Raw genomic sequence first — 114,199 nt, 5'->3', positions numbered from 1 at the left:
AAAGGGAACTCGCAGTCTGGCCAGGGGGACCCAATGTTCAGCCAGGAACCGAATGGAAAATGGGCTGATGGTCCAAGTGATTCTCTACGTGTGGGGCTGAAGGGAGAGGAGCTGGAGTGTTCCAAGTAGGGGTAGGAGACCTGGCAGTGGGGGTTGGGAGAAGACAGAGATGGCTTCCTGGGGGAGAAGCCTTTGGAAATTGGCAGGGCAGCCCAGGGGCGCTTCCCAGAGATGGGAGGAGGCAGGAAGGAGGAAATTGGGTCCAGGTGACCACAGAGCAGCAACTTGGCCAGGGAGTAGGAGAGGCGGGAGCTTGGGCAGCCGCCCCACAGCTGAGCCTTGAAGGGGAAGGGGGGGCTGCTGCCTCTGCCTTGGCCTTGGGAAAGCGCCATCTTCTCAGGCCACAGGCTAGGAAGGAGGGCATTGTTGTGAGCTCAGGCGAGAGGGGCCTCTCTTGGAGCAGCCCCCCAGGGCCCTGCCCAGCTATGCTGGGGCTGCAGGACTGAGGGTGAGGAGCAGAGTCAAGCCCCAGCCCCCAGCTCCTTCCACAGGGCCCTCCCTTCAGCTTGGATCACATTTCTGACTCTTCCCGGCTTTACAACCAGGGGGCACTCAGAGCATCTTTACTGAATCCCATTCTTCAGACCGATGACTGAGGCAGAGTGGTCAGTGGCCAAGTTGGAGCTGAGTTACAACTATGCAGATGGTAATAGACAGCAGAGCCTAGAGTTAAGAGCTTGACTGCCGGGGTTCAACTCCCAGCTCTTCCATTGACGAGCTGTATGACCTTAGGCAAATCCCTTAACCTTTCCGTGCCTCAGCTTCCTCATCTGTAAAGTAGGATGATAATATTACTTATATCATAGGGTTGTTGTGAGGAATAAATGAGGCAATAGATGTAAAGCATTAAGATATAAAGCACTGCCACCTCAGAGGCAGCAAAATGGACAGGCTTTGGAGTCACTCCTCTAGTCCAAGCCTTAGTTTCTTAATCTCTAAAATGGTGCTAATAGTTCCTGCCTCTCGAGGCATCTGTGAAGATTAGTAAGGACAAGCTGGCCCCTAATAGGAGTCCACTGGAGGCCTCTCTCTCACATCCCTTCCCTACCTCATCGTTAGCATGTTCAAGCTCTGTTCATCTGTCCCCAGCAAACAGCTGCCCCTTGGCCACCTTGTAGGCCTAGGAATCTACCCTGGCAGTGGGGTTTGGATTAGACAAGGGTCATTCAGTCTCTGGGACCTAGCTCAAGGGATTCTAGGATCTGGGTACCCAGAGGTGGTCTAGAGGGGGTGGAAGAGGGCTCCAGGTGGGCATGGCCTCTTGGCCTCTCTCTGACTCCTCATTCCATTGGGAAGGGCCCGGTAGAGGAAGCCTAGAGTGGGCCCTCTGAAAGGGGGGGTTCCTACCTCCCTGGTGGCCTGGGCCTAAGGGCCAAACTAATTAAGAATAAATGATAGGGAATTCCCTGGCAGTCCAGTGGTCAGGATTGCACGCTTCCACTGCAGTGGGCACAGGTTTGATCCCTGGTTGGGGAAATAAGATCCCACAAAAAACAACAGCAACAACAAAAACTCTAAAAAAAAAAAAAAGAATAAATGACAAAGCGCATAGTAGACCCTTGGGAAATAGTAAGAATGGCTGCCATCCATTATCTTCACAACATTCCTGAAAAGCAGGCACTATTGAGCCCATTTTGAAGATGAAGAAGCTGAGGCTCAGAGAGGTAAAGTCACTTGCTTGGGGGTCACACAGCTATATCTAAGGGCACATGGGTTTCCCTGGTGACGCAGTGGTTGAGAGTCCGCCTGCCGATGCAGGGGACACGGGTTCGTGCCCCGGTCCGGGAAGATCCCACATGCCGCGGAGTGGCTGGGCCCGTGAGCCATGGCCGCTGAGGCTGCGCGTCCGGAGCCTGTGCTCTGCAACGGGAGAGGCCACAACAGTGAGAGGCCCACGTACCGCAAAAAATAAAAAATAAATAAATAAAAAATATGTATATCTAAGGGCACAGCTGAGATTCAAAGCTGGATCTGTCTGATCCCAAAGGGGCTGCCAGCCAAAGGCTAGGAATCCCAAGGTCACCAGCGGACTCTTGTTAGGGCTGGACCAGAAGCCATGGGCTGGACTGGGCATGGTGTGGTCCCAGGATGATGAGCAGATCTACTCAGGACAGAGGGGTTTAATGTACCCTCAGAAACCTGCCTGTGAACCCGGCTCCCAACCCTCTAGTATCGTTCTTACTGAAGTTATTTATTCATTCTATGCACATTTGCACACCCCTTCCCTAAGTGTAGCCATGTGCTGGGCCCTGGGGACCCTGGATAAGTCAGACTTGGCCATTGCCCTCTGAGTGCTGCTAGTCTGCTAGGGGAGACAGAGGCATGGCTAGAAACTGTACTATAGGGTGAGGTGGACTGGAGAGTAAGCACATGAGCTGTGGCAACCAACTCGCTGGGCCCCAGCTCTATCACTTATTACCCTTAGAAATGGGGCCAGTTACTAAACCTTTCTGAGCCTCAGTTTCATGTGTGTAAAATGGGGATGATGATAAGATATTTTCTTTCTTTTTTTTTTTGGCTGTACCACACGGCATGCAGCATCTTAGTTCCGGGACCAGGGATCTAACCTGTGCCCCCCTGCAGTAGAAGCACGGAGCCCTAACCACTGGACCTCCAGGGCATTCCAAGATATTTTCTTTTAAGATAGCCATGAGGATTAAATAATATCATGAACATGATATGCTTATATAAAGTCTGGCACATAGAAAGAAGCATCCAGGGGACTTCCCTGGTGGTCCAGTGGGTCCTCTCCCAATGCAAGGGGCCCGGGTTTGATCCCTGGTTGGGGAACTAGATCCCGCACACATGCCGCAACTAAGAGTCCACATGCCGCAACTAAGAGTCCACATGCCGCAACTAAAAGATCCTGCATGCCGCAACTAAGACCCGGCGCAGCCAAAATAGATAAATAAATAAATATTTAAAAAAGAAAGAAAGAAAGAAAGAAAGAAGTATCCAATGAGTATTAGCTGTCTGTAATTAAGTGTAATGGGGGCATAGAGGAGAAACCTATTTTTTGTTGGGGAACAGGAGTCAGGAGAGGCTTCTTGGAGGAAGGGACATCTGGATTGGGCCCTGAAGGATGAAGACTTCACCTGGAGAAGTGGGGGAGGGCACTCCAGGGGGATGTACCACAAGGACAAGGGCCCAGAGACCGGGAGGATATACCTGTTTGGGTGTGGCTGAGCAGAGTCAGCTGGGAGGAGTGACTGGAAATGAGGCTGGAGAGCCGGTTTCAAGGACCTCGAGTGTCTCACTGCCGACGAGTCTGGACTTTAAAGGGCTGGGGACGGAGCAGGCCTTTAAGAGCTGGGAAGGGACATGACTGTGCCTATTTTAGGAAGATGACTCTCACTGTAGTGTGGAGAGTGAACCGGAAGGGGAGAGACTGGATGTCAGGGAGCGGATCTGAGTGTGTGCCCCCCGTGGGTTAAAGTCCCCCAGGGGCTTCCCAGCAGCCTGCAGATCAGGCTCTGACCTCTTACTTCCCACCTGCCCACAGGCTCTCTCCTTTGCATGCAACATCGACATCGTCCCCCTCGGTTCGCCCACTAATTCCTGGTCCTCCCTCTGGTCTCCGTCTAGCCATGCTTCCTCCGGGAAGCTGTTCTGGGCACCCCAGGTCTAGATGAGGTCTTCCTCCTCCTCCTCGGGACCTGTAAACTTGCCCAGACTGGACTCTGGCCGAGGGCAGGGACTGTGTGGTCCTGCTCAGGCTTGAGTCCACAAGGCCCAGCAGAGCGTGCCCAGCACGTAGGGGGCGCTTATCCCACGATTGGAGGAATGATTGAACCGCTGAGTGAAGGGACAAGCCCGTTAGCAGGCAGGTGTGATAGTCAAGTGAAAATGATGAGGCCTGCGGTGCCGTGAGGAGAGAGATCCAGCAGGTGAATTGACAGGACACACGATTGATGAGAAGTGAGCACAGGGGGAAAAGAAAGAGTTGGCGATAACTCAGAGGTCTCTCCCTCTGATAGCCCGATGCCTTTAACCAAGATAGGAAACATGGGTGGGGGCGGAGGTGGGGAGGAGGAGAAGGCCTAGGCGGGAGATGGGGCCCCGGTGCACGCTGTTCCCCGGAATGCCCTTCCTCCCTATCTCCCCACCGGTGGGTCCCCATCAATGTCTGTGACTGTCAAAATGTTGCTTCCTCAGAGAGGCCACTCTGACCACCCTAGGTAGGCTGGCCCCCTGTGGATCACTCTCTACCAACGTGCCCTCTCCATTTCCTTCCCAGCCGTCTTCATGATTGTCATCGGGTATCTATTGATTTGTATTTTGTTTGTGGTGTGTGTTTCTCAATAGATGGGAAGTTCCACGAAGGCAGGGATCTTGCTTATTTCACTGACCACGTATACCTGGCAGGTTTCGTGAAACACAGTAGGTGCTCAAAACAAGATTTATTGGTATGAATGAGTGAAGGAAGGAAAGAAGGAAGGCCGTGATTGCCACGATAGATAAGGAATTTGACTCTCAGCCTCAGAGGAACGGGGAGCCATGGAAAGTTCTTAAGGGAGGCAGTGTCAGGGTTCAGCTTGTGTTTTAGAAAGCTCACCCTGGGGGCTGTGTGGAAGATGAATTGGGGAGGGAGGCAGGGGGAATTGAGACAAAGACAGTACCTGGGGCCAGGCTTGGAAACCCCCTGCCTGTGGGGGACTGGAGGCCCCTCCCTGTCCTTCCCCACCCCCGGCCAGGCCTGTTGTCTCAGACCCCAGCGGCGAGCAGGCGGTGGGAAGAGCAGGGCTGGCAAAGCTGACACTCACTAATCACGGCCCTCACCCCGGAGCCGCACTGACTGTCTGGTCTCCATGGAGACACGGCAACCTCCGGCCACTTGTTAATGGCAGCTCAACAAGGCTGCAGCAACGGGGACGGGCCTGACCAGCATGCCCCAGCCCGGCACCACCTGTCCCAGCCTGGGCCTCTGCAGCAAACCCCAGGGGCGCCTGAGCTGGGGGACAGGACTGGAGGTCTGGTGGCTGGGAGGCTCCCCCCACCCCTCCGGAGCCCCACCTCTCTTGGCACTGCCAAGCAGTGAGAGGGCAGACAGAGGCAGCCTCTGCCCTGGCTGACTCCTCCGCAGGGCTGCTGGGAAGCTGAGCTCATGCAGGTCACCGAGGCAGGGCCAAAGGGCTGGAGGGGGATGGTGAGGAGAGTGTGTGGGGGGGACCTGCCTGCATCCCACACACAAGAGGAATGGAGGAGAGGGCGCTTCGCCTGCCACGACAAACCTCTGCTCTGCTAGCCCGCGGCAGGGACCCGACTGGGAACCATCTGTCCAGAACCTCTTCCCTAGTTTGCTGTCACTACATCTGAAATCTGAAATGCCACCATTAGCAATTCACTCCTTCGGGAGGCAGCGTGGTGGCATAGCACAAAAACACTGGCTTTGCAGTCAGGCAGGCCTGGATGTAAGGCCTGGCTCTGTCTCACCACCTCTGAGCATTGATCTCCCCATCTGTAAAACGGGATAGTAATTGCACCCACACAGACACACATTCGAACATGCACACTTCTCTGGGCCTACTCTGAGTTATCCTAGGAGGCTGAGCTCAATACCTGTGACTCCTCCTCCCACAGGCCTTTCTTCACACCCACAGCTGAGCTCCATGGTCCCCAGGACAGCATTCACCCTCCTCCTGTAACTGTCTGTCCCACCTTTATCCTCCCCACAGACTGCCCTGTAGGGCAGGGCAAAGTGAGCAGCAGGAGAGGTTTGTCTAGTAAACAAAGGAGGCGGGTAGGGGGAGCCTCCTTCTGCCTTTTGTCCTCCTTCCTCCGCAGGGGGTGCTCAACCCCTAGAGCACTGCTTGAGGGCCTCCTTTCCTGCTCTCCTTCATACCTTTGTTTGTCCATCTGTCTGTCCACCCAGCCATCCTGCAAAGACGTGTGAGAGGGCCCAGACGTGACCCCCGCAAGCAGGTGAGGCAGAGACCAGATTCCTCCGGTCAGGCACCTGAGGCCCACCCACGGCCGCCCCCAGCCGTGTTTCTCCTCAGTCACTCCCTAGGCGACATTCCAAGCCGAGAGGGCCCTTGGAAATCAGCTAGTCTAATCCACTGCAGCCAGATGAAGAAACCAAGGCCCAGAGAGGACTGGGGCTTGCCCAAGATCCCACAGCAGCTCTGTTTTTGGGTTGACAATGTACCAATTATGTGGGCCTGCTCGGGAGGTGGCTTTTGGCTCTCTTGGCCCTGCCGACAGCCATGTTCCCAGTGGCAGCTGGAATGCTGGTGGGAGTCCTGTCTGGCCTTTGCACCCTGACTCCCCAGGGCCGAACCAGGTGGCTCTGAGGGAGCTCAGGGCCTGGGGGGGTGGGGGGGGGAGTGGGAGGATCTCAGAGGGGCAGCCCGGATACCAGCAGGGGCATGGGATGTCTGAAAGATAAAGGAGGCAACATTGATCTTAAAGACTAAATCAGAAGCCCTGAGCGTCTGTCCCAGCTCTGCCACACTCACTTGCTGGGCAACCTTGGGTGCATGATTTGACCTCTCTGAACCTTAGTCTTCTTATCTGTAAAATGGTGCTACCTTTGTAGAATGAAAACCGTGTTGTCAATGGCGACAGCAGTTCAGAGGTGAGGAGTTTTTAACTGCTGGACTGAAAAGCTGTCTCTGAAAGGGGAAGGGACTAGCTCGAGGCCACAGAGCGAACCCACGTCTCCCTCCCATGAGGTCTTTGCACTGAACTGGATACCAGGTTTAGGAGCTGGAGGAAGCATCCAGACCAGGCTGTTCGCTTGCTGAAGGAGAAGGAAACAGGATCAGAGAAGGGGAGCAAGTTCCCCAAGGTCACCCAGTGAGTCTGGGGCCAATGTGGGCCCAGAGCCCGGGCTGGGCACGAAGTCCCCTTGCCCAGCTGCCTCGCTTGCTCATCCAGCCCCCTTGGTTTTGTCTCCCCCAGTGAGTGGGCGCAGAACGGGCCCAGCTTCCTTCCTGCCGCCCTGCCCGCCGTCTGCCACGTTGGCAGAGCCGCCCGCAGCCTCCTCGCCCCTGCTGCTGCCGCTGCTGCCGCGCATCAGCCGAGACCAGCCCGCCGGGAGTTTGCCCAGAACAGCCAGGGCTGCCGGAGCCGGGGCTGGGCCGGCTGACGCTGCCAGACAGGAAGGAGCGAGCCAGCCGGCGTAGGGAGGGAACAAGGGTTGAGCCAGCCCCCGACCTTCCCAGTCCTTCCCCACCCTCACCAGCCAAGAAAGGGAGGCAGGAGGCTTGGGTTGGGGTCCTGGGGCTGGGGTGTGTGTGTGTGAGGTTCAGATAGCCGGGTCTGTCTGTGGGAGTGTGCACGCTTAGGTGTGCAGGGAGGAGCATGCTGGGGGTGATTCGGGAGGCTGTGTTTGCCTCAATGCACACAGATGACTCTGTGGGTGAGTTTGTGCTGCTTTGTGATACACAGGGGCCACTGCGTGTTTGTGTAAGCACAAGGGAGGATGACAAGACGACGACTGTTAGTGATAAGGAATCTGTGTGCGTAAAAGGCTCAGCATGTGTGTCTGAGTCTGTGTACTCACCTCATGTCTGGGTGTGTTGGGGCCCCTGTGAATTTGTTATTGTGTGCAAGAGGATAATGACGTAACTGTGAGTTTGAGCTCCTCTGTGTGTGCCCAAGGGACGGCGATTGTACGTGCACAGCAGAGTCATGCGTGCAGCTGGGATTTTAGGCTGGTCTCCGTGCCCAGGAAGACACCGTGTAACAGAGCGCGCTGGTCCAAATGTCCAGGGCGTGGGCACGGGGTGTCTCTGTGCCCGGCGGGCTTTGTAAGCGTGGTTATCTCTGGTGATGCAGGGGATGACCGTGTGTGATGGTCGATGCTCGGCTGTGTGTGCAGAGAACAGGCGGCACGGTTGTTGTGTTCCTGGGGTTGCATCCGCACGGGGCCAAAGCAGCCGTGGCGGAGGTGGCAGTTGCACTCTGCAGGGAGAGACAGTATGCTACGGGTTTGCACTTGTTTCTCTGCTCGGCAGGGCCCTGTGTGTGATTGTGTTTGTGCGTGTCTGTGAGCACCGCGTGCTGGAAACTGCGTGCTTCTGAGTCTGTGGTGAGCTGAGTGTAGGAAGGGGGAGTACATGGCCGTGTTGGTACTTGTCTGTGAGCCCCGGGTCGGATGCGCTCCATGTGCTGCCTCCTGTGTGCACAGGTGGCCGCTGTGTCCAACCGTGTCTTTGTGTGTTTCGGGTCGTCTGAATGTGCACAGGAGGGGGACATGGAGGGGGGATTTGAGTGCGTGCCTGTGCAGGCCCCTTTAACGTGGCAAGTCGAAGAAATGTCGGCCTTCCTGGCAGCAGATCTGGGCTTGGTTCCACTGGGGGTGTCTGCAGAGAGGGGCTCTTAGAAGGGACGTGCTTGAGCGAGAGAGACAGGAAGGGAAGGGGGGGCCAGCCCCAGCTCGGGGTTTCCAGGAGGGAAAGCCAGACATTGGAACTTGTCAACGCTACCTCCTTCCCCGCCCCCACCTCCCCGACTGCTGCCTCCCCTCCTGGCGCCTGAAGGCTGCTGGCAGCCGGACAGACAGACAGACAGTGCACACATCGACTGGCTCACCGGCACAGAGCCCGAACGTGAGCCCCTAAATACACGAGCCTGGACGCCTAAGGTCCAGAGAGGGCAAAAGACATGGGCACATGTGTTTATACGTACTGGGGGGCAGGGGTGCTGTTGGCCTCTGGTGCTTCAACCCAGACTAGAGCCCTGGCCTAGAGGGGGGAGGAGACTGTCGGGGAGCCTCTGAGGAGGGGGCTCTTGTTACTCTGATCAGACTCCCAAGGCTCCCAGGCCCCCGCCCTGTTTATACAACTGCTGCAGTGACTTTGAGAATCTCATTGCCTCAGAAATCACCAACTGCAGCTCTCTCTTTGTTAGAAGCAGAAAAGAGATCCAGAGAGGGGCAGCGGCTGATCCAGGGTAACACAGCAGAGTCAGAACTGGAAGCCAGGGCTGCTCCTTCCCCTGGCTGTGTCTGCTGTGGCCACTGGCCCGTGGCCGTCTGTCCTCTCCTAGCCTTCCCGTGGCCCATTGAGCTGTTTCTCCCTCCCAGTTCTTCATGATACGACAATGACCTCTGGCTTTTGCTTTTCTTTTCTTTTTTTTTGTCTCAAGTGATGTGTTTGTGTGCTTCATAGCCCATCTGTTTATCACAAGGGCTCCAACAGCCTCTGGGGCAGCAGAACCTGGAAGAGAAAAGGAGAGTTTTGTTCTGGGCCAAGGGCTACTGGGGAGGTGGCGATGGGATGGGGAGATAGAGAAAGAGAAGGAAAGGAACTCAAGAAGAGAGGGAGGAGAGGAGGAGAGCAAAGCGAGGAGGGGCCTGGTGGCGCCTCTGAGAAGCATAGCCTGCTTCCTGGCTCCACCTCCAGTCTGGGCACCAGGGGCAAACTCTGAGCTCAGAGGGAGTCCTGCCCCTTGCTGGGTTTCTCTAGGGCCTGGCCTCAACCCCCAGTCCCTGGGGTCAGCAGGGTTGGAATCTTGGGGGCAGAATTTTGAGTGCACGTCTGGTGTGCAGTGACCACACTCACCTTGAGAAAAGAGGGAAGGGGCTGGGGGTGGGAGGATGGGCACGAACCTGGGTGTGTGGCCTCTTTGGAGCTTGGGAGTTAGGTGTGTATGTGAAGTTGTGTGATAGGGCTCTGTGTGTACATCTGTGAACATAGGCAAACAGGCTTGGATTTCACTGGGTGGGGGGACGATTGTGGGAATGTGTGCATGTGTGTGTCTGCTATAGGCAGGAGAGGAATTTTACCCTGAGGGGATAGTTGTGAGCATGTGTGTGTGTGCACACGGGCATGTAGAGGGGCGTGTGTGAACCTGCACTTACATGCTTCTATAGAGGCTATATTCTGTGTACGAAGGTAAGTAAATTATATAGCTATGCACAGCGTGTGTGTGGTTGGATCTGTGTGTGTGTATCGTGTGTTTGATTGCATGAGTGTTTACATGGGAAGTGTATAACTGCATATGTGCACAGCTGTGTACACGTCTGTGATTGTTTTGAGGGACAAGGTGGAGTTGTCTGTATGAGTCCTGACGATGGGTGGTGTGTGCAGTTTTGTATATTTGTGGGACAGTGACTGTCAGGGAGCTGTTCACACGTGTGGTTGTGTATTTGGGGGGACTGGGTTAAATGGGTGGTTCTTGAAGCAATACTTTATTTTTTTTTATGGTCAAACATCCCCCCCCCGCCCCGCCCGGGATGTAAACTCTATGAGGGCTGGAATTTTGGTCTGTATGTTCACGATACCCTTTGTGTCCAGATTAGTGCCCAACACACAGTAGGCACTGAATCATACTTCTCAACTGAGTGATGAGCGAGTGTGTGCATGCTTGGCTAGGTGTGGGAAGTGTGTTATATGTCTGAATTGTGTGTGCATGTATCTGGGTGTGTGAACAGGTACATTTCGTGTTGTCCGGGTGTGTGAGGTTTTAGGCATAAGTGGCACGTGGACCAAGTGTGTGCACAGGTGCATGTGTGTGTGTCTAGATCCGCACATAACTGTGTACCTGAAGCTGTGCCCCTTAGGTGAGCATTGCGAGTGTTGGGGGACGTGGCTGTGTGCGTGCACAGTTGTGTGTGCATGTGCAACGGGGGCGGGAAGGCGCTGGCGGCTTCTCCCAGCCTTCAGCACTCACTCAGCTTCACCCCAGGTCGCCTGCTGCGAAATGTCAGTGGCAGAGAAGCTAAAAATACCCGCTCTCCTCCTCCTGCTCACTGCTTGGGCTGACAGGGCTGTGGGGCCCCAGCAGGCCCCTTGGGCCCTGGCGGGAGGAGGAGCTGCTGGGGGAGGGGCGGGTGTGGGGTAAGATAAGGAGGCCCTCCTCAGCACACTCCCTCCCCCTTTCCTCCCTGGCTCCAAAACCAGGCCCCAGGCTCACCTCTGTCAGGAAGCCCTCCAGAACCCCCCAGGAGCTGCCACATGCTGGTGTGTGTGTCTATGTGTCCGTCTGTAGTGTCCAGAGCTGCCTGGGAGGGAGGTGCGGCCTCCGTCAGACCGGACCTCATCTGGGCAGGATAGTGCCTCTTCTGTCAGTACAGGCAGGGACTGGGGAGGACAGAGCTTCAGACAGGGCCTCCTGGGGATGGGCTGTATCTTTCCCCTCAGTCTGAGGGCTCCCAGGGAAAGAGCTGGTGCTGTTTCCTCCCTAGTGCTGAGGGTACAGCCCAGGCTGTATGGGTTCATCTGGAGCTGGTACTGAAGCCACTAGGGCCCTCTGACCTCAAGGCACATCTGCTGCTCCTCAGGGCTTGTGGGCAGGGAGGAGTCTCCGCTCCGCTCACACCCTAGGCCGGCATGTGTTTGTGCTACGGGTATTTGTGTGGGTGCGGGTGGGACATGTCAGGGCCCATGGTCCTTCAGGGACTTGTGTCTCTTCACATGTTGGGCTCCTGGGTGTGTCTTTGCTTACATCTGTGCTGTCAGCAACTGCCTGCCTTAAGCATTGTGGGCAATCAATAAAAGTTTGGGGAGTTGTGTGTTTCTCAGTGTGCGTGTGGGTGACTCCGTATGTGAGGCTGGGTTTCTTTCATAATGCAGACCTGCAAACTCTAGCTGGAATGAACTGCGTTAGTATGATAGCTGCTGGTGTTACCACATGGGGATTTTGGTGTGTCAGTGTTTTGGAGTGTCTGTCTCTTATCAGATGGTCAGTGCCTGTTTGTCCTCTGTATCAAGAGGTCTGTGCGTATGTCTGTGTGTTGGGGTTTCAATCCCTTGATTACTGCACTTCTGTGTGTCTACCTGGATGTCATTATGTGAATGGGCATCTCTGTGCCTGTGTGTGTGCCTATGTTAGTTTGATTTCGTGGGTCTCTGTGTCCATGTGTCCCTGCAAATGCTGGAGTTGTCTGTGTGGGTTGAAATCTGTGCACAAACTGGGCACCCTCATCCCCCAGCCCTTTCTCAGGGAATTTTTTTTTTCGGCCATGCCACACGGCTTGCAGGATCTCATTTACCCCACCAGGGATTGAACCTGGGCCACGGCAGTGAAAGCCCAGAACCCTAACCACTAGGCCACCAGGGAACTCCCCCAACCCTTTCTTAGTCTCCCACCATTTCTATGTTGAAGGCCTTGGGTTTTTGTGTGTGTGTGTGTGTGTGTGTGTGTGTGTGTATCAACTGTCCCCAGCCCCAAAGCCTCCAGCTCTGTGCTCTGCCCTCCCACTCTCTCTCCAGTTGGACTTGAGGTAGGAGCTGAAGCAAAGAGGGCAAGCAGGCACCAGGCACGAAGCCCACCACAGCCAGGGGCTGGGGCCAGGCTGCCACCAGGGCACTGCCTCAGCTTTCTTCCAAGCAAGCGGGTAAGCCAGAGCCTCGGTTACATGTAAACACCAGCTGTGTCAAGACAGCGCAGCTTCTTCTAGGTCAACAGACAGCTGTGGGGTTGCTAGGCAACCGCCTGGCTCCCCCCCATTAACCCCCCCCACCCACTGCCTCTACCTGCAAACCCTCTGCTGGCTCCCCCAACCCTAGAATACCGCCACGCCCCTCCATGCCAATTAAAACAGCGGGCCTGAGTGGGTAGGGGGTCAAGGCTGTGTGAAAGGGGGGGCTCAGGGACTGGGATTAAGGTATGGGGAGTTGTAACCCTTCTGGTGCCAATGCCCCCCTGCCCTCAGTCCTCAGCACACTCCTCCACAGCCCCACCTCACCAGTCAGATGAGCAGAACTGGAGTGATGGTAACTGATTCCCACCCCCACCCACCCCCACTCCCACCCCCGCCCCACCGCCACACACACACACCATAGGCCAAGCCAGAACTGGAGAGATGCTGGAAGCAGATGGAAAGTGAGGGGTGTAGACTGTATTAGTGCTTGGTCAAGTCCCCTCAGGCTCCCCAGCCAAGCCTGGCGGAAGACTGGCTGGAGGGACCTCTGGCAACAAAAGGGTTAAATTCCCCCTTTATTTTCCCCCCTCCCAGGATTGCCACCCCGGTTTCCAAGACAGCACCTGCGCTCCCAGCTGCCGTGCCCGTTTGGTGCCGGTGCCCAGGCCGGGCAGCGCCCCAGGCCCTCGCCCCGCGCAGCCTTTCACCTGGCCTCCTCCGGGGGTCCCGCAGCCCCGGGCTTCCCGACCGCCCCAGGCCCCAGGCCAGCATGGGGGAGCGGGGGGAGGCTCTCGCCCTCTGAGTCGGGTGCGCGGGCCAAGCCGCGGGACGGGGCGACTCGGGCTGAGCTGGAGGAGGGAGTGGGAGGAGGGAGCGGAACGGACAGGGGGCAGCGCCAGTGGCCGCCCCATTAGTATGCGGCCGCGCTCTGCGCACCATGGCAACCGCTCCCCCAGCGCCGAGCCGGCCAGGCAGCCCCGGGCGCAGCGCGCACCTCTCCTCCCACAGGTGGCGACGCGCGCGGGGCGGGCACGCTCGCACGGGTACGCACGCGCGGGCACGCACACTCGGGGCGCCTGGGGCCGCCTGGGGGCGAGCCGAGGGCGCCAGGTGCGCTGGGCCGCCCGGGCCCCGCTCCCGCCGCCTGTGGGCGTGTCCCCAGGTGCTCCAGAGTGAGCCCCGAGGGGGGGTGTACCTGAGGATGTTCTTCCTGTGCCTGGGTGTGTCCCTCAGTGTGCCTGTTGTGCCTCTGTCTCTGGTTGTCCTTGAGGCTATTTGCCTGTCTGTGCTCATTTGCCTCCTTACTCCTGGCTGTATGTGGTTCTGAGTGTGACTGCCGTGGTGGATCTGAGTGTGCCTGTGCCCCTGTATATTTGTGTTTCAGTGTGTGATTGTGTCTCCTATCTTTGTGTCTGTGTGTCTGTATGTTTCTTAGGGTGTGTGTACGGTTGTGTCCGTGTGCGTGCCCATGGCCCTGGGTTTTCCTCTGGAAGAATGCCCCGGGTGCCTGTGACTGTGTATCCCGGTGTGCCTAGATGAGTATTTGTCAGTGTGTGTGTGTGATCTTTGCATGTGACCCTCGGTGTTTGGCATCCGTGTGTTGTGGGGTGTAGCTGTGTGTTGAATTGTGTACCTGTATGTCCCCGAGGACCCATCTCTCCATGTATGACACTGTGCGTTCCTGTGAGCTCCCTGAGTATGTGTCCTGGAGTGTGGCTGTGTGTCCAGGGGCTCCTGGCTCTGTGCCCTTCTCAACTTCACTCCCTGCTGCCTGAGTGAGCTGACACCTGCTCCCTGAGCACTGGGCCCCCTCCTCCCACCTGGCAAGGACAAGGAAGGACACGGAGACAGAGGCGGACATAGAGGCAGAGACAGACAGACTTGGAAGGGGACACAGAGAGCCAAGTAGGCTGGAGAGGTGGTGACCCAGAGTCATGTGATCAGCCTCAGAGCCCAAGACCCAGAAGAGAGAAACAGATCCAAGATCCAGACATTAGAGAGAGGGAGACCCAGAGTCACAGAGAGACCCAGAGCACTAAGTCCGGAACTGCTGAAACAGACCAGAGATCAAGGATGTGGCTCCCCAGCCTCCCTCCCTGTCCCTCCCTCCCTTCCTCCCACTCTAGAGTTTCCAGCCCCAGCTGTGCCTCCTCCACACACCCAAAGCAGAATTCTCTTGGCCCTGGGAGTTTGTGCCCTGAGACTGGAACTCAGCCTCCTCTTTGCAGCAGCTGGCTGTGTGTGTGCGCTTGAGTGTGCACATGCCACCATCTGTGTGCTGTTCTAGGCTGGTGCCTACTTTGCACACAGCCCTCCCCCATCACCCCCTCCTACACACACACACACACTGTTGTCCACACTTTCACTGGCCCAGATCATGCACACCTTTATACACATACCACATAGTCAGCCACACTCATTCAAACCCGGAAACATGCCCTGGGTCTCCCTCTCTCAAACACATCTGCACACAGGGCCAGAAGATCCACCCTGCACACAGCCAACCAGCAAGTCTCACCTTCCTAAGCCCTCCCAGCCAGCCATTCACCCCTTAGCAACCCCTGAGGGGTTCCCAAGCCCTGACACCCACAGGGAAAGACATAAGACCAAATTTGTCAATACTATCAGACCATACACACAAAGGCAGGGACCCCATTTGTCTTGTTCACTGGTGTATCCCCAGGTGCCTGGGACAGTGCTTGGAATCTTATAGATGCTTAAGAAATATCAGTTGAATTAATGTGTTCACACAGTGTCTCTAACAGTCACTGAGAAGAACCCATGGTAATTTACAACCAGCCGCTCAGTGATAACCACTGATGGATACCACAGTGTTCACACAAGAAAGCATCTTATGCACACCTAGGACAACTCATTAAATATAGGTGTGTGCACACAGGTGGCTGCTTGTACGCACTCAGCACAATAGCTAGGTTAGAGGTTCTCAACTTCGGCCGCACTTTAGAACCACCTGGGGAGCTTTTAAAAATCCCCATGCCCAGGCCCCACCCAGACCAATAAAATCTCTGGATTGAGAACCACTGATCTAGATGAATGGACTCAAAAATGTTGACACAAGGATTGTTACCAGGAATGGGGGTAGAATGGGTTTTCACCTTGAACAGTATAGTGAAGCAGACTCCTGAAGGAGATTGCTTGGGTTTCAACCCTGGTGTCATTATTTACTCACTGAGTGGTCTTTGTAAATTACCTCTCTGCACTTGAGTTTCCTGTCTGTAAAATGGGAATGATAATCATTACAGTAAAGCCTCATGGGATTGTTGTGGGGATGGAATGAGTTTATATATATGGCTTAGAATAGTAACTGGTACATAGTGTTATATAATTATTTCTTACTCTTATTTCTATCATTTAAAAATTTTATTATAGATGAATTGAGGGATGAATTTTATAAGCAAGATTTTTTTGCCTTTAAATTGTTATGAAAAAGTAAGGGCTCAGAGCCAGACTCTGGGCCAACCTACTTCTGCCGCCTCCTGTGGGATCTTGGACAGGTCACTTACTCCGTGTCTCTGAACCTGTCTTCCCATCTGTAAATGGGGTGAATATTTTTCTCTACCTCAAGGATTGTCTTGAGGAATAAAAACCTCAGGGAAGCGTTTAATAAATGGCGGCAAAACCCAAATATCTAGGAGCCACATTGCCTTGATGTATTCCGGGATCAGGTGTGGGATTGTGGCTGCGAAGCCCCTTCCCCCAGAAGCCCCAGGGCCCAAGGGCCAAGAGAAGCTTCCATCCCAAAGGCTGGGCCCTTGGGCCGTGGCAGATGTCCCTGAGCCTGCTCTCCAAATACACCTCGGCCCCCCTTAGCCCTCTTCAGCCCAGACTAAGCCACAGACCCTAGACTGAGACCCCTCCCCTTGCTGAGCTCCATTCTCTCCAGGAGCCCTTCCTTAACCTTTCAAGGAGCCCCAGTTCTCACCAAGCCTCCCTCCCATCCTGGAAACCACAAGGCCTTCTCTGGGTTCCATCCCTCTCCAGGTGCCCCTCTCTTTTCAGTGAATCCCCACCCCTCCTACAAAGCCCTCTTCAAGTTACAGAGTCCCCTAGCCCGTGCTGGGCTATAATTTCCTCCCTAAACTCCCATTTCCTTCCTGGGTCACCCATCTCCACCCCCACCCCAATTCCTGGGCACACAAGCCTTCACCGTCCCTCCTCCCCATCTTGCAGAGCTGCAACAATCCCTTCCACGGAATAATCCCCCCACTACCCCTTCCCCACTGCACCTCCATCTCCCAGCCCTCAACCCCCTCACCGGGCCCCACCCTCTACCCAGCCGGCCCCACCTGGACAGCCTTCCCTGATCTCTTCCGCTTCCTCAGCAGCCGCTGAACACTCATTTTCTCCCTGCGGGCGATTCTTGGGGCTGAAAACAAACTTCTCCTGGCCTCTCCCACTGGTGCCTTTGAAGCCACCCACCCCTTCCAACCAACCTCCCCCCTGCCCAGGGGTGACCTTTCCAAAGCCCTCTCCCCTCCCCAAACACACACACAGTGTCTACTCCAAACAGACCTAGCCACGTGTGGCTTCCACCCCCTGCCCTGCTCTTTCCTCCTCTGGGAACTCCCTCATTCTTCTGCCTCGCACCCTGGTCTTGGCCTCCAGGAAACCCTCGCCGGGTCTTACTGCCCCTGCCCCGACTCCCAGCCCCACCCCGGCTGCAGCTTGAGTGAAGTGGATGCCTCCGCCCTCACTGCGCAGGAGGGTAGGAACAACGGCGTCTTCAGCTGAGTCTTGGGGCTGCACAGAGGGGGCTTGGTGGGAGGCTGAACCTTCACATCCAGCACAGAGAATACAGTTTTAGGGACTGTTACCTGCCCCTGTCTGAACCCTCCAGCGTCCTCTTTCAGACAGGGGTGCCCAGAAGGTGGGGGTCTGTCTCCTGCCTCAGGTGGAGGGTTCCTCTGACCCTCCCAAGGCCTGGGCCTTACCGGTAGGGTCAGGGAGGGGGGCAGGTGGTGCGGAGCTGTCCCTTGGGGTCTCCTTGAGCTTCAGCAGGGAGGGACATAGAGCAGAGCTTCAACGTAAACTGGGTCTATGGGAAAAGCGGCTTGCTAGGGACCAGGCAGCCCAAAGTGGGCTTATTTGGTCAAGGGCAGCCAAGAGCTCCCCAAGGTCAGGGGGTGTGATACAGTTCGGCCCTGCCAGGTCCACCAGAAATAGGCACAGGATTAGGAGTTTTCTTCTTCCAAAGTTTACAAAAGCTGGGAGGAAATACAGACCTGGCATTTGGGGTTCAGAGTGGAAAGAAAGGAGAAGGCCAATGGGTTTGGCCTAGTCAAACCCTGGAGTTTGCATAGGCAGAGGCAGGTGTGTTGGGATAAAAAAGAGGGGGGCCTGGAGACAAAGGAGACCCAGGCCCTGGGGTAGATGGGAGACACACAAACAGGGGATACTCCAGTCTCTGTGGGAAAGGGGGGTGTCCCACAAGGGTTCTTGCGCTCAGGATTGATGGAGTGTCTGAAAGACAGGTATCCTGAACCAGAGTACAACGGTGGGGTCCAAAGGCTGAGGGGACACAGGACAAATGAAGGGGCTGGAGTCAGAGACCTGGGACTGAGGATGGAGTAAGGGGATCTAGAAGCAGGGGAGACCCAAGACCGGATTTATAATGGGAGTTCCTCAGGGAGAGGAAACCAAGGACTTGGGGGAGAACAGGGGTCTCAGAATCATGGGAGACCTAGGACTTAGGGCAAAAGGAAGGTCTAAAAGGCAGACTCCTTGGACCCAGGACAGAATGCATGGACCAGGGGCCAGGAAACCCCAGGGGGCAGTCTGGGGAGCCCAGAGGCAGGGGAGACCCAGGGCCTAGGGTGGAAAGGGAGGGGCCCAGATGCAAAGGTGACTCAGATCTCAGGCAGAAGGGAGAGCTCTGAGGGAGGGAACACATGAAGGTATTTCAACTCCTCTGGGGACCCAGTGGCTGGTGACGACCCCCAGCTGTCACACCCCTTCCACTCTGTCCACCCTCACTCACCCCCTTTCACAAGACACGAGGTTGTTTTTTTGTTTTTGTTTTTTTTTTTTTTTGCTTTTTTTCATTTCTTTTTAATACAAACTTGGATCTTTGGGTGTGTCCTGCCAACAGAAAACAACAACAACAACAGAAGAGAAAACCCAAAAGAGTGAAAAATAAGAAAAAAAAAACAAAAAAACAAAAAAAAAAGCTCCCGCAAGAGGTTCCTCTCCCTCCCCCCCACCATGCGAATTTGCACACCACGGGACCACAGCAGGTTTACAGAATGCAATATACAATCCACGATTTATAATAAAACAGTATATACAATAAATAGGATATTGTTCATTTTTGTCAAACGACCTGTAGATAAATTTCTCAGTGCATACTTGCAGGGGCTCTGGACACCTTGAGGCCCCGCTCGCAACCTCTTGCACACGCTCGCGTTCTCTCTCTCTCTCTTTTTTTTGTCTTTTTCTAAAACTGTGTTTTGTTTTTAAGTTTTGTACATTTTTAAAAAGTATTTACAATTGCTGGTTTTGTGCAGAAAGGGCTCACCTTCGGCTTCTGCGTGGAGGAGATGGGCAGGGAGGGGTGGGGGGGCGATGGGGCTGCAGGGGGTGCAGGGGAGGTGGGGCGGGAGGCAGAGGGGCAGGCGCCTGCCGGAGGACCATGTGGACGCTGGGAGGGGTCTTGGCGTTGGTTTTCTGAAAGCTGCAGAGAAACACAAGAGAAGAGGCAGAAGTCAGCGGCAGGGACAGACCCTGAGCTCTGGGAAGAGGGAGGTTAAAAGCAGGACCTCCACCCGGTTCCTACCAGGATTCTGAGAGAAGGGAACTGCATTGTTCCTTCTCCCAGAAAATTCCAAGTGGCCCCATCCATGAGCCTCCGGACTGCTTTCTGGCCTGCTCTGAGCTCACTTTCCCCATCTGTAAAATAGGTGTGTGTCCAAGGCCCACACCACTGAGAGGTAAAGGATGTACTGGATGAGGAGCTGGGATTCCAGGCAGTGCAATCTGTTCAGAACTTGAGCTCCTGAGTCAGACACAGCTGAGTTCAAACGCTAGCACCACCATTTAATAGCTCTATGACCTTGGGCAAGTCAGTGAATCTTTGTCAGCCTCAGTTTACTCATCTGTAAAAAGGGGATAACAGAACTATCCCGTAAATTCGTTGGGAAGGTTCAGTGGTTTGAGGCAGATTAAGCCTGGTCCATAAATGTGTCATAAATGATCCTAATTAGTACTAGTCATTATCTTCACGGGGCCTGGGCCAGCTAGGCTCCCCAAGCCTCGGCTTCCTCATGTACCAGTTCGTTTAGTAATTCCTCCTACCTAGGCTGTTCTGAGGAATGACATAATGCGAAGGCAGGGCCTTAGCACAGCACAGGTGTGAACCACTGCTTTAATTTCTTCCAAATCCAACCTTCTCCCCATTCCCTATCAATGTCATTCTGTTCCTTAGAGGGGTGAGGTGATGAGGAAGTCTGTCTGAATAAAGAAATTGCCCAACACAATACCATCTGTTTGGCTGCACCCCGCCTTCCTGAAGCTCAGAAAATCTCGAGTCCCCAGTCCCTACAATCACTAGACAATAGAGATCTCAAGTACCCCCTTTCCCTAGACAGTCGGTCCTAATTATGTTTGCAGGGCTCTGGGGACCTGACTCCCTATCCAGAGCCCTAGCTTTGCTGGGGTGAGTGGGAAGATGCCCAGTGGGAAAGGGGTGTGGGCTCAGTTATTCTCAAGACCTCCAGTCGTTAGCCTGGCTCTTTCAGAGCTCTGTCCTCTTCTCAGAGCCCTGAAATTCATGTCTCCTACATTGGGTGAGTGACCAACCCACCAAAATTAAGGGGCAGGTGTGGGGGTCCTAAAACCACCTTCTGAGACTCCTCAGCAAGCCATCCACCCTCCCCCACCCCTGCAGGAACCAGGCGGCCACAGAAAGCCTTCCCTCTCTTGTCCTCTTTCTTGGCTTCCCTTTCCAACGGGGCCACATTTAAATTCTGCTCAGCCTTGGCTGCTGTCTGCTGGGCAGTCAGCCCCCGGGAAGACTTTTGTCCCGAGGCTGGACTTGCCAGGACTCCCCTCAGGGAGCCAGGTGGGCTCCTGGGAGGTGGGACAGCACCCCATCCTGGTGCCTCAGCCCAGGCGGCATGCAGAGGCGTGAGGGGGAGGGTAGGAGTTGCATCTCTGTTAAGCTCTCAGGTCTCCTGCTGGTGAGGGGAGGATGGAATATTAGCCATAGGGTTAAGAGGTGTGCTTGTTAGGGCGACAGCTGTATTACAACTGGGGTGATGGGGAGAAAAGCTGTATCGCAACTGGGGTGATCGGGGCAGGGGATACAGCTGGGGTGGGTGTCAGTTCTCCAGTTAGGGTGATAAGCAGGGTGGGGGGACAGGTTCAGCTGGAGGGCTGGGGGCATCTATCTGTAGGACAGCTTTACTGCAGTTGAAGAACAGCTGTCAAGCTAAGGAACCCCTGTTGGGGTGACAGATATGGTGTATTGGGGTGACGAGGGGGAGATTTAGGACGGGCAGCTCCAAACTACTTAGCAAGCGAACTGTGCTGAACCCCAGCCTTCCCTGCTCCCCTTAAGGGCCCCGGGGCAGGCTGGGAGCCTCTGCACAAATCCCTGTCACCCCCGCCCCCTCCAGCCCTTAGCCACTGCCAGTGACCCTCTCCAAGCCAGGTCTCCATGGTGATCTCAGCCCAGCAGGCAGCTCCTGCCAGAACCATTCCCGTGGTGCCCGCGGCCAGGCAGCAGGGAGGCTTTCTCACCCTCTGCTAAGCCACCGCTGTCTCACCTTCCTCCTCACACCGCCCTCCCCAGCTTTCATGACTTGGCCAGAATCTGGGGGGATGGTGGGGGGTGGGGGATGGGGAAAGAATCAAAACCAGAGGTTCCTGAGCCAGGGAGAAAGCAGAATGCTATGGCCATGCAGAACCCTGACTTCACCAGGTTCAACTCGCCACGGAACAGAAGCAGTGCTGCTGAGCCAGGTGGCCCGGTGCTGGGCACTGGAGACAAAGCAGACGGCAAGACGGATCTGGTCTCTGCCCTTGAGGGGCTCACAGAGCACAGAGGGAAGCAAAGCGGACCCCAAACCAGGCGATCACACGCAGGGAGATGGGGGTGTGTCAAGGGGAGCCCTGGGGGACTCAGGGAGCACAGCGGGGGCACCTCACCCAGCTTTGGTGAGAGGGCCTGTGGCTCTTCAACACACCGCTGAGCACGGCGCCCAGCACATGCTGGGGTCAACAAGGTGCGCCGACTGAACGAAAGAGCCGTGACCGGTCTGAGTCTGATCGGCGAGTCAAGGTCCAGGTCAGGTGTTGCACATCTCCGGACGCCTCCTCAGACCGCCCTGTTACCATAGCTACTGGGGCACTTATCATTCCCTTCCGTGCTCCTCCTGGGCAGAGACCTGCGTGGGGTACCTCCGTATCCCCGATGCCAGCAGTGGCTGGCGCCCCAGGACACCAGCCATTGTTCACGAGACTTAACCTTTTAGTGCCTCCATAACGAAGGACTGCACGTCCCAGAGTCTCATGCTCCAGTAGTTTTACCATCTGTGAGGCCAGGGCTTTAGGTGGTCTCTGCCTGTCAGTGGGCGCTGGCACTGGGGGTGCCAAGGGAGAGCTGAGCAGGGATTTAAAGTGCTACAGATCACATATAAGTCAGGTTGTCCAAAGAGAGCTGCTCTCCCTGGCAAAAGGAGCATTCATTCAAGCAACCAGCAGACTTGTATTCACAGCTGCTAACTGCCAGGCCATGCGCTAAGGTCTAACCCTACCTTCTAGTCTCTACCCTCCAGAAAGGGGTCTCAACATCAAACAAGGCAGTGGAGCAGAAGGCAAAGAGTGCATGAGGATTTGAGAGACGGATATGCTGTGTGACCTAGGGCAAGTCCTTTCCCTCTCTGGGCTTCAGTTGCTATGTAAAATAAGGGGGTTGAACAGGGAATGGCAGAGATCTTCAGGCACTGAGATAGAGCACCAAAGACAAGGGGTCAGAGACAAATCACAGCTGTCCAGGGAGGCTGATCCAGCCTTTCTGATGTCTTCAGGCAAAGTCAGGCTTTTGAGTCCCTTAAATGTGGAGAGGATACTGCTTCCCTGAGGCCCAGACCACACCTGACAGATGGAGACCAGAGTTCTCTGAAGGATGTTCTCTGGACCCAGAGTTCTCTGAAGGATGAAGCTTCCAATTGGGGATGGGTAGGCTGTGGCATGTGGGTGGGTGTGTGGCTCTCCTCCTCACTCCAGGGAAGTTTTTCAAAATCTGTCCACCAGTGACTAGAGGCATTCCTTAAACTCTAGCTCTGCCAGTCATTCCCTCCTTAGAGATCTTCTCCTACCTCCCCCACTGCGGGGCATAGAGAGGGATGCTAGTGGGACCAAATGGGGTTTACTTCCATGGTTGCCCACCAAGCTTGTGTGACCTTGTGCGTATCTCTCACCTCTCAGAGCCTCACGCTCCTTACCTGTCCTGGGAGGAGGCTATACACGCCCCCACCCCGAACACCCACACTCTCCACCCTCCTGATCGGAGATGCCTATATAAGGACAGGCATCTGTCCCACATCTGGGTATGTGTTGGGCATGCAACTGAGTGGAGGCTGAGGAAGTAGCAAGAACATGGAACTGGGTGATCCCCGAGCGACCTTCCTGACTCTACCTTTCTGGGCTTCCCTGCCTGGGTGGCTCTGTGTCTTTGGGCGAGTCCCTCTTCCTCTCTGTAAACTGGAAGGCGCTGAATTTACAGAACTCCAAAAGCCCAGTTAGCCTGAGAGTTGGAACTGGTTTATTTATACACCCCTCCCCTGCCTCATCCTTAGGAGCGCATCTGATAACAGTACGGTTGAGAGAAACCAGCTCATGCCCCGTTACCCAATGCCTAACCTTTTCTCTCACAATTCTCCCTAGTCTATGTGCCCTTCTTTGATTCCTGGAAAAAAAAAAAAAAATCCTGACCCTTGAAGTGTCCCCGGCCTGATGAAACACTGGGGAGACAGGGACAGTGCACAGAGATGAGTAACCAGCCTAAAGGAGCTGATGGCATGGTGAGGAAAACATTCCCGGGAAGGGCTGTCATGGATGCATAAAGGGCTGGAGATTAATTGCGCCTGGGAAGGATCCTGGAACGCTTCTTGGAGGAGGCAGTGTCTGAGTGAAAGATAGGAAATGACAGGTGGGAGATGGATGATGACTAGGAAAGGGCGGCCCAGGCCAGGGAACAGCTAAAGCAAAGACACAGGGCACACTGGGGAAAGGGCCTGGAAAGCTCCCTCCCGATCCCACAGTATAGAGCTGGAAAGGGAGGCTGTGTGAGCAGGAGGTCAGGGCTGAAGAAGCAGCCTTGAATACCCGGAATACCAGGTTAGGAAGTCGGGCCTTTATTTTGGAGGCAAGGAGGCTGGCGAGGGGAGGACGCAATCAAAAGGTGTTAAGCAATGAAGTCACCAGAGCAGACATGTTTTAGTCAATTCATCCAGTAAATGTTCTGGGGGGGGGGAGGGGGAGGTTGCTCCAGACACCATGCATCCCAAAATGCTGAGGGACATGCAGCAGCCACAGTGGGGGCTATGGGCTCAGGAAGCGGGGGCAGGTGTTGGGGCAGAGACCTGGCACGCACTGGCTGTGCTGACCCAGGTGGCTGAGCTAGGGCGATAGCTGCCGAGGCCTCAAATTTGTTCAAGACCCATTTTCTGCCCCCCCGCACCCCCCCCCCAGGAAGCTCTTGCTGTCTGCCCTGCCCTACCACGGTTCAAGAGGGTGGTCCCTGGTATTTCCGGTGGGAGCACTTCAGTCCCTCCCCTGGAGAGTGATGCCCACATGGAGGCTTGTAATGAACACCTGTTTCAAGGCTGTAAACTCCATGAGGGCAGGACACTGCTCATCTTGTTCAGTGGTACCTTTAGTACCGGATGCAATGCCTGGCCCGGGGCAGGCGCCTGGTTCATGCTGGTTGAACACAGAATTAACCTACTTCCTCCTGCCCTCCAGCACAAACAGACGGCACTATGGCAGCAAAAGTTAGGATGACAAGGAGGGCAAATCTGCCGGGAGAGAAATCATGATGTATTACAAAATCACAAGGCAATCTTCTTTCGGAGTATCTGTACCAAAAGAGAGGACTGCTGTGGATAACTGTGTGTGGACAGAGTTTCTAGCTGACCTGGATCATTTAGGAGTCTGGGTCCTGTTGCCCAACAGGCTTTAGGTCCCTTGGTGTGGGGTCTGTGACTTACCTTGTCTCTGGACCGCCCAGGGAGGACTCAGCCCCACTGTTAAGGCATATAACTAGGTGGTATTTCACAGCCTCCTGCCAAAGGCCCCAAACCCATACTAGAATACAAGCTCCTTCCTAGAAGGGAAGCAGGAAGAGCAGGTGAAGGAGTGCTGGCTACAGAGTCCTGAGCTCGGAGGAAAGGGCCAGAGGTGTGTGACGCGCACAGACGGCGGGGAGGTATTTTATTCACCCATCTACCAACCACTGATTACATGCTTCCTGTGTGCCAGGGACAGGCTAAGTGCTTCACGGGTAATCTCATTTAGTTCTCACAAGAGATGCAGTGAGGTGACGTGACTCACCAGGTCACCCAGCTGGTAAGGGATGGAACCGGGCTCTGCACGGAGGCCTGTTTGTGCCCACAGGCATGCTCCTAGCCACCACCCTCCAGTTTCAGGGCCTTGCTCCCTTGGGTTCTTCTGGGTCCACAGGGATGTGGGGAGATGGGCGAGGAGGAGCGTGAGAGGGCATGCTCATGGAGAGATTATATTTCCAGGAAATGAGGGCTCAGCACAAGAAGGCCTGGCCTGAAAATGGCTGCAGGAAAGGCAAGAGATCGGATTGGAGGGAGGAGAGCCCCAGAGAGTGGGAAGAGGAGCCCAGGAGAGGCAGGGCAGGCCTGGCTGACCCCTGACGTGAGGGCCTCTTGCCTAGGGCCAGAGGCAAGATCAGGTGACCTCTTGAGGTTTCAAGACATGGAGAGACAAAGCCCAGAGCGGCCAGTGCCTGGCCCAGGTCCGGGCATGCCTGCTGACCCTGGCTGGTTGGTGGCCTTGGAAGCCGCCTTCTGCTCCGGTGAGGCCCCAGCTGGTGTAACCTTGGAGGACCTGTGACATTTCTCTTGGCCTCAGGTCCAGGCCTGAGAGGGAATAGGGAGGAGAGGGGGGACTCGAGATCCCTAAACACCTTGGAGGGCCCTTCCCACCCTCCCACCCTTTCCCCAGGGTCTGGAAGGGCTGATCTTCAGCCGTGAGGGCCCAAGGCGGAGCCAGTCTGTCTGGCTCTGCATTCCATCTAAGGGACTAGAAGATGTTTGCGGGGCCCAAGTCTCCCTCACCCCCCACCCCCACCCCACCCCGGCCCCACGTCCCTCTCTGTCCCATCAACTCAGCTCCCAGACCATTCAGGTGCCCCATTCCCCACTCTGGCTCCTCCAAGCTTTCTTCTTCTAATTCACATTGGGATGTGACCTGCCCTGGCTCACGGTTTCCTCGGCCTGGAATGCCCTCCCCCGCCCCCGTCTCCATCTCCGTGTGTCCAAATCTCGCCTATTCTTCAAGGACGAGCTCAGATGCAGCTTCTTTCACAGAACCTCAAAATCCGTTTAAAATGTCAGACCCAGAAAGGGTTGTAGTGAGCATCCAATCAACCCGTCATTTTGCGGATGGGGAATCAGGGGCGCAGAGTGGAGGGGGAGCAGAGCATCCAGGCTGGGAGGGGGTGCAGTACTGGGTTCAAATCATGACTCTGCCATTTACTACCTATGGATCCCCTGGGCAGGGTTCAGAGCTGTACCTGTTTCCTCAACTCTCTGATGGGGGGTGAGGGTGAGGACCCGCACCTTCCAGGCTGCTGTGAAGGGTCAGTGAGGCAGTGTTGCACAAAGGGCCCGGCACGAATATATGTCCCTTCTCTCACCAAAGGGGCAGAGCGGTGACTTCTGACCCCACGGCCCACCTTCCTGGTGCACGAGCTTTGCTTCTCCCTGCCACTTCCCACCAGGTGTTTGAGGCTCTCTGTGTGCTTGCTTTAGCTTTTTTGGGGTGGATGGGCACTCCTGAGGACAGGGGCCACGTCTGCTTTGTCTTCCCCGTGTCTGGTATCGGGACGGGCATGGAGGGGCTCAAGACGTGAGGCTAAGCTCAGTGACTGCTCCCCCCGTGCCAAGGGTCAAAAGGGCTCAGTGCCTGTCGGTGAATGAGTGTGTCACTGTCCTCCCTGCTTAAGCCCTCTGTTGACAGTGACACTCCCTCTGTTAACTCTTTTTCCTCACTGTTCTCCTTCCCTATATCCCCAAGGCTTCTTCACTCCCACAATGATTGTAATCAGTCCTTGGGCGGGGCGGGGGGGGGGTAGAGTTTGCCCTAGATGAGGGAGTGTTTGGATAAAGAAGGGGGACAGCCCTCCCACCACCATGGTCCAAGCCACCACCACTGCTTGCCTGGGCTACCGCAGCCGGTCTCCCTCCTTCAACACCAGCCCTGCTCCACTGAAGCTGAGAACGCTTCAGTGGTTCCCCATTTGTCTTGGGACAAAGTTCAAACTCCTTCCAATGCCCTGCATGATCTGGCCCTGCCCCCTCACCCCCTCACTCAGTGTTGCCGTCCTCCCATCGGCTCCTCAAAGCTGAGCCGCTTCCTGCCTCAGGGCTTTACCCACTGCTGTTCCCTCTACCCAGAATGCTCTTCCCACTTCCCATTTGGCTGACGCGCCCTCATCTTTCAGGCATCAGCCTCAGCATCTGGTCAGCTGGCCGCAAGCCCTCATGGCCTCCTAGCTTTTCCCCTCTTGCACAGTCCTTCCTACAGCGATAATTACCAACATTCTGTTTACTGTCTTTCCCGCTAAACTGGAAGACCCTTGAGGACCAGGACCTCGTTTGAGGTGTTCACTGCTGTGTCCCCAGTGCCTGGCATGCAGTGGGCGCTGGACAGACGTCTCTGGCTGGAACAACTGAATGCATCGGTTTGAGGACAGTGCTGTGAACTCCCAGCTCTGAGTGGGGAGCGGGGCCAGAATGTGGGGCTGGATGGCATCCCAGTTCCTCCTGCGTTCAGGGCTCACTGGGTGGTTCCATTATGTATCTCACTGAGCCGTGACCTGCCCAAACACCCAGCCCCCTCACCCGTTTATTTTCCCACCCAGAGCCCAGGAGGAAAGGTTTTCGGATTATTTCACATGTCTGGATTATCCATGAGACATCTCCCCTCCAGTGAGAAGGATCAGGAGTTTGACATTTTAAACCCTAAGCAGCTTCTCCCTGGCCTGCTTCAGATCTGCGGCTCTGCTGCTTGCAATGAGGTGCATGGGGAACGGAAGGCCATTTTTAATCTTGTTCTGGTTTCATTAGGAGGAAAACTATGCTGTCCCCCAAGAAATTCTGGTCCACTGTCTATGCCATGCAGAGTTTTAAGAGCCCAAGAGATTATCAAAGTCAACTGCCTTCAACAGATGGGGAAACAGAGGTGGGGGTGGGGTGGGGTGGAGGAGGGGCGAAAGCTTGGTCAAGGGCATGTAGCAAGTTGGCCAGTTGGGGAATGGTCCTTCCCCAGGCCTCTTGACTCCCATGTGCTGCCCTCTGCCATCTTCAGGCACCGAGGGAGCTGAGGTCAGGCAGAGGGGGTAATAAGTTTCCACTGACATGACTTCAAGACCCTGAGTCACCCTGGCTTCGAACAGCCTTCCCAGAGCAGGGACGGGGCTTTCCAGGAGCCCTCCTATTCATTCTCCAGGAAAAGGCACTCCCAGGAGGCTGCAGTATACTGTAGCAGAGGTCAGGGGGAGTGAGGGGCTCAGAAAGGCCCCCAGCCCACTCCATCACCACCCACCACGTCTGGGTCAATTTTTGTAACAGGTCTGTTCCAAAAGCGGGATCTCATGGGCCAGTTACGGCTGCATTTCTGGAGCAGGTTGTTCATCAAGAAAATGATTCCCCCAACTCTGTCCCGTTTTACCACTTTGCGGGCATTTCCCCTCTTTTATTTTTCTTTTCCTAAACACAAAATCTTAAGAAAACTCAACGAGGTGACAGTACCTGATAAAACAATATCTGAATACCTAACAATATTTAACGGAATTCTTTTTTTTTTTTTTTTTTTTGGCCGCGCAGTGCGGCTTGCAGGATCGCAGGATCTTTGTTCCCCAACCAGGGATTGAACCCATGCCCCCTGCAGTGGAAACGAGTCCTCACCACTGCACTGCCAGGGAGTTCCCTAATGGAATTCTTAAGAAAAGCAATTGGCTTCAGGAAAGGGACTGGCTTTTTCTAGGTAGGAAACATCCTGCCTGGGGATAGACCCGCGCTGGCTACAGGTCCCCAGGCACAGGGAGATCCCAACACCCCTGTTGAAAAATAGCCTTTGGGGTACTCTGGGAGACCAGAAAAGGACATACTGGCCACACCCTCAGCCTGGCCCTTGCCAGACTGCATCGTGAACTAAATGAAGCTCCCAGGGAGACAGGGAAGCAGGCAGGGTCAGTATCCTGGATGGGCCTCGGCGGATAATTATCCAACCTGCTTCTTTCTCCATCTGTCACATGCAGGGCGATGCAAACGCCCTCCCTTGCAAGAGGTCAAGTGGTGAGTGCTTCCTGGGACTCAGGTGGTCCCTGCCCACGACCTAGCATGGATGAGGGAAATGAACGCTTGAGGAACCGAACTAGATGGCCCCATCCAGTCTATGGTCCTCCAGCCATTTCAATAACGGGACCCCCTGAATGCCCAAGCCCCACACTGGGTTCCCCACCCAAGACCCCATCTCCTCCCTAAGACTATTCCCAACATCTAACGCCAGACTCCCTGAATCCCAACTCGGGTCCCCAGTCTTGTCCTCAAATCCTTCCTGCTCGTTGCTATACTTCTTCCCCTTGCCCAAGCTCTAATGTCCTCATGCCCCCACCCCACCCCCACCCCACCCCCGGCTTCTTCCCACTGCACCCGCATCCTCAGACTCACCCAGGAACAAAACCTCGAGGTCCAGTCGGCACTTCAGTTGGCACTACAGGGAGGTGACGGTGAATGTGTCCTCAGGGTGAGGTTCCGCCATGGGCCCCAGGAAGCCGCTCTTGGGGCCCCCACCCAGGCCGGGATGCGCCTGCGGCATAAAGCCTGGATACCTGTAGGCGGTATCCTGCAGGGGCAGCAGCGAGTCCCTCGGCACAGGGGACAGGGTTAAGTCACTAAGGAGTGGGCAGCCATAGCCAGCAGCAGCTGCAGCGGGGCCACGGGGTGGGCCGGGCGGCCGGGCCATCTCCAGTGGCTCCTTGTCGGCCTTAGGTGTGGCCGGCGGGCTAGCCAGGTGTGGGGCACTGAGGCACGCGGCCTCCGTCCTGCCCAGGAAGTCAGCCAGCAGCCCTGAACCCACCTTGCCTTCGTAGGGCGGGCTGCGGGCAGCTGAGCCTGGCGGGTACCAATATGCCGTACCCTTGCAGCTGGGGGAGTCGTAGTGGGGCTGGCCCAGCGGCAGGTCCCGGCAGCTCAGGTGGGCCTGGGCTGCAGCTGCATGGCTCAGGCTGGCCCCCTGGAGCCCATGCTTGAGGGGCTCACAGGCAGCCAGCTTTGTGGGTGGCGGCCGCAGCTCTTCCTTGAAGCCCAGGGTCGGGGAGCAGGTTGGGGAGTAGGCCTTCTGCAGGCCAGCATCAAACACCGTAGGCGGGTGGGCCAGCGGCGGGAAATGCTTGCCATCCAGCTCAGGGGCACCGAGGCTGGGCGAGTCGCAGTGGAAGCCTTGGCCGAAGGTGCCGTCCGATGGCGTGGACGGGTTCATGGAGTAGGGTCCCATGAAGTCACAGGGATCTCGCTCGCCCACGCTGAAGGCCCTCGACTGCGAGGGCAGCGGTGACATGCTGCTGTCCCCGCTGTAGTAGTCCAGGCCGAGGTCTGGGCTGTCCTGGAACAGCGGGTTGACCGGCTGGGGCTTGGGGATGAACTTGGCTTTGGCCGCCGCCCCGCCCCGCTCCTTCTTGGCTGAGCAGGCCCCGCCCCCCCGTCCACCCCGAGGCTGCCGGGGCCCGGTGCTCCGTTTGGATGGGTAGCCCGCGGCGCTGGCCGAGGCGGTTGACGGGAAGCCCAGATGTGAGGCCTCGAACAGGTCCACCTTCTTCCGCCGTCCGCGGCCTGGCTTGGAGCTGCTCTGGAAGAGGACGCTCTGGTTCCAGTTGTAACCGGGAGCGGACGATGCCTCGTTCCAGTCCATCATCAGTTTCTCCAGGCTGGACAGGCTCGACTGGCCCTCGCTGCTCGAGGCCTCGCTGTTGGCACGCCGGAAACCGCCACCGCCGGGCTGATTGAACTGGGTGCTGTCGGAGGATGACTCGGAGAAGGTCTCGGACACGGCTGTCTGCTGCTTCACCTTCTGCGGCGTGTAGTTGGAGATGTCCAGGATCACGTTGGGCTCGCTGACGTGGCAGTCGAAACCGGGATTGTAGAGCTGACTGAAGGCCTCCGAGGCCCAGTCCAGGCCTCCATAGCCCTGCCGGAAAGGCCACTGAGAAGCCCCCGCAAACTGCCGACAGTTCTCAGGCGAGGGCTGGAAGGAGGAGGAGGACGAGGACGCGGCAGAGGTGGCAGAGGCTGTGGTGCCCTTGGGTACCATGTAGCCGCCGGGTGAGACCGTGCTGGCCCGGCTGTCACAGCGCAGGGGTGTGGGGGCCGAACCAGAGAAGGGGCCCCCCTCAGAGCTGTTGAAGAAGGATGCCTTGCTTGGTGGCAGGCAGGGGCCACCGGTAGGCGGTGGGGCGTAGCCAGCGCTGTGGGCGCTGCTGGGTGAGGCAGGGAGGCTGTTGCCACTGCCGTAGGCAAAGCTGCAGTCCTTGCTGTTGGCGCAGTCCTGGCCCGTAAAGGGCTTAGTGGGTGCGAATACACTTTGTCCAGCCCCGTAGCCCCCGTACTGCTGGGGGTAGGTGCTGGCGGGCGGGTGTGCGGTAGGTGAGCGAGCCACGGCAGAAGGCAGAGGAGCCAGCTTCGGGAAGGTCTCGGCTGCCCGGCAGTCTGAAGCACCGGGGGTCAGCCCATAGCTCGCTGCCCGGCCCGGCGGGAAGGTCTGGCGAGTGGGCAGAACGGGCTGGAAGGAGGGGTCCGCCCCAGCCCCGCTGCTGCCCACCGCCACCGGGCTGGCCTTGGCTCCCCGGCTGGGGAAGGTGGCCAGGCCCCGCTGGGCGGGCAGGGCGCTGCTGGGGGGCCCTGTGTAGGTGCCTGATGCCTTCCGGGACTCGGGGCGAGAGGCTGAGAGGGCAAAGTCCAAGAGGTCGGAGGAGTCATCCGAGTCGAGCAGTGAGCGGAAATAGCCGGTGAAGAGGTTTTGGCGCTCCTGGCTGAGCTCCGTCTGGCCCGCAGGTGCGGCTGTGCCGTAGTAGCTGCCACGGCCCGAAGCCCCGCTCTCTAGCCCAGTGGAGGCAAAGGCCCGGGCCTCGGTCCCCTGGAACCCGCAGTTTCGGCCCGCTTGCCCGCCCGGGTGCCCATGGTGAGGGGCCCAGCCACCACCCTTGTCCCCGGCCCACTCAGTGCCCGCCTCCCCAAAGCCTGGGCCACTGGGCACCTGTTCCGGGAACAGAGTCCCGTTCTTCCGGGACCGCCTCTTGCGTTTGGGCTTCCCAGTCACAGCGTCTACCTCCCCCCGGCCCCGTTTGCGTGGGTGCCCCAACTCAGCGAGGCCAGGGCCCCCGACCCCGGCGGCTGCCACGGCCACCACCTTCTTTTTCTTGCCGATGCCCTCAAAGAAGTCGCTGAAGGAGCATCGGGCCGCCTTGGCCGCGTGGCCCCCACCCCGGCCACCAAAACCGCCTGCTTTGCCACCTCGCCGCCGGAAGCCCTGCACACGGTGCAGGAAGTGGGAGATGCTCTGTGTGTCGGGCGCCTGGTGCACTGACTCGGGCTCACTGGGTGTCCAGCAGCGGGGCGGTGAGCACCGCCCAGCGCACTGGCTCTGGCGGTTCAGGAAGGCCAGCTTGGCGAGGACGTCTGAGTACTCGGCCTTGCTGTCGTTGGCATCTGCTGCGTAGGACGGCTGGGGAGATGCCAGCTTCTGCTTCCGCCGCCGCCGTTTCTTCACCTCCGGCATGGCCATGGTGGCTGCCGCCACAGTGGCTGCCTCGGCCGCCACCACCGCTGGCTCCTTGGGCTTGCCGGGGCCCAGGAGCAGGTTCTTAGGAGGGCGGCCGCGCTTACGCTTGAGAATGATGGGCATCTCGCCGGGTGGGAAGACCACCACCACGTTCCGCCCATTGTTCTTCATCTTCAGCAGCGGGGTGGGCTCTGTGGACACGCGCAGGCCCAGCTCCTTGCCCTCCACGCTCAGGCTGCTGCTCAAAGACGACACCTTGTACGTGGTCTTGTTCCGCCGGCCCAGTGACACGGGGATCTTGGCCATCTTCACCACCATGCGCCGCACGCCCCGGCACTTGCCTCTGCGGGTAGGGACCACTGGGGTCTGGGAGGATTCGGGCTCCAGCTCTGGGACTGGGCCTGGGCCGGGCAGGGTGTGAGGTGGGGGCGGGGGCGGGGGTGGGGGCTCAGCCAGGGCAGCCGCCAGCCCTGTGGGCACAGGCAGGGGCAGCAGACGGCCCTCGGGGCCGGCGTCTGCCTTGCGTCCCCGTCCGGCTTTCCGTCGGCGACACAGGATCTTTGGCCTATCGGTGCGCCGCAAGGCGTATTTGGGGTGACCCTCAGGCCCAGGAGGGCCATGGGGTGAGCACAAGTCCAGGCGCAAGGGCTCAGCCAGCGGGCAGGGTCCCAGGGGCTGCTGGGGCTCCAGGCGGCGGCTAGGGACGTCAAGCAACTTGGGCAGGGGGTCAAGCGCCTGAGGGTCGAGCAGCTGCGACTCCAGGGAGTCGGGCAGGGTATCTAGGGCCTGCAGAGCCAGGCCCGGCAACCCCAGAGGATCAGCAAGGGGTTGCAGGGGCGGCAGCTCCAAAGCTTCCCCGAGCGGCTCTAGTGCCTGCGGGTCCAGGAAGCGGGGCTGGGGGTCTAGGAGCTGAGGCTCTGGCTCAGGCGACGGTGGCTCGAGGGCCTGGGCCTCCAGCAGCTGGGCCTCGGGGCAAGTCAGGGAGGCCAGCTCACTCAGGATGTCGGCGTCAGCGAGTTCTGAGTAATCAGGGCCGTCTGGCTCGGGCTCTGGTGGCAGACCAGTGGCCGCGGCCGTGGCTCCGGGACTATGGCCTTGGCCGGGCTGGGGACTGTCCCTAGGCTCAGGCTCAGGCTCGTAGAGGGGGTGGCTGGACCGCTCAGACTTGGCATGGGGGGTGGCCCGCTCCTCAGGGCTGCGGATGCTGTTGGCCAGGCTGGGTGAGGAGAAGAAGCTATACTGAAGGTCCCCGGGGGGCGGGGCAGGTGGGCGGCTGAGCCGGAGGCCACCGCAGTCCAGGTGCACGCCGCTGTGCTGCAGGTCCTGGGAGAGCCGGGTCAGGTCCTTCATGATGTCAATCAGCTGGACCACTGGACGCAGGTTCACCCGCCCGTTGTCCCAGCGCCGTCGGGAGCTGCTGCCGTCTCCCGCGGGGGTGGGGCAGCGGGCCTGGGAGACAGGACGGGCTGCCCTCGGGGGCAGCGGGTCGTCCCCCTTGGCAAGGACTGGTGGGCGCCGGGTGCTGGGGTCCCGGCGTGGGGGTGGGCGCGGGTTCTCGGAGAAGGTGTGGGCGAAGGCCTTGTCGGGTGGGCTGGCAGGGGGCCGGGCGGGAAGCAAGGGCCGGGGGGTGGGGGGGCCGCCGGGGTAGTACTTGGGCTCCCGGAGGTAGTCAGGAGAGCTGCACACGGCACTGGAAGTCACCACCAGGCCCTGGGGCTTCACACGCATCCTGACCTTGTCCTCCACGGGCCGCCGGGCGGGGCCGGGGCTGACATGAGGGTGCGAGAAGCCGGGACCAGGACCTGCCAGGCAGCACAGCCAGGAGGTCCCTCACCGAACGCCTAAGTCCTCGTCAGCTTCCCATGTCCTCAGTGATCCCCGGCACCCCTCCCCTGAGTCCCCTCCCGAAGCCCCATCCCCTTGCTGACCCCCAGCTTTTCCTAAACCACCACACGCATCGTGAACCCCCACGGGCCCCAGTTCCACTTATTGACAGCTCACCCACTTTTGTCTAGACTCTGGCTAAGGGCTGGGGGAGAACAGTTCACCCGCTTTGGGGAGGGAAGCCCATCAGCAAGGTGGATCAAACGTCAGGAGAGGGCCAGGCCCCTGTCAGAGGGCCCGGAGGTCCTATCAAGGACACGGCCTCTTCCTTCTTGCCCCATCCCCAGGGCTCTAGGAGAAGCCCGGCCACTCACCCTCGGCTCTGCCGCCTGGGCTGTCACACTGGAGATCTCTGTGGGCAGCGAGACAGGCAAGAGGAGATCTCAGCGGTCTGCTGGCCACAGCCCAACCACTGCCCACCTGCCCACGGGGCCCGGTCTCCCCCACATACCGACCCCAGCTCCCCCAGTACTCCCTCCAGCGCACGCCCAGCTGACCTGAAAGAGAGAGGGCCCCCGTGCCTGGGGGCTCTGCCAGTCGCTGGCTGTCAGCTGGGGGTGCTGCGGGGCAGCTTCGGCCTGAGCCCAGGCCTCGGGGCGTGGACAGCGCCTGGAAAGGACCACCGCAGCTCAGGTTTAGTGAGCACCTACTGCGCGCCAGGCGCTGGGCCGGAAGCTGTCCAGGCATCGTTTCATTTAATTCTTCATACCAATCCTGCGAGGTAGGGGCTATGAATAACCCCATTTTGCAGATGAGGAAATGGAGGCTGAGATGAAGTGACATCATTCACTCATTCATATACTCATTATCTATGGAGTGCCTACTTTGCACAAGAGCTGGGTAGACAAACATTTAACAGATTATGGTAAGTGACTTAATTATTAGCGGGATAAGAGCTGCAAAGAAAAACGGAAGAGTGCCTGAGGTCAGAGGTTTAACAATCATACCAGGGAGTCAACAACGACAAAAGCACACATTCTGGGGACGCCTTCTCTGCTGCCAAACACGGGACTAAGCGCTTTATGTGGACTACCTCATCTGACCCCCCTGCAAACCTGGGATCGATACGATTATCATCCCTGCTTCCACAGTCGAGGAAACCATCCGCTGGAAGGTGGTAAGCACCATGAAGGCAAGGATTTCTGTCCTGCTGACTTCTGTGTGTATCTCCCAACCCCCGGATCAGCACATGGCCCACAAATGTGCTTCAAAAAATATTTACTGAACGAACAAATGAATGAATGAGGCACACAGAACAATCAGCCCTGCCTTTCCCCCTGAGGCTCTCTCTCTTTCCTCTCCAGACCCAAAAGTGGGACCCAAGTAGGATGTGGAAGGAGGGAAGGAGATTAAGAATGTGAAAAGGGACATTCTCCGCCCTCCATGCCACCTCTAGCCTCCATCCGGCCCCTGCTACATATTTTTAGAGCCCTCTTTGTTTCGCCTTCACTGTATTTATCATGACTGCAGTCAATTACTTGTACGACTGGGTGTTCAGTGTGTCTGCTCCCTAAGTATGGGCTCTTCAGGGGCAAGGACTGTGTCTGTCTTGTTTTCCGTTGTGTCCCCTGACCCCAGGGCCCGGGCTACGGATGCTACATAAATATTTACCGAGTGACTCCCTGAGCTGGTCAGGGCAGAGTTGGGATTTAGATCCAGGCATGTCTGACCCCCAAGGGAGCCTGGGGACTCAGGGCCCCGGCTGATCCCCAAGAGCTGGGGTTTGGGGGAGCAGGGAGCTGAATGGTCCTTGACCACTGGGAGGATCGCTACCCAGGGTTGTTAACTCCACAGGAAGACTGCAGAGCTGACTTGGGGACAGGGGAGTGTGGGCAGGGACACTCGTCCACTCGCCTTTGGTGGGCGGCAATTTGCAATCTATGAAGCACCTCCACATACATGACCCACTGAATCTTCACCGAACCTGGGAGACATGGTTTACTGTCTCCACGTTACAGAGGAAACAGGCTCAGAGCAGTTGTATAACTTGCCTGAAGTCACATAGCTGCTAAGTGGCAAGATTCCTAATTCTGCCAAGTCCAAAGCCTCCTTCCACTCCCAGCTCCTGCAACTCTCCTTCAGCCACTCCTGAAAGTGCTCCTTCTAGAGCTGTGGCCTCACTTAAGGCTGGAAGGAACCTTAAAATCATCTAACCCATTGGCTTCCAAACCCTGGGCCTGGGGAAGCTATGTAACCTTGCAGATACCCAGACCCTAGTCCAGGGGAGTCTGACTCATAAATCTGAAGGGACATCCGGGATTCTGCATTTTTAATCGGCTCCCCTAGTGGCTATGCTGTTCTAGTGCCACCTCGTGCGCCTCCCATTTTATAGATGAGGAAACTGAGACCGGAAGAGGGAAAGAGACTTTGCCCAAGACCACAAAATGGCATGAGGAGGGCCTCTTTGTTGCTCATCCAGGCAGAACATCCCCTGTCCCTGCAGGTCCCAGGCCTCAGCTGTTCCTCACTGCCCCATTTACTCGATCACTCAGGGTTCTGTTCTCTCTCATGCCTGCCGGCAGACTGTGGCCTGGCCCCTTCTAGGCTAGGCTCTCTCTGCTTCAAGAATCTCACTGTTGCTCTCGCAGGATGGGCTGCGGGTAAGACACTCACAAAGGAGCGAAGGGGCTCAGACTCTGTGGAGTCTCCAGGTCAGATTTCCAACAGTATGCTTGATCCACAGTGCTGCCCTCTTTGAGATGCCTACCAGAAGCCATCATCCCTCCCTTACTGAGGGTGGGGCTCACCAACCCTCCCTGCTCTGGAGACCTCCCACTTGGGGCCTGAGGGTGTGATCTTGGCAGAAGAGAGAAACCTCCTCTCCAGTGGTTGCTTCTGTTCCACCCACCCGTGAAGACCTTTGGGCACGTCGTCCTGCCAGACCTCCTGACTCTGTCCACTGCTCTCTCGCAGCCTCCAGGATCTGAGGGAAGCAGCTGGCACCCCTCCCCACCACACCCAGGCATCCATTTTCTTGGACCCCTCCCAAGGGCACCACCTATCCCACGTCTGTGAACAAAGTCGAAAAGGTTCTTCTGTCCATCTGTCTGCTTCTGGGTCAGTGTGTCTGAGCCTGCCTATGGGGACACCAGCTGGCTGGGAGGGAAGGGGGCTGGGGGCCCCAACCTGCTGTGCACAGTGCCGGGAAGGGCCAGCCCACATCCTTGAGTCCCCAGCCCCACCCTCCCCCGCTGCGGCTGTGACCACCCCACCCCTTCCCCAGGCAGCCTCCCCTCCCCCACCCACAGCCTCCCCAGGGGAGCCAGGCTGCCAGCCCCAGCTCTCACTTCCGGCCTCATGGCCCTCTCTCTAGCCTGCATACTCCTCCCCGCCCCCCCAACACCATTTCCCTCCCAGCCCGGACTGAAGCCTCAGGGATGTCCTCAAATGGAAAACTCTGCATCAAAGGGGCTATCACTGCTGCTGTGAAACTTCCCCCATCACCTCCCTTCAGGGCCTTTATCTCCCAGGATCTGCCCCTTCAGGAACTATGCATCACCCCTCTCAACTTCCTTATCTTCAGCCCTCTCCCAGCCACCCAATTGTACCTGAAGATCTTCTTCCAACCTGACTCCAGACCAAAATCATAACAAAAATAACAACGATGAAAAAAATAATGGCAGCTGTCACTTATTTGGCATGTAAATGGTGGCTCAGAGAGGTTAAGTAATGCCCTTAAGGACAAACAGCCATGACAGGGAAGAGCTGGCGCCTGCACTTAGGTTTGTTGGGCTCCTCTAAACCAAACTTCTTCACTGTCCAGAGAGTCAGCCCCCTCCCCTGAAGCTTCCTCTAACTGTCCTAGTCCCAACCACCAGTTCTAATTTTTGACTTCTAATCTACCCCGACCCAGCTTCGGCACCCCTCCCACCTAGGTCATCTCATGCACTACCCTCCCTCACCACTAGGTGTCCCCTTAGAGCCACTGACGCCCCCGAGGGGAGCAAGCCCCGCCCCACCCCCTGGAATCATCAGGGCTCCCCACCACAGCACAGCACACCCCACCCCACCCTACCCCCAGCCACACAGAGCTCCTTTGTGCAGCCCTTGTCCACCCCCTTCCTGCCCGGAGCGGGGCACCTGGCAAGCAGGTCTGCCCCAGGCCCGCCCCCTGCCAGCCCCCAGCCCTGGGTGCCAGGTGTGTGGGCACCAGCGCCAGCTCTGGCTGAACCTGAGGGTCACCCTGCCGGGCAGCCCTCCCTTCCTCTCTCCGAGGTCACCCAGGGACTGTGCTTCCCGCCCTGCTCCGCCCCCATCCCCTCCTGCCCTTGGCCCTTCCAGACTCCTGTCCTTGTCTTTCCTTCTGTCTACTGGAGGACTTCCCTCCTCCAGCCCCACCAGGCCCTCCCCACAGCCTCTCACCACCGCCCACCTCCTTCCCCTGAGAGCTCCTTGTTCTGCCCCCCCCCTCCCCGCCCAGGTCTGAAGAACTCCTCCTCCTGGAAAGTTGCTGCTGGAAAGGAAGTGACTTCAGCAATTTGGCCACAAGGCTGGGCACTGCTGAGCCCAGCTCAGCTGAAGGCTTGCCCAGCCCACCTCCAAAGCACAAACGGAGCCACGTGCACACACCACCCCCAGTGTGCAGCCGGAACCCTGAACACACGCTTCCCCGGTGATACGCGGAAGGATCTTCGTGTACACACCCCACCCCACTGTACTCACACATCACCCCAGTGTGTTCAGATTCTTGTCTACACACCTCTCCAGTGTACACTAGCGCCCTGCACACAGACACCATCCAGCGTGGCACACACAACACTCCAGTCTCCCCACACCTGCCCAGGACACGCTCTGAATCCTGCACACTCACTCCGATGTACCACATACACAGCCTCTGAATGTCCCCCAGCCCAGTCCACTTACTCTTGTGTGCAGAACCCTGCACACCTGCGGACAGAGTCCTGCACGTGCCTGCTTGCACACAAGTCAGAGGACTTTGCACACGAGATGCTCTGTGCACATACAGTCAGGTACATCCAGCCCTGCATCCTCCACAGCTGAACCTCCCCACGCTTACAATCCCAGGAGGCCCCGCCCCCAGACCTCAGGCCCCAGGAATGCTCTTTTGGAAGTTGGGTGGGGTCCCCAGGCAGGCTGGGATCTAGGGAGCTTCCTGGAGCCCGAGGCTTGAGGCTTCATGTGTCAGTTCGGGGAGTTGCCTCTGCAGGGCAGGGCAGCCCCACCTGGCCTCTGTGGCTCCTGAGCCTGGGTGGGCTAATTCGGGCCCAGAGTCAGGAGGTGGGTCCTGCCCCCACCCCTGCCCCATCTCATCTCAGGAGGGCAGCCTAGCATACCCGAATTACCCAGGTCCTCTCAGCTTCCACAGACTCTAGAAGGGAGGGGTCCTGCGGGGTCAGCTTCACACATCAGGCATTCTGGTCTCTACCTCTGTCCTGGGTTCTGGTCACTGTCACAACCCCTTTCCCTTCCCAGTTCTCTCAGGTCATCCAGGTGCAGGGAAGAGTCCCCAGACTAGGAGGCAGGACTCCAGGGAACTGCCTGTATATCCACGGACCTCACCTTTCTGGATAATGGGGAGTCTGAGTAAGTTGGGTTAAAATATTTTGATTCTAAAGGGCCTCTTTTTGGCTTAAGCTGGGAGGGGGGAAATCCCTGCCATGACTGGGAAGGAAGTACCCCTGATCCCCACTTCCTGGGGTGGCCAGTCACAGACCCGGCTTCCCTATACACTGTTACCTGAGCAGGCTGTGCAGACAGGCCCAGCTCAGCAAGAAAGGCCTGTCTTCGCCAGTGGTTCCAGAGTGGTCTCTTCGGCGGCCTGAGAGTCGCCCCAAAGCCGGGGCCCTCTGCACGCACTCAGCTGGGCAGGCTCTGGGGTCCAGGCCAATGGGCAGACAGGCAGGCAAGCTCCCATCTGTGGAAACAAAAACAGCACCGCAGACATAAGCATGGATACGGGATGAGCCAGAGAGAGGGACCAGGAGGCCATCCTAGATGGGGTCCACTCTTGCACAGGATGAAATTGGCTCCAACTTCATTTCACTGGGGAGTGTGAGCCTACCTCTTGAAACCCCAGGTAGCATCGTCGTGCGGGTAGGTACATGTACACGTGAACATGAACACACATGCTATGGTGAAAAGAACCTGGCCTTGGGAGTCAGAATGGTCCTTGGCTCAACTCTCACCAACTATGTGATCTTGGGCAAGTCAGTTAACCTCTCTGTCTCTCAGTTTTCTCATCTATAAAAAGGGGAGAGCTTATGAATGGGGAGAAGCACGCTGGGGAAACTATAAATGCTAAGAGCTCACTTACAACGTAGGTGTGAGAGTTGCTGTTCAAAGTGATGGTGAATGCAGATTTTCATGAGAGGTGTATAGGCAGCTGGCATTTACCCTTCTCCATCAGCGACTGGTTATATGTCTCTTGTTTTCTTTAATAATCGTGGCCCTCCTTACCGCCCCCCCGCAACCGGCTTCCTGCCCATTTGTCTGCCTCCCTGAGGTCTGTACTGAAGCCGAGAGTGGGTCTGGGAACCAGGTCTCATGGACTGCTTATAGGTTTTGGTTGCCTGGGAATGTGTATGTGTGTGTGTGTGTGTGTGTGTGTGAGAGAGATCCTGCCTGTACAGATGCACGTCTGTGAGCGTCAGCTGTCTGGGCAAATACACCTGTGTGTGGCTTCCTGGGTCTACTTAGCCTTCTGTATGCTTCTCTGGGTGTATTTGTATGTCTATACGAGTATATGTGTAAGAGTGTTACACGTATGGGACTGTGTGTGTGTGTGTGAGCTGATACTTGTGTTCAGTGTCTTCAATTATATGTGTGGGTGTGTGCACCTGGGTCTGTTCAGTTCTTTGTGTGTGTCCAGCTGAGCCTATGTCTGCACGCCTGTGGGGACACAGAGGTGTGAGTGTGTACCTAATGTGTGACAGGTGTGCCCAGCTGTGGTCAGGGGGTGAGTGCCCATGTGTGCACACAGCTCTCTGCATCTCACTGCTGTCAGGAGCTGAACCGGCTTCTGCCCATCTCTGACTCTCTGGGCGTGTGTACTGGGGCGGGGCGTGTGTCCCTGCAGGCTTCCAATCTCGAGGCCTGTGACTGCGGGCACTGGTGTCACTGTGGATCAGTGTTGCCTCCCTCCTACCTCTGCCTTTCTCTGGGTTTTCAGGGTCATGGTGTGATGGCATGACTGGTCACAGTGTCCCTGTGGGTCTGTTTCACTGTGGGTCAGTATGTGCTCACGTGTGTAACTCTGTGTGTGTGTGCTGTATGACTTTATCGTTGTGCATCTGTGTATGTCAGTGGGTCCTTGTGCCATGTCATTGTATGTCTGTGTCAGTGTCAACATGGGTGAGTCTGTGTGCCATGGTATGACTGTCAGTAAAACGGTGCCTCAGTGTTTGTGTGGTGCCTTTATGTAACTTGTCAGTGTGTGTGTGCACGCGTGTGTGTGTGTGCATGGGAGACCCTTTGTGAGACAGTGTGTGTCTGTGTCACTGTGTTTGTATGCCTGCTTCCCTCCTCCCTCCCTATCTCCTGCGTTCTCTCTCTCTCTCTCTCTCTCTTTCTGTAGGAGCCAGACAACTCCCCAAGCCTGGATTAGGGACAATTTATCCACAGGCAGAGAAGGAGAATTCCAACCTGCCAGAGCCTCCCTCCTCTGATCCGTCCCCCCTTCCCCCCTGGTTGGGTGGGCAGAGAAATGCAGCCGGGCAGCTCCCAAGCCCTTGGGGAGCCCCCACCTCTGCAGCTCCCCAGAGGCCCAGGAGGGCGGAAAAGATGGAAATCTGGGTGGCCCCAGAGCCCTCCAGTGGGGGTGGATTGGCCGCCCCCCCCCCCCAGGCCGCCACAGCTCAGCTCATCTTGGCCCTGTTCTCCTACATATGGTGGTGGTGGGTGGGGGGAGTCTGCATGAGGTCTGCCTGGCCCTGGGGGCTGGGGCGACCTAAGGAGTAAAGCTGCTTCCAACCCCTCCACAGCCTGATACTCCCCAACTGATAAACGCCAGCTCCGACACCCCCGGAAATGTAAATGACTGGGGAACTTGCGCCTGTGCCCGCACAGGCTGGGGGGATGCTGGGAGGCAGGGGACAGCGTGGTGGGGGGAACGCAGCAAGGGGGGAGCAGGGGCTGAGCTGGGACTAAGGCTCCCTTCACGGTGCTCCAAGCGCAAGGCAGAATCACATGTTTCCCATTAGCTGCTCTGGCCTCCTTGTTCAGGGGGTGTTGGCTGGGGGAGATTTGTTCTGGTTGCAGACACCAGCCGAGACCACACAAGAGAGAGAGTAAAAGACAGAGAGAGAGAGAGAGAGAGAGAGAGGAAGAGAGAGAGAGAGGAAGAGAGAGAGAGAGAGAGAGAGAGGAGAGATTGAATGCCAGAGGGAGAGGAAAAGACAGAGAGCGAGCGAGAAAGATACACAGAGACACACAGGGAGAGAGACAGAGACAGAGAGACATGAGAACAGAGACAGGCACACACAAACACAAAAGCAGAGGGACAGAGACGGGTGATGGGAGAGGCTAACAGAGTGGGGGACAGGGAGAGCGACAGGGAAGGCGACCGCAGTGCAGAGAGACGAGTCAGAGGCTGAGGAGAGAGTCAGTGAGGCACAGAGTGCGAGTCAGGCCAGGAGGGACTGAGGGGGCAGAGGGCGGCGCTGGGGCCGCAAGCCTGATGGAGGGGACCCGAGGGTGACAGAGCGGGGAACCTGCTGCAGGGCCAGGGAGGGCAGGGGCGGTGGGTGGGGACGCGGGTGGGCAGGGGGAGTGGCTTCTCCAGCGCCACCGGGCGGGGCGGCCAGGAGCCTGGAGCCTCCCGCCTCCTGACCCTCGAGCCTGGGAGAGATAACAGGCCGGAATAGTGCTGACTTGCGGTTCAGAAATCCAATATCCTCCGCGGCGCACTAATCGACTACCTGAGCTCCCGGTCCGCGCCGCCGAGCTGCCCCGATTAATCCTGCGGCTCCACAGCCTTAATTAGTTTAACAGTTTCAGGGGCAGGAGAGGCAGGCATAGGGGCTCCCAGACCTGCGGGGACACAGGCCCCCATGCCAGCCCTGCCTGGTGCCCCACCTCCCCAGTCACACCTGCCCCAGCCCCAGAGGCCCCTTTCCACACCATCTGCAAAACACTGGGTCTTTCCTCCTGGGGGACAGTCCCAAGGGCTGGCACCTGGGTCAGAAGGTAGGTCTTGTGGAACAGAGACTCCCCCATCCCAGCTTGTCCCTGCGCCCGTGGCCTGGGTGCTTGCTCTGGCCTGCGCTTTGGGGCCCTGCCAACCGTCAGCCCCGTACCACTGAGCAACATGTCGTCTCTTTAGGGTGACAGACAAGCTCCCAAGTTACTGACAACCCCCCAACAGCATGAGATAATCACACATGTCACTCCCCACACCGGCATGAGATAGGCACATGGTGACATGTCACACACACCCAACAGTCAGAGACACAGGAGTACGAGAGTGACGACCCTCCCGACAGGATGAGCTAAGCGCAGAGCCTGCCACTTCCTCCAAGGCCTGAGATGGGCACATCTGATACCCCAGATAGTATGAGACAAGAACACAGGTTGTCACCCTCACAATGGTGTAACAGACATACAACCAGGCGCCCCCTCACCCACTGATAGGATGCGAAATGCACAGAGAGCCTGTCTCTCACTCACTGTCTCTCTCTCTCTCTCTCTCACACACACACACACACACACACACACACACACACCCCTCCCTCACCTTCCAGGTGTGACAGAGGTACGGACCCTCCCCCGAACACACAGAGTATAAGCCAGGGACACGACCTCACCCCTTCCCCATCAGTCCTCCCTCCAGACTGCAGGATGGGTAAACGACATGTCACCCTGGCTGCTCTGGACGGGTGACAGCCCACCCCACCCCTCCCCCGTCACTGCCAGCCTGGTGGTGCCGTCCTCTGCCTGCAGAGGCGTCACAGCTCACAGGGCATGAATGTCACCCCAGCACTGCCAGAGCCGGGCCCAGCCACATGTTGCCCCAGTGACGAACACCACTGGCCCCAGGAGGTGGAGGTGCACAGGGCTCTGGGCGTGACCTTGGTCCCTGAACACCAGGAGGGGAGGTGCCGTGGCCTCCCTCCTGGGTAACCCACTGGCCCCGGAGCTGGGGAAGATGAGTGCTGGGAAGAAAGCCACCTGGGCACACAGACAACCTGAAAATGCCACCTCCCCAGGCAGCCACCCCCACCCCACTTCTAACTGAATGTAGCTGTTATCGAGGGAGGGGGCAGACTGTGTAGTGGAGGGAGGCTGTCAACGAGGCCTGAGGAGCAGATCCTACAAGACTTCTTAGAGGCAGCGGAGGGTAGGCAGGGTAGGGGTTGCTGTCACCATGCCCTCAGGGCCCAGGACTGAGGGAGTGGGACGATAGCTTCAGACTCCCACTGTGGCCAGGGGAGCCCCTCTTTCTTACAAGGGCCCCCTCTCCAAATTCAGGCCACAGAGCCTGACAAGGAGGCCAAAGTCCAGGGGCATGACTCACCCAGGGAACAGGCCCAGCCTGCTGGCCAGAAAGTGAGGGAGGACAGGAGCCAAGGGGCCTGGGTTCAAGTCTGAACTCCTCCCAGGCCAAGCACAGTGACCTTGGAGCAGAGGCTCAGTCTCTTTGGCTTTGGGGAGGTGGGGAAGAGGCAGCAGCCAGGGAAGCGCTGAGGCTGCAGACCAGCAAGCAGAGAACTGGGGGCCACGGGAAGGAGGACACGGCGGGTCCAGCCCCTGGCTCCACCGCTTCCTCACCAGGAACCTCGGCTTTCTGTACCTCAGTTTCCTCAGCTGTAAAGCAGGAACGATAACGTCAGCCTCACGAGATAACGCAGCATGAAGTGGACAGGTGCTCAGGAAACGGGAGCTTCTTATTGAAGAGGGGAAAAGAGACTAAGAGAGGGCAGGAGACTTGCCCAAGCCACGGATCAAGCCAGTATCGGCTGAACTCGGCCTCCACCTCCAGGCTTCCCACCTGAAGCTGTTTCTTAAGACTGCTTGGAGACTGTGTGTGCACGTGTGTGTCAGGGTGTTGTTGCTTATAGAGCGGCCCTACTGTCCAGTGAGGATCAAGGAAATGGATAGGATATAGCCTGACTTTTACCCTAAACCCCACTTGGCCCACCTTCAAACTTTGGACCAGAGGGCCAGCTCTATGGGAGGGAGGCAGCCCACACTCCAGCCCCCATAAGCAGCACCAGCACCTGGTGCTCCGAAGGACTGGGGGACTGGGAGGTCAGTGTCTGGGGCCCTCTCGTTGTACAGGAGCTCAGAGAGGGACAGGCCTAGCCTGAGGTCACACAGCATGACAGCAGCAGAGTCCAGAGCCCTGGCCGGCGACAGCCTCAGAGCAGAGTTGTCTAGCCCCTAGGGTGGCTGGAGCTGGGGGGCCCTGGGGGACTGAGCAAAACGTGGCGACAGATGGCCTGCCGAGGCAGCGGCGATCTGGGCGGCTGGCAGGCATGCTCGCTCCCGCGCAGGGAAGCGGCTAATTTTAGCTGAGGCCTCGATGCCAGCTTTGTTCCCCCCACCCACCCGCCGAGGGGGCCCAGCATGCCTTGCGTGCAACCCGCCTCCCCCAGGCACCCCTACTCCCCCGCCTGGCCACTTGGTGAGTAGTGCCCAGACCCCAGGGTCCTAGAACTGTCTGTCTGGCCAGGTCTCATCACACCCAGAGGCAAGGGCTGGGCCCTGGAGGCCTGGCATCCCCACCCCAGGGCCTGCTTCCCATGACGGGAAGCTCATTCTGAAGAGGGGCTGTGGGGAGAAAGGCTAGAGGCCACTGCCCAGACTGGGAGGGAGGGCCTGACAGCAGGGGCTGCCAGTCTTTGCGGGGGGGTGGGGGGTGGGGGTGGGCATTGTCCTCCACCAGATACTTAAGGAGACAGGACCCTTATTCTACCCCTGCCCCGAGCCAAACAAATTCTTCTGTGCTGGAGTCCCCCTCCAGCACAGCGTAGTGTTGAGCAAGGGGGTGGGAGTCACTTTACCCTTTCCCTGTTCTTTATAAGCCCGATTTTGCTCCAGGAACTCAAAGTACTTTAAAAAAAGTCAGAGATGGAGCAAGGGTAGTACCCCACCCGCACCCCGTGCCACTGGGGGAAACTGAGGCACAGTCTGAAACAGCTTTCATGGTAGCAGGGGAGGAACAAATCCCAGGAATCGGTGAGGGAAGCCTAACCATGCTCTACTTTGAGTTCTTAGAGCTGGGGGCTTCTTGGGCCAGCTCAGCCCCTAAGACTATCCCCTGCCTCCACCTGGGCTGGTAGAAGGTAAGCTAGATGGATGGAGCCCGTCCTCTGAAACCCTGGGAAGGGAGGCCTGGCATTCTTGGTTCCTGGTACCCCACCCCCTGTTGGCTCTTTGACCTTAGAACCTCTCCTCCTCATCTCAGGTTCAACTACATGTGCCCAATGGGGTGCCAGGACATCTGGCCCCCGCTTGAAAGGGGACTCCTTCGGGGTGATTCTGGAGGGGCCCACTCTCCCAGTTCCAACCCAGGGGCCGTGACGGTAATGGCCAAGTGGGAAATAGATAAAGAAGGCTGGAAAGAAATCTATGTACTAGAAGGAGAGAGTCGGAGGAAGAGAGAGCGAATGAGAAACCAAGGCAAAGAATCAGAGTCAGGAAGAGAGAGACGGAAAGAGGGGGAATGTGGGGGCAAGAGAAACAGGGCAGAATGAGGGTGAAGAGGCAGGAAGAGCTGAGGAGGGAGGGGCTGCGGGAGAGACAGAGAAGAAGCCAGAGGAAGGAGAAGAGTGAAAAAGAGACTCAGGAAGAGAGGGACAGAGGAGGAGGAAAAAGACAAAGAGACAGAGAGACAGGCAGGATGAGGCAGAGACAAAGACAGAGAGAGAGAGCAAGACACACGCAGAGGGGAAGGAGATGGAGAAGGAGTTGCCGCGGACGGGGCAAGGCTCAGGGAACTGAAGACACCACAGGGAGCTGGAGACACACAGAGGGACTGACACACCCAAAGACCAACAGACACAGAGTGAAAGGGCCAGACGCACTCAAGAGACTGGGGAGGGAGGAAGGGGGAGACACTAAGTGATAAAGTGTGTGTGTGTAGGGGGGCAGCAGGAGTAGACAGAGGCAAGGAGGGAGGGGGCCTGAAGAGGAGGAGGGGGAGATGTCATCGTCAGAGCTGGGGGGGACCGGACAGAAATGGAATGTGGGTCTGGGCATGAGGCTCACAGATGCATCGGCTCCGGTTTCAGCTGGGGCAGTTGGCTGCTGGGGGGGGAGATGGTGATGGTGGGGAGGGAGAAAGGAGCAGAGCTGACAAGGGAGGGGGGCCTGTTGCCATGGCTGCGGGCACGGCAGGGGCACAGTCTGCTGGCACTTGTAGTTCTGGGCATGGTAGGGGGCAGACTGAGGGGGAAAGAGGGCAGTGATGAAGAAGCCTGGCCCCTGCCCTCGGGGCTCCACCAGGAAGAAAGTTTCCAGAGAGAGGATGGGAGACCTTGAGAGCTGAGCAGAGCTCTGGGCCCTGCTCCACTCCATGGGGGGGACCACTCTCTGGGGTGCCGGTGGGCATCCCTGGTTCCCATCCGTGCCTCAGGCTGGCCCCTGGGGATCCTCTTTCTCTGTCCCCTCCAGTCTAGCTGAAGATCCCGCATGCTGCTGCTGCTGCTGTTTCTGCTTGCAGGGGAGCAGCAAGATTGTGAATTCAGGATCTGTAATCCTAACGCAGAGCCCAGGCCTACCGGGCTCCAGTTGCCAAGGCGACGGAGGGTCAGAGGGCAGCGCAGGGCGCCCGCTCCTCCAAGTCAGAATCCCAATTGTTAAAGCCCAAGAATAAACAGCTGAAGCGGCCATGGGGGGGCCGGGAGGGGGGCTGAGGTCTGCATCGGCTCAGTGTGGTGTTGTCAAGCGAGATGTCACTAATTGTCTGAAGGAACGGGCTGAGGCAGCTCTTAACTGCTTCTGTGCCACCGGAGACACCTTGGCTGCCTGGCCCCATCCCCCGGGCCTCGCAGCATTCCACCGGGCCGGCTCGGTGGCGGGGGGAGTGCTGGCCCAGCACAATCCCTGCCTCCCTTGCACTGAACCCCTACATACTTTGGCTCCCAACCCTCCTCCCTGCCCCGCTTGGAACCTCCCACCTGCAAGCGAAATGCTTTATGTCCCCAGAACCAGTACCCTCCAATTACTGGAATCACACTACTCCTTATAGCCCAGAACTGCCACTCTGGCCTGCAAAAGCCCTCCCAGCTCCTCCAGATCTCTTCTTCCTCATCCTCTCAGAAGTCAGAGATTCTGGTACAAGGTGTGTGGACTGCGGAGGAAAACAGATTTCGGGTTCTTCTGATCTTTGGTGGGGGTAGAAGCCCTCCTACGGGAAGAGGGAAGGTCTGTGGCATCCTCTGTGCAACTCCCTACTCTTAGTCACACACCAGAACTAAAGACCTGAACGGAGCCTGGAAACCTGGTTTCTAGCTTTGATTGTTCTACCTACTTGCTGTGTGACTTTTGCCAGGATATTTTCCATCCATGAGCCTATCTCCTCATTTACTATCCATCCTAAACATTTAATAGTGCCTATTCTGAGCCATGCCATGTCTGGAAGCCCTGCCCAGAGGAACTTCCAACCCAGCGGCTGAGAAAGGCTCATAAGACAAGGTAGAAAGCAATCAGAGATCCATCAGGTAAGATATTCAATGAAAAACACGGAGCAGTCTGGTAAATCGTTCAGTGGACGGCTGCTGCTGTTAGGAGCAGTCAGTACTGGTATCGCCGTTATGACGGAGGGTCGCTAAAAGGGTGTAGGTCATCAGAGAAAAGATTGGGGGGAGGTCGGTTCTGGAAGGCTTCCTGCAGAAAGTGGTACCTGGTAAGATTTGGACAGGTGGGCAAGAAGGTAGAGTGCACCAGGAGAGAGATCTTGTGAGCTGCTCTGTACACTCTCAGGGTCGTGTGCTCAGCCCCGCCCAGAGCAGGAAGGGCGAGGCCTTCAATGGTCTCCCCGCCCCATGGGCCGGCGCTGCCTCCTCCTCCACCTACTGCGCCTCCCGATCTCCGGAGAGCGGAGCCTGGGAGGGGCGGGCCGCCCGTGGGCACAGCTCCCGGGGATTGGTAGCACCTGGAGTGATGTCATGGGGCGGGGTCAGGTCTTCGGACACGCCCCTGCCCCAGACCCCGCCCCCCTGCTCCGGGCCGAAGCGTGGGTCCCGGGAGGGGTCGCTCAGGCAGCCTCGCGGCCCCCTCAGGTGGCAGGCGGGGCTGGGGCGCTGTCCGTGGGCAGGGAGCTGGGCGCGGAAACAGGGGATCCCCCAGAGAGGGCCTAGCCCAGCCCCGGGCTGGACTCGTACAAAAGGCGACTTGTTCTTTCTTGGGATGCCTGCGCCTTCTCAAACATACCTAGAGCCACACTCCGGGGAGAGCTACACCCACACATGGCTGCACAAACCCGCCGGGGTGGGGAACAGGGGGCTGTCGCCAGCCCCAGAGGTTGGCGTTAAGAACTTTGCCCCAGCCACCCCTTGCCACAGACTAAACATCATTCACCTCACCCCATCCTAGCCCAAGTGACCTGGATACTCCCACAGTCTCCTGCAGAGCCCTGGGGACACTGACCCAGTCACATTCTCATGACTATCCTCTCCCTCAGACCAACTCTAGCGGCTCACCAACTCCTCTGGAGCCAGACTGCCAGTTTTAAAGCGGGTGCCACACTACTGTGTGACCTTGGGACACAATGAGGCTCACTAAGGGTTACTTTTTACTGAGCACTTGTTCTGTGCCAATCTTTACAATTGCCCTTTATGGTGAGTACTATTAGTCCCATTTTGTAGCTGGGGAAACTGAGGCTTACGTTAAATAGCTTGCCTAAGGCAGAGGCAAGGATTTGAACCCTGGTCAAACTTGACTTCATAGCCCACGTTCTTCCGTGTATTATCTCTGCCTCCCATCACACCATGCTACCCTCTAACACCCCACCACACACAGTAAAGCCATCTCAGAGTTAGGGTGTAATTCTCCACCCCAAACACATCTCAGTGTCACCGTCTAGTATCAGGCAGCTTCTCTCACTAATCAGTGTGTGTTCTGGGGGGTAGTCTCCTACCTTTAAGCTTCCCCAATCCCCAATGTTGGCTATCAGAGTCATAAATGGGACACAGTAGGAGCAAGGCCAGAACAGGCTACCTCTAACCTTTCCAGCAAGCTCACCTCCACCTCCCCTGACCTTAGGATGAAAAAGCACTGCCATACTGGCTGGGGCTCCAGGCCTGTAGCTCTCCCTGACCCCTTGGGCCAGGACCTTCCCCTAGCCCCCAGTGCTTGCTGAGAACAAGTCCTCGAAACAAACTCCTTCCTGGGGATGTCAAAGCACCTTTCCTGGGGGAGGCGGCTCTATGATCCCCTGAGCAGGGCTAGGATCCGGTTACTCTTTCCCCAGCTGTGCCTGGACTCCTTGGGGCTGACCTTTCACCTCATCCAGGCCAGGACCCAAAGGGGGCTGGAGTCCAGCCCTCACCTCCTGTTAACCCTCTGCATTCCTCATCTTTCCATTCCAGAGCCCCCGCGGGGAGGGGGTGGTCTCAGGAAGCCCAGCCGGGCATGCCAACCTTTTCCCACCCTCCCATCCTGGGGTCTGGTTTCCCAGAGAGCTTTACAGAATGCTCCTCCCTGCCCCCTGCCCAAGCTGCCCTGCCCTGCTGGGATCAGATACCTCCGCCCAAGCAGCTGAAAATGACCTGGGCTATTTTCGCTCTGGGATCACGTTGCAAACTCCCCCTTGAGCTGGCAGCTTCCCACAATCCCTCCAGACCGTTGCCCCCCACTCCTCATCCCTCACCCAGAACCACTAACCAATAGGACAGGAGGGCTGTAAGAGACCACTGGCCTGAGCCCCTCAGATGGGGAGACTGAGACCATGAGGAGTCAGGTATAGGACTGGGCAGAGAACCAGGCTTCCTGGGTCCCCGCCCAGGTCTCTTTCTACTATCTAGCACAGCCTGCTCTGTACCCTAGATCTCAGAGCCTCTGACCCAGCCAAAAACCCAGCCGACCTCCTCCAAGCACCAGAAAGTCACACTGGAGGCTACCCACAAATCTCTGGGCCACCCTGCATGTCAGAAACTGCTTCTGCTACACTCTTTTCTTTGTTTAGAACTGGGACCAGATCTGTACCTGTGTCACAGCTATGTGGACCACGGGAATGTTCGGGGGGTTGCAAACTGGCAGGAAAGACAGGGGGACAGACCCAGAGGAATAGGAGGCTGATTCAGGCTTCCAGAGGTTTACATTGCACAATCCTTCCATGTTCCCAGCAGCCCCTTGCCCCACCTTCTCGGTACCCACCCACCCCCCCGCCCCGATTCCTACAAACCCAGCCCCCTCCAGGCCCCTGCCCCTCCACCTCAAGCCCTGGTTCTCCTGGGCAGGAATGTGACTGGTCAGGTCTGAGCTGACCACATGAGTGGCTATAAGGCGACAGACCCCCATCCTCCCATCCCCCCAGCCTGGGGGAAGCTCACATACCAAGGTGAGGTGGGAGCTGCTTTAACCCTTTGCAGCCAGGCTTCCAGGGTGAAAAAGAGGGGTACTCTACTTCCAATGGCCACTCCCAAACGAGTGCTGCCAGGCTGGGGAGTGCAGGCAGAACCTACTTCCCCCAGTGGGTGGAATGGGAGTACTTGCCCTGCTAGTCCCTGTTAAGAAAAATTATCCTTTGCCACACCAACTGTTTAGTCTCATCTCCCATGACATTTAGAAAAACAGTCATGAACTGGTGCTGAGGGAAGAGAAGGAAAGGAGGTATCATGAACCCCAACCTCGGGAGCCCCTGGTCTGATGGGAGAAATACAACCCTGCCCTGGGGAGTCTGATGGGGGAGACCAGGCACAGAAGCTGGGACAAAGAGCTGAGAGCAGAGAAGAGCATGGAGCCGCACAGAAGTGGGAGGAAGCCAGGGCAGGAGCAGAACAAGCCAGGTGGGGTCAGATCGGGCAGGCTTCCCGGAGGCCCCTCTGCCCACACCCCTCCCCCCAGGCTCTGGAATCTCGGGGGTCAGGGCTGAGGGACAGCCCCGCCCCCTGCTCCCCTCGGGCTTAGGAATTCCACCAGCCAAGAGGGGGGGGCGGCTGCTTCGGCCTCAGTCCAAGTTGGCTCCCACTGGACCGGGAACTACAGCTCCTCCTCGGCCCCCCCCCACACACCCAAGCCCCTGGGCTGGCCCCCGGCCCCCTCCCTCGCCCTCCCAGGCTGGCACGGTGTGTGCCAGGCGCTGGCAGAAAACAAACCCGCCGGGGTGGGTTTGCAGGGAGCGGGGTAACCTTGACACAGTTGCGGCAGTCGCTAATGGCAGACACACACTCCGCCTGTTCTGGGGGGACTGTTGCCGTTGCTAGGAAACCGGCAGCCGCGTGAATGGAAATGGGTCAGTAAACCTGGGGAGAGATAGTGTGACACTCGAACCACTGCAGCTGCTCCAGCCCACACCGAAATCCCTCCTCTTCAATATTTATCACTCCCGCCTGGGCCCTCGGCTCCTGCCAGGCCCTGCACCAGCCTGGCCCTCAGGCCCCCCGCAAGGCTCAAGAGAGGAGGGGGAGAAAAGAGATGTGGGGGTTGCTTATCCGCTCCTTGGGTGGGGGGGAGCCCCAGGAGGGATGGAACTGGTTCTGGAGGAGATTGAACAGGAAACAGTCTAATCCCGTGGCAGGGAAGGGGTTAAAAGGTCAATTCACGCCTGTTCCTGATTTAGGCACCGTGGTAAAATTACTGCGAGTGTGAGCGGGTTGCGACTGCCGGCTTGCCTACCTGCGGAGGGACTGATTAAGACAGGAGACCTCTCTCCCAGTGTGTAAGAGATGGCGGGGGAGGAGGCACCCAAAACATGGCCAGGAATCCCTCACAGCCTGGCAATTCCCCCAATACAGCCCAAGGCTTCCTAACAGCCAGAACTGATGCCCCTCGAACAACCTGAGAGTACCCCAAACGGACAAAAGCTGCCTATTGCCTTACAATGTCGTCCTGTACAGACACTCCCCGCAAACAGCCAGACACTTGCTGTTCAGAAAACCTTGACAACACCCCTGCACAGATACCCCACAACAGAACGTGACAACTGCAATTCAGAACACTGCAGTTCAGCACAGCACCTATAAACAAGCCGACAAACCTAGGCACAGGCAAAACTGTGTTCGACTGTGTGTTGAATCTTCTGTAACTTCCCCATAAGGCTGGAGCCTCCCCACACAGCCTGCCCTAACCCAAAGCCTGGCTCTGCGGTTCATCTATGTTTTTTCCTCCCTCCCATTGTCAGCCTCCTTGTCTTGCACACACCCCAGTAAACTGCCCCTGTGTTTGCTCTTCTGGACACACCATCCCACAAGCTAGCTGCCTCATGCACCGCACCCCCCATTCCCTGGAGGCTGGCTGGTCACTGACACACACATTCCCTTCCCCTAGAAGCAAGCAGAGTCTCACAGCCCTGCCTGACACAAGCTCTCGTTCTTAGGCGCAGGCCTCTCTACTGACAACAGGGACCCTGGGAATCAGCAGCACCACTTGGGTGATATGCCCCCTCCACCCATCACAATCTCAGCCAGGATCCCTGGAGGGTGTGTCTTGGGAAGGGAGGCACTCCAGCTTTCTGGAGGAGGGGGGGATACCTCAACAGGAATCTCCCAGCTGACTCGGTTCTGTGTGCTCCTATCTCCTAGGATACATCAGTCAACACAGGCTCTGAGCCTGTCAGAGCTGGAAGGTGCCTTAGGGAGTCACTAATCCAGCCTCCTCTGCTATGCAGGAGGAAACCGAGGCCCAGAGAGGGGAAGTGCCCTGCCCAAAGTCACACAGCCCAACTGCTGCTTCCAGCCCCTTTCTCTTCTACAGTCTCTGAGAGCCCTCCATGATAACTGGGGGTGGGGGACAGTCAGCCTAGGAAGGTTTCTCTGAGGCAGAGCGAGATGGGACTGGATTAGCTAGGAGAGGGAGAGCCTGTAGTCCTAGAGAGTTTATGAGAACTGCCCAGCAGTGTATTCAGACACATGGGCACCTGGCAGCCCTGGAATCTGGGCCACATAAGCTTCCTCGAATTTGTACTTTGCCAAATTTATCTGGTAGACACTCACCCCCAACCCACTTCCTATCCCAGGGCCCCAGAGAGCTGCCTCCCCAAACCAAAGGTAAAGGGAGGCTGCTCTGTTCCCTATACCTGGCCTAGAATGTACATTCTAGGGAATCCCTGCCTTTTATTATTATTATTAATTTGTTATTATTTTTTGGCCACACCATGTGGCATGTGGGATCTTAGTTCCCTGACCAGGGATTGAACCCACGCCTCCTGCAGCGGAAGCGTGTGGAAGCATGATGTCTTAACCACTGGACTGCCAGGGAAGTCCTCGCCTTTTATTATTTAAATAGTTCTCTGCCAGGGAGCCTCTGGGATGCTGTGAAAGACGTTTTCTGCAAGGTAGTTTTAATTTCAACTCCATTTTGCTGAAAAGCAAAACGAGGCTCACAGAGGTGGTGTAGTTTGTTCAAGTTCACACAGACAACAAATGGAGCCTTGAGTTCCTTCCAGTACACAAGGAAGGCCCATCCAACAGGAAACAGGGAGAACCGGGGGGAGGGTGGGATAGGAGGAGAGGGAAGGGTGGGAGTTGACACAGGCCCAGGCCCAACATCCTGGGCTGAGGGGGAGCCAACAAGCATTTGAATTTGAATCTGGGTATCTGGGTTCCACCCCCCACCCACTCTAGCAGAGGTGGAGTGAAAGGTCAGCAAGGAGATGGGAGGGAGAGGAAAGCAGAAGTCCACCAGCTTCTCAGCCTGCATGGGCCATGCCCCAGGGAGCTGGGCCGGGGGCTGCCCCAACTTCCTGGCCCCAGAGCTGTCTGCCAGCCTCCACCCCCACCTCCACCTCCACCCCCCAACAGCAGAGGGAGCTTTGTGAGGAGACCCTGCCTCCTCCCAGGGCCTCAGTTTCTCCATCTGTACTAAGAGCTAGCCTAGCAGGAAGGATTTCTTAAGGGCCCTTCCAACTTTAACATAATGTGGCGAACAGTCCTAATTCTCAGTCTCCACCACAAATGTATGTCTCTCCCCCAGACTGGAACTAGCTGAGAACCACCTTAGATATGTGTTTAATGAATAAATGAACACTCAACAGAAACAATGTCTTTCCATCCTTCCCAGACCAGCTGAGAGGCACTACTTACCTCGGAAGGCTGAATTTCTCGAGGTTGCTGGAAGGGAAGGGGGATTCGAACACTTTGAAGGCTCTGAAGGGGGCTGTCTGATACACAGGTGCCCTTTATTTCCTGTCCTGACCATATGCAGACACTATGGTGATTGCTTTAAACTTCTTCAACTTCAAGGCCGTGGCTTACCTACTATCATCTAGCTTTTCAAATGAGCAAACGGACTAAGGAGTGAAGGGACTTGCTCAAGGTCACACAGCCAGTGAGTGGAGGAAAAGGTATTGGAACTGCACCTATCCCCCCTGCTTGTTTCGCACGGTGAGGGTCTGCTGGGTTGGGGCAGGACGTGAAGTTGAACAGGGACCACTGGCAAGGGGAGAGCGGGTCCACCCCAGGAGGGGGAGGTGCCTGCTGAGTTGCCAAAAGGTTCATCAGTTTGCAGAGCACCAAATGGTACTGGAACTAGCAGAGCGGTGGGAAAGCATCTCTTCCCCTCCCCCACAAAGGGCAGGGTAGACCTCTTTCCCTCCCGCAAGACACCGTGCCCAGAGTGAGCCCTAAGAGGTCACTTACCTACTCCCCTGGATCCCAGGGCTCCTGTAAAAGGAAGCCCCTCCCTCCCGGGAGCCCTTTTCTTGATTCCAGGACCTGCAAGGTGCAGAGCCGCCCCCAAAGAAAGCTGCCGCCGCCGTCGAGAAAATTGTCCAGGATTTTTCTGGCACATCCGACCACCATGCGGGAGATGGGGGTTGGGGAGTGGTTGCGAGAAGGTGGCCTCAACTCCCTCCTAGAAGCCCTTAGGCGCCTCCAGCTTGAGCAGGAGGCTCTGGTCCGCAGGCCCAGCCGTTCTCAGGCCCGAACGGTCCGTCTCCGACTTTTCCCGCCGCCGCCTCTCGGGCTACCTGGCAGGCCTGCACAGCCCCCTGATCCCTGCCACCCCCGCCCCCTCCCAGATGAGGCCGCAGAGCTTCTGACTCCTGGAGGAGGTGACGGGCCGAGAGGGAAACCAGGCGGCTGGGGGAGGGGCGCTGCCTGCACCTGGCCCCTCTCCGCCGCCCTGGCCGGGAGGGGCGGGACTGGACCCCCGCCAGACCCGAAAAGCACGGCGGGGGATGGGGGTGGTGTGTGCCGCCTGCCTCGCGTGCAGTATGGGGGGCGGGTCTGGAGATCTCCCCCAAGTGCCCTCGCCGCGGGGGCGCCCCCTAGGGTCGGGTTGCAAGGCGCCCCTTCCCGAGCCGCGCGCTCAGCCCGCTCCCCCGGCCGGCCGCGCTCTCCAGCTGCAGGAAATTCCAGAAGCTCTCCATCATCCCGGCGCAGCGCGCAGCCCGGGCTGCCAAGGCTCCCCGAAGGAGAGCCACATGCCGGCCGGCCGCGCGGCCCGCCCTCGCCCCCCCCTTCCAACCCGGCCGGGCAGCCACGTCGGGCCGGGCGGGGGCCCGGCCGGCCGCCCCTTCCCGCGCCCCGGGCCCAGCGGAATGCGTGGCAGCCCCGGCTGGGGGCTATTTTGAGCGGGAGGGGAGCGGCCCAGCCTCGGTGTTTTTGGCTTTTTCCTGGCCCCCGGCCCGCCAGCCCGGGCCCTCGGCTGCCCGCGGAGTGGGGGGGGTCACGTGGCGAGGGGAAGGGGAGGGCCGCCGCGATCCGTCTGGGGCTCGGGCCCCGGCCCAGGCCCGGGAGGCGCCCGGCGGCGGTCCGGACCTGCGCTCTCGGCCGAGGCCGAGCCGGAGCAGCGGGATTATTAATAGCGCGCCTGGCTCCGGCTGCGGCTCCAGGGCGCCCGCTACCTGCACGCCCCTCCTCCGGTGAGCGTGGGCGGCCAGGGCACTCCCTCCCTAGCAGCGGACTCAGGCCTCACTGGATAGCGCCACTGGGCACCAGTAGCCAATCACCGGCCTCGATTTCCTTACCTGTAGATTGGGGGTGAGCTACCTGGCTTTATACGGTGGGTACCAAATAAAGGTTTTGCTTGCTGTGTGCCTCTCCTTGGCCAAAATGCCGCCTCTTTTGGGGGCCTCAGTTTTCCCGTTTATAAAATGAGGGGGTCCGAGAGGACTCTTAACAGGGGAAGAATCCCTCATATTCGAATAATGCATTTTCACTTACAACCCATTTGAGCTTATGGTCTACCCGATGGCAAGATCCAACACTGGGCACTTGCCCTGTATAATTAGCATGCATTAACTCACTTGATTATAAAGTTCCCATAAAGCAGGTAATGTTCCTTCTTTACTGATGAGGAAACTGAGGCTCAGGAAGGTTAAGTGACCCGCCAAAGGTCACACAGTGGCAGAGGCCAGAATTAGCAAAATTCTGGCTCCAGAGGCTGCGTAAACCACTGAACTATAGTGCCCTGAGACGAGCAGGACAAACACTGCCCCGTTTTCACAGAAGAGTAAACTGAGGCTCAAAGTGATTAGCTCAAAGTTGCCTTTGACCAGTTAGTGGCAGAGCTGAGCATCTAACACAGATCTTCCAACTCCTAGTCTAATGCCCTGCTGCAGTCCTCTGAATCTGTTCACCTCCTGCCCTGGGGCAGCTACTGGGGCCCCTAGGATGGGATCTAGAAATGGGCACAAAGCTGTGTCCAGGGCCCTGGAGGATCACCCTCTGCTCCCAAGGGTCAGTCCCAGACTCCTGGGCCCCCAGGGTTCACTAATCCACCAAATTCTATCTAGGCTTAGCCCAGCCTCAGAGCCATGGGGGTGAGGACACCTGGGGGTAAGGAGAGATGGCATGCAGGGGTAACAGCCTGGGAGAGGGCCAGGAGTTGCTTCCTGTCCCCCCGACCCCTTAGCAAGGAAGCACAAAGGCTGGCAGGCCCCCCACTCCGCCCCGGAAACCTGGCAGTTTATTTCTGTCTCTGGGCCCCCTGTTTCCACAGAGTCAGTCCAGGAAGGCTGGCAGCAGCTAGCTTGGAGGGGTGGAGCTCCTGCTCCCTCAAGGGTCCAGCTGCTACCCGGCCCCACCCCCACCTGCCAGGCCAGACCAGACTCCAGAGTCAGAGGTGACATTGGGATGAGGGAAGGAGGGGCTGGAGGCCAGTTGGTCAGGACTCCAAGGAAGGGATCCCACCACAACCACTACCACTACCACCTCCCAACCCAGGGCCTAGATGCTCTCCCAGGATAAGCCAGTCTATACCCAGTTCAAGTCTGCTAAGAATATAACCTCTGGTGTGTCCAACTCTATCTACTCCAGATCATCCTGGCTCATGACTCCTCTGGACCCTGGTCCCAAAGAAAAGCCTGCTTCCAAACTGCCCAATGCTGGTAGAATATGCTGCCCAATGTGGTAGAAACTAGGTATTGGGCACTGGGAATGTGGCTAGTTGCAACTGGGATGTGCTGTAAATATAAACTATACACCACATTTTGAAGTCTAAATATGAAAAAAGAATATAAAATATCGCAATGATTTTTACAATGGCTATGTGTTTAAATGACTATATTTTGGGTATATTGGGTTACATAAGATATATTATTAACACTAATTCATTTCTTTCTTTTTATTTTGTTTAATGTGCTACTAGAAAACTTAGATTACATATGTGGCTCCTATTACATTTCCACTGGGCAGTGCTGTTCTAGATCATATGGTGTTCTGGCTTTGGACCAAGATTTTGCCTGCTCTAGATCAATATCTGTGTGGCTTTAGCTCACCCACTTCCCCATATCCAGACCACAGCCTTACGTGTGGGTCTAAATCTCACCATCCCACACCACCCCTCCCCAGCTTTCTGTGAATCTGGCTCAGCCAGAGATTATGGCTTAGTCTGCTTTAAACCACTCTCTAGTACATTTCTTGATCACCAATTCCCAATATCTAGATCCAGCGAGAGTGTGGCTCTAGAGCACCCAGCCTTGCTTGCTTAGATCACTGTCTGGCAATATTTAAGATCTAGACATCTGCAGGAAGAATAAGGTTCTAGATCAGGGATTGGTAAACTATGGCCAGAGGGCCAAATCTAGCCTGCTGTCTGTTTTTATGATTCAAGTATGATTGGACCAGAGCCATGCTCGTTCTTTTTTTTTTTTTAGATTTTTTTTTTTATGTGGACCATTTTAAAAGTCTTTATTGAATTTGTTACAACATTTATTCTGTTTTATATTTTGGTTTTTTGGCTCCAAGGCACATGGGATCTCAGCTCCCCCGACCAGAGATTGAACCTGCACCTCCTGCACTGGAAGGCAAAGTCTTTAACCACTGGACTGCCAGGGAAGTTCCCACCATGCTCATTCATTCAAGCACCGTCTATGAAGGCTTTCAAGGTGCAATGGCAGAGCTGAGTACTCATGACAGAGACCCAGTGGTCTACAAAGCCTAAAATTTTTACTATCAGACTATTTACAGAAAGTTTCCAACCCCTGTTCTAGACGACCAACAAGTGCAACCCACCATAAATCTAGATTCCAGCCTGAGACTATGGCCCAGTCTAATCTCGATCACCTCCTCCTAGATGGTACTGCTGATCAGGATCTCAACCAGAACCTAACATGTACCCAATGCTGTTTGGGTTCCAGATCCCACTCTGATCTCAGGACATGGGCCCCAGTACTCTTCTCTGGGATGGAAAGGGTGTCCCCACTTCCAAACTCCCCTAGAGAGATCAAGGCCCACTGGCCCTTGTCAATGGCCTTGGGAAGGGGGAGGAAGGGTAGATTCCAGAGACAGCACTGGAGGCTGAGTCAAAGAGTCAAGGGTAAGCTCTTCCTGCCAAAGGGGCAGAACATAATCAAGCCAAGAAGACAGAGTAGCCCCACCCCTCCCCAGCAGGCTCCAGAACAGGTCACTTAGCTGAGGGTCATGTGGGACAGATACCAATCTCCTGGAAGCTACACAAGGCGCCTCCAAACAGAATCTTCACCTCCAACCACCTTGTGCCTGTCACCTCAGGACTGAGCTGGTACCACTATCCGCCCTTCCCACAGTTTCTCTCTAGGTCTCCTTCTCCATGGCTTTCTTTGAAAATTCTCCCACATCTGCCCTCCTCCCTGCCACTTCTCCTTCCTCCATCCTAGAATCCTAGCCTTTAACCACAGCGGTTAAGATCTCAAGCTCTGGAGCTGACACACCCAGGTTTTGAGTCCAGCTCTGACTTTGGGCAAGTCACTCTACCTCTCTAGGCCTCCTCAGTTTCCTCAACTCTTAACAGAATGATAATAATGGTACCTACCTCATAGGGTTGTTGAGCGGACTGAACGGGATTATGATGTATAGCACTTCGCCCATAATAAGCACCTGGCCCATAATAAGCATGTTAACGCCAGCTGCTATTTTTACTATTACTGATGATCTAGCTTGGTTCCATGAATGGACTTTGACAAGTCTGTAAACCTCACACGATTTTAACCAAAATGTATTTTAGTATTTTTCTGAAGAGAAGGCTCATCATCTTCTCAAAATGGATCCTTAGCCCAAAGAGTTAAAAAAAAAAAAGCGGGGGGAAGCCTTTAGTTCAATCCAAATGGGGAAACAGGCACAGAGGGGAAAGGACTAGCCTAAGGTCCCTCAGAAAATGCGAGGTAGGCAGTTCCCTGGTGGTCCAGTGGTTAGGACTTGGCGCTTTCACTGCCGTGGGCCCAGATTCAATCCCTGGTCGGGGAACTAAGATCCCACAAGCCACGAGCTGTGCGTCCAAGGAAAAAAAAAAAAAAGAAAGAAAGAAAAAAGAAAATTCAAGGCAGACCCAAGGGTAGCATCCAGGAGTACCATCTCCTGGGCCCCACTCTTTCCACTAGTCCGAGCTGTCTCTCTGATCTGACCTCCTCATCATTTCTTGCCTGGTCAACTATGCTAGCCCCCCGGCAGGCTCCCCTCACTTCCAAATACCTCCCCTAAATCTGCTCTACCTAGTGTTAGATTCATCTTCCTCAAATCTCATTCTCGGGCTTCCCTGGTGGCGCAGTGGTTGAGAGTCCGCCTGCCGATGCAGGGGACACGGGTTCGTGCCCCAGTCCGGGAAGATACCACATGCCGCGGAGCGGCTGGGCCCGTGAGCCGTGGCCGCTGAGCCTGCGCGTCCGGAGCCTGTGCTCCGCGACGGGAAAGGCCACAACAGTGAGAGGCCTGCGTACCGCAAAAAAAAAAAAAAAAAAAAAATCTCATTCTCATGACACCGTGTCCCTGCTCCAAAAACTTTAATAGCTCCCCACTGCTGACAACAACATCAAGGCCGAGGTCTTTACCCTGATATTCAAGAGCCTGCACAGCCAGCTCTGGCCCACCAACCTCCTCACTGTTCCCTCTTGTCTGGTCAGTCCTCTCCTCAAGCCCCTCCCATATTCTCCATACCACCCACACACTCACTCAGTTCTGGACAGATTCTGCCCCTCTGCTCAATCACGCAGTGTCTCAGGCCCAGCCTGCTGCCCCTGCTCTGCCCTCAGGGTTGCCCCTGGGTCCAGCCACTTCGAACCCACTCTGATCAGGCCACACTGAGGTATGCTGACCTGAGCTCTCGCTCCAGGAAGTAGGCCTCTGCCCCTGCTCTCCAGCTCAGCTCTATCCCGAGACACTGACCCACCTTAGCCACTTTCTATACCCTCTCCAATTAGCCTCTCTCTCCTTCTCTCCAGACTTTCAGGAACAACACTCCTCTTGTCACAGGGAGTCAGCCAGTATAGCCTATCCTCGAGTCATGACTCCAAGGTCAGAATCTTCTCTTTGAGCCTCAACGTCCTTATCTACAAAATGGGGACAGAAATACCTACACCTTGAGTGACGCTAATGAAGGATAAATGCCTCCTAAACTGGAAGGTGCTTTTTCTACTAAAACCTGTTATACAAATAATGCTATAATACAGCTATACAATAATTCTATACAATAACCTCCATTTATAAGTTTACTTGAAATTGCAACCACTCTAACCTTGGCACTCCCCAAGCCCTTTCCATGTTTCATTTTTCTGCTTGGCATTTATCAGCATCTAACAAACCATATATTTTACTGATTTTTGTGTTAACTGTTTCACCCTCTAAATGTAAGCTCTTTGAGGGCAGGGATTTTTACCGACTTTGTTTTCTGCCGTGTGCCCTAAAAAAGCGCCTGACACCAAGTGTGCACTTGGTAGTTGAGGAATGAATGAATGAATCAAGTGCTTACCACGTGCCCGGCACCGCACTACGCACTCCTCACAGACGGTCTCATCTCAGGAGGGAGGTACTTTCATTACCCCTCATTTTGAAAATGAGACATCAAGTGCCTTGCTCTGATCACACGGTAGGAAGCAGCCTGACTAGAATGTGACTCTAGAACCTACCCTCTTGTTCACTGTGCTCTATTTCCTGTCCAGATGGGAGGTTATTTCTATTCCTACATTAGCTAGGCCTCTTGAATCTGTCATCCTCCCCATCTCCCTGGGGCTGTCTCTCTCCCTATGCCCCTGAGGCCAGCAGCCCTCCCAACCCTCATTCTGACCTCCCTCAGCCATTTCCTCCCACTTCTCAGCCCTACACCGTGCTGCTCACTCACCTCAGGGCCTTTGCGGATGCTGTGCGCTCTGCCTGGAATGCACCGGCTCCCCATGTCTTTCAACTGCCTATTTCTCAAGACCCACCTCTTCTGGGAAGCCTGGCCTCCAGTCTTCACTCGCTCCCTTCCCTGAGCTCATGCCTTGTTTACTGCTGGGAAAACCCACTGGGGGAGCATATGCTGACTTGGTCCATTCCTCACTATTTGCCGAGGCTGGAGGCTTTGCCCACCTCTGTCCCTCTCCTGGCCAGGTCTCTCCCTCCTTCCTCTGCTGGATCACTGCTCACTGCCCCTACCCCATGCCATCTCTTAATCAGGTTTAAAGCTTTGTAATCAAGAGCCTGGCTTTTGAGTCTCTCAAAACCCAGCTCCACCCGCTACTAGCTGTGTTCCTTTGGGCAGGTCACTACACCTCTCTCGACCTGTTTGCTACCTGCAAAACAGGGATGATGTGAGCACCTCATAAGCTAACGTGCCGAGAACATGGTAAGCACTCACTAAACATCAGCCTGTGATCAGAATGTCGTTCATCCCCGTTTAGGCAAAGACCCTGAAAAGCCTCGGCCTCCTCTTTTCCTCCTCCCTGAACAGTCCCCTGCCTCCTGAAAATGACTGATGATAACAATAAGATCGCTAACACGTACTGACTATTTATTATCTGCAGTGAGTAGAAATATGTCTGGCACCCAGCAGGTGCTCACTATTGCTTATTTAATAAATGAATTAACTAGTTTAATCCTCACAATACCCAATGATGGTGGTGGTGGTGGGGGTGCACTATTATTATACCCATTTTACAGACAAGGAAATCAAGGCCAGAGAGGGTAAGCGACCCATCATGGTTGGGATTTAAACCCAAGCAGTCTGACTCCAAAGCCGCGACCCTCACTGGCCTCCTCGTCCTCACTATTCCCAGTCTGATCTGCTCCAATGCCATCTGGATGGATGCTCACTGCGCCCCGGCTCCAAAGCTCAAATCCTGCACATTTTATCTAATTTGAGCCTCACAAAATCCTATGGAGTCAGAGCCATCATTATTTCCCCTTGACGGGTGAGGAAACTGAGGCTGAGAGAGGAGTCAAACGGCCACAAAGGATTCCAAGCCCAAACTCTTTCAACGGCCTCGGGTTTTGTGCCGTTTCTCTCCCCGTCTTACACAACTGTTGATAACTGCTCACACACACCTGCCTTGTTTTTCCAGTCAGTCAGAAGGCAAGCTCTCTGAGGGCTCCGTCTGAGGCAATGCTTCTGTCAACACTTCTGTGTCCCCGACCCCCTACCATGGCCAGAACTGTGGCCATGGGGCCATGCTCTAAAGGCATCCTAACTGCTGATATGCGCCTCCCAGCCAGGCACACCCTGACACTCTGCCAGCTTCCCTCACAAAGCAGCTCTAGATCTGTGGGCTCTGTCTGCCCTATCAGACTTGGGTTTGGTGAGGGTGGGGCTGGAGCTCCCCTTCCACCAAGGCTAGAGGCTCCCCAAAGATGCAGTACGTCCTGGGAATTCAGGGCCCTATCTCCCACTTAGAGCATTAAGGGGACAGGATGGATGGTGGCTCCGAACTAGGACTGTGGATCCCGGTATTCCAAGTTCAAAGGCTGCTCCACCAGGTACTGGCTGCGTGACCTTGGACAAGTTATCCATACTTAACCTTTCTAAGCCTCAGTTTTCTGATACGTAAAATAAAGACGATAATAAGAGGGCTACTATGATGATTAAATGAATATCTATTTATAAAGTTAGAAGAGTATCTGGGACGTGGTAAATGCTATGTGTTTGTTAAAATAAATAAAAGTAGAGTTCCACCTAGCCATGGAAGGGTCCCCCTGGTAAGGTACAGTGCAAGTGACAAAGCAAACCCCAGTTCCAAACAGACAACTGAAGGCACCGAGGGAAATGGAAACAGGTGGCAGAGACCTCACATCTCGGGAAGCCCCTTGTGGCAAGGACCCGCTCCTCTCCTCTCCCCACATCCTCGAAAGCCAGACGACCCCATCTCCTGGCCCCATCAGTCTTCTGACCTAATCCCCCTACCCTAAGCCCCAAGCCACTTCCCTCCAACTGTTAACTCCTTCTATGCAGCCAGATAGATTATAGCCAGAATCCAGACCCTGCTTTCCTTAGTTGCTGTGTGACCTTGGACAAGTCACTTAGCCTCTCTGAACCTCACTTCCTCCTCTCTACAGGGGATAATCCTCCCCTGGAGGTCTGTCCTAGAGATTAACTAATAACTGAAATGATGCCCATGGATGTGTTCACAGGCGTTTGAACATGCTAGTGTCCCATAGGCCTGACCACACCGATGGGCGTGCTGTTTGGGCGCTGGGGTGGGGAAGGGAGCTGCCATTTAAAACTGACCCCCACTTTATAAGTTTTCCCAACAGCTCTTAAGCACCACTTCGGTTGCAAGCCAAGCTCCCTGTCCTTTAATCCACCACCTATGACATTAAAACACAGTTTCTTGGGGGACAGGCAGGGATCTCATGTTGGCCTCTCTTCACCAAGTTACTGCATCTGAGGCCCTGAGGCAGGCCTGAGGGGAGAAGAGGAAGAAGTAGGAGGGGCTACTAGTGAGGGGAGAGGAGAGGGCCCATTTGGAGGAGAACCAGGGAGAGTGGAGAAGACCCTTGGATTGAGGGGCAAAGGGGGAGAGGGTCAGGCCCCCAAGGCCGTCCCGTGCCCCCACTGCTAACTCGGCAATCACCTGGCCTGGCCTTCCACCCTTCTGAAAAGGAAGAGGAGCCAGCCGCAGCAAGTTACGATAGACCATTACCCGCCATTAATTAATTAAAATAAACAGCAAATTAAATACAGCAAAATTAAAATAGCACAGGAAATTAATTCTCTGCCGGCCCCACCTCACAGGTGAGATGCTTAAAGAGCCCTTTGCAGCCAGGATCCCGGGCAGCTGGGGTGTCACCAGGACTTGCCTTAGACCACAACTCCTAAATATAAATGAACCCGGTTACCCATGGGCGTTTACTTGGCTCTGCCACCCTGAGATTGGCCTCCTGGCTCCTTAACCCCAGGGGACTCTAAGCCCTGGGCCACATTCTTGAACCCAAGCCCTGCTCCTCTGTCAGTGGGCAGAACAGTCCTGATACCCCCTGGACCAGGGACTGGGCACGTGGCCCACACCTGCCACCACACGGGTCAGGGCGAGAGGGAAGAGGGACCTTGACGTTCTCGTCTGGTTTCCCTCTGGGGCTTGGAGTCAGATCCAGGCACAGACCCCTCCCTTCCGTGTGCAGCTCCTGGCCCCTCATTTGCAGCGCCCCAAACCTGCCTCTGGGGAACCCCTCATTTTGCTCCTTTCTTTGGCTGAGAATGTTCAGGAAGGAAGCACTGCTGAGACCCAGAATCCCAGGCCAGAAGATGCCCAACAGGTAGGCTAGGCCAGCCCCAGGACATGATGCCGGAACTCCCTCCTAAACAAGACTGAACTCATCACACAGATGGGGACACTGAGGTCGAGGAGGGCAATGGCATGCTGTTCACCGTCACCCGACGGCTTACTGGCGGAGCCTGGAGCAGAGTCTCTAACGGACACATTCCAGGTCACCACCAAAACATGGGATTTCTAGAGTGCAGCTCAGCCCGTGCTGACCACCCCCTCTTAGCCTAGCCACCAAGGTCTCGCCTCCATAATCCCATCCCATGACACCCCCTTCCTGTGTCCCACACAACAGCCGGATTAGACCCCTTGCCCTCAGGCTGTCGTTCACAGGGCTCCTTCTTCCCGAAGCTCCTTCTCCCACCTCTGCCTGCCCAAGTTCAACCAGCCTCTTTAGGGTTCGGCTCAATGCCAGCTCCTTCGTGAGCCACCCAGAGCCCTCATGCTCCTCTAACCTTCCGAGGTGCTTTGCCTCCACCCTCACACCCTGCGCTCTGTTGTCCACGTGAGCTGTGGTTACGGTGTGTGAGCTTCCTGAAGCCGCAGATCACCTCCCTCCCCTCTGGGCCCCAGCACCTGGCACAGTACCCAGCACTCAGTAGGTGCTCAGTAAAATCTCCTCCTCATCTGATGCCCTGCCACGTCCTACCGATAACCGACAATAATGGCTACTGTTTATCGAGCATATACCATAAGCCCGGCTCCGGTACTGTCTCCCATCCTCATGTGATGGACCCAGGTCACAGAGGTTGTGTGACTTTCCTGAGGTCACAGCTCTGGAACTGGAACCCCACTGGTTCTTGTGCCTAAATGAGTCTCCTTTCCTTCCCACTCACCTCTTCTAGGTCAGACCACCATCATTTCCTCACCCTGTCCTGTCACTAAAGACTTCCCATGACTCCTTGTGGCCCACTAGACAAAATCTAAACCCCTGAGCATGGCATCTAAACTCTGTGACATCTGGCTTCTTCCCTCTTTGCAGCTTCTCCTCTAGTCTCTGAGCATCACCTCAGTTTCCAGCCTACTGTACCTTGATTTACTTGTAGGCTCTGCACATGCTTTTCCCTCTGCCTAGAACACCCTTCCCCTACTTTTCCTCCTGTGAACTCCTACACATCTCTCAACATCCAAGATCAAGGGTTACCTTCCATTCTAGTCAGATGAGACAAGCAGCAAACGAATTGGACACAAAATTGAGAGCTCTACGAGGGAAGGACCTGTGTCATCATAGTATCCCCAATGCTTAACCCATAATCAGTGCTCAGTCAACATTTGTTGAATGAATAAATGAATACTCTATATATTCTTGTTGACTAAACGGAGAAATGGCAAAAGAATACAAGGCCACAGTATGCAGGGCTGGAGGTGGAAGGGAAGAGACTGAGGCCAGGAAGGCCAAGGACGTGGTGGAGTACAGTGACAAGTACTTCAGGGGCTGCTCTGCAGCAGAGCCACGCTCTTGGCAGAGGGAGTGTTTGTGAGAGACAGAGGAAGGAAAGTGATGGTGTGAGGGAGGCTCTGAAAGTATGTGTGTGTGTGTGCACGCACGCGCGCATGTGAGAAGGCGGTGGGGATGTATGCGGGGGAGTGTGCGTGTGTGTGTGTGCTGCATTTGTGAATTAGTCTGTGAGAGCGGTGCTGAGGAAGTATGTGAAGGAGCGCGTGTACATGGCTTGTGGGTCTGTGGCAGAGAGCCCGTGCATTCTATTTGTGCATGGGGGTCTGCGTGAGAAGGCAAGGGTGTGGGCCACGAGGGCTGTGCAGGAGGTTGTGCATGTCTGCGGGGCGAGGGGGTGGGGAAATGATTGAGAAAGACAACAAGGAGGGGACACCTGAGGGGGGGGTGTGAGGGAGAAACCGTAAGTGTGCGGGCGTGGAGGGTGTCGTGGTGAGCACGTGCGGGAGGAGACGGTGTGACCGTGAGTGTGCATGACGCGGAGGGTAAGGTAGGATGTCAGGGCGCTGCTGAGGGTGTGGCTGCGTGGCCTTGGCCACGGGCCGGGAGCCAGAGGTGGGGGCTGGCCCTGGGCCCAGGGTGGGGGGCTCTGACCGAGCAGAAGGTTCCTCAGAGTTCTCCCTGGAGCCACGGGCGCCAGATCACCACGTCCCCAGGCAGAGAGGCCGAGCAGGAGGCCCAGATGTGTGCGTGCGCCTCACATTTTGTCCACAGCAAAACCTCTGGGCATTTATTTGTCTTTGTCTGTGTCCGGGTGTGCACGCCTGTGCTTGTGTGCGTGCTGCCGGCTGTGTGTCTGTGCCTGTCTTTGTCTCTGTATGTTTTTGGGCCTTTGTCTCAGTGTGTGTGGCGGTTGGTCTAGGCTTGCCCACAAGACTGTGTCTGGGGTTGTGTGTGTCTACGTGTATCTGTGCCTGTGGGGCACCGGGCGTCCTTGATCTGTGCATGTCTAAGTAGGGCTGCGAGCATCCCCCTGGACCGCCTGTTTGTATCTCTGTCTGTGTGGCCTTAGTGTGAGTGGGAGAACGTTGTGCTTTGGAGACTGTGGGTCTAGATCTCGGTGTATCTTTAAGTGTGAGTGTGTGCTTGTGTATCTGCGTGTGAGAGTCTGCCATGCGTTGTAGTATGGAAATGCTTATGTGTGCCTGTGGAAGGTGCATTTGTGAGACCAAGGAACTCCGTGTGTCTCTGTGCCTCTGTGTGTGTATGTGTGTGTTGGGTGTGAGGGGTTTGTCACAGACTGGTGAGCAAGTTAATCTCAGACTCCGTGACACGTGGAATAAAATCACGCTCCCATAATGGGATCATTCGTCTTCCTGTCCAAGGAGAGAACCAACTCTTCACCCTCCGCCCTGGAGGAGCCAGTGGGGCCAGGGCCAGGCTTAGGCCCCTATGCAGGCCCCCCTGTGGCCTCAGCACCCTACCCCCACCTCTCCTCTGCCACACCAGGCTCATTCTGCCTCCAGAGTGCCCCGGTGCCCACTGCTGGCTGGGCTAGGCTCCAGGACATGTGACGGAGCCTTAGAGGCCTGTCCTGGGCCCCCCAGCCCCACCCACTGCTGAGGAGGGCCCTGCCCCAGATGGGAGGGCGGGTGCAGGAAGGAATCTTTGGGCCCCTCCTCCTCCCGGAGGGGAGGGATGAGCTGCAGGCCCGACCGGGATTTTCCATCTCTCAGCAACAAGATTCCTGGTGAGCAGGCTGCGAGGCTTGGCAGGGCGCCTGCCGGAGACCCGCCCTCACCCGCCAGGACGCCTGGGTCCCCAGGGCCGGGCAGCAGCGGGTTCCCTGGGGAGCTAGGAGGGCCCCAGAACTTCAGGCTACAGCTGCCCGGGACTATGGGAAAGCCGGACCCTTCCAGGCTCCCACCCCCAACCACAGACGGCTCCTCAGCCCCCCAGGCAAACCGCCACCCTTCTCCTGGCCTCTCCCCAGCCTCGGCCTTTGCTTCAGAGAGCAGCCCAGCCACCCAGCACCACCCACTCCCTACCTGAGCCTCAGCGCACACCCAGCCTGAGTTCAAGACCTCACCTCTGGGTGTGAGGGCTCTCAAGGCCAGGACTGTGCTGCTTATCTCAGAATGGGGCTTCTGAGGACAGGGCCATGTGTCCCGCAGCTGTGAAATCCCTCTTGGTCTTAGCACTCCTTCCTGACTGAGCAGTCAGGCACCAGGAGAGGATTTCAAACCCAAGGCTGGGGAAACTGAGGCAGTGAAGCTCTCTGCCCTGCCTACCGTTATGAATCAGAGGCCAAATCCAGGAGTCTAGACACACAAGTTCTTAATTCTGTCCAGCGGCAGTGGCTGCAACTTGTTCTTCCCCATAGGGGGTGCAATTTCGGGGGAGGCATCAGTTGGAGGGAGAGGGGAATGGGCAGGTGGACCCCCCTCAACCCTCAGACTTGGATGAGCAGCCAGAGAGCAGGTTTGGTAGGAGATTAAGGTCGAGGAGAAGAGAACCCAGACGCTCCAAGATTTATGACCCTAATTCTTCTCCCTTAAATTCCCCTCCAAGCCCCCCAGCCCTAGCCTGGTCCCTCCAGGGTCATGCTGTGGCCCCAGGCCAATGTCAAGGCCTTAACCCATCCATCAGCTGTTGCCAGGGAGTTTCCACCCCAATGGGTCCCAAAGGGAGGAGATCAACTGACACTACGGGCCCAGACTGACGGGGAAGGGGCATGGCCCTAAAGAGGTGGCCAACAGCCCCCTGCCCCCTCCCAGGATGCAGGGGCTCACAACCTCCAGGGCAGAAGCTAGGCTGGTGGGTGGGGTCCAGGAGGAGGTGACCTCCCAGCTCTGGCACCACTCCCAGCCCCACCCTTCCAACAGGCCAGGAGACCTGGGGTCCCACGGGGCCCTACAGCTCACAGGGTGTGTGGCCTTGGGCCCTTGCTGCTCCTCTCCAGGCCTCAGCCACCCCACCACGCAATGCAGGAAGTGGTCTGGATACCCCAGGCATCCCCCCTTCAGCTCCGCTCCCTCAGTGCTAAGCCCTGCCCTCTCTCCAGTCCAGGGGTGTCACCTAGAATCTGGGCCAGATGGGGTGAGGCTTTGGCAGTTAACTGGAGGAGCCCCTGAAGCCACCCAAGTCAGAGCTGAAGAGCGTATGGTGCTCACTCCTCCACCGCACACCCATTTTCCAGAAGAGTGAAACTGAGGCCCTGAGAGAAGGTCGGGGTCTGCACCAAGACCTGAGTTTTACTGGTGGGATGGTTAAGAGCACACGCTCTGGGGACAGAAAGACTTAAGATTAAAATGTCAGCTGCAACAGAAACTTGTTATGTGAAGTCCCTTGCCTTCTCAGCCTCAGATTCCTCATCCATAAAATGGGCAATAGTGCCTCCCTCCTATGACTGCTGAGTTGAAATAAGAAAACGCATGTAAAGGGCTCGGCCAGCGTAGCAAACGCTCGGACAATGGTAACTATCATGACTGTGGGTCGTATTAACACAAAGCCAAGTGGCCGGGGGGAAGAGTAGGTGGGGTCCCGACCTGGCTCACCCTCCAGACCAGGAGGGCCAGCCAAATTCCTCAAAGCCCCCCAGCTGTCTCCCCTCTTCGTTAAAGGCCTCTCATTAGTGAGCCTGGGCACCTGCCCCTCCACACGTAATAAGCCTCATTAGTATCTTAGCCCCAAGCTCTGAGCCCAGAGTCTGTGCATGTGCACACGCGTGAGGGTGGGGGGCTGCGACAGGCCACCAGCCAGGAGACAGCATCCCCGCCAACCACACCCCCTGCCTGTCATCAGCAGGGCCCGTCACCACCCAGCTTGTCACCTGCCTGCCTCGCACCCGCACCACCTGTCACCCACCCAGCTCATCACCCACCCAGCCCATCACCTGCACCACCTGTCACCCACCCAGCTCGTCACCCACCCAGCCCATCACCTGCACCACCTGTCACCCACCCAGCCTGTCACCGGAGCTGCCTGACAGGCCTCTGGGTGGGGGACAGGAGATGGGGAGGAGAAGACCACAGGGGTGTGGAGCTGGGGGCCCCAGAGACCCTGTAGGACCCCCACTTCAGCTCGGCATCCTGCAGCATCGCCATGGCAACGTCTCAGCCGCAACCACTTTCCCAAACATCCCCCGCCCCCCCACCCCCCCACCCCCCCAGGCCCTGCTCTTAGCTGAGCTGAGGCTGAGAAGAGCCTTGAGTGACAGCAGAACGGGACAGGAAGGAGGTGCTCATCAGCTGGCTGGCCTTGGCCATCCCTGCCCTCTCTGGACTTGGTTACTCCATCTGCAAAATGGAGGGGCTGGAACTGGGGAGGCCCCTGTACAGCGGGTCATCCCTTCCCGGCCTGGATTTGCTGAGCCAGTGGTCAGTTAACCTGTGAAGGCTGGTGGGGGCGGGGTACAAAAGGACAGGGGGTTCTGGGTTCTTCCACACTCCCTTGCCCTGGCCCAGCTCACATAGGCTGGGCCTCTGGCCCAAGCTCACATAGCAAAAGAGGAGGAGCAGGCTGGAAGGCAGAGGGGCTCTGCCACAGGACTGCCAGCTGGAGATGATGCCACAGTGGGTGACCCAAGGCTGAGTGGGCCCCCACCTCCAAGCTGCATTATTTATAAAACCCAGAGCTCCTAGCCCAGCAACAGCTGCGGTGCCGCCCCTCCAGGGGGCACAGGCAGCGGTGGAAGGGTGGTGCCTCCCCGGGGGAGCCCCCTGGGGTCCTAGGCTCCCTCCACAGCTGGCCGGGGCAGGGGCTGAGGTGGGAAAGGGGCGGCCGCGCCATCCTTCCCCTCCCAGCCCCCTCTCCTCTCCTCTCCTCCAGGCAGGCGGCGATAGGATTACTTCTGCATGACTGCCCGCTCCACAGGGTTCCAGAGACCCTCCTGCCTACAGCAATCTTTAAAATTCCTGTAGCCCGGCCTCTCTCCCTTTCTCCCCACAGTGAATGCTCCAGCTTCTACCGCAGTGTGCCCGCGGCCGCCACCACCACCAGCGAGCTGGCCCGGGCCCCAGGTCCCCGGAGCCACGGGCAAAGGTAGACCCATCCTCGGGGTGTCCCTCGGAACCCTCTGAGGCCCAGGCCCTGGCCCATCCCCTCCGGCCCCTGGTGCCCGTCCAGCCCCACAGGGCAAGGCTCAAGCTGGGGTCGGGCCTGCCAGCTGCGCCAAGGAGGACCGGCACATACGTGCAAACACACCTGGTGGGTCCTGGCGTGCCTGGCCACATCCTCTGCTGCCAAAACCTGGATGTCCCCACCTCTGCTCTAACCGCCCCTTCCCTAACCTCACTAATCCTTGCTACCCTGGGGTGGGCAGACAGCTGGGCCAGGCCAGCGCCTGTGGCTCCCCAGGGCACAAGAAGCAGGCAAGAGATCGATCCACTGAATTTTTTAAGGCTCTAATGGAGCCTGCCTCCCCAGACTTGGGGCCTGGGACACAGGCGATCTCTCAGGGACCCCTCCCTCAGCATTGCAGTCGCTTCCTCTTTCAGGTCTAGGGGGTCGGGGCACCTTTCTAGGAGCCTTTCCCCCAGCAAGAGAAGAGGCACGAGGGGCCCCTGGGAAAGATATGGGATTGGGGGGCTGTGAGCAATACCCAGAGGCCCCCCCCCAGTCTCCCCAGCCCTAATGCAGGCAGAAGCAGCTCAGCCTCTAAATCACTCCCCTCATGCTGCCCTCTGAGGCGGATTCTGTGCATCTGTAATTAGGGGGTGGAACAGATGGTGGAGATTCCGTTTAAAATCATGCATCTAGTAAAGTAACCTTCACTGTCGGAACTGACTCCCAGGGAGACCAAGCCCCAAGCCCGGATCTGGGGGGGGGGGGGGGGGGAGGGGAAGCATGTCAAGCCAGCACCTTGTCCATCTTTTTTCCTGAAGCTCCAGGCCCAATGTCCCCCTCAGGTGAGCCCAAGAAGAGGGGGATTTGGCAAGCACCTGAGAAAGTGCAGGCTGGGGGTAAATCCCCCTGCCCAGACCCCCCCACCCCCACCCATACACGACAGAGTCAGGGCATGGCTGGGTACTCAGAGTTCTTGGCTGACACACCAGGATGACCAGGTGCCAAGAGCCCCCAAAGAGGCCCCAAACCCCCAAAGCCCAGGCCAGGGTGCCCAGAGCACAGGGTCTTGGGTGGGGCAGCTTTGAACCAGATGTACAGCCTCACTGTCCAGGAATGAAAGGCCTGGGGCAATGAGGGGGGGTGGAGATGCCTCCCCAGGCAGAGGAGGCTCTGGGAAGTGGGGGAGGACCAGGCAGCCCAGAAACGAGAGAGAGCACAGAAGAGTGGGCCAGTGTGTCTGCAAGGCTGAGGCTATCTGCGGGGAGGTTTGGGGGAGGGAGGCTGGGGAGGACAAGGTGGGGTGGGGGGGCGGTGATGGAGAGCGCTGAGGAGGGAGGCTGTGCTGGAACGTGTGATGGTGGGAGTGCGGCTGCAGGGTGAGGTGTGGGCGCAGGGCGGAGCTGCTCTGAGGGGTGACTGGGCTGGGGCCCTGTGTGTTTGTGTATGAGTGCGGGACTGGTGTTTGGAGAGGGGCGGGGGCTGTCCCTGGGCCTTTGGATGGCTGAGGAAAGTACTGGAGCTGGAGCTTGCTGGGGAATGCACAGAGGACTGCTTGTTTGAGGAGGTGCTGGGATCTGGGGTGTGTGTGTGCGTGTGCGTGTGCGGGGTGCGCATGCATGTGCACGGCCTGGAAGGTACGAGAAGCTGAGGGGACACTACTGTTCAAAGATGCACCGTGTCTGTGTGTTTGAGGTAAATGGTGTGGCTGCAGCGGTGTCCTCCTCTGCGTGGGTGTTGAGGCGGTGTGTGTACATGTATGTCGCAGGGAGAGTTTGGAAAGGTGTAGGGGGCTGTATCGGTGTGTCTGGGGACGTGATGAGCTGCAGCGGAGGGAAACGCTGGGGCCGTCGGGAGAGTCTGAGGGTGTCTGGTTAGGTGCTGGGACTCTGAGAACCTGAGTGTGTGGAAGGTATTAGGGCTAACAGTAGGGTCCTGGGTGTATCTGGGGAGGTGCTGGGATTGGAGGAAGAGTTGATATGTTTGAGGATGTGGTAGAAGCCTTGTGTGTGTGTTGGGGTGTCTGGGGGTATACTGGGGGTCATAAACATCTGGGTTTTGGTTAAGTACTAGGGCTGTAATATGTGTTTGGGTGAGCAGGCATGTGGTGGTTGTGTGTTTGGGGGCGTGCTGGGGCTGTGTGTTTAGGGGTGCTGGAGCTGTGAGTGGGGAAGTGGTTGTGTATTTAGGAGGTGCGAGGGGCTGGAGTTGGGCCCCTGTGCCCAGACAGGTGATGGGGCTGCGGGGTGAGGGCGGGTGCCCCTCTGAGGAGGTGAAGGGCAGAGTCCTGGCCTTTGCTCAGGGGCCCACCTGGGGGCTGCCCGCTAGAGCCCCTCTGCCGGTGGTGCCCGCCCACCCCCAGACCCCACGTCCGGGTGTCGAGACAGGCAGTCCATCTGTCTCTTCCTGTGCCCAGGCCGAAGGCGCAGTGCCGCCTCCTCGCTCCCTGGGGGGGCGGCAGCAGATCCCAGCCCACCCATCTGCCTTCAGATGGTCGAGGCAGGAGCCTCCACAAAGCTGCCTGGAGGGCATCCCTGTGTTTGAAGAGGCACGGGCTGGGGGGTGGGAGGAACTGCACAGCAAACAGTCCTCGTGGAGGCTCCTTTGAAAACCACTGACGCCAGGAGAGACGAAGAGGGAGGACAGGGGCGGGTATGTCTGTCCTTGTGCGTCTGTGCGGGTCAGCGCCCAACTGTGTGCCTCGGAGCCCCTTCGCATGTGTTCATGCCGGTGGCCTCTGTTCAAGCAGCATCCTTGCCTTGGAAAACAGCCCTCCAACCCAGGCTACGAGCTCACAGCCTCACACAGGCAGCTACCCCCTCATCCATGCACCCTGCCTACACTACACTCACAGGCAAACATCCCCCACACCTTCACATCTGCAGAACACTGCACCCTGGTACACATGCCCCTCAGCCCCAGAGTCCCAGTCCTTCACATGTGTACGCCCATGACACACACCCGCACACTGCAAAGCCAGGTACAGCCACATGCACCTGTCACATATGCATGCCTCCACACAGACATACCCGACAAGTAGCTGTCACACCCACACCCACACACTCCACACACCTTGGGGAGTGGATCTCCCTGTCACACCCATATCCCACCTCATATGCACTCAGTCTCTCTCATACACATTGTAACAGACACTCACCATCCCTTATACCTGTACATACGTGCACATGTTTGTACACGTGCATACACACTCTCACCAGCTCTCAGCTCTTTCACACCAGCCAATTTCTCTGTGTCCAGGCCAGGCCCTGCAGGAAGGCTGCCACCGGCTTAAAGTGTCTCCTGCCTCCCTGCCCTGGCAGCTAGGTCAGAGTGGGGGGCATACCCCCCCCCATGACACCATGGCTCCCTGGGAACCCTGATCTTCCCCTCCAGAGAGAAAGAGTCCTCTCTCTGCTCTGGGGTGACGGCCACTGTTGTGTGAGAGTGTGACTGTGTATGTGTGTGTATCAACATGTTTCGAGAAGCCACGATGAGGCTTGTGTGTCACTGCCTGTATGGGTAAGAAAGCATAGGGACAGGTTCACCGGTTATGTTTGTGAGATTCAGGATGAGTGTGGGAGCAGAGACATGTATGCCACAAAATGTGTATTTGTGAGTGTGTGTGAGGCCAGGCCCCTGCGGACAGGCGTGAGTATGGGGGGGTGCACTTACACAAGGAGACACACAGTGAGTGTGAGTGGGGAGTGAGTGGGGAGTATTCTGGGATATTTTCTGAGACAAGAGGTATGTACATTTGTGAGTAGGGGTCAGGGCTAGGAGAGGCACCCTCCGCAACTCCCTCCCCCTACAAAGAGCTCAGGGGAAAGGGGTCTCTGGGATCTGGGGGGAGTGTGTGTGTGTGTGTGTGTGTGTGTGTGTGTGTGTGTGAGTGTGTGTGTGTGTGTGTGTGTGTGTCTTCCTCTCTCTCTTTCTCCCTGACCTCTTTAGCAGCTGGAAACTGAGCCGGGGGTGGAAGGAATGGAGACTTGGCTGGCCTGGGGGTTTGGGGAGGGAAGCAGGAGAAAACACCTTCCAGATTCTCATCAAATCCTTGTTTGTGGTTTGTAGCCTTCAGTCTCTCCTCTCTCTTTCTCTAGGTCTGGGTTTCCCCCTTTCTTTATCTCTTCCTGCCCCTCCCTCTCTCCCCCATATCTCTCCTTCTCCCATCTCAGTCACCTTGTCTCCCCCCTTGGATCTCCCTGTCTCCAAGTCTCTGTCTCTCTCTGTCTGTTTCTCTCTCCCCAGGCCCTTCCATTTTTCTGACTTCTGTCTCTGCCAGCACCTCTGTATGTCCGTCTCTCCCAGTCCTGGTCCATCTGTCTGTCTCTCTCCGTCTGCCTGTGCGTGGGTGTCTCTGTCCATCTGCTCCGCCACCCATCTGTCTGGTTGTCTGTGCTAGTCCTTCTAAGGGTGCCCACTCGCTCACCAAGACACCCTCCCCCAGGTCAGCAAAGGCCTCTCCTGGCTCAGGGGGCGGGGAGGGGGTGCAGAGCTGCAGCTTCTGGAAGCTTCAGTAGCAGCTGGCGGAGCTGGGAGTTCGAGGCCAGCCAGCTGCAGAAGTGGCCCCTCCCCTGGGCTCCCAAGCCAAGGACCCCAGAGCAGAGAGAGGAGAAAACAGGGCCTCACTGCAGCTGAGTCTGTGTGCGTGCGTGTAGGGGGAGGCAGGGGGCCTCACTTTGCCTTCACTTCACCGTTCCCCCCAAAGCCAGGCCCTGTAGGAGAGGAAGCTTCAGTGCCCACCTCCCTCATCCCCTCACCAATGGAAGAGACGCTGGGGATCCAGGAGGGAAGGGCTGGGGGATGCCAGGCCTTGGACGAAGCCATAGCTTCCTGTCAGATGGGTGGGAGGGGGGCTCCTTCCCTCCTCCCTCCCAAGCAGTCCCTGGGGATCCCTCCAGTGCTGGTCCCAGCTCCGGACACGAGGGGCCCCATAGGCAGTTCTCACCAGCTCCCACAGGGACCATTCCTACCTCCCGGCTGCCCCAGTGCCTCTGACCCACAGGGATAAGGTGGAGGGGGGTGGATCACAAGGGTGTCTCCTCCCTCCCCAAATAGAGGTTGGCTCTGGACATCTGGAGTTCGTGGCCCTGTCTACGCCCTGGCCATCCTGAGAGGCCCCAGGCGGTCCACCTACCATTGCCAGCCCGGCACCACACACACACACACTGCAGCCCAGCACTCGTCACCGCCACTCCCTGGCCCAGCAACTCTGAGGGCTCAAGAGGGGCCCTAGCGCGGAGACCTGCACCCTACACTGACTGGTGGCAGCCTCCAGCAGGGCCCCGGCACAAAGCCAGCAGCTGGAGGAGGTACCCCCAACACTTCCCAGGAGGCTCTGTTCTTCCCTCTCTAAGAAGAGCTCACAGTCCAAATCCCACAATAGATGGGGAAACTGAGGAAGGGATGGGATGACACAGTCAGTCATTCTTCCTGAGACCCTGGGGTGGGATCATAAATGAGGAATAGGGAATGAAAAGGACGCCGGGACGCCGCAGGGGCAGAATCTGGCTCCTTCCTGACCTGCCATGGGCAAAGTCCATGTTGGCTGCACAGCCCTGCACAGCCCTACCGCTGGGCCAGGGCCAGGGGCTGGCTCCCTCCCTCTAGAGCTCTCCTTGCCCCTGGCTGGGCCCCCTCCCTCTCCTCGCTTCTGAGCAGCCCTCCCTGCCCTCTCCCTCCCAGCTCTGGCTCTCTCATCCTCAGCTCTTGGAAGCCTGACTCACTGTTTCCCCTCCTCTCTCCCCTCCCTCCCTCTCTCCCGGCAGCGGCGCCTCCCCCTCCCCTGGGGGGGCTCTGGCCACAAGGGTGCCCGCCTGCTCCTCTCTGCAGGCTCTGGCCCCCTCCGCACCCAGGAGGCCCCCTGCAGCTGTTCCAGCTCTCTAACTACAGAGAGGTGGACGGAAAGAGCCTGGGTCCCAGGCAAGCAAGGGGAGGGGGCCCCTCTAGACTGGATTTCCTCCTGTCAAACAAGGTGGGGGGATCCAATCGGATGACACCCCTGGTGTCTCTAACGGTCCTAATGTTCCCCACTTTTAAAAGCCCGGTGCCTCCTGACACAGAGCGCCCACAACCTGTGGGGCGCTGTACCTGCCTCAGGCTCCGCCCCCAGGTCCAAAGAAGAGGTCGGCTCTGTTCCCAGAAATTTGGGGAGAGGGGAGACGCTGCCCTGGGGCAGGAGCATTAGTCAAGTGACCCCTGGAATCCCCCTGTCTCCCCGTTCTCTCTCCTCCCGTGGGAGAGCTTCCTTCTCTCCCTCTCCCACCTGTCCTCCTCTCTTTTCCCAGAGACGTTCGCTTGTCTCTCCTCCAGATACTATCCTAGCAGCATTTGATCTTGGGTGAGAGGCTCTCAGTGCCCGCTCATTTTGGGCTGTGGGGTGGGGAGTGGCACATGCCTAGGCCTTCTTGGTCCCCTGGATGCCATCTCCAGGGGCTGTGATCCTGGCTCTTCTCCTTGACCGTTTTCTCTCTCACCCCCTCATCACTGGCTTCTGTCACCATCTTTTCCTCTTTCCACCTCAAGTCGGGCTCTCTGGGTCTCTTTCCTCCCCACCTCCCCCAGCTCTCTCCCTGGGGGGCCCATCTGCTGACATTAGCAACAATGTTACCGTTGCTCCCCCCCTTCAGTTCCCAGCTCCACCCCATCCTGGCTTCCCCCTCCCCAGCTCTGTCCCAAGAGACCCAGGGGACCCAGAGGCAGAGCTGGGCTCCATCCCATAATGGTGAGTCTGCTTGACCTCACTAATCACACCAGAAGTGCCTGGGCATCTGGTATGAAGGCATGGCACCCTGTGGTCTTGGGTGGCTGGCCTGGGGCACAGAGCTCTGTATTCCACAAACCAAAAAAAAAAAAAAAAAAAAAAAAAGAAGTTGACTTGGGGTGGGGCAGAGAAGAGGGGAAGTGAGGGGGATCAGGTTTGCCTGGAGAAAGCCCCTGTCCAATGGGGAACAGAGGCAAGAGGAGGTAGTGGCTCGAGCCAGCGCTCCAGGCTGATTGAGAACAAGCAATGTCCCTCTGGGGCTCTGCCGGTCCAGATCAGCCCCCCCTAAAAAAAAAAGGTCTTCTGCCAGGGACAGTTTGCCCCGCAAGCCTCCAGCACAGCCACACCAAGCAGGTAAAGATCCCGTCTCTGTCTCTTAATCTCCTTTAGAATCCAAATCCATCCTCCCTACAGTATACCCCCCACTGAGCTCAGCAGGGGGTTCCATAAGCCTCCCTGCCCCAATCTAACCAGGTGGAATGGGGGGGACAAAGCCCCCCAGCTCCCAAGCCCCCTCACCAAAGGCCCCATCAAGGGCTGCGGAGCAATGCAAAACAATCCTGGAACCCACACACCTCCAAACTGAGAAGCAGCCCTGTCCATCCACAGCACCTGGGGGTGCTGGGGCTCCCTGCCCCCACGACCCTGCTCCAGACCCCCCAGCCCAGCAACCATAATAACAGCAAGCTCTTTTTCTTTATGACACCAAATTCCCCCAAGCCGAACAGCTCCTTCCATCACTACCTCAGCCATAGATCACATTAAAAACTCACAGAGGGCAACTTAAACACATCACATTTGTTTCTCTCTATATTATTTCAAAAGTAACGGCATTAAAAATGGATTTTACTACAGAAAATAAATATCAACACGTGGGCCGGGAGCCCAGGCAGGGGGAGAGAGCCCACCAGGAGAAGGTCCCTGAGGGCTTGGGCACAGCTTAGGCACTGACCAAGGAGGTGGCTGAGAGGACAGACTACACCTGGGGTGGGGTGGGGTGTGGGGGGAATGCCTGGGGAGGGGGCAATGCCCGCCCACCTGGGCACCTGCCCCAATGCCAGACCAAGAGGGACAAGAGTCACTGGTTTGAACTGGTCCCCCAAAGCTCATGCCCTCACTGATCTTTGCAACCTCTGGAGGGTAGAAGCTCTGGGGCAAGAAGTTCACTAGTCTCTAGGGGTTACTCCAACTATTGACACAGCAGAAGAAAAAAATGAATTCAACTTACTATCCAGTTTGATTTTCCATTACTATAAAAATATACATCTGCTCAAAGGAGGGAGATGGCAAGCTGCAGGCACATGCCACCTGGGGGGTCCCCCCGCAGCTCACCACCACAACCCAGCCTGCCCCTCGAGGCGGCAGGGGTGGGGGCTGTGTGTGGGTGGGGGACGACCAACTGGTAATCTGTCACCTACAGCCCCAGCTCACACAGCTACACACACCGGGCCACACGGAACAGGAACAAGCCAACAATAGAAACACCCCAAATGCTCCTGGCAGGACTCTGCCCAGGCCCGGGCGCATGCCCCCGCCCCGCCGGCGGCAGCAGCGGACAAAATGTGGCCACCCTGACCCGGAGGCAAAGCTTGTCCTCACACCCTGAGCTCTGCCCAGGGAGCTGGGGCCAAGTCCCGCCTGACACCAACTGGTCCGGCGGGAAACGCCTGCCCAGCCAGACAGGCACAGGCCCCCCAAGGGTCCCTCCTTGTGCTCAGGGGCCAGGCTGGTGCAGCCTGGCCCTACCTCCCAGGGTGACGCCTGGGCCCAAATTCAGCTGGCCCTGCCAGTCAGGCACTGGTGCAGAACGGAGGGCACCAGGCTCAGCCCCTCCCAGCCCAGCCCCAGGGCCCCCAAGCTAGGAGAGAGGGGGGGACTCCCCACCCCTCCACATCTGGCCCTGGCCCCCAGGGTCTGCGGTAGAGAATTCCCGCCCCCGCTTCTCTCTCTCTCCCTCCTCCCTCTCAGTGCCCGCTGCCCGCCTCAGGGACGGCCCCAGCTCCCGCCTCCGGCCAGCAAGGCCCACATCCTTCCTCCCTCAGCTGGCCCCTTCGCCTGGCAGGAGGCTGGGGGGTCAGGCTGCTGGGGAACCCCTCCAGCTCCCATCAGTCTTCATCCCCAGCCCCCAAACTCTGGGTTGCTGTCCCTTTTCCTGTAGAACAGGAAACAAGGTTATTTCCTAGACTCAGAGCCAGCCCCCTGCCCCTCTGGCTCTGCCTGGGGACCAGGACCCAGCAGGGGAATGCGCCCTTAGCCAGAAAGCAGAGGGATTCTGCAATTCACCCCCAGCTACCGGCCCAGGGGGCTGACAGCTGTCACTCAGCACCCCACCCCCTGGGGAAGAGGGGGCCGATTCAATCAGAGCCTCAGAGGAAACGCATTGATAGGCGATTATTTATTTATTTATGCAAAAGTGAGCCGACTTTGTTCGCCAGGTAACCGGGCACGCGGCCCAACCCCTACGGCCCTGGCCGCCCCCAAATCCCTCCTCCGCCCCACACCCCCTCCGGGTCATTAGGTCCCCGCCCCTCAACTCCCAGAGCACCAGCAGAACCTTGGGATTTGGGGGTTGAAGGGGAGGGGCTCCTCCCTCCGCAGTCTCCCCCTTTCCCAGGGCCGTTCCTAAAATCCAGCCTTGTTCTCCGCTCCCACGGTCCCCCCCTTCACCCACCCCCCCCCCACATTCTCAGCAAGCTGGAGAGCAAATTGCAGTTTTAAATCCAAAGACGGAGGGAGGGGGAAGGAGGAGGGGGCGCGCGGCAGCGCTGGGCGCGCACCTCGCCCCCGAGCCGGGGAGCCGCGGGGCGGCCAGGAAACCCGAGAACCCCCCCTCCCCGCCCCCCCTTCTCGTCCACCTCCCCCTCCCCCTTCCCGGCGCTGCCTGCCAGGCTTCGAGCCGAGCCCAGCCGAGCCGCGGGCCCCGGTGGAAACAAAGACCGATCGCACCGCGGGCACCGCAGCCACGGGGTCCGGCGGACCGGACCCGGGCGCGCGGAGGGGGCGCAGAGCCCCCCCGGTGCGCTGCACAAAAGAGCCCGGCCGGCCGGTCCCCAGCGGGGGTCTAGGGCTGGGGAGGAGGCGCCACTCACCGGAGTGCTGGGCTGCCGGCTCCGTTGGTCCGAGCCAGGCGAGGGGCTTTGGGGGGCGTCTGTCTTCCGGCCGCGGCAGCGACGCGGGCGCTCGGCAGCTGGGGAGAGCAGTCGTGGTGGAGCCCTGAGCCGCCCGCCGTTGCTGACAGCATGGCTCGCGCCTCGGCTCACATTCTCCGCCGCTAACTCCACTGGACACGGCCCCCCGCTCCCGCGGCGCCCCCCACCTCTATCACTCCTTCGCTCTCTGCGCCCCCCTCGCTCCCCCCACCGCGCACACACTCTCACAGCCCTGGACACCCCCGCCCCCACCCCCCCCAATTGCAAACCTGGGAGGGAACGCGCCCCGCGTAGTCCTCCTCCTGCTCCTCCTCCTCCGCCCTCCTCCCTCCTGCTCTCTCTGGCTGTCTGTCTGTCTCTCTGACTGTCTCTATCTCTCGCTCCCTCTGCCTTTCTCTGCTCTCAGAGCTGGGTGGGAAAAGGAAATGAGGACAGAAAGCAGACGCTGGCTTTGGGTGGTGGTAGCTGGATTCCCTCTCTCCCTCCCTCCCCCTCCTCCCCTCCCTCCTCCTGCCTTCTGCTCTCTCCGCTGCGAGCGGAGCTGAGCGCAGCCTGGCGGGTGGCTCGCTTTGCCCGCCCGCCCGCCTGTCTGTCTGTCTGGTCTGCCTCGCTCGCTCCCTCCCTCCGTCTCTCGCCCTCGCCCTGCCTGCCTGCCTGCCGCTCTCCGTCTCCGCCGCCGCCGCCGCTGCCTCTGCGAGCTCGCCTTACCTTCGCCGCTCACCATCCGGAACCCCAGGGGGGAGCGCGCGCGCGGCACGCCGGGACTTGTAGTCCCCGCCTCGGCCGCTCGGCGCGCGGGGCGGGCGGGGCGGTGCCAGCAGCTCCGACGGCGCGGCCGGGACCCTGCAGGGACCCCAGCGCCCGGGCCCCTCCGGCCGGGGCGAGTCCTGTTTTACCAAGGGGTGCTGGTTCTCCCCAAGGATTGGGAACGTTTCCCACGTTCCTAGTCCCCCGTGGGGGCTCTGGCTTGAGCGGAGGTTAGGGGCGGGAGCGAAGGGGCGGGGTCTGCGAAGGGAATGAGAGTAGAATAGGGAATCGAGGGATTAGCTAAAGGGCCTGCTACTTTCTGGGGCATCCCAATTAAATAAGAGAGGAAGAGGAAAGAGGAGAGGACCGGCTCCCTGAATCTGGGGGCATTCTCCCTTTATGAAAAGGTTTCCTACTGAGTAAAGCGCAAGGGTTTATGGCGAGAGGGCTGCTCTAGAAACCTCAAAGCCCACCAGCACCTCCTCCTCACTCAGTGACCCCGTCTCAAGTTCTGAGCTCTGGGTTTAACGACCCCCACCAAAGCTTAGTGTTTCTAGAAGTCCAAGGGCGGCGAGGGCACAAATTCCTGGATAATCCACAGACCTCTCTCTCTCTCTCTCTCTCTCTCTCTCTCTCTCACACACACACACACACACACACACACACACACACACCTTGCCTTCCTGAATTCGACTGAGCTTTTTCCTTGTGTCAGGAAGCAACATTCAGATTCAACAGTTCAGAGCCCCTGCTGTGCCCAGGGGGCTGGACTCAGCACTTTCACCTACCTCCTCTTCAGGTCACATCTGTTATCCAGCCCCTCGCTCTGGGCCCCCTGCCTGGCCTATCCCCACAGATGGAAATGTGCGCTGCCAGGGCCTGGTTACCAAGGGGAGGTATCTGGACAGCCCAGAAAGGAAAACTGCTGCTGCTGCCATTTACTGAACACCGCAGGGCTCTTGAGTCCTGCAAAGACCTGGTGAAATGGTATGGTTATCATTTCCATTTTAGAGATGAGGGCACTGAGGCCCATGACACCCACTGAAGAAGTGGTAGAGCCCAGCCAGACCAGGATCCGTTTCATTCCAAAGCCCACTGCTTAACCTCTGGGCCGTGGCAGGGAGCTTTGACTCCGCAGGTCTCTGTCTGACCTTCTCTCCCAGTGTCTGTGTGTCCTCCCTTGGCACTTCAATTCGACAAATGTTAACTGAGGTATGCAGGGCTCACAGGGGACATGGAGATGAATAATGCATGGTGGCTGCCCAGTCCTTGGTGTCTACCAGCACCGGCCCTGACTGGTCCTGCGCTAGTCCCACTTCATCTGTGTTTCTGACATTCCTTTGTCCAGTGTCTGCTGGCTTTTTTCTGTCTTGCCGCATGTCTGAAGTTTCTTCAGCAGTGCCTTTGTCCTTGGCCCACCTGTTTCTGACTCTTCCTTTGGCCCTGCGGGGTGTTGCGAGGTGAGGGCCAGCATGTGACAAAGGCAGGTGGTGTCATTTTGCCAACTGCAGCTCCCTGTCACCACCTTCCCTACACCTCCACCCCTCCCAAGCCCCTCCTCTAGACAGTCTGGAACCCCCAGAGGGCAAAAGAGGGGATCTAGGGGGCACTCTCTGTTGGCCTTTTGCGGGGACCGGGGCACAGCAGCCGTGGGAGAGGTTTAGGGTCTAAATAGTACACCTATTGATCTGGCATCATGGGGCTGGCATGGCCAGTGGCAGAGGCCCCCCATTTGGGAGCAGCTTCTCTTTGCAGGCAAGCCCTGGGTTCAAAGATTTATTCATTGAATGGGAACAGTTATAAGGTCAGATATTAATGAAAGCAGTGGTTAAAGTCGTTAGGGGCCCTTTGCACCTCCAAAGCCTGAGTCTAAAGTTATCACAAATAGATGGGACTTTGGCATCTTGCACCAGCTGGTCCCCCACTGGTGAGACTTATCACTGGGGAGCATAGGAGAGGCCCAGGTTCCCCTTTCTTTTACCCCCTCACAGCATCCTTACCTATTAGGCTCTGCCCAAGGGCATGAAGGTCCCACCTAAGCTGAAGCAAATTTGGGGAGGGAATTGGGTGGGCATACAGGATAGCTTCTGGGAAATAGGCAGCCCCAGGTAGATTGGGATGAAAAGGCATTTGGGAAACGCGTGGGAGGGGAGAGGTTAGGTCATAAGGTGCAAGGTGAGTAGGGCCCATGGCTCCACGAGTGAGAGGGGAATAGAAGTTAGGTGGGGCTGTCCGCGCGTTCCCCTCCCACTCTAGGTTGCTTCAGAGACCCCCTCCCCAGACAGGGTGGGTGCTTGGTCCCTAAGGTGTTGGGCATAGCTGGAAACCAAGCATCACAGGGTTTCCCAGTCATTTGGGGGCTGGTCCTTCTCTTGGAGCCTCTTAAAATTGTGTTGGGTGAGGGGGGGTGGTCTCCCCAAACTCAAGCTGAGTCTTCCTGTAGGTGGCTGCTGCCACCTAGTGTCTAATTGACATCTCTGCTTCACCAGCCTAGTCTAAATGGGGACTACCCAGTCCTCAAAAACAGCATCTGGGGTCACCTCAGGCTGGGCAGGGTAGCTATAAGCGCCCAGAGAAAGCAGACTTGAAGGCGGGGACCCAGGTCCTGGAAGAACCTGCATCATCCTTTCTGGGTTCTGCTCACTCCAACCATTTTTGATTCAATGTAAGCAGAAGGTGGTATAGCTAGACCCCGGGAAATAGAGGTGAGAGTCCAGAGGTAAAGTTGTAGGGCCCAAGGGTTTGGAGGCCATGTGGAATAGGAGCCAGACAGACCTGGTTCTTTTTTTTCAGCTGTGCCAAGCGACATGCAGGATCTTAGTTCCCCGTCCAGGGATCGAACCTGGGCCCCCTGCAGTGGAAGCGTGGAGTCCTAACCACTGGACTGCCGGGGAATTCCCCAGACCTGGTTCTGATTCTGCATTTACTTGTGTGTCCTTAAAACTCGCTGAGTCTCAATTTCCACATGTGTCAAGTTGAGGAGTAACCCTTTCTCTGTGTTACAGGCAAAGCTGTTGAGAAGATTTACTGAACACATGGATGTGAAAGCACTTTGAAAACTGGCACGGGCATGCTGAGGGATTATTAAGTCATGATAATAATAGTGACAATAACTGAGAGGTCACAGCAGCCTGGAACCAGGCCCCTGGAGCTCCTGGAAAGGGCAGAGTGAAGGGAGCCTTGCCTTCCCTGACTACAGAAGTTCTGGGGTTGGTCCCACTCTTGGAGCTACCGCAGGAAAGGTCTGGATTGCTGGAGAGGAATTCATCCCAGTCCACAGAAGGAGAAACTGGGCCAAAAGAGGTTGAGGGCCTGTCCTGAGCCACTGAGCTACTGATCCAGGAACAAGAGGCCCGTTGGACTGGAGCCATTATGGCCTTGGTTTTCCCCTCCTCTGGATGGGAACGGCTCAGAGCTGGGGCCCAAGAGACCATGGAAGCAGGAAGCCCTCCTTCACTGTGGTACAGTGGGAACCAAGGCCCCCAGGTCCCCATTATCCCTCCTCATGGGTTAGCCTCCCTGCACTCATCCCTCCCAGAAAGTCCTCCCACATTCCTCCAGGCAACAGGAAACCCCAGCTGCAGCCCAGACTTCAAACGGCTCCTCCCTCTGGGCAGGGGGTGTGGGAGGAGAGGCCAGAGGCCAGAGGGCAAAGGTCAGCTTTGTTCCTGCCCGAGGTGGTGAGGGACCCAGGGAGAGAGAGAGGGGGGCAGGGTAGAGCCCTTGACAGCCACACTGCGTGTGTGTGTGTGTGTGTGTGTGTGTGTGTGTGTGTGTGTGTGTGTCTGTGTGTGTGTGTGTCTGTGTGTGTGTGAATTCCTGTGTCCATCAGGGCATGCATGGTTCTCACTGTCAGCCTGTGTCTGGGGGTAAATGTGTGTCCTTGGTTTCCTTTTGGCTCGAGGACCTGAGTTATATGTCTGAGCGTCTGTCAGTATGTGTTTGTTTGTCTGGGTGCTCAGCCTGGGGTCCCACTGACATGTCTGTAGGTGTCATCACGTGTGTTGATATATCTGGTTCACAGGCCTGCCCAAAGCTCTGTGTTCTCCTATGAGTGTGACCTGGTGTGGTTCTTTGTGTCCAAGAAGGGTGTTCCTCTCCCACCTCTTCCCCTCCCATCCTTCCTCCGTGTTGGTCACCACGGGGTTCCTTCTGGAAAGTGAATCTGACTCTGTTATTACCTTGCTCAAAACCTTCAGTGGCTTCCGTGGCCCAAGGTTTGGAATCCTAGCCCGAGGGCAATGGCAGACAAGACCCCCTGCCTACCTCGTCATCTTCATCTTTAGCCACTGATCCCCCTCAAATTTTTTACTCCAATCACACCTACTTAATTGTATCTCTCTGCACGGTCCCATTTCCTGCCTCTGAGCTACTTAATTCTGTCAAGTCTGGAATGCCCCTCTCTTGCTTGCTTCTTTCTTGCTAGCAAACTTTCACTCCTTTTTCAGGTCTCCGGTGGTGAAGCAACACCTCTAATGAGAAGACTTCCCCCTGCCCAATTGAGTTAGGACCCTCCCCTGTTCTCCTACGTCTTCTGCCTGTGCCTGTCTCCTTCACTCTCACTATCATTACATTGTGAGATTTCTGAGAGCAGGAACTGTACTGAATTACTGTCTCTCCCATTCTGATGGATTGGGAGGCTCTGAAGGGACCTGGTCCTCCTGTCTCGGACGAAAGTTTTGGATGTAGTGCCCAGAGTGACCACTAGAGGGAGTATGGACACCACTGCAAAACCATCCGGGGTGTGTGTGTGTGTGTGTGTGTGTGTGTGTGTGTGTGTGTGTGTGTGTGTGTGTGTGTGTGTGTGTGTGTGTGTGTGTGTGTGTGTGTGTGTGTGTGTGTGTGTGTGTGTGTGTGTGTGTGTTACACTGCAAGACCATCCAGGTGTGTGTGGGGGGGGGGGGGTGTAATGGATGTGGATGGCCGGGTAGAAGGGAGGCTTTGATACTGTACCTGGCAGAGAATTCCTGGAGTGGATAGTGGGTCCACCCAGCTCAGAACTGGAGCAGTGGGATCCAGAATAGACTCATCCCAATAGGTCCTGGGGCACCAAGATTTTTTCTCTCTGACTTTTCTCCACAACTCAGGGACCATAACCCTTGGTTTTCTCACCCTCCTACCTCTTGCCTTGACTTTCCAACCATCTTCTTATATGCCTCATCTTTTCCCTCAACCCTCCCATACATAATTATTTGCTCTTGCCTGACTTGGCCGTGCTCTCCCATACCTCTGGACCTTTGCACATGCCATTCCCTCAGTGGGAGATGATCTCACCCTCTGGCTGCTTCATCAAGCAGACTTTTCTTTCACCTCCTCCAAGAAGTCTCCCTTGGCCTCCAGACTGACCTTGCCCCTAAGTGTTGTAATTGTTTACTGTTCTGTCTCCTGGACAGGACCAGCCTACAAGAGACATCAGTAGATGTGTGTGAAATTAATAAATGACTTGGCTCTTTTATGAAAACAACCCTCAGCACATATGGGGCTACCCCCACCCCCTATCCTCTCTGGCCCTGACTCTGGTTGAGTATTATACTTCCCCATGCTGCTCCATTAAATAAGGCAACGTGACACAGGGGGATGCATAAGACTTTGAAGTCACGCAAACCTGTGTTCAAATCCTGACTCTATCATCCAGCTGGATGACCTTGAGCAAGCGTTGTAGTCTTTCAGAGTCTTTGTTTCCACTTTTGTAAAACAGGAATAATCATACTTCTGCACTGCCTCATGGCGAGGCTCAAATTAGACGAGGCATGTGAAACATCCAGCATTAGTCAATTAGGTGTCCTCCTCCCCCACCATGAACTTGGAAATAAAATTGCCCTCTGAGTCTTAAGCCAGTAAAATCACGCATCACAGAAGAGAAGAGCCAGGTGGGGGAGTGAATGAGACGAGAGATGGTTTTGTAAATGACTGAAGGGTTTTGTGAACGGTGGAAACCGCAATCAAGGTGACCCGCCTGTAATCTCAGGGAGGCAGGGCGAGGATGTGATTGAAATTGAGAAAACAGAGGCCTAATCAATTGCATTGTGCTCTATCTGAAGGGAACAGAAGGATGCACAGAAAAGGGGGTGCAAGGGAGAATTCGTTCGGCTGCACCAGAGGGAGGGAGGGACAGGGAACCAGTAGACATAGGGATTCCAGGCTCAGGTGGCTCTGGTCTCTGCTGAGGAGTCATGGGGGCCTGGTGGACTCCAGGTGGCTCACTGCCCTGCTGGGCCTCCATTTAAACTAAATGGATATCCAGGTGCCAGGCAGAGCCCCTTTGGGCAGACAGGAATAGTCTGGTCCCAGGAAAAGACTCTAGATACTGAGAGCACTGATTTTGGAGTCAGAGGACCTGGTTCAAGCCCCTGCTCTGCCATTATGTCTTATAATCTATTTACTTCACTGCGCTTCAGTTTCCTTATTAGTAAAATCAAGATATAATAGCCAAAAAAAAAAAAAGATATAATAGCCCTCACCTTATAGGGCTCTGTGCACTTAGTAGGCGGCATGCACTTAGTAGGATGTCTGGCATAGAGTAAATGATTTGTAAGTGGTAGTGACAAAGACAGCTAACATGTATTGTGCATTTATTTCCATTTCAAAGATGAAGAAATTGAGGCTTGGAGAGATTAATAGCTTGCACTAAGTGACACAGCTAGCAAGTGGTAGAGGCAAGATTCACAATACTACACTACAGCTCCAGAACTGTGCTCTTATCTGCTTACTCCATGGCAGGTGGAAACACTAGGTTTAATACATCAGGCTCTTGTGAGTTTGGTTTGCCAGAGACCATGGCCTTCTGGAAGCCTTGGCCCCTGAGAGTTGGAATGTACAGAGCTAAGGCTCCCACTCCTGTGACCACTTCTCTAAGCAGCCACTTGGCCTCTACCCATCTTATCGCTCCTGTTCAGCCATCCCCAGCACAGGGCTGAGCACAGGGAATGCTCCATCTGCACTGGCCACCTCATCCACTTTCCTTTAAGTCACTCAGCTTGGGGGGTTTCCAGGGACTCCTTCTACCAATATTTCGAGAGAGAAGGATCACCCAGACATCCACCTGGGACAGATAGGATCTTTTCCCAAGGCCCAGAGGCAGCAAGGTCTGGTAGAAAGATCATGGGCCTTGGTGTGAGACCTGGGTTCAAATCCCAGCTCTGTCACATATATCTGTGTGACCTTGGTACATCATGTAACCCCTGGGCCTCAGTTTCCTCATCTGTAAATGGAGGGGAGCTAATCATAGAACCAGATTCAGGAATGGGTTAAATGAAAAGATGGATGTAAACACATCCGGCATTCAGCTGACACTTAATAAATGAGTTATTATTACTATTATTTCTACCCAGCCTGACTGTGAACTCTTCTAGGACAGGGACAGGTCTTGTTCATTTCTGTGTTCCCAGGGTCCTGCCAGCAAATGGCCCTTCACAGAGTCAATGCTTAGTCATTGTCTGCCAAGCGTAGCAGTGATTCCCAGCCCCCAGACTCTTTCCCCTGGCCATTCCCTTAATAAGTCAGGGGTCAACAACTTCCTGATGGGAGAGGTGGGAATCCTTATTCCCTGTTCGTCTATTTTTTTTTTTCAGTACGCAGGCCTCTCACTGTTGTGGCCTCTCCCGTTGCGGAGCACAGGCTCTGGACGCGCAGGCTCAGCGGCCATGGCTCAGGGGCCCAGCCGTTCCGTGGCGTGTGGGATCTTCCCGGACTGGGGCACGAACCCGCGTCCCCTGCATCTGCAGGCGGACTCTCAACCACTGTGCCACCAGGGAAGCCCTCCCTGTTTGTCTTGTTTCCACCCGGAGGCACATCAGCTGCTGGAGTCTCTCAAAGGGGGAGCGGGGGGGGGGGACAAATCTTCATTGCAGGGTACATGGCAGGCTGTTAAACAGCCCCCTCCCTGTCCACTACATGCCAGTAGGAGCCCCCAGTCATTGTGACTAACAAAAATGCCTCCAAACCTCTCCAGAAGCCCCCTGGGGGCACAGTTGCCCCAAGTGAAATCCAACGAGCTAGACTCGCAGGCCTCCCCCCACCCCCCCTTGTCCCTTCTGGGGAGCTGCAGAGGGTCCACTGTGGTCTTCCCCCTGCCCCACTCGGGGAGGCCTGAGGGTCTTCTGTGGTGCCTGTGATGAACAGTAGATCTGCTGAAATCAACTAAAGAATTAGCAAAACCACTGCATGCAGACTGAAAGCCACATCAGTAATGAAGGAGATGTTTTGATCTGCAGTTACCTGTCTTCTATATCCATCTCTCAACTCGCCCTAAACTCACAAGGGGATGAGCTTCAGGACTTTGGGGTGTCCTAGGGCACCTTGGGTGCCCTGTGCTTAGTAGGCATTAGGGCGCGCTCTTGCCTCCCCCGCCTCCCAGCGGCCAAAGCAACCCCACTCACCTCCCACCGACCACCATCCCTCCCACAAGAAGGGATTTTCACGGCTCAAGGATTCATATTGTCACTTTTCTTATTTACAAAATCAGTAAACACACACATGATTCAGAGAGGGGATGAGCCCTCAGCAACACTCTCCTTCACCCTGGGCTTGGACCTCAGTCCTGGACTACAGAATCCACCCAGCAGGAAAGGGATCCGGCAAAGTCTTTCCCTCTCTTTGTAACTTACAGACATGAGAGAATTGAGTAGGAGGTGAATTCTGGGGGCCAGGACCAGGGTGGGATGACAGGGTAGGAAAGCAGGGACAGGAGATAAGTGAGGGAAAGGATATACAGTTTTATAAATAACTAGACAAGATCTGAGCATTTCTTTTGTGGGGGGAGTGCAGACAGGAAGACTAGAGGCATGCAGGGGCAGAAGTGGGAAGGGGAGAAATAGAGCTTGGGGCCAGAGTTGGTGAGGGGTTATCTCTGAGCCTTGATTTGCCTCATCTTTAAAATGAATGGGTTGCCCTAGATGATGCCAAAAGCAACTTGCTTGCTCTGACATGCTAGGACTCTATAGGGTTCTAGGCCTGCGGGGCTTTGGGACCAGAGCCCTGGCAATTGGAAGGGCTGGTGAGCACCCCCGGAGAGGTGGTTGATGCCCAAACAGGCTATGTCTCATCCCCAGGCTGGTACTGGGGTTCTGTGGAGGTAAAGTAGTCCTCCAGGAAGGACTGCAGGTACTCGAAGGTAGGCCTCTCATCCGGGTCCAGACGCCAGGTCTGTTCCATGACCTCGTACAGGGATGCTGGGCAGCCTGTGGGGCACGGCATGTGGTAGCCATGCTCCACCTGTTCCAGCACTTCCCGTTTATTCATGCCTGGAGGGTGGGGCTCCGTCAGTCAGGGGGCTTAGCCCCTCCTGAAGAGGCAACCAGGAAGAAGCCCTTCCCATGACCACCCTTCCACCTCCCCACCTCCCAGCAAACCTGGGTAGGGGACTCGGCCCTTGGTGATGAGTTCAGTGAGCAGGATCCCAAAGGACCACACATCTGACTTGATGGTGAATCTGCCAAAGAGGGCAGCCTCTGGGGCTGTCCACTTGATGGGGAACTTGGTCCCTGGGGAGATTGGGGGAGAAGGGAAAGTTAGTGCAGAAATCCCTGGGGACAGCTGGATTAAGAGAATGGCATCTTTAGGACTGGAGACCCTAAGCACAGAGGTCTCTGGGCATAACAGAAAAGACCTGGTATCTAGCCAGCACTTGTTACTGTGTCTAGTATAGTACCGGGCACTTTATAAACATTGTAATAATTCCCATCATAATAATAGCTAACACTTGTATAGCCTTTACCATGTGCCAGGCACCATTTTAAGCGATTTACATGCATTAATTCAATTAACTTTCATGAAAACCCTGTGAGTTTTATTACTATTTTTTTTACTATTACTATTATTATCCCCATTGTGCAGAAGAGGAAAAGGTGGCACTGAGTAGTTAATAACTTGCCCAAATCACACAGCTTGTAAGTGTCTAGGATTCATACCCAGGCATTCTGGCTACAGCATTTTCCCTATTACACTCTATGGTCTTTCACTTGAGATTTATAGCAGTGCCTTGCACATAGTAGGTGCTTGGTAAATATCTGTTGACTTACTGTTGTCTGAATATTTTCATTGAGAATTTTATTGTGAGAAAAGACAGCTCCCAGAGAGGTTAGGTGACTTGCCCAAGTCCACATGGTTGGTAAGTGAAGGAGCTGGGTTTGAACCCAGAGTTGCCTCTTACACTACATTAGAGTGGGAATGTCCCGGATGGTCTGCGGGAATGTGGGGCCCCATGGCAGCCCCTTGGTGCACTGGGGAGCTCTTGGAAGGTGGGGTGAGGCAGGGCACCTTGATGGGGGTTGTATTCATCATCCTCGATGAGACGGGCCAGCCCGAAGTCAGCAATCTTGCACAGCAGCCGCTCCCCCACAAGGATGTTGGCTGCCCTCAGGTCTCGGTGGATGTAGTTCATGCGCTCCATGTAGGCCATGCCCTCAGCTACCTGGGGGCGAAGGTATAGAGAGATGGGAACACCATGGTTTGCGTGGGGGATCATTTGAAAAACCCACTTTCCAGACTGGGGCTGAAAGAGAGGGGCAGTGCCCTGCCTCAGGTCGCACAGATGATCCAGGGGGCTGGGGCTGCACTTCCAGGGGTAGGCTAGGCGTTTGAGGACACAGGGATTTGTGGAAAATAATAGGAGGGGCTCTGAGAGTTAAAGGCTGTTGTCCCAGTTTACCTGGGCTGCCATGTCCACCAGTTGGGGCAGCCTCAAATCCCAGCCCTCCCGGTCCTTGAGGAACTCCAGCAAGCTACCTGGGGAGGAGAACTCAAAAAATCAGCATCAAGACACTACTCCCAGCTCCAGGCTTGCCTTCTCTCTCTTGGCCTCGCCCCTCTCCATGACTCCTCTCACATAGTTTGACCCCATCCCTTGCTCCCAGGCCTCTCACCCTAGATCCGCCCCCGCTCAGGATTCTGCCAGGTGCCTCAACCCTTCACAGATCTCGCCCAGGCCCTACTCTCACAGACACCCTGATTCTGCCCACGTCTCATTTCTTCTCTTCCTCCATCTTCCCTAGACAAACCCCACTAAGACTCTGCCCCAGATCCTTTCTCATCACAGATCCCGCCTTCACTCGCCCAAGCTCCACCCACCAGCTGACCACCCACGAGGCTCCGCCCCCAGGCCGGGCCCGCCCCGTCTAACTTGGCCCCGCCCCCACTCCCAGCGCTCCTGTGTTTTCACTCATTCCGGCCCCTCACTCGGACCCTGCCCATTGTTCCTCGCCCCATCCCAAGTCGCCACCCAAGTTCCTCCCCCAGAGACACGCACCTTAACTTCGCCCCAAATCCCGCCCTTCCAGACTCCGCCTCATGACCCCGCCCCTCACCGTGGCACAGGAATTCTGTCACGATGTAGATGGGCTCCTCCGACACGACTGCGTACAGCTGCACCAGCTTGTCATGGCGCAGCAGCTTCATGATCTGCGCCTCCGCCAGGAAGGCCTTCGGGGACATGGTGCCCGGCTTCAGCGTCTTCACCGCCACCTTCGTGCTGCCGTTCCACATGCCTGTCGGGCGGAAAGGCTTGTCAGGACCGGCTCGCCGCCGTCCCAAGCCCTCGCCCCTGCCTCGGGCCCCGGCCCCCGCTCCCAGGACCTCCGTACCCAGCCACACATCCCCGAAGCAGCCGGTACCCAGCCGGCGCTCGAGCGCGATGGAGCTGCGGCTGATCTCCCAGGCGTCCTTGGCCAGGCCCAGCGTCTGCGGCTTCACGGTGGTGCAGGCCGCCGTGAGCAGGTGGCACAGCCCATCGTTCACCTCTGGGCAGTGGGGGATTGGGAGGTTGGAGGTCAAAGGCAGACCAGAATGGCCCACACATTCCTCACCCCACCCCAGCCCCCAAGATCAGTTATAAGGAACTAGGACACAGCTGAGGTCACAGGCCAGGGCAGAAGGCAACCTGGTCCACTGAGTAGGTGAACATGTTGGTGCCCAGGGAACGAGGTGGCACCAGAGGGAGAGATGATCCCTGAAAGGATTGGGGCCTTTGCATAAGAGGTGGCCTCCAGCTGGGCCTGACAGGTAGAAATGGATTTGGGAATTCCAGACAAAGGTGTGGACATGAAGCCCTCACCCTTCCACGGACCTATCCTTGGCCTAACCAACCAAAGCAGAAACCAGGCATGGATGCTAACCTTCCCCTCAACCCCACAGCCCATCCTCCAAGTCAGGTCCACTCAGTCTCCTACCCAGCTCAGACATTAGAGGGCATCGTTTGGCCATGGACAGCTTCATGCCTCAGTTTCCTCTGGAAACCTACAGAGCAGGATCTTGGGCTGGGAGCCCGGATATTTGGGTTCTAGTTCTGGTCCAGCCACTACTGCTTTGGGAGCCCCTTCTCTGGGCCTCAGTCTCAGCGGATTGGTTCAGGAATCTGAAGCACACGCCAGCCTTGAGGGCTGCTCTCACCCAGGTAGTGCTGCACCAGCTCCTGTACCGAGTAGAACTGAGCCCTCGTGGTGATGTAGTAGCCACCTGTGTCCAGCTTGCGGATCTTGTAATGCTTCACGTGATCGCCTCTGGCCTGGTCCCAATCCCGGATGGACAGGGAGTAGGCGCCTGTGGGCAAGGGTCACCTCTGGGCCAGCTTTCCTCGTCATCCCCAGTCTGGGAGCCCAGAGAGGCCCACAGGGCTGGGGACTCTGAGGTTGGATGGCCACATCCCCTGAACCCAGTCCCAGCTTTACCTCTGCCCCTCCAACCCTGTCCCAGTCGTGGCCCTGTCCCAAGCCCCACCCCACGGCTCCTAGCCTCCCCCCTAAAGGCTAGGCTTCCCTGTTGTATGGTCAGTGGCACAGCCCCACCTTTGGTGGTCTCGCTCTCTCGAATGAGAAAGGCCCCCCGGGGGTTCCCCGGGGAGAGCAGCTGCCTCTCTGAGTCCTTCCTCCCGATCTTTCCAAAGTACCACCTGTTGGGAGGGCAGGCAAGAGTCAGATACACCCAGTTCAACCCCCAACCCAGCCTCCTGGGAAAAGTCACCTCAGTAGCCAAGATTCAGCCTGATTGGGAGGATCACAGAGAAGGCGAATGTAGAATGCCTGGTACACAGAAGGTGCCCAATAAAGGTTAGACTTCTCTCCACTCTCTGGGTTTCTCTTGAATTTAAATTGCTAGAACCCCGGTCATCAGTGACCTCATCAGGGTCCATCTCACTACCGCTCCTTCCATAGGCTCATTTACAGATGAGGAACTTGAGGCACAGAGAGGGGAACTGACCTGCCCACAGGGCTGGCTGATGAGCTCTACCTGAAATCCTTTGCCACCCACCCTACTTCTTTTCCCACCATCGCAGGCAGTCGCTCAGATTCCTCTCCCTGCACACATCTCAAACCCTTTCCTCATTTGTCGTCCAGATCGACACCCCTTCCTGCTTCTCTTCCCCTCCTTTTTTTTCCCCCCCTCGGCTGCACCTCGTGGCTTGTGGGATCTTAATTCCCTGACCAGAGATTGAACCCGGGCCACGACAGCGAAAGCGCCGAGCCCCAACCACTGGACTGACAGGGAACTCCCTCTTCCCCTCTTTTTGACGGCTGCTGCCCAGCTCTGACTGCTGCTTTTCCTCCACTCTCTTAAATCTGGATGTTGTTCTAAGTCTCTACTTCAACCTCAGACCTCAAGCATCCCTGCTGTCTCTTGGATATTCTTTCTGGGACTGAACTGTAGCCTGAAACCAACTGTGAGAGTACACTGGGAGAGTCGAGGTGACCGTAGGTGTCATAGAAGACTCAGATGTCGTTTGATCACTAAATTGGCCTGTGACCATCTTGGGCTGAATTAAAAGGAGCATAGTTTTCAAATCAAGGGAGATGGCAGTCTCAGTGAACTCTGGGACTGTCAATCCATACCTGGGTACTACGCACAGTTTGGGGAAGAGGGGAAGGCATTGGCGAATAGCGTGTCCAGGAGGGCAGGCAGGGTGGGAAAGGAGAAACTGTTGAAGAACTATGCAGACAGAACACATTCCCAAGTTTTATCAATGCTCTGCCCCCACTCACACCCATGACATTAGCTACATCCTTAATAATTGACGTAATCATAACACCGCTTATTTTGTGTCAAGCTCTGCTGTCATACATATATGTATTCATTTAAGTCTTATAACAACACTGTGAAGTAGGTACTATTATTAACCCCCATTAGACAGACGAGAAAATTGAAATGCCTAGTGGTTAAGCAACTTACCCACAGCCACTCGACTCTTAAGCTGTGCTGCCGGAACGGGAACCCAAGCTGTCTGCTCTAGGGCATGCGCTCTTGACCACGACACTGTTCTTAACCATGACACTGCATGGAGTGCCTCTCTGAACTTCACAACACTGCCGCCGAGATGTGGACCCCCAAACCTCTCATCTTCTGCCTCATCACCTCTCCTCTCCTCCACGCCTCCTACCACCCTCTCCAGATGAAGGCCTCATCCCATTTGAGCTCAGGACCCCGTTCACTCCCATCTGCTCAAGGACACCTCTCCCCCACCGACCAGCCCCCATCAGCAGCCTCTCCATCCCACCACCAGCCTCTACATATGCCCACATTTCTTCCTTCCCCAAAGGAAACCGTTCTAAGCTCTATCCTGCCATCAACATTCTGCTATATCTCTCACCTTCCTTCACTTGAAAAAGCACTTCACACTTGGGTCTCTACTTCCTCACCTCCCACTCCCTCCCAGGCTCTGCTGTCTGGCCTCCACCCCCACTTCACATGGAGAGATCTCTCACCAAGGTCACCCCCACTGCCAAATCCAGTGGCAGCCTCTGACACTCCCTCTCTTGTTTCCTGAAACCTCCCCTCCACCCTCTTGGCTGTTCTGACTTAGCCTGGCCTGGTTTTCCAACAGCTCTTTCCAAAGTTGGGTCCTAGGGCCAATCTCTTTCTCACTCTTCTCCCTCTTCCTTCACTCCCCTGTGCAGCTCTATTTATCATCTCCACTCTGAAGAGTCCTGCCACCCCAGCCCAGGTGTGCCCTCTGCAGGAGCCACAGCAAACAAACTAAGGAGCCTTAGTTCCAATGAGAATAAGATGCCCCTTCCTCTGGGCTAATTCAGGGGCATGGCTTGGCATGGGCTGGGCACCTCGCATACAAAGCACAACTTAATCTAATTGCTGGCCGTCTCTTCCATGTGGGTGTTCCTCTCCACGAATTCAACCTAACAAGCTCGCTCATGTATCTGTGCCTGCTCCTGTGTTCCCCACTTTAGCAAATGGCACCCACTCAGTTCCTCAGGAAGGTTTTGGGTCACCCTGGATTCCTCCCACTCCCCATAGCCCAATGGCAACTCAGTCACCAAGTCCTGGTGACTCCCATTCTGCCGTCTCTCCAATCTTTACTTTTCCCATATATGTATGTATATGTGAGGCTAGATAAAGAGTTTTTATGAGCCTCAGTTTCCTCATCTGTAAAATGGGACAATAATAATATCCATAGTGTTACTGTGAGAATTAAATGAACCTAGATAGGTAAAGTATCTGTCATAGTATCTCAATTACATCAAGATACTCCATAAATGATACTTGCCTGATTCCTTAATAGAATTAATTCTAAGTAATGCCCCCTTCCATCTGTTTAGCACTTTACAATTTTTTTTTAAAGTTCATACACTGCTGTTATCTCCGAGAGGCTGTATATATATAATGCTTAGCAAATGTAGCCAGACTATCTGGGTTCAAATACCAGCTCCACCTACTTACTAGCCATGTGAACTGGGCAGGATATTTAATTTCTCTGTGCCTCAGTTTCCTCATTTGTAAAATAGGATTCTATTAGTTTCTAACTTTGTTAATGCACAGGAAGCACTTTGAATAGTGTCCAGAACATAGTACATGCTAGATAATATTTACTTACTCTTAGTGTCATCATTATTATCTTTTTATCCTCACAAAGATCTTACAGAATTACAGGTAAGGAGATAGGCTCAGAGTAGAGCTGTGACTTGCCCAAGAGGTGGCCTTGAGTCTGGACTCCAGGGTCCTGTCTGTAAGGCTGGCCTCCCCCCAACCCCTACTTACTCTTCAGCCTGGATGGAGTCCACAGGGGCCACGTAGTTGCTGGGAATGTAGCCAGTTTGTCCAGAGCTGAGAGACCGAGCCTCCCACCAGTCACCCTCGCTGAAGGCACAGAACAGGCGGCGTCGTTGGCACCCCAGCCCCTGGGGCACCATGGGGCCAGGCAGGGTCACGCCGAGGATCAGGTGGACACTGGCCCTGCCAACCCCTCACCTTGGGTACACACCCTCCCCAAGGCTTTCGTCTGTTCTGCCCCAGCCACTGCAGCTGCCCCGGGAGCTTCTCCCTGCTGAAGGAATATGTCTGGGGACATCTGGGCCTCCTGGCTTTCTTTTCTGACACTTCAGCTGGGCTGGGGTTTGGGCGGGCAGTGGACAGCTAACTAGGTCACTTCTCCATTAAAAACCCCTCCAATGGCTATATTTCCTTCTTGATAAAATCCAGACTCCTCAAGATGGCTTAAAGAGCCCTGCAGAATCTGCTCCCACCCACCTCTCCAGGATCTGCTCTCTCTGTTCTGCACTTCATACTTTATGGCCCACCTATACTGAACCACTTGGTGGTTTCCAGAAGTCATCATTTAGTTTCGTTCTCTCTAGTTTCATTCTCTCTCGCTCTCTCTTCCTTTTTTCTCACCCCTTCTTTCAATGTCTATTCATTTTTCTAGTCTCAGCTTAGAAATCCCTTCCAGAAAGCCTGCCCTGATCACTACTACCCTGGAGACCATGGCTGGTGTTCTTTCTGTGCCCGTAGTTCTTCAGGCTTCCCCTACATAGTAGCAACCACCCCGGCCTGTGATTGTCAAGTATCCCTCCCCAACTAGGCTAGAGCTTTCTGAGGACAAGGAGCAGGCAGGATTCCTCTCCGGGTCCTGCTCCCGGTCTAGGCCGTGTCCTGAGCTGGTGGCCTGATCACTTACATGTTGTTCAGGATGTGGAACTTCTCGCCCTTGGCGAAGGTGAGGTCATCCTCTGTTCGGGCCTCATAGTCATAAAGGGCGATGAACAGGGTCACCCCAGTCCCTGCAGAGTCAGGGCTACTCATCAGGGGGCACCACAGGGGCTGCACCCCCAGAGTCCTGTTCCACAGCCAGGCACTACGCCTCCCCACTGCTGCAGTGCACTGGCTCGCAAAGGTCTTTGGAATGCAGTGGATTTCTGCTTTGGACGTGGATTCAGGACACACACCTTCAAGCCCATCCCTCCCCCCTTGGGGGCTCCCTGGGGAGTCACTTCTGCTCTCCCCCACCAAGCAGACTTCCCACCGGCATCTGTCATCAGAGTCCTTCTCTCAGACTGGGAACAGAACTATGTCTCCCCTTCAGACTGGGGTTTCTGAAGGTAGGGCTGTACATACTCCCTCAGACTGTGCGCTAAAAGCAGGGCCGTGTCTCCCAAATCATAATGGAGGCTCCTAAGGGCAAGTCCAAGTCTCTCCGTCCCCTAGGTCCTGCCAGGGTCCAGTCAGTGCCTGACTCCAGCCCATTGGACTCACCTGAGATGCCCCTGATGGTGCCCCCATTGAGGAAGGCGGGGCTGGCGGGCTGAGGGGAGAAGTTGTTGTAGTTGGGGATATGGGCGAAGGAGGATGCAGGCCGGCCCTGAGTAGGGGCAGGGCCACAGCAGTCTGCAGCCCCGTAGCCCCTGAAGTCCTCTTCCAGGCCACCATCCTCCTTGGGCCCCGGCTCCAACTTCTTGCAGAACACACAGCCCATTCCACGTGCCCTGCTACAGAACGGGGGCATGCTTCACTTGGGGCCCCTGCCAGATATGCCACCCTAGGCACACATGCACGCACGCTTGCACACACACACTCACGCAGGCATGCAGCTTTCTCTCTCAGGCCTGGAGTAGGGGGTGTCCTCCCTAGTGAGGGATAGAGGTGGGGCCGGGCCACCGTTGCGTCCACCCCCGCAGCTGCCTTAGTGTGTGTGGAGAGAGTATGTGTCTCCTCCACGGGGCTGGTTTTCTGCTTCACGATGTTGCTGTGTTCATTTACATATTTTTGCCTCCTAGCGCTTCAATGTGTTGGGTTTCCGTGACTCCGTCAGAGTGCTCGTGTGTGTATCTCTGAGTATTTGTGAGTTTGCTGGTGTGTGTGTGTGTGTGTATGTGCAGCCTTTTGTGAATGTCTGCGTCTGTGTGTGTATGAGTGTGTGTATGTTTATTGCATGTGATGACTCTGTGTGTTCATGTCTGTATGAGTATTACGTATGCATGTGTTTCTGTGTGAGCGTGCATGTGCGTGCCTGTGTGTGTGTGTGTGTGTGTGACTGTGCATGCAGGTGGGTGTGTGTGAGTGGGTGCCTCTGTATCTGTGTGTCACGTCTGTGTGCATAGCCCTGAGTGGGAGTATTTGTGCCTGTCTGCGTGTGTGTATCTGTGTGTGTAGGTCTGTGTAAGTAGGTGTGCATGTCTCTGTGGGTATGTGTGTGTGCATGTCTATGTATCAATGTGTGTTTGTGTGTAAGTGTGTGTGAGGGCTGTGTGACTGCACCTGGAGCTTCCCTGCAGAGGGGGATCAAGGCCATTTCCTGTCGTGGGTCCAGCCTCTGGCCTTTCAAGCTGCCTCATTCCGGCTCCCCCATCTGTTACCTAGCAACAGGGTCCTTGTAGGAGGAGGGGGCTGTGAGGAATTGTGGGGCCCAGAAAAGCCACCCCTACCCCATTTCCTGACCCTGAGAGCCCTCCGTCCCCATTCCTCCCACTCACCCCTCAGGCCCCTACTCCTGGGTCAGTGGGGCTGCGGCATGGTCCTTGGGAGGGGCCAGAGACCTGAAGGCGAGACAGAGGACACGGAAGGTGAAGTCTCTGCCAGTGTTCCTGCAGCCAGATGCCGGCGCCTGTCCTCTCCGGGAAGCCAGGCGGCCCGGGCTCGGCCCTAGCGTGCCTTCTGCCTTCATTTTCCTTCCCACAGCCCCGGCTCACTTATACATCCACCCCCAGACAGGACACGCCACCACACCAGCCCTCTCGCGCTCATATCCACCCGACACACCAACACATAGAGTAGCACCCATGGCAGCGCACAGTGACACACCAGTACTCACAGCGCACGCTTGCATGAGTGTGCTCACCAGCACTGCCACACACCAACACAACTGACTCTCACACGAGCCCAGGCCCTGATGCATGGTAGCACACACAGGCACACACACGCCACAGGCTGCCTCTCAGGCTAACAGACTCGTACACTCACACACTCGGACCTTTGGGTTAGACTCATGTCTCTAATAGGATTTCTGTCAAGCGCTGCTCAGCTCACTACAGGCCTCTGGTCACTGTCTCCTAAAAACAAGCCCAGCCTCCGGGCGCTGCCTCTGTTCCCACCCTGAGCTGGGTAAACCCTGGCAACCCCAGGACTATGTCTGGTAGCTGAGTGCAGGTGGACACCTACCTCCAGAGCTTGTTCTTATCCCCACATCAGGGGAAGGCCCAGGTCAGAAGCCAGAGCCACCAGGGTCCCTTGGGGAACCCCTAAGTGAGCCAAGCCTTTGTGTCCTCTGAGCGACACGGCAGGCAGGTCATTGAGCAAGGGCTCTCCACGCCCCTCCAGAAACTCTGCCACTGCAACACTCAGAGAGGAACTGCTGGGGAGAGGGCTCGGTTTCCTCAGATATGAGATATGAGAGGGTTCACCAACACAGTGAACCCTGATTTCTCCCAGAGGGGCCCAAGGATCCTTGGGACAGGTGCCCGGTCTTGCTTTTCTCAACTCCCAAGTCCAGTTCCCTTTATGGATAGCCTCCCCCCTCTTCTCTATGGGTCCTGCCCCTCCTACCCAGCACGACTCACCTCTTCCAGGAAGCCTTCCTGGATCCACTGTATCCAGCTGCTTGGCTGATGGCTCTGTCACATCAGTGCCCTGACTCCCACTCTAGACCCACCAGCCTGTCTCATGCTCCACTGTAACCATTCTCCCGTGTGTGTGTGTGGGGGTGACACCCATGTGGTGAGCTGTGAAGCAGGCTGTGGTTTGAGCCCCAAAATAGGCCCTGTTCACCAAGCCATTGCCGAGGTCTTCACCTCAGGACCCCTCCCCTGGGGTGAAGCCACTGTCTGAAGGGCTACAGGGCTGGTTAGACTCAGGGAGAGAATAGACGTGGAGGTGGGGGGCATCTAGAGCTAAGGCAGGGGATTTCAGGCACTGAGGAAACAGGTGGGGGTAAGATGAAAACAAAGGTTATAGGGTGAGAATGGAGGTCTTCTCACAGGAAGACACATTGCACGTCTCAAACAACACAGAGCCCTACACGCAGGTCCACACGGCCCTCCCGACACCTTCTCAGACGCACACACGTCACCTCAGCTACACGCAGCGCCTCACACAGGGACTCTGAGCTCCTCTGTACAGATTCACAGATGCAGACATCTGTGAATACACACACACCTTCAGCCCTCACCCATCTACACACACACACACACATGCACACACACATGCACACACATGCACACACACATGCACACACACACACACACATGCACACACACATGCACACACACACAGCCTCTCCCAAAGAATAGCATATGGAGGATTTATAGCACTTCCTCTGTGCCAGCCACTGCATTCAACGCTTTATATATATATATTACCTCATTTTATTCTCACGACAACTCTACGAGGTAAGTATTATAATTATTGATAAGGCGACTGAGGCACAGAGAGGTTTAGAAACTTGCCCAAGGTCACACAGATGATGTATCCTGGCGTTTGGTTCCAGGATCTGAACCACTTCTCTCCATTGCCTGGTCACAGACACAGATGATTACAGCTATTCCTGCAAGCATGCACAGGTGCACAGAGCCCCCAGAGGGAAACCCAGAGATATATGTAGCTCCCCCATCCCTGAGTCACAGACCCACACAGAGCTCCCCTCTGTAAGAGATACAAACTTATACAACCTCTTGGGTCCCCACTTAGATACAATGCGGCCACTTCCAACAATACACAGGTACCTGTTACCACAATGTTTTCAAATCAGCCTAAGGGGAGCCCAGAATTCTGCACGCCTGGAGTGGAACGTGGGTTCAGAAACTGTCAGCTTCCGAGAAGGAGGCGGAAGGCTCTATGGGCTTAGGGAGAGCCCTGGCAAAGCAGCGGGGGCAGGGGTGAGGGTATCCTGGTATACTGACTTAAAAGAAAAGGGGAGAAAAGGGCCCTGATTTGTAGCAGTTGCTGATTTCCATGGTGTAAATATTCCCACCATGGCTGATTTCAAGTTACTGAAGTGACTTCCTGAACGCTGGGCTGGAAAGAGATTCGCAGAATCAGCTCCCAAGAGCCAGTACCAGCTAGCTAGCTCCAGCATATCACTGCCAGAAAGAAACAAAGAGAAGAGACAAACAGACAGAAATGAGAGGTAGAGAGACAGAGAGGGACAGAGACGGAGAAAGAGAGAGGCAGAGACAGAGAACTAAAGAGCTAAAGCTAGGAAAAAGAGAAAGGGAGCAGGTAGGGTCCTCTCTGCTTGGCATCTGCACGAAAATAGCCCCCCAGGACTCTGTCCTCACCTAGCTCTGATATCAACTACCAGCCACCAATTCCTAGGAGGGTAATTTGACTTCCTAAAAGTCTGGGGTGGGGGGGCAATGACTATTAGTTCTAAAATGCTAATTTATTAAACACCTACTCAGTGCCTGACATTGTGCCAAGCAATTCCCATGATTGATCTCATTTAGTGACCCTATGAGGTAGGTTTTATTTTTACCCCTATTTTACAGATAAAGAAGCTGAGTCACAAAGGTGTTAAATAACTTCCCTAAGATTAGCTACATAGCAAGTAAGGGGAAGCTAAAATGCAACCCCAATCAATTTGGCTCCAAAGCCCGTCATAAGCGATGTTGCATTTTGAAGTCCTTGTGAAAGCAATAACGTATGTACCTTAATGAGCACCTACAGTGTGCCAGGCCCTGTGCTACATGCCCTGAATTCTCATTACAGCCCAGCGAGGGGAAGTGACCTGCCCAGGGTCTCTCAGGCAATCACTGATTTTCATAGCTCTTAGAATCTGAATCCAGGTCTCTCTTTTCTCAGCGCTGATCTAGGCTGCCTGCTAACACCAGAAAGTCACTAGCTCAGAGAACGGCTACAAGTGTTCTGGTCGCTGCAGGGAGTTGAGTCTGTTAATAAACATGCCTCTTGAACATCTGGTTGACAGGAGTTGGTTTCCAAAGTCTGATCTGGATCAAGATCAGGTTGTGGATGTCAGAGCTGAGGTCCAGTCCTGGACCATGTTGTTCCCACCTTCAGCATCTCCCTCTGTGTGGTCCTACCCAGCTCTGGGGCCTTGGGTGAATAATGTGAGCCCTCTGAGCCTCAGTTTTTGCATCTGTACCTTCTGTGCAGTTATTGGGAAGGCTCTTGCCCAGTGTGGCTGAGTGAGGCTGAGAAGCATATGCTAGAATGACCCCAGGGACCATTTATCAGTCTACCTCCCTCTTGCGTGTAGGGGGGAAGTCACTTGCTGGAGGTCAAACAGCCAGACAGGGGATTCAAAGCCAGGATTATTAATTTGGGTCCAGAGTTCTGTTCCCGGCTATGCTCTCCAAAGCCTGAGCAGGAGGTCATGCTGTCCCTGACTGGTGAATGTCATATTTCCTACCCAGCTCCTGGCCAACTGATCACACCACCCCTGACATATGGCAGCTGGCCACCCAGCAGGGAACCTGCCTCCCTCCCACCCCTACTCCTGGACATAGGAGCCCCAGGCTCACCCATCTTCCTTGAGGTCCATACTTGTCAACGCCACATCAGGGCTTTGATGGAGACACAGGACGTCCTGTGGGATCTGAAGACAGATTTCGCCTCAAATTCTACCCTGCCTGACAACTAGCTTGAGACATTGGGCAAGTCAGTTCACTTCTCTCTGAGCTGCAGTTCCTTCACCTAGAAAATAGGAATCTAAATCTCTACCTCATGGGGTTGCTTCTGCGCATCAACTGAAGTCAAGCCCCTGAAAGCACAGGGCACTCAGTAGTTGCTCAGTGAACTTTCACTTCTGTTCCCTTCCCTTGGGGAAGCCCCCTCTGAGGCTGAGGGAGGAGGAGCTGCAAGGCTGAGAAGAAAGAGAAGTGCTCTGGGTGCGGCTGGAGGGCTGAGCTGACCCAGCTGCCTGGGGGATTTCACCATAAGGGAACTGGGACTGAACAGCAGCAGGAAACCACCATCCAGCAAGAGTTCCGGCTCCTCCTCAGGGCTCTGGGCTGGCCAGGAGCAGGCCCAAGTCTCAGCCCCGCTGCACACCGTCCCTCGCCAAGGCCTGACACCCCTGATGAATGCTTCCACCCCTCACTGGGACCCTCCACCCCTCACTGGCTCTAGTGCCCTTACTGAGCCCTCATCTCCCTCACTGAGGCCCTCGCCTCTCATAGGACCTCCAACCATCTCGCACCATTCCTGCTTGAGGCCTTACCACCTCCAGCCCTGAACACCCAGGGGCTGAGGCCATACCAGAGTCTGACTCTGCCACCCGTAGGGCCAGGTGCCTGCAGGGGGGAGAGGGGCCACACTCACTTTCCCCTCCACATGGCCCTGAGGGCGTCAGCTGAATTTCCTCCATTTCTTGTGGGTAAAGGTGGTTTCTCATCTGTTGCTGAAAACCTACTCATTAGCCTCTAAAATAGGGGTCTTGAGGGAATGGAGATTCTTGGGGGATGGGATCCATGGGTGGTCCAGGGGGAGCTGAGGGAACAGGAGCCTAGATTCCACTGTGTGGCCAGACTTCCCCGGGGTCCCATGGTAGCCCAGCCTGGTCTGCTCTGTGCAGGAAGGGCCCTGGCTCCTCCTTCCCCAGTTCTGGGGTCTCCCTACCCATCCTCCCAAAAGTCTGGCCACTTCCTTTGCCACGTCAGCCCCAGGTGGCTGCAGAGAACACCCAAACACCCACACATATGTTCACATGCCCATGCTCATTCACTCAAAGCCCAAAGCACATCCACAGACACTCTCCACCCTCACTCACCACTTCACATCCACTGGGGAGCAGGTGCCAGCCATGAAGCCCAGGAACCCCATACCTTCTTCCATCACACCCCTCCTCACCCGCTCCCCCCTCCAGAGGGCTACGTGTGATTTGGTAGGGTTCGGGGGGAACGCCGGCCTCATCTCTGGCTACTTCCTTCACCACATCAGGGACGGGATGCCCTGGACTCTGGGTCCCTACTGCTAGCCAGTCAGTCCTTCACTCCCAAACCTCCATCTTCCCATCTTAGAAGTGGGAACACAGCCCTGCTCTCCCACCACCACACACAGATGGAAGGATGCCAAAGGACTCAGGGATCACTGGTTTCAATAAAATGAAGTTTCCATAAAACTCATATTGAACTTTGTATTATTTGGAATTGAGAACGGCAAAACTTGCTGACAAACCAGTGCTTACACCATGAACATAAACACAAAAAATAGCAAAAAAAGGGGGGGCAGGGGTGTGGGGGACATATCTCAAACCTGCTGACTTTCCCAGTATGGGGCCTCAACAGACCCACAAACATTTATTTCACTAGAAGTCAGCTGTGTGCTGGTTCCTGGAGGCCCTGTCAGGCTTCTTGGTCCCGCTCCATGCTTTTGGGAAAGTGAAGGGGTGATAAGTCTTAACCCCTCCAGCACACTGGGCAAAAACTGGTTCTCATGACTGGGGATAAGGTGGGGAATGGGAGCTGGGTAGGGGCAGAGATAATGTCCTACATAATTCAAATGAGGAAAATGAGGCCCAGAGAAGCCCCATAACTTGCCTAAAGTAACACAGCAATCAAGGTCCCAGTCTGGCTAAGTCCCTGAGAATGCAGATTCCCCACCTCAGAATCCCTGAACACTGAGCATCATTGCCTTACTCCTCTGTCCCGCAGGCCGCCCTCGACTGAGGACCCAAAATGGGGGGGGAGGGGAGGGGACCAAAGGGGGCACCGCGGGCGTTGAGTCCTGCTGCAGCCAAGCGCTGGGCTCGGTCTCTCCGCCCTCTTGTTGCCATGGAGACAGCCCCTCCCTGCAATCGCGGTCAAAGGCAGGATTTCCGTCGGGGCGGCCAGCAATTCCCGGATCCCGAGAGGAACGTGGACCGAGACCGCCACCGCGGGCCAGGAGGGGGCACCCAGAGAGGCCCATCCCTGCCGAGGGCGGGGACTTCCCCAGGAAACGGGAACCCACGCCTCCAGCAAGTTGAAGGAGTCCCCTAGCCAACCGGGACCCGCCCACCTGTGCTGGGCGGGAGAGTCTAGGGGGCTGCAGCGTGGCAGCCTCCCCTCCCTTCCCAGCTACAGACTTCGCCCCCAACTTCTGCCGATTCCGGATAGGGGGACTTTCTGGACCACCGGAATTGCGCCCCACGTTCTGCGTCCTCCAGAAATGGTTCTCCTTGACCCCTTTCTGGCAAACTCCCTCACCTGATTCTCCCAGGCCCCCCAAATAGTAGTTCCTCTCTTCCAGACCCCTCAGCTTCTCCCCAAATTCTCGCTTTCAAGGTTCCCAGGCCCTTGTGGGGGTCCCCTCAGTTTCCCTCCCCCGACTCAGCCCCTTTCCCAAATTCTGTCTCTACAGGTTCCCTCCGTTTTCCCCACCAGACCATTTTGGGGGGTCCTTTTAGTTTACTTTCCCCATATTCCCTCATCGCCCTCCCCAAATTTTACCGGTTTCACTCTCCAGGCCTCCTCAGTTTTCCTTTACAGGCTCTTTTCAGAGCGGGGTCGCTTTGGCCTTCAACTCCCTCAGCAATCTTCCCCAAGTTCACGTCCCCCCACTCCCCAGCAACCCGGACCCTGGGGCCTAGGGCGGGCTGGGGGCGGGGCACCGCCTGCCCCTCCAGCCCCACCTGACTGCACCTACCTGGTCCCAGGGGACACCGCTTCTGACCGACCCCGGGGCTAGCCAGCCGGGGCTCCCAGCAGCCACAAGTACCGACGGGGGTGGGGGCGAGAAAACTGGGGTGCTGCCCGCCTCTGACCGCCGCCCCCTCTGGGCAGAGAGGAGGAAGCAGCCTCGGACTTCTCTTATTGCAGCCGCAGCGGCGCGGTGGCGGTGGCGACGGGGAGAACTTGCAGTCACGCCCCAGCCCCAAGCCAGCTGCCCGCAGCGGGGAGGGGCCCTCAAATCCCAGGCCCTCCCGCCCCCATTTCCCACCTTCCCCCGGGTTACCGCGGCTCGGCTTTCCCAGGCCTCCCCCTGCACCCTGGCTCCTGTCCCCAGACCTGAATCCCCAGCACAACCTTCCCAAGACCCCCTCCAAAGGGGCAGGTTCCTCACACCCAGAAGCACCTGCTCTTTTAAAATCATGGCATTTGAGGTTAAGAGGGGCTTTTCTCTATCACTGCCCCACCCCCCTTCTGCAGCTGAGAAAACTGAAGACAAGATGCGGACAGACCTTAACCCAAATTCTCACAGCCAGTTGACCTCAGACTGCTGTCACCAGGGCCACTTTGGATCCAGTCACCACACCTTGCCATCCTTGGGGACTGAGCGCCGTGGAGGCAGGGATCTAGGACAGTGGGGAGCAGCAGAAGACCCTTCTCTTAGGAAACTGCTTTTCAGAGGATCAGTCACTGGGCTACACTGAGGAAGCAGGGAGATGTCAAGCCTCCCCCCACACCCAAGTTTTAGAAAAACTGAGTAGCATCTTCTATCACAGTTCCAGCCTTTCCAAGGTCAGGGAAGACCCTGACCTCCCCTCAACCTGGGGTTCAATCCCCCCCCCCACCACCACTATTACTTCTTCAGCCTTCAGCCAGGACCAGGAGAATCCCTCCTGTCTGGGGAGGAAGAGATGTGTGTGGGAGGGCTGTTTGGTGGAGAAGTATGTGTGTTGGGATATAGTGGGGAGGCAGGTAGCGTGTGTAAGAACAGGTGTGTGTGTGTGTGTGTGAGTGTGTGATTGGAGGCAATGAACGTGATGACTGCAATTTTGTAATCAACAACTGGGACACATTATGCAGGCACATGTGCTTCTGTGTATGAGCAGGGATGCGTTTGAATGCCTGTGTGTGTCTGTGCACACGCATGGGCTCACGTGTGTCTCAATATGCTTGCGGGGTGGCAGAGAACAGTGGGGTGCAGGTAAGAATGGCTTTCTCTTAGGATAATGGGAGGAAGGATGGGGGGAGGAAGACACAGGGGAGGAGGTGTAGGTGCAGGGACTTGGGAAGGGTGGCGTCACCCTGGCTGGACATCATCACCTCCGCCATCAAGCACTCCCTGGCTGGCTATTGTCCCACCTGTTCAGTTAACAAACAAACATTTATCATTGCCTGTCAGGTGTCAGGCTTCGGGAGCACAGACATGAAAGAGACTGGTCCCATCCCTGGGGATCCCCCAATCTATCAGGCTCTGTCATCCTTCAAGGGCTGGCTTCTTATCCCCAGCTGAGCACTCAGCATCATTTTCCTGGGGTGTGCGGTGTGGGATATGTTTTCCTCAAGGCCAAGGACTAGACCTGGCTCTTGGCAATGCCCCTGGAGCCCAGGCAGGGCCTGGCACAGAGAGGCAGGTTCTCTGGGTACAGGAGTGCATGGATCAACCAAGGAGCAAAGGAATTAATAGGTAAACAAATGAAAGCCCAATGAAAAAATAAACGACTGAATGTAAGAATTAAAGAATGAATGAAAATATTCAAGAATCAATGAATAAGCAAATGAACAGAACAGAACTGCTTCTGCTTTTTTTTTTTTTTTTTTTTTTTTTTTTTTGCGGTACACGGGCCTCTCACTGCTGTGGCCTTTCCCGTTGCGGAGCACAGGCTCTGGACGCTCAGACTCAGCGGCCACGGCTCACGGGTCCAGCAGCTCCGGAAAGACGAGTGGGGCACGAACCCGTGTCCCCTGCATCGGCAGGCGGACTCTCAACCACTGCGCCACCAGGGAAGCCCTGCTTCTGCTTTTAAGATACAAATCAGACCACATAAGTTCCTTGCTTAAAACTCTCTCATGGCTTACCTCCCATTTTGCTTGGAATAACAAAAATACAATTCAATAATAGGGAAGAATAATAAAATCCAAATGCTTTGCCATGACCTCCCAAGCCTTGCGTACCTGGCCCGTGCCCACCTCTTCAGGTCCATTGGGCCATCCTCCTTTTCAGCCGCACTGAAATCCTTTTCAGTTCCTAGACTACATTGACTTTTTGCCTCAGGATCTTCTCACATGCAGTTCCCTCTTCCTAGGACACTCTTTCCTTGGCTTTTCACAGTACTGGCTCCTTTCTATCCTTAACCTGAAGTGCTGCCTCTTCAGAAAAGCCTTCCCTGACCACCTCATCTAAGGAGGTCCCTTTACTCTTGCCCTTGGCACCCAGTTTGTCTCCTTCATGGCAGTTGTCACAATCTAGAACTGAGTATTTCTCAGTTCATTGTTGATCGTCTCGGGGTCTCTGTTGACCAGATCGGGGCTCTGACCTCAAGATATACCTGGCTTCACCGAGGACAGAGATAGGCCGAGTCTATGACTCTCATTCATCCATTCAGAATAACCTGGTGGTTAGGAGCACAGACTCTGGGCTCAGACTGCCTGGTTTGCAGTCCAACTCTGCCTCTTCCTAGCTCTGTGACTTTGGACAAATTATTTTACCTTTCCATGCTTCGGTTTCTTCATCTGTAAAATGGGGAGTCTCTACCTTACAGAAGTCTTGAGAGAAATTGATGAGCTGTTAGACTAGTGCTTGGTACATAGTAAGTGCCGTATAAGTGTTCGCTACCATTCATTCATTCGTTCGATCATATTCAACCTTCCCTGTCACTAGTCTGTGGCAGGCTCAAATAGGAGTCAGGTCCAGTCCTTGCCCTCCATGTGGCACGTGCCCCCCATATGACACAGGAGACAATGGGCACAGGGCAAAGAGGCCACGGGGGGGGCCTCCCCCACTATCCTTAGTGCTCACAGCTCCTGCGCTCGCTCATGTGTTCCTTTAAATCAGTTCTGAAAACTGATACCAAAACCAAAAATCAAGGCCCAGCCAGCTGCTGAGACCTCCCATCCATTTCTCATCCAGCCATCACTCTCCCGCTCTCACTTCTGTTTTCAACTATCTTGGATTCTGTGGTCAGTCGTTATGGTGCCCCTTTGCCAAGCCCCTGCCCTGCCTTGCCGCCTCCGGTGTGCTTGCCTGGAAAGCCCCAGGCCTGCAGCAATCCAACCATTCACCTTCTCTGGGTGAGGAGGAGAAAGCCACCTGCCAGACAGCCAAGAGTTACAGCTCCCAGATTCAAAGGATGCGAACCAGGCCCAGCAACCCTCCGGTGCATTTCTTAGTAAGCTGGCCCTGTGTGTCTGCGCAGATGACCAGTTCACACCCTTTCTTCTGCCCTCCCTTTTCCCACCCTTTTTCCCCCTTCCCCAATTGCACTCTACATCCTCCCACCTTTTTAGGACTTTACGCCTTCTGTAACCTCCTCTCCTGCACCATGTCTTTCCCTCTCCAAAGAATTATCCTCTCAGCATACAAACAGGTTCTAGAATTTCCCATTAAAAAGAAAAAAACCCCAAAACCTTCCCTTAGAGAATTTAACATTTATCCTGTCTTTTTAGGAGGAGCTGCGGTTCATTCCTACTTGATGAAGGAAAGCTTTTCTTTGTAGAAGAATGCCAGCTAATACACTAGAGGGAATGTGAGAACTAGAAAAACTCCATGTTGCAGCCTCAAGTAGATGATAATCAATTTAGGCAAGAATTGTCAATGATGCGTTAGTCACTTGGGCTGCCATACCAAAAGCCATAGACTGCGTGGCTCAAACAACAAACATTTACTTCTTACAGTTCTGGAAGTTAGCAGTCCCAGATCAAGGTCTGGCAGGGTGGGTTTCTTGTGGGAGCCCTCTTCCTGGCTTGCAGATGGCTGCCTTCTCAATGTGCCCTCACATGGCAGAGACAGAAGGAACTCTGGTGTATCTTCTTTCTTTCTTTTTCTTCCTTTCTTCCTTTCTTCCTTTCTTTCTTTCTTTCTTTCTCGATACGCGGGCCCCTCACTGTTGTGGCCTCTCCTGTTGTGGAGCACAGGCTCCGGACGCACAGGCTCAGCGGCCATGGCTAACGGGCCCAGTCGCTCCGCGGCATGTGGGATCTTCACGGACTGGGGCACGAACCCGTGTCCCCTGCATTGGCAGGCAGACTCTCAACCACTGCGCCACCAGGGAAGCCCTCTTTCTTTCTTTTCTTATGGCTGTGTTGGGTCTTCGTTGCTATGTGAGGGCTTTCTCTAGTTGCAGGGAGCGGGAGCTACTCTTCGTTGTGGTGCGTGGGCTTCTCACTGCGGTGGCTTCTCTTTTTGGGGAGCATGGGCTGTAGGCACGCAAGCTTCAGTAGTTGCAGCACTTGGCCTCAGTAGTTGTGGCTTGTGGGCTCTAGAGAGCAGATTCAGTAGTTGTGGCGCACAGGCTTAGTTGCTCCAAAGCATGTGGGATCTTCCCGGACCAGGGATCGAACGCGTGTCCCCTGCATTGGCAGGCGGATTTTAACCACTGCGCCCCCAGGGAAGCCCTCTGGTGTATCTTCTTATAAGGACACCTGTCTGATTGGATTTGAGCACCACCCTTATGACCTTATTTAACCTTAACTACTTCCATAAGGGCCCTATCTCCAAATACAGTCACACTGGAGTTTGGGCTTCAACATATGAATTTGTGGCGGGGACACAATTCAGTGCATAGCTGGTGCTAAAAACGCTAGTTGAAAGGTTCTAAAGAGCACAATGTTCACATAATGCTGAAGGAGCCCCGCACAGCTGACCTGGCATTTGCGAAGAGGGTCTCTCTTTTCAATGGAGAGGTCTAGTGGACATCCTGCAACTCACCCCGTAACTGGCATAAGCTGGCAGTACATGCCTCCTCATGTGATGA

At 56.3% G+C, this 114,199-nt stretch overlaps 2 protein-coding genes across 11 annotated transcripts; both read right to left on the bottom strand.

The window, feature by feature from the left end:
• Positions 1 to 18,392: 18,392 nt before the first annotated feature.
• AHDC1 (AT-hook DNA binding motif containing 1) lies at positions 18,393 to 83,406 on the bottom strand. 5 transcript variants are annotated; one of them, XM_033839994.2, is made up of 7 exons: positions 83,377 to 83,406; positions 82,609 to 82,706; positions 40,007 to 40,184; positions 34,807 to 34,918; positions 34,624 to 34,661; positions 29,320 to 34,227; positions 18,393 to 19,064 (listed from the first exon to the last, which is right to left on the bottom strand). In XM_033839994.2, exon 6 carries the CDS (start codon positions 34,151 to 34,153, stop codon positions 29,363 to 29,365), a length of 4,791 nt encoding a protein of 1,596 aa, XP_033695885.1. In that variant the 5' UTR covers positions 34,154 to 34,227; positions 34,624 to 34,661; positions 34,807 to 34,918; positions 40,007 to 40,184; positions 82,609 to 82,706; positions 83,377 to 83,406; the 3' UTR covers positions 18,393 to 19,064; positions 29,320 to 29,362. The 5 variants fall into 5 exon arrangements, with proteins under 5 accessions (XP_033695885.1, XP_073649582.1, XP_033695894.1 ...); XM_073793481.1 differs by lacking the exon at positions 83,377 to 83,406 and adding an exon at positions 82,938 to 83,353 and having other exon boundaries at positions 34,807 to 35,037; XM_033840003.2 differs by lacking the exon at positions 83,377 to 83,406 and adding an exon at positions 82,938 to 83,353 and having other exon boundaries at positions 34,807 to 35,023.
• Positions 83,407 to 91,845: 8,439 nt separating this feature from the next.
• Positions 91,846 to 109,340, bottom strand: FGR (FGR proto-oncogene, Src family tyrosine kinase). Of its 6 annotated transcripts, none has more exons than XM_019938352.3 (13): positions 109,207 to 109,340; positions 102,102 to 102,164; positions 100,885 to 101,117; positions 100,310 to 100,412; positions 99,394 to 99,492; positions 96,195 to 96,298; positions 95,800 to 95,949; positions 94,995 to 95,150; positions 94,719 to 94,898; positions 94,064 to 94,140; positions 93,673 to 93,826; positions 92,766 to 92,897; positions 91,846 to 92,657 (listed from the first exon to the last, which is right to left on the bottom strand). In XM_019938352.3, the coding sequence occupies exons 3-13, from the start codon at positions 101,102 to 101,104 to the stop codon at positions 92,449 to 92,451; spliced, it is 1,584 nt and encodes a 527-aa protein (XP_019793911.1). In that variant the 5' UTR covers positions 101,105 to 101,117; positions 102,102 to 102,164; positions 109,207 to 109,340; the 3' UTR covers positions 91,846 to 92,448. The 6 variants fall into 6 exon arrangements, with proteins under 6 accessions (XP_019793911.1, XP_019793912.1, XP_033695861.1 ...); XM_019938353.3 differs by having other exon boundaries at positions 100,885 to 101,114; XM_033839970.2 differs by lacking the exon at positions 109,207 to 109,340 and adding an exon at positions 106,104 to 106,566 and having other exon boundaries at positions 100,885 to 101,114.
• Between the last annotated feature and the right edge of the window lie 4,859 nt (positions 109,341 to 114,199).

Source organism: Tursiops truncatus, chromosome 1 (assembly GCF_011762595.2).
Source record: "Tursiops truncatus isolate mTurTru1 chromosome 1, mTurTru1.mat.Y, whole genome shotgun sequence".
Classification (NCBI taxonomy): Eukaryota; Metazoa; Chordata; class Mammalia; order Artiodactyla; family Delphinidae; genus Tursiops; species Tursiops truncatus.
The sequence above is the reverse complement of the archived record's forward strand: the minus strand, read 5'-3'. Positions and strand labels throughout refer to the sequence as shown.

Excerpts from the sequence above, each read along its gene's own strand:
- AHDC1 (XM_033839994.2), bottom strand. The coding sequence starts at position 34,153 with ATGCGTGTGAAGCCCCAGGGCCTGGTGGTGACTTCCAGTGCCGTGTGC.
- FGR (XM_019938352.3), bottom strand. The coding sequence starts at position 101,104 with ATGGGCTGTGTGTTCTGCAAGAAGTTGGAGCCGGGGCCCAAGGAGGAT. Across the intron at positions 92,898-93,672 it reads TGAATACAACCCCCATCAAG|GGACCAAGTTCCCCATCAAG; the intron begins GTGCCCTGCCTC and ends CAATCTCCCCAG. Across the intron at positions 92,658-92,765 it reads GGGCCGAGTCCCCTACCCAG|GCATGAATAAACGGGAAGTG; the intron begins GTTTGCTGGGAG and ends CCCACCCTCCAG.